This window comes from Trichosurus vulpecula, chromosome 6 (assembly GCF_011100635.1).
Source record: "Trichosurus vulpecula isolate mTriVul1 chromosome 6, mTriVul1.pri, whole genome shotgun sequence".
Taxonomy (NCBI): domain Eukaryota; kingdom Metazoa; phylum Chordata; class Mammalia; order Diprotodontia; family Phalangeridae; genus Trichosurus; species Trichosurus vulpecula.
In genome coordinates, this window is record NC_050578.1 from 17,999,138 (window position 1) to 18,132,041 (window position 132,904).

The following is a 132,904-nucleotide window of genomic DNA, read 5'->3' on the forward strand; positions in this document are numbered from 1 at the left end:
TCTTTAGAATTACTCTTACCAGACCTAATGTAGATTCACAAAGTCATGGATAGGACAAGTTGTTTAAGATGGCATTTTGATCTCCTTTGGTAGTACGGAGGTTAAGTTATAAGTACTATTTGGTTCATATATACTCATGAATTTACTAAAACTACAACAACGATATTGGATCATGATCAGCAGTGTAACAGGGTAGGTGTGAAGGGACCAAGCTTAAGAGGTCAGGATTCAGCTAACGCAGGGTATTGGAGTAAGAGATTACAATCAGAGCTTCAGTTATTATAGAAAGATGAATTGGGAGTCTACTGTGAATGCAGAGTATGACACTAAGGTCAGAATGCAAAGTGGTAAGCCAAACTGGAGGGAACAGATCAGACATTGAGTCTAAATAGTCAAGGTATGATCCACACAGTACATAGAGATCCAAACAGAGTGAGAAGTCAGAGGCTAATGTGTCACTATAACTCAGATTAATAAGGTACTTGAAGATATCTAAAGACATTCATTTCCTTACTAACAGTCCTTGGAATCTCCATTTTACATGTGAGGAGAATGAGGTTCGGAGACACTTGCCTAGGATTATACAGCTGGTGAATGAAAGATGCAGGACTCAAACCAAATCTCAAACCCAATCTTGAACGTTAAAAACAACAACAACAACAAAGCCAAAGCCTCACTGCTACTCCATCCATCGATGTAAATGTACTTACAGAAATCAGACCAGGCTCTAGGAAACAGCAGAAAAGGAATGGTATCTCCAAGTCAGCCTAAACGAGTAGGTTCATTCAACACACTGACTCAGAGTGATTTTAAACTCCCTTTTTAGTGTGAATTGGTAAAAAATTGGCAGGTCCTGGATGTTTCACAGAATGAGGGTTGGGGTACTACAAGTGCTTGTGGCCAGAGAACCTGGAGCATCAGCAAAGTGTTAGGCATCCCAGGAAGTCCTCAAAGTCCTAACACTTAGAGCTTAACGTTTTGGACCAGACCTATGATTTCATCTGTGTGGGCAGCTACATTTGAACTGTAGCAGCTCATTCTCTCATTACTACTATGTGAGGAAAATAATGGCAGTTTAAAACAAATTAAGTCAGGAAGAGCAATTGGCCAAGACCAAGTACACAAAGAAGAAATGCATGCTAGAGGCGACAAAAACCTGAAAGAAGTGGGGAGTTCCAGATATCTAATCAGAGAAAATAGCAAAAACTTGGGGGGAAATACAATAGGTGCAATTACCACTCTCCTCCACCCCATGAAAGTCAAGAAAGTATCAGTAATGGCTAAGTTGTGTTAGCTTTCTCATCTCTATAAGATTCTTCATGAGAATGATGAAAATATAGGAAGAGAACAGTCAGCTATTCACAGAAGATTTCCTATAGCAGATCACATCTTAAGCTAGGTAGCAGTTAGGTGGAGTAGTGCAGAGAGTGCTGGGCCCTAAGTCAGGGAGACCTGAGTTCAAATTTGACTTCAGATACCTGCTAGTGGTGTGATCCTGGGCAAGTCATTTTGTTTTCCTCAGTTTCTTCATCTGTAAAATAGGTATAATAATAGCACCTTTCTCCCAGGGTTTGGTCCAAAAAACCAAAGAGAATCAGTTTCCCCCTTAAGCTTGCTCAAAAACAAATAGAATGGGGTCCTCCTCTTAATCAAAAGATTGTCTAAAGAACAAACAGAATGGAGTTCGCCTTACCAAAGGTTGTACATGTGCTATAATGTGCTTAATTATTCTAATTAAGCCAGAGAATCATGCATGCATGGGAGGTCAGACTAATTTTTGTCTTCCCGAAGGCATCATTTGTAAGAACATTTATACCCTTAAAGTAAAGTCAGCAAACTTACCCTTCTCCTTCCTGACTCGTGATGCCTGTGTCAGCCAAAATCAGAGTTCCTATATATTTAACTATACTATGAGAAAGGAATTTCTTAATAGGATAGTTTTTAATAGGGTAGTTTTGTAAAACAATAAGATAATAAGAGAGATGTCTTGTGTTGATTGAAATTGTAGTTCCAGGATGTCTGTGTTTCTTCTATCATAAACATAACATAACAATGCTCAACAGGAAAGAGGGATGCTGCTACTCAAGACAGTGGCTAACAAAGGAGAGTCATGGGATTTAAGAGATATGTCTGGTGGACCAGGTCCTTGGCAGAAGAATGTTCCCAGTCAGCAAAGTCCAGCAGAAAAGCTCGGGTTCCCTCAGAGAGCAAAGCAAAGCACGTTTGTTATACCAGAGTATGCAAAGCATTATGGTTGGTTAAGCTCAGAGTGGGCCAAAAATGTCTTTCTCTTGATTGGCCAATCCAGGTTTTAGGCTTTTCTCAGGTTGGGGGTGGGGGACCCTCAAACTGATTGACAGATCAAATAAGATAATTGGAAAGGTTAGCACAATGCTTAGCACATAGCAAAGGCTGTATGAATGGTGGCTATTGTCATTCTTCCTATTATTCATAGTCACATAATTGACTGGCAGATATAAAGCTCCCAATGAAGTTATTTTTTATAGATCATAGACAAATTTTTCAAGGTTGTTTGGCAACAGGGTATCGTAAAAGATTCCTTGATAGACACAAACACAGGTATAACTTTTTCTGTGTTCTTAGTATCAAAATCCAATTAGGTATAAAACAAGGAGATGTATGCTCTGTAGAGGTTATTATCATGGAGTCTACCTTATATAGAGTCCAGATAGAAAAGGTATTCCATGTGGGAAATGAAGTCCTCTAGATGTTCCTGCTTATAGATGACATGGGATTGACTACATCAAGCCCCCAGAATAATGTAAGGCTCCTTAAGGAAATATGCCATCACCACTTAAAAGCGATGGTTCTGAAAATGCACACAGGAAAAACAAAATGGAAGAAGAAGGTCTGTTGCTTAGACTATGACATGCATGTAATTGAAGTGAGTCAGTTTAGCTACTGAGGTGCATCTAGAATAGAATAACAGTAAGAAAAAGGGCTGGACTGATTTTGGCGAACTGCACAGTGCTTTCAACAATCCCAAGATGTTCTCTGAAACAAAGTCTTATCTTTTTAATGCCAATATTTGCCTAGTAGTGCTATATGACTATGTCTTGCAATACTAAAATCTCCAAATAATCAAAATTAGGTAACCATAAGTGACCCTAAGGGCAATGGAAAAAGGCATGATGGGCATGAATGAGTGACAGCATATTATCAACAACAACTTGTGTGGAAGAAGTATCATGAAAGATATTTTTCAGAACAGAATAATTATAAAAGGAGGTTGATTTGTACTAAGGACAAGAGGAGAGAGAACAGGTTCTGAATGCTGTACTGATGCTCATGAAATGTAAAAAGTCTTAGAGGAAGGCACCCAGAGCAATGGGAAAATTTTCAACAGAGAATTAATGGCAGGATATAAACAAGAATCCCAAAAAAGTAAGAAGGCCTGGGTGGGTTAAAATCTACACCATTGGTGCAAATACCACACTGATGAGATCTTAGATTCATTACAATAATAAAGTAAATTGTTTCCTACTACAAAAGGGGAAATCTGCTTGTTCCTTGAGATCTCAGGTTCCTACTCAACCAAATTAGATAAGAAATTTGACAACACAGTTATAGCAGAAGTTGAATTTTCTGGTTGCTTAGGACAAATGGACTCTTAATAATCCCTCCTGTGCCTTGTTGTTTCATTTGTCAATGATAATGCCCATGATAACTAGCAGAATACCCTTATGCCAGTAATTCCTCTACCTTCACTAAGTATGTTCCCTATGGAATGTGCTCCTTTCCTGAATTTTGTTGAGGAATGTGTGTGTGTGTGTGTGTGTGTGTCTGTGTGTGTCTGTGTGTCTGTGCATGTGTGTGTCTGTGTCCATTCGTCCACAGCACCTAACACAGTGTCTGGAACTCAGCAGGCATTTAACAAAATGCTAGTTTACATGATTGGTTTGATTTTCTCCATGCCATTTGATCTGTGATTATTGTAATTTCCTTCTTTCTTTCACTTTAATATATATTTTTATAATACCTCTCTGGAAAGAAAGTATTTTTTGTTTTTTTTCTATTTGTGGTTTTACCTTTGTTTTTAATGTGTGAATTAAAATGCTTTACTGTCAGTTGAATGTGAGACCTAGAACCTAAAGGAGAATTTTTAAAATGTATATTTTCGTCAGTAGATTTAAGATCACCTGTATGTAAATGTAAAATACAGCTTCCTTCACAAACTCTGGCAAAGCTGGCAAATGGTTCATGAAAGAATTTTTATCATTGGTTAAGGAGAGCATATGGACCAAGTAGGCCTTGACATTAATATTCATTATGTTTCTCATTTGATTGGTAAGATGAACAGTGAACATTTAATACATATAATTGAATTAAAATCACTTGTCTTTCTGCCTTTAAAAAGACAACTTAAAGCAGAATAGCTCCCAATGCCACAAGTATTTTAGATTCAAGAAGTTATTATAACTTTTTAAATTAAATGCATTTTTATAAGTTCAAAACCTGAGGAAGTTCAAGGCATGCACCTTCAGCTCAAATGAGCCATCACTAGATGGCGATCTTTTTCATTTTTTTATATAGTAGGCCCTGTAGTTCACCTCATGGGAGGCACAGCCTTTTAAAATCTAATCATTAACCTTATGAAAAGTCAGTATTAAGTTTCAGAAAAATTTGCCCTTTGTGGTCTAGATAGGAGCCATTTTAGTCATGATCACAATCAAATTTTGTTGGAAAAATCATGTTTTAAAACATCATAAACAAAACAGAAGTCTACAGTTAGCCACACATTTCTCTTTATATTGCTCCCACTTCCTCAGTGTTAGAGTTTCTAAGTAGACACTGGCATTCTTTTATACTTTTCTTTGAAGTCTCCGAACTAACAAGCAACTCTGCTAGCCTTTTACTGATGTTTGTTACCTTAGTTTGAAGTTCTACACAGATATTCCATCAAAAATACTGTTAAGACTATTGTTTAATGAACACTGACCAGGAGGGTTAAACATACAGCTTCAGGGGAAGGATGAGAGGGGGAGGAGGGAAAGGGAGAGGTAGGGAGAGGGGGAGGGGGGGAGGGGGAGAGAGAGATTCCTGAAATAACTAGGCAATAGTTAGAAAAGCAAAGGGGAGGATGAAAGTTGTTAGTAGACGTTAAGGGGTCCCCTGAACTTGTCTTTTTGAGTTGCTATATTTCCAGAAACGCTGGACCAAAAGTATGCAAGAGATCCTGAATGCACATCAAGGACGAAGTCTACTCCCACCCCAGCCAACATTTATTTGCACCCCAATCCTGACTCCCTCTGTGTCTTTGGGAGTCAGGACATGTGCCAGTCAGTCTGCACCAGACTGAGGAACTGCTTGTGTAGCTGGGACCCTTTTAGATAAGCAGACCGTCATACCTTCATGGTCTAGTTCCCAAGGGAAAAGAACTTGGCTTTTGCCATCACCTTGCTTCTCTTCTTTGGGAGGGGTTTACTCCTTTCTTTCCTCCTCCCATGCTACTCCCACTTAGAAGGAGATTTGTTTCCTCCTCCTTGCTTTGTTGTACTCTCATAAATAAGCCAGTTACTGTTTAGATTGTGAACTCTTTGCACTTGCATAGGGTTCCACATTCCTGTCCATTTCTCTTGTAATAAACCCAGTTTTTCACATATGTTTTGTGAAGTTGTGGTTTCCTGTTGACATAGAGGACATGAGTACATGTGTTTATGAAGGGTTTGTCTAAAGTGAAATTAAGTGAGCTGCTTCCCAGCAGCCTTCTCATCCTGAGGAGGTCTCTACTCTGAGGTCTGATTTACTGATTGGTCAGTCTCTAGGTTCCACCCCCATTTCATGATGGGACCTGGCCATTTTCACTTCACTCCCAACTCTACTCTCCAGCACTTCCTCTCCCCCACTCTTGATGTCTAGTTCCTTTTTATTTATTGTAGGCTCTTTGAGGGGAGGGACGATATATCTTGTTAGATTTTATTTATATCCCCAGTGTTTAGTTCAGTGTCTTACACATAGGAAATATTTAATAAATGCTTTCAATCTCCCTCCCTCTCCCTCTCTCCCCTCTGTTTATCATCATCATTATGGCCGACAGTCGCCAGAACACCCTGACCCTAAAAGAAAAAGAAAGGAAGGCATTTGGGGTCAGCTCACCAGACAGTTTGATTAAAAGTGGGAGTGAAATGGTAGACAAGAATGACGAGTTTGTTAGAGGTGGGGAAAATGAGGGGAATGTAGCACGAGAGGCACTGTGTAATGTCAGTATTTCTGTATGAATTAGTTACAAGTAACACATTTACCTAGCTAGTAATTTTTATTTATACCTTTAAAAAAAATTGGAATCATCTTTCCAATAAACCTTCCTTTATTGAATCATCCTTATTACAAGAAATACGTAAACGAAACCCAATGACCATTTCTAACAGTATAAGCATCATTTCACCCCTGTAGTATTTCTCTCTACCAAGAGGAAGGAGATTGTTCCTCCTGGTAGCCATGGGAAGGTCATATAACCTCTTTGGGTCTTGGTTTCTAAATATGAAAAATGTGGGGGTTAGGCTAGAAAATCTGTAAGTGCCTTATAGCTTTCAATGCTATGGTCCTATTATCCTATAATACTGATCGTTAATCAAGCATATGACCTAATTCAAATGTGCGGCCTCTCATAATTACCTTATTTTTTTTTATTGTCTTATTCCCATTTTGTTCAATGGAGTTCAAATAGTAATGGTCGTGGGATAAGTAACTATCCTTCTGCTATTCTTTTATGTCTTATAGTCTCTAGACTATTGCACAGATAAAATAACTGCTTTTGGTAGTTGAAAAGTGTTAGCATTTAAACTCATCTTCTGTAGAATCACTGAAATCATCTTTGATACAGCTCCAGTTACAGTCAGGACAACAAGAATGATGATATACACCTCATCCTGTTCCCACATGACTGTATCTCCTCTGTTAGGTCTCTATATTTTGAAAGCTTATGGAAAGATTTGTTGAAAATGTTGTTCTTAAGTTTCTATGGGTCAAGGTTATGTCTGTGCAATTGTAGGCTTTTCTCAGTTCAATCTGTGATAATTACCCCCTCTTTAGTACAGCTTATTCGTTGAGTTCCTTAGGAAATTTTGTGGTCTATTTGTAGTATGGAACTTTGTCATTGTTAATACATTAAAGATTGCAAGCTCCAGTTCTAGGCACCAGATTGTGTCTTGCTAGGTATTCACTAAGTACTAAATTTTTGCAGCCTGCAGTGATGTGTTACACAGTTTGTTTCTTTCTTTTCTTTACTTGAGCTACATTGATAAATAAAGCTTAAGTTCCTTATAACCCTTCTATAATTTCTGGTGACTGTTAAAATTTATTGTTATTATTATTTGGTGGAGATCAGACAGAATTGTATCTGGAACAAATTGCTTTCTTGATATCATTTCTTCCTATTCAGTAGTCCACAGACTATTGCACAGGTGGATAAAATAACTGCTTTTCATAGGTGACTAAAAGTATTAGGATTTAGATTGTCAGTAGGCTCATTGAAAGTATTCTCAATAACTCCAATAGCAGACAAGACAACAGGAATGATATGTCTCTCACTCTGTTCCCATATAATTTTGATCTTTTCCTTCAGCTCTCTATACTTTGAAAACTTTTCATTCCATGTGGCTTGGAGATTATGAGTATTTGGGATGGCAATATCTATTTAAAAATGTTAAACTTTTAAAAATCAATATTATATCCCAGATGATTGTGGGTAACAGCTGTCTGTGATAATGGTCTAGTTCCAGCTGCAGACAAAAGTTGCACACCTCATTCTGTTCCCACATGTTAGTAAGCTTTTGCTATATACTATAATCTTAGCCTCTAGATCATGTCTGGCTAGGTATTGTGTAGGTGTTAAATTTTTATAGCCTGCAGTAATAAAGTTGTACATCTTTCTGTATTTATTTCCATCATCCACATTGATCACTAAGTTCAGGCTTTAGTAGGAACAACTACTACATAATTTTGGGTGGCAAGTACTTGTTTCTGAATTGTCATTATAAACCCTTTTCTTTCCACAAACATCTGTCTGCATGATTCGGCCATGTATTTGAAGCTTCTTTTGGTAATATTTGTTGGCCGAGTTCAGGCAGATATTGGCCCAAGATAGCCTTTTGATTCTTTTCTTGAATTGTAGTAGTTTCATTAACTTTATCTAGAAGTAAACTACTTTTTGGTGACATTCAATAAATCTCATGATGTATACCTGTTATCACCCTTTACTATTTGTTCAGTGAAGTGATATCCACTTCTTCCAGAAGTATTTACTACAGCTTTTTTACATCGTCATGATCGTCACCATCACTGTCATAATCACCATCATTATTTTGCTGTTTTCTCCTTCTTTCTTTTCTTCTTTCCTTCTTTGTCCTCCTTCTCCTCTTCTCCTTCTTCACATAGACTCAGTGAAAGCTTCTTGGGTACAACTTAAATAGTAGAAACAAAAATGAAGATGATACATGATTCATCCTATTCCCTCATGACTGATTTCTCCCCCTGGGTCTCTATATTTTGAAAGCTATTGTTCCACACAGTTTGAAGATTGTGAATATTTAGTATGGTAACAGCTATTTAAAATGTTATTCATCTTTTATAGATAAATGTTTTGTTGGTAGTTACAGCCTATAGTCAGGTCTATGTTGTTTTTTTGTTGTTCCATAAATCCCTTTCAGCAAAGAACACAAATTTTTTTAATGCTATGTAGATGTTAATTACTTTAAGTTTGTTTTGCCTGTTGAACATTGATTTCAGGATGTCAGTGAGTCACTTAACATGTTCAACCACAAAGTAACATAATACATTATTCTGAGATTCTTTTAGATTTAAATAACTATAATGATAACTTTTGCCCCCAAAAGATCCAAATTAAAATTTATATTATTTGATTGTAACCATAAAATACAAAGTCTCATCCTACCTATAATTATGACAACTAAATATAGAATTATAAAAAAGTAACTCAGAAATACCACATATGATTACTATTGTCTGCAAGAATTCATATTAAATTTCTTTATTTTATAATTTTTGAATATAAATAATGTTTCTGTAATAATTTATAAATTAGAGAGCATTTAACAAATATAATGATTATGTATAAACTTAATTTCAATGTTGAACTTTCTATTTGAACAAAAGTTTGCAATATTTGGCTCAACACCTAACAAGGAGTCTTAAATCTGGTTCCACATTGAGTTTATATTTATATTGTGATTTCAAAGAAGAATAAACTGAAAATGCCTGTTCACAAAAATATATGATGGGAAATGGTAGGAGAATTTTACAAGCTTACTTGCTTAGAGGTGGAAATTCTTTGAAAAAAAATTTTAGTCATTTAACTAATTCACAAAAATGAATATGTAGTTACAATATAAAATGTTTACTTTTCTACTGGCTAATGAAAGGCATTGTATCAAATGATAAAATATCCTTAGAATTCAATTGCATATAGTGCTTCCTTTTTAACAATGTTTATATATAAACTAACTAAGGAAAGAATCTCTTCTGACTTTCTTCTGGCTTACTTTCTATATTCTTATAGAAGTTCTACCGAACAACTGACCAGTGTTGCCAGCCAGTTTATTTGAAAATCTTCCAGTCAGAAGATTAATAACAAAAGAAGAGGAGAAATTAAAAAAAAAAACAGGCTTAAGGTTGTAATGAGAGGCAAATAAGGTTTGCTTCTTCAGAACATTTGTGATGATCCACTATTGTCCCAAAATGGCTTGTAACGTATGTGCTCTGTGATCATGGTTTTCAAATAGCCTGACATCTGTTCTGCAAGAAAGCAGACATCCATCATATCTTGATCGCTTTATTATCCAGCTGATGAGGTACAATTACTGATTAACAGAGGTGAATAAGAGAGCACACTATACAGAACATAAGTGAGGGTATGTGCATGCATCTGAACATTCACTGGGAATTGGTTTACACAAAACTGTAGAATTCTTCTACTTGTTTGTAAATGATTTGCTATCAGGTTGAGAAACTGCAAGGATACATTTCACTTAGAAGTACTTAGAGTTTGATATAATCATTGCGCAGACACCAAAATCATTGGCATACAATCATGACATTTTTTAATCTCTACGGAAACAAACCTAAAATGTTTCAAATATATGCTTGTTGTCTCAGAGGAAAAATATACTCCTACTATATTTGGGCATTTATTTAGTATTTAAGACACCATTAAATAATTTTTAGCATGAATCCCTTGAACTACTGTCATGAACCGCCAAGGGGTTTGCAAAGAATTGAATGGGAACCATTAGTTTATGGTGATGCTGTGGACCCCCTGGGATTTTTTTAGTTGAGCTTTCCAGTATATTTTGAGATCTATATTTGTAGTATGAGGACTTACGATCTGATAGTGAAAGAAATATGTTGTGTTTCTAATGTGTAATTCTAGCCACTAGGTCTTATCTTGCTAGGTGATCATTACTTAAGTTTTCGAGGCCTTCACTGATATGTTGTATAATGATTTCCTTGTATATTGATCACTAAAGCCAAGCTCTTAAAGATAACCGTCTTTAATTTCTTATGGCAATGACCTGGCCTTGAATTGCCATCAAAATAATCCACTGTGTCCATAAACAAATCAACATAACTTAGCCATTTCTTGACCCTCTTTGTCAATCTATTGTTGACTTAATTCATGTATATTTACTCATGTGGGGCCTTTTAATTTCACTCCTTCCAGAGGTAAGCCACTTTGAGTTATATTTAATAAATCCATCTACATGCACCTGTAGTTTTCACTTATTATTGCTTGGTCAAATGATATCTGCTTGTTCTAAAAGTATATATTTAGGTTTTTTGAACTTTTTATGAGCTTATTCTTTTTTATTATTATTATTGCTTGGTCAAATGATATCTGCTTGTTCTAAAAGTATATATTTAGGTTTTTTGAACTTTTTATGAGCTCTAAAAACATCATTTAATCTTCTTTCTCCTTTTTGGAGAAGAAGCCTTTCCCTTTCTGCCTTAAGATGTTGGGCCATATGTTTGTTTGTTTTTTAAGTTAATGTGATATAGGTTTTTCTTAGAATGCTTCCTAAGTCCACTGTAGTCCATTTTATATTTCACAAAAAGGACATTAAAACTGGTATTGTGTAGAAGACATTCACTTTAAATTTGTTCTTCACATTGAGCTTTGATTTCAGGATGTCAGCAAGTCTCTTAACATATTCAGCCACAGCTTTCTCTTTAATAGCTTTATGCTTGACATGTCTTGCCTGAAAGAGACCAAGGTAATGATATGTATTTTCCTCATTTGTTGACTCTGTAACCTCTAGATTGAAGCTTAAAACCTTTAGTATCTATCTTTATTTAATGTACTTCAAAATGTACACTTATAAAGTCCAATGAGCATTTTAATATCATTGGAGAAAATTTCCATGAGGATGAAGGAGCTATTTCATGTGTTTTTCAGTGGCGCCTTATAGATTGATGTGATTCATGTGCATCAAGTGATCATTAAGGTGTTTTAAGTTGGCTCCCTCCTTAATTTGGAAGCCATACTTTTATAGAGGAGAGATAATAATGGATTTCAAATTAGAATCACAATGGGCTGAAATATATTCCCTGAAAATGCTGCATTTTGTATCAACTGTTATTGACGTTGTTGAGTCGTGACATTTTAAATAGAGAAGAGCTTTTCATATGGACACCAATGACTATAATTTATTATTATTATATTCAGTCTATCAAATCTGTCATCATGGCATAGAGGTAACCTTGGCTGTGCCAGTGAAGTCAAATTTCTGACATATTAGAAAGGCTTCAAAATCATTTTTGCTTTTTACTTTTGATGAGGCAATCAGCTAAGTAGGTTTCATCACTAGTTAGGCTAGCCACTTAAAGATGATTTTTTTGGCCATAGCAACCCATGAAACAAATAAAAATACAAACATCTCTCAATTCTGAGTATTTCATTCCACTCTCGCAGTGATATTATCAGAGAGATAAAAAGGTGAATAAGGAAGTCAAGAATTACATAGATTTTGGAATGACTATAAGCATTAATTTAGGTGTTGGTATACTAATGTGACATTCCTGACCAACTTGTGAATATATTACTGAAAGAATTGGCATTCTCATCATAAATAAGAAGAAAAAAGGAGAAGTTGTTGCTTAACGAAAGGATGGTTTATGGATTCTCCTTAAAAAAACAAAAATGAACTTTGGCAGAGCCATTTTATTCTGTATCCAAAAGCAACACAAAATGTCATATCATGAGACCCTTGGTCTATTTTCTGTGTAGTGTTCAAAATAAACATTTAATTTCAACTGATGCAAAGGATAGGGAGGTTTATCAGTAAGGCAATAAACACAACATCAACAATAATTGTGAATATATGCCTATGTAGTTCTGTAAAGCAAAATATGAGAGACTCTCTATAAAGAATGTAGAAGTATAACATTTATTCAGACACCAAAGAATCATATCCTATAACCAAATGTTCAGCTCCCACAACCAGTCAGCCCACTTTGTCATAACAGCAAGGAACTTAAAACACAATATCACAACATGGAGCCTCGCCATCCCCAAACCTCTCTGACCCCCTGCTGGGGTCTTCCAAAAAAACAAACTCACAGTACAGCTAAGTCAGCCTGCTCAGTTCTAACAATCACAAGGGCAGCCATTAGCAGCCATAACATCTCTCTCTCTCTCTCTCTCTCTCCCTCTTTCAGCATTTCCTGTAACATAACTTCCTTTTCGTGTCAGGAAGCTCCTCCCACCACGTGTCTTAGGCTTCCTGTGATGTAAGCAGGTGGCATGGCCTATTATTGGGTGGAAAAGATCTTCAAATCTAAATTGCTACTACAGGAAGTAGAGAAATTCTATGAAAACCCTTACAAGCCCTTTGAAGATCTTGATAATACCTAGATACTTTAATACATGGTGACTTCAAGGCAAAGGTGGAAGAAAAGGGAAAAAAAGTTTAAGAAATGGTTTATGAGTAAAAGTGAATGAAGCTAAATGTTTGTACAGAAGCCTCCCACTTATGTATCACAAATACTTTGTTTTGAGATCAGAATTAGGAGGTTCTAGACATGATGAGCACTAAATAACACCATAGAAATTAAAATAATTCTATTTTAGCCTGCAAGAAGTAAATTTTAAAACAAACATTTAAATATTAAAAAAACAAATAATCATTTTGAAACCAATATTTTAAAACCAACTTATTAGAGTGGATCAATCAATACCAAATTAAGAGAAGGAAGAAAAATAAAAAACTAGAATGTGCAGTTGAGGCAATTCCAATCAGACCTATTTAAAAAAAAACTGTGGCATGGAACAGAAAATGGATAAAATAATGGATATCAAACACCAGCTATCCCCATTTTATATTACTATTCCATGTAAAATGAATTCCATGATGAGGAACCTAAAAGAGCCTAGGAACCACATTAACCAGCAAACACTGGAGCTCCTTGCCAAGTTGAGCTATATAATAATCAAAGGCAATGCTGGTTTAGACTGTAACTCATTTCCAGAATCTTCCAGAAGTAGATAGTGGAATGTTACAAGCAACATCACCTCATAAAACAATGTGAAGTATTGGAGATAAAAACTAGTGTACAGAAAACTTAGCAAGAGACTCAACTAATTGAGATCATCCCAGGAGCATTGAAGGATAGAACTAATAAGGGCAACAAAAAAAGATGAAAAATATTTTTAAATCTGTCAAGATTTCTATAACACTTTTCCCCCATCAGTGATAATGATCCAGAACATTTGGGACTCTAGCATAATAATCCTTAGCTCCATGACAAAGTAGAAATGTCATTAAGAAAAGCAAAGATGGGAAAAGCAGTTATACTAAATAAAGTTACAGAGGAAGTCTGTGCAGCAGAGTACATAATTTTCAGGGCAATATGGAATTAATCTTAAAATATCTTGAGAGGAGAGTATTAAACACTTGGGGTGGGGGGAGGGACAAACCATATCATTACTCCTTACCCCAAGAAAATGAATGTAACTACCTACCTATACCCTATGCCTACATTCTAATGTTTTCAGGGTCTTTATATAAATAATACACAGACTGAGGGGCACCTTAGATGAAGCTTTCATTCCAAACATGATAGCTTTATGTATTTATTTATATCACCTAAAGGGAAATGGAAAGGTGCAGGATAGGTGTGAGTAAGCTAAAACCTTTATCAATGAATATTTGTGTGGGAGAAATGGGGTAAATTATGTCCATTGTCATCTTTCTGAAAATGATTCTCAGATTTATTTACTTATTTCATCTCTGATCTCATATCAACTATCTACTGGATGTCTTAAACCAGATTTCCTAAAAACATGTCAAACTCAACAAATCCGAACACAATTCATCCTCCCTCCCCCCACCCCATCTCCCCTCTTCTCAATATCACTATTATTTCTGAGGTTACTGTACCATCCTACCAGTCAGTCACCCAGGCTTGGAACCTTGATGTCAACCTTGATGTCATCCTCAATCGCTTACTCACACTCACCCCATGTATCTAATCTGTTTCCAAGTCTTATTAGTTCTACCTTCACAAAATCCTTTGTTTTGTGTGTATATATGCACACACACACACACACACACACACACACACACACACTCATCCTTTTCACTCAAAAAGCTGACATCCTACTTCAGGCCTTCATTACCTCACACCTGAGCTATTACAATAGCCTTCTGGTTGACCTCCCCAAGTACATCTTTCACTCAATTATCGAAATAATCTTCCTAAGCACAGTTCTGACTATGTAACTCCCATTTCCAGTCAATAGATTCTAGTGTCCCCTTTTCCCTACAGGATCAAATATAAATCCATTTGCTTTGTAAAACCCTTTATAACCTGGCCCTTCCTACTTTTCCAGTCTTTTTATACTTCACTCTCCTCCAGATACTATAAGATCCAGTGACACTGCCTTCTTTGCACATGGCGCATCTTTTGACACTGTACCTTTTCAGTCTTTCCCCTATGCCTTGAATACGTTCCCTTTTCACCTCTGCCTCTTTACTTCCCTGATTTTTTTTCCAAGATTTAACTGTAATCCTACTTTTTGCAAGAGGCTTTTCCCAGTCTCCTTCTCCCACTCTGGTCCTCAGCCTGCCCAACTATTAGTGCTTTCCCTCTGAGATTATCCATTTACATTGATTACATATGTGTGTATATATATATATGTATATATATACACACACACACACACATATATTTATATCTACATACACATATGTGTGTATACCCTAATTAAATCACAGGTTGGATCTTTATTTTGTTTGGTTTTTACTTTTGAGAAAGGCAGCTTGGCATGGTGGAGTTAGGAAGACTTAGGAACACCTGGTTGTTCAAGCCCCACCTCTGACACACTCTATACAGGTGAACTTGAGCAACTCATTTAACCTCTCAGTGCCCCAAGCAACTCTTTATAATAGAATTTGTAGCACAGATGACATCTGCATTAGTAGAAGGAGTTTTCTCACTTAGAATTCTCTATACCAATATAATCATAGATCCAGTCTACAAAAAAGTAGTGTACACTGGGATGCTGTGATAAATATTTAATGAAAATCAATATTAAGCACTTAATAAATATCATCCCTATTCTCCAATTATTCTGAAGAAAGAGATATTGAACTACATGAGACAATGATCAGAAAAGGCCTCTTAAACTACAAAGTAATTCAAATTTGCAAAAGGTGAAAATATAACTGTATCTTTTGCTACTAAAGTACTGACTTTCAAACTGAGAAAGTTTATCTGATTCAGAATTATAAAATGTAGAAATATAATTAAGTAAGCAATTCTCCCATTGTCCCAAAGGAACAGACTGTATAGTCATCAGGGAAAATGTGAAAGCTAGAGGGCTTTGTGTATGTTTATAACCTCTCTGGCCACTATAGCAAATAGAACTGAATTCAGAGGTCTTTCAAAGAGTAGGATGATTGAAATTACATGCTTTATCATTGAATAATAAAATGATTTGTTGAACAATGGAAATGATTCTGGTATTTCTTCATGCTATCTTCTAGTCAAAGATGCCCCTAGTCAAGCAAGTGGGCCTGTTGGCTGCTGGGTGTCAACCTTGGAACAAAGATGTCTGTGCAGCCAGTGGAGACAGATTTGCCTACTGTGCTACTCTGGCAATCTATATTTATCAGGTAAAATTAATACTTATTAATAATCCAACACTTCATGGAAGTTATAATATTATGGGTTTATATTTCAAGTCTTATCAAATTTATTTTTAATTAAGAATTATAGAAATATTCTTATGGTATTCCCCTTTAGGGATTTAGATATATTGTATATGTATATATTTATGTACTATGTTTTATATTATATAATGTGTAAAATTTATATATTAATATTATTTGAAATAATATTTTAATGGATTGATTTAAAATTTTAATAATTTATTATATATAAGGTATTATTTATAATATTTATATTATATATTTATATTCTTAGAGGGATCTTCTTTATATATACAAAGGGAACAAATATATATTGCATTTCACTTATTTACTTCTACAATTATTGTTGTTGTTCAGTCATTTCAGTCATGTTTGACTCTTCATGACTCCATTCAGGGTTTTCTTGGCAAAGATAATGGATTTATTTGCCATTTCCTTCTCCAGGTCATTTTACAGATAAGGAACTGAGGCAAACAGGGTTAAGTGACTTGCCCAGGGTCATATAGTCAGTGAGGCCAGTGTGTATGAGACCAGATTTGAACTCAGGTCTTCTTGACTACAAGCCTGGATCTCTATCTACCGTGCCACCTAGCTGCCCATGTTACAATTATTAGGGAGCAATTTTCTCATGATTTTCAAGCTGCTGTCTATGGCCTGTGTTTCAAATAGCATTTAGTATAAGAAAATTCCAACATAATAAAAGAATTCTGATAGACTTTTTGAACTCAGTGTATTATAAGTGGAGTAAACCTACTTGAAGCTTGTAAAACCAATGAATATTAGCCAAATGTTGAAGGCAAACACTCAAGTACATATTTCAGTTTCAGTACTCAAAAGACCTAGTTTCATTACTCTTGGTATTCTTCACTTCTGAACTTAACTAGGGTGGTCTCCAGACAATCAATTGATTGTCAATGAGGCATTCTTTGGAGTATTTTGAAATTCAAGAGTTTGCTCTCCATTGGCATAGTCTTTGAGAATCCAGGGCCAATGCTGTGCTACTATTGTGAAATCACAGATTTATGAAGTATTAGAAAAAGCAAGTTATTGTGTAACCAGAACCTGTACTAAAGGGTTTTTAACTTAAAAGCTTAAAAAGTTTAATTTTCTGATTGTTAATGATTTATTATTGCTTTCCAGTAAATGTCATTGCATGTGTTTTTTTTTTACCAGCATTTTAGAAGCATTAGGATATTATAGTGATTCAAGAGATAAGATTTAAATATGTCCTATGATTGGCAATTTAAAAACATGTAGATTTTTAAAAGTAGATCATCTAGAAAGCTTAATATATGTCATAATATGTTAATAAGTAAATTTTTTAAACCTATGAGAAAATTTTGTGTACCATAAAATACTGAAACAAACTGAAAATTAGTGAACTCAATGATTTAATATACATGACAGTAGAACTTAGTTTAGCCACAGAGCCCTGCCCTAAAGTCTTATTAAAATAAAATTCATGCTAATGGAAATTATTTTGTGTTGTAAAAATTGACATGAAAGGTAAATCAAACTGGAAGATCTGTTAACTTTAAATATAATATTTTATGTGGATGCTCTTTGAAAACTATGAAGTACTATAAACATGCAAGACATTATTCATTTCAACTTAAATGTTCACTCAAGGGTTTGGTCTGTCACTAAAAACTAATTGCACATGGTAAAATTTTTCTTTAAATAATTAGCAAGTTTTTCCACAAATACATTTATTAATTGGATCTTATTTCAATGTAATGAGCTCCTGGTGAGGAAACTCCCCTCACCAATGCAGATCAACAACTGTTCCGTAGTGTTATTGTGTTCAAGAATTGCTGGGTGTCCTGAGTGGTTAAGTGACTTGCTCAGAGTCACTGAGCCAGTGTGAGTCAGAAACAGGTTAATTAATATATACATATATATCTGTGTGTGTTTATACATGTATATATGTGCACATACGTATGTAGATGAAATACATATTATATGTAATATATTATGTGCCTGTGCTATACTACATATATATAATTTATATTCAGGTCTTGAACTTGGGACTTCCAGACTCCAAGGCCAGGTCTCTATCCACAATGCCATCTCCCTCTCTTATCATTAGTCATAAGCCTTAATCACATTTATGAATTATATAAGAAAAAATAGAAAAAAATGTTCTTTCATTCCAGCTTAGAAACAATATCAAAATGGGAAATAGGCAACATTTAGAAAACAGTAACAAAAAGATACGAGGGTATTACAAAGGTGGTTCTTTCAATCAACTTAATAACCAAATCAGGTGAACAGTTGGCAATTCAGTCCTTTTCTGATGAAATGATGAAAGTAGGTAAAAAAAAATACTACAGGCAGTTCTGTTATACAGGAGAGCTATAGCATTATATAATTTATGAAAATATTAAATATCTATCTATCTATATGAGTATAATGGTCTGCCTGGGGAGGTGGTAAGTTCACCCCTTATTTGGTATTTGAACGACTATGTCAGGTATGTTGTAAAATAATTCTTTTTTAGATTTGGGTGGGACTGCATGGCCTTTGAGGTTCTTTCCACCTCTGAGATTCTGTGATTCTGTGAAGTTAAATACATTTTGCTCAAATAAGTGACTTAGATATCTTCCATTTATTTTGTTTCTAAAGATTGATTGATCAATATCTAAAGATTAGCTTGAGAGTCAGCAAAGACTTGGTACAAGACAAGGGAGACTGTATCACAAAAATGCAGTCGTTGACCTTATAAAGAAAAGGCAGTTTTCACATGCTCAGAATCTTTGCAAGTATGCTTAAAAGTTAAAATGAAAATATATGAAATCTCTAATTCTTAATTAGTTTCAGTTCTTTTACAGCAAATGTCAAGATTAGTTTCTTTGTATATTCAAATCTCTGTTTATTTTTTTTACCAAACATTCTAGTGAACAGTATATAAATTTAAATGATATATTAATGTGTTTATTTTGTGTGTATTCTTTCTTTTAGCTGGATCACCAGTACAATGAATTCAAATTGCATGCAATTATGTCTGAACATAAAAAGACAATCACTGCAATTTCTTGGTGTCCCCACAACCCTGACATCTTTGTGAGTGGCAGTGCAGACCACTTAGTGATCATTTGGAATGTGGCTGAACAAAAAGTTGTTGCAAAACTTGACAATACAAAAGGTATTTTCACAATAGGAGTTTACTTATTGAATGAATATTATTTTTCCTTTGACAAATACCAATGAACTTTAAGCTTTAAAGGAGAATGACACATAATTTTGTGGAAAGTCATATTGGTACTAAGCGCTTACCTCTTTCATGTCATGTCAACTTTACGTTATATAATAATTATCTTATTTTCTTCATAAAGTGAGGTAGTTAAGGTGCACAGAGTATTCTTGCTCATATGAAGGGGCAAGAATTGCTTTTCTTTCCTCCAGATTCAGGCATTTTACTACTTTGATATCTAGTATTTAAAGTAGTAGAGTGAAAGATTCCTCAGCATGAACTAATTCTAAAGTGAAGCTGAAAATTCTGGCCTACAAACATTCAAACATTGCTCAGGCTTTCTTATTCTTCTGTTTAAAGTTTAAAGGAGTTTAGAATGTATTTTTCTTTTAGGGTACCATTAAAAATACTTAACTGGATGGTAAATAAATGAGAACTATTAGGAAGTATTATGACCATTTAAAACCAACAAAATAAAAGCACGAATTACTTATTTTTTCTAATTATAGTTTTATCTTGCCTGAAGACATCATGGGATGGAGTTGACCTTGGGCTCCTGAAGGTTATCTACCATATGCAAAAACTGTAGTATCTGGTACCCAGACATCAAAATGATGAGACCAAAATTTTTGTCAGTCAGGATTCCCTAACTTATGTCTATTATTCCACAGGCATTTATTAATTGCTTATTATGTGCCTGGCCTTATCTATAATAACCAGTTCACAGTGGTGCTGGGAGTAAGGAATCCCAGTGGCCATCATGTTGAATCCAAACTTGAACATGAATTTCTTTATACCTGACAAGTAGTCTTCTAGTCTTTGCTTGAAGAACCTGAGAAAGGAAGAACCCTAATCCTTCTAGATCAGTACATTCCACTTCTGGATAACTGTAAGAACATCTTTTTGAAAATAATATTTTTCTAGTGCAAGGTTAGAAGTCATGGAATTCCATGAGTTCTAAACAACTGAAGGTAAAAGTAACCCAAAAAGCTTTAGTAAAATATATGGTGTAAACAGGCTATGACACATTACCAATGAAGTACTGATAATAAGAAGCAAAGTAATGATGTGTTCACAGAGATGTATGACCAAATCTTGCCATGTAGCAAGACCAAGAAATAACAGTCTGTTCCACTAGTTTCCATGCAAAGTCAAGAGAACTAGAAGATGGCCCCCAGCATATTGGGCATACTTCCTCTGTGTAGAATGTATGGGGAGACATAGATAAGAGTAACACAGGATAAGAAGGTGAGGGTAGCTTGCAATCTATGCTGTTAGTGGTGATGCTGACCTTGGTGAGGTCATAGAACTATTGTAGTATTTAAGTATCAAAACATTGTTTGAAAATTTTTCTAAATTTCCTTCTCTGAAGCTTCGATTCATTGCTTCTATTTCTGTGCTCTGGGACCAAGTAGGAAAAGGGTATTCCCTTTTCTTCATGTTATACCTTCAGATATTGGAAGATAGTTGTCCCAGGGGGCAGAGCCAAAGTGGCAGAATAGGAGCAGGAATTCACCTGCACTTTCCCAAGTTCCCCTCCGAACAATTTTAAAATAATGCCTCAAATCATATTCTGGAGCTGCAGAACCAACAAAATGTAAAGAAAAGCAATTTCCCAGCCCAAGACAATTTAGGAGGTAGGCAAAAAAGTCTGTTTCACCAGAGTGATGGTCAGCATGGAGCACAAGTGCAGGCCCTGCTGTGGCACCAGCAGCAGACCTCGGAAGGGGCTGCATTAGTGGCAGCAACAGCTTTGGGAGTTCTCAGCCTACAGACAGTAAAGGGATCTGACAAGTGGTCAGAAAAATATAATGGGGGACCCTTTGCTGGTGCTGGGTTCAGGACCCTGTCTCATTGCCCATATGCAGTTTGGATTGCAGTCCCAGAGCAAAGAGGATCACTAGTACTTGCAACTGCAGGGAAAGAGGGGCCCTGTTCACAGTTCCAAGGTAGATAAAAGTTTTTTTTTCTGGTCACTCACAAGGGAGTCTCAGTTCTAAGGCAGAAAGGAGCACTAGCACTTGTGGCTCCAGAAGGGCAGGGGACCTGCTCACAGTTCCAGGAACAAAAGGAGCAATATTATTTGTGACCACAGGAATGCATGGGCCCTCATCATAGTTCCAGGGTGGAGAAGAGTGCTTGTGATTGCTCAAAAGGGAGTAGAGATCCTCATCTCAATTCCAAGGTAGAAAGTAGCACTAGAGATTGTGATTGCAGGAGAGCAGGGGACCTGGCCACCATTCTGTGGCCAAGAAGAGTGCTAGCATATGTGGCTACAAGGGAACAAGGTCCCTTCCTGGGTAAAGACTAGAGAGCACAGGCCAGGAGAGCAGTGACCACACTTCTCCTTAGATCATATTATCTTGGAAGAACCAAAAACCTACACAACTAGCTCTGGAAACTGCAGCATGAAAAACCTGAAGTTTGGGACAATGCCCTCTCCACCCCAGGAGTAGAGACAAGCTTTAACATAAAGTTAAAAATCAAGAAATAGCCTGGAAAATGAGCAAAAAAAACCTTTGAAAACAAAAAAAGAACCTTGTCCTAAAATTACTATGGTAATAGGGAAGATCAAGACCCAAATTCAAAAGATGTCAGATGATGGCGAAACAGCTACAAGCAAAGCCTCAGAGGAAAAAAAAATGTGATTTGGACACAAGCCCAACAAGAATTTCTGGAAGAGCACAAAAAAGAATTTTAAAAATCAAGTAAAAGAAGTAGAGGAAAAAATGAGAAATGAAATGAGAGGGATGCAAGGAAATTATGAAAAGAATGTTAACAACTTGGTAAAAAGAAACACAAAAAATACTGGAAAAAATACCTTAAAAATGCAATTGGCCAAATGGTAAAAATGGCACAAAAATCCACTGAAGAGAAAACTCCTTAAAAAGTAGAATTGGCCAAATGGAAAAAGAAGTAAAAAATTCACTGAAGAAAAGAATGCATTAAAAGGTAGAATTGGCTAAATGGGAAAAAAATATAAAAGGTCATTGAAGAAAAGAATTCCTTACTTGCCAGACAAACCCAGGAACTATATGAACACAATTATGAAACACTTCACACAAATAAAGTTAGATCTAAACAGCTGGGAAGGTATTAATTGCTCATGGGTGGGCCAAGCCAATATAATAAAAATGACAATTCTACCTAAATTAATTTACTTATTCAGCGCCATATCAATCAATCTGCCAAAAATTATTTTATAGAGCTAGAAAAAAATAAGAAAATTCAACCAAAAGTCAAGAATATCAAGGGAATTTTTTTAAAATGTGAAGGAAGGTGACTCAAACTGTATTACAAAGCTGTAATCATCCAAACAATCCGGTACTGGCTAAGAAATAGAGTGGTGGATCAATAGAGTAGTTCAGGTACACAGTACACAGTAGTAAATGGCCATAGCAATCTAGTGTTTGACAAACCTAAAGATCCAAGCTTTTGGAATAGAACTCACTATTTGACAAAAATTGCTGGGAAAACTGGGGAACAGTTTGATAGAAACTAGGTATAGACCTACATCTCATACTGTTTACCAAGATAAGGTGAAAATGGACTCACAGTTTAGACATACAGGGTGATATCATAAGCAAATTAGGGGAGCATGGAAAATTTTATCTGTCAGACCTATGGATAGGAGAAGAATTTTTGACCAAATGAGATAGAAATTGTTTTATATGGGATATAAAAAAGATAATTTTGATCACATTAAATTTAAGAAGTTTTGCAATTAAAACATCTCTGAGACATCATGTCATATCCATCAGATTGCCTAATATGCCAGAAGAAAAGGACATGACAAATGTTGGAGAGGATGTGGAAAAATATGAACACTAATGCACTGTTGGTGGAGTTGTGAACTGATCCAACCATTCTAAAGAGCAATTTGGAACTATAACCAAAGGATTGTAAAACTATGCATATCCTTTGATCCAGCAATTTCACTACCAGGTCTACATCCCAAAGAGATCAAAGAAAAATGTTTATAGCTTTTTTTGTGGTGGCAAAGAATTGGAAATCAAGGGGATGACTATCAGTTAGGGAGATGGCTAAACAGGTTGTAGAATATGGAATACTACTGTGCTATAAGAAATTATAAGTAGGACAGTTTTAGAAAAACCTGGGAAGACTTACATGAACTGTTTCAAAGTGAAGTGAGCAGAACTAGGAGAAGAGTATACACAGTAACAGCAATATTGTATGATCATCAGCTGTGAAAGACTTAGATATTTTCAGCAATACAATAGATTGAAGACAATTCCGAAGGACTTATGATGAAAAATGCTATACACTTCCAGTGAAAGAACTGATGGAGTTTGAGTGCAGATCAAAGTATACTTTTTAGATTTCCTTTATTTTTCTTATGGAGGGTGTGTGTGTGTGTGTGTGTGTGTGTGTGTGTGTGTGTTTCTGCATTTTCTTTTGCAGCATGGTGAATATGGATAGCTTGCTTGGATTAATTGCTTGCCTTCTCAAGGAGGGAGTAGAGAGGGAGGAAGAGAATTTGGAACTCAAAATTCTGAAAAAAGAAAACAATGTTAAAATTTTTCTATGTGTAATTGAGAAAAAAATAAAATTAAATGTTAAAAAAGATAGCTATCTTGTCCTTTCTATGGCTTCTGTTCTATAGACTGAAAATCCCAATTCTGTCAAGTTAACCTCATATAGCATCATCTTAAAGCTCTTTAACATGCTACTTTCTTATATATGCTCTCTAGTTTATCAAGGTTCTTTCTAAAAGATGGCCTTGAGAACCAAATCCCAAACTCAAAATGTTGTCTAAGGAATACAAGGAAAATAAAACTTTCTAACTCCATATACTGGCATTGTAGTGCAACCTACGACCACCTTAGCCTTTCTGGCTGAAACATCATTGTTGAATTTGCATAGGACTAAAACCCACAGATCATTTTTAGGCAAATTCTTGCAGCTTGCAATTATGAAGTTGTCTAAGTATAAATCTTTATTTTATCATTAAGTCCCCATTTTCAGGCCTAGTAAGATCTTTTTGTATCTTATTATATAGTATGTTAACTATTCTTCACAGTAATCTGCAGATTTAATCAACATTCTTTTTATCTCAGCCATTGCTGAAATTATGAAATGGTACAAGATCAAGGATATACACCTGGGACTCTTCACTAGAAACCCCTATCAACAGCAACCTATTAATGATTATTCTTTGAGTTGCCATTCATCCAGTCCCTGACAATCCACCAAAATGCATCCTGTCTAGCATATTTCTCTCTATTTCTTCCACAATAATAGCATTGAATCCTTAGTAAATGCTTCAATATGGCCTAAATTAACTACAGCTATAGGATTTCTCTTATTTACTAGTATAGTATTCCTGTCAGAAACAACGTAGATTATGTAAACTACCTTATAAATATTAAGGCACTACACAGACATTAGCTCATTCATAAATCACACTCCTGTGATCTTGTTTCTTTCACGAATGGTCCTCCTGTTTTCCTTCTCGCCTTGCCTATTTTGCTCAGACTACAAATTTGATCTTTCCATTTTCTTCTCTTGCCATATTTTGTACATTATGATTTTGTAAAACGTCTCACAATATCTTAATGTTATAACTTGGCATGCTTAGTAGCCAGGGCAGATTTGGGGCATAGTGAGGCACACACAAATCAGGATAGCATGTCCCAAGGTTGGAGGTTCTAGAGATGAAAGGGTTAAAATCTCAAGGCATGGTGACTAGCCTGGGAGGCAAAGCAGTAGTTTAGAACTCAGACTCAAATAGAAATGGATCCTTGTGGCTGCATAATGCCTTAGAAAACCACAACATTAACCTTAACTACATTTTATTACATTTTTATTTATTTTGTTAGACATTTCCCAATTACATTTTAATCTGGTTTGGTACTCTGGAGTTTTGCCACCAAGCATGCTGCTGAAGCCTCACATTTGATAGCTCTGGTTTAAAAGCCATCTGGAGAGTAGGGAGTAAAGCAAAGCACGTCTGGGGCCTGCCTGGAATGGTGGGCCAGGTGAGGCATAGACCAGTTAGGACATCAAGGCCCCAGTCCCAGAATTCTGGAGATGAAAAGGAAGCTATCTCTTCCTCTAAGAAATGATAGGGAAAGACACAGAGGAATTTTGCAATTTGGAGGAGAGGGATTGAAGTAGTTCCCATCAAATGAGTTGGAATTTCACAGTAAAATGGGAGGATGGGTAATCTGCTCTGAATACAAAGAATGTAGACTTGGGGAAAAGTGGAAATTGTAGCCATAGAGAATGTGCCAGGCATGAGCTCAATGAAAGAACAGCCAAGCAAGTGAAAGCAGTGAGGGCTAATCTGTCTAGCGTGAATTTATAATGAATGAAATTGAAGGGGGTCAATAGGGGAAAAGGGGATTCTTGAAAGGTGGTGAGCATAACCCTGGAATAGCTAACTTTGGGGTCCCTGTTTAGAAAGAGAGGCAAAATGAGGCCAGAATAGATGTGGACTGGGATACTAGGGAGGAGTTCATAGAATCACAAATTTAGAGCTGGAAAGAACCTTCGAGGCCATTGCATTCTAATCCCCTCATTTTAATGAGTAGGGGACTGAGGCACAAGAGGGTATGTGATTTGTTCAAGGACAGCAGAGGAAAGGAAAGAGCAAAAGTTTGTAGGCAAAAGTGGGGGGGATTTTAAATGTTCTGGATCTCAGAGGTGGTACAGTGAAGTTCTGAGTGATAGGAATAGATACAGTATTCTACATATGTGCTAACCTTCACCTTTATGCAACCAAAATTTGGATATTCTATGTTTCTAATCTCTAAATTTAATTTATTTTTTGGTTCATCAGATTATAAACTTCAACTATTAAAGCTTAAAACTACACCAAAATTGTTGGGGCACACTGTATTCTGTGTTAAAAAGTTGAGTTTCAGGAAGGAATAAGTGCAAATAATATTGTACTGTATGTTTACTTACTTGGACTGTTTATCTTTTATCCCAGTCTCTTTTTGAAATTTGTTCCAGGAATTCCTACTTCCATCAGCTGGTGCTGGAATGCTGGAGATACTGTGGCATTTGTTTCCCGCAGAGGCCCACTGATTATTTGGACTACTTCAGGATCAGATGTAGGTGTGACTGTACACAAAGAGGCCCACAGCTTCTTGTCTGATATTTGTCTCTTTAGATGGCATCCCCAAAAAAGAGGAAAAATTGTATTTGGACATACTGATGGAACTCTCTCAATTTTTCAGCCAGGTAAGCATTTAGATAATTTAAATGATCTAAGAACTATGCATCTTGGAGCTTATAATATTTAATCAATGTGACTGACTAGTAGAGTAGTCTGAGTACAACTGCTCTCTCCTGGCTTCTTTTTAAGTTTTCTTCTGCTAAGTGTGGTATTCTCTCACATGGTATTCTCTTGGTGATGATGTGTCATTGGAGATGCTATGTAAAGTATCTCAAAGCAGCTTTTCTTTATCATAAAGAATAGACCTCTGATATTAAAAAACAACTAGTCTTCTCTTGTTCTGTTTAGTCCCCCTTCTTTTGTCTCCTGATATTTCTGGCTATATGGTTATAATCTTAAGCTTGAGCATGCTAACATGGATGTGAGACATTGCATGAGAAAGAACCAAGAGATCATTCCCTTTCTTGCCCACTGGTTCTCATCCTACCCCTATTTTGTTTCATACCTGTTCTAGTGTTTGTGTCACCAGGTCTAACTCATTATGCAGTTTAGAGCCCATAAATCTGCCAGCAGAAGCAACATCGTGATTTTTACTGTCCTTCCTAGGAATGTTCCTGGCTACATAGCACTTTGTCCCATCCCATTTCATTCGCAAGAGACCCTGGGACTTGTGATTGAGAGAACATGTCACAATGAGAAGTAGAAATCCTGCTACCTATCAAACTACCAGTTCATTCATTCCCTTGACAAATATCTAATCAGGGCCTGCTATGTGTAAGGCATTGTGGAGGATACAAGGGTGAATAAGATCCCACCCCAACAAATGATATTTAGAAGAGAAGCTAATAATTTTCATTTATTATTACAAGAAGTATATATCTTCAGTATTCTACAAAAAAAATTGATTCACTGTTCAGATTTTTTCCTTTTCTTTGAATATCATTATTGGTATATTCAATTGGTGTAATCAGTAAGAGTATTGACCTTAGAATCAGAAGATTTAGCTTTGAATCTTGATTCTGAAACTTGCTAGTTATATGCTGTGAGCAAATTACTTCACATTTCTGAGTCTCAGTTTCTTGCTGTGACTAGATGAGTGAGAGAAAGAAAGAAGGAAAGAAAGGAAGAAAGGAAGAAAGGAAGAAAGAAAGAAAGAAAGAAAGAAAGAAAGAAAGAAAGAAAGAAAGAAAGAAAGAAAGAAAGAAAGAAAAAGAGAGAGAGAAAGAAAAAAATCACCTGATTGCTACATACCAAACACTGTGCTTTATGCGAGGGATACAAATACAAAATTAAGTCAGTGCTTGAGTTTGCATTTTAATAGGGAGAGGAAAAATGAAAGGGTTGATTTGATTAAGATTCAAGAACTGGAAAGCAGAAGTGGGATAGGGGGAAAAACAGAAGGTCCATGACTGCTATGTAGAAGTCTGGGAAATGAAGTGAAGTATCTCTGCAGCTTGAAGCCAGAGATAGTAGGCAACCAAGGCAACCACCAATCAAGTTATCAGGACCCCAGGGATTTGTAATAGTACTTATACTTTATTCATAAGTTTTTGTGAATGATGTGTTAAATATATAACTATTAATTTAATTGACTTCCACTCACAGATCCATTTAGTAGTATATGATGGTCCGTAGCTATCTTCAGTTAAGCCTTAGATTTAAAAACAAAACAAAACCTCAGAGTAATAGGGTGGTAGTCTAGTTTAGCACCTCCTGGATTTCTGGACCTTAGAAAGGTATACCCTTAACCTTTCTTGCACCTGTATTCTTAGACCATGGATGTACTGCAGGTAGCTTCACATGCTCTTGACCACTAATTTCTGGCTAACTCCTAGAAGCAAGTTGTGTACAGTAATACAGGGGAAAGTATTACTATAAACTTTGAGGGTAGAAGCCTCCAAATGAGGGGATGGGGAAATCATCTTTTCTTGTTCTTGAAAGGATGCAAAAAGCATACGAACCTCAAGCTTCTGATTTCCCCTGTGACCAGAGGGACATAAGGGTAAACAATCTGTTCATAAGTTCTTCAGGAAAGCTTCTAACAAGAGTGACGGGATTATGATTCTCCCTTCTAGCAGGTATGGAAAGCAGGGAAAACTGCAGTAACTGTCATAGAATTATGTAGTGTTTCATTTATGCTACCAGTGCAGATATGGTTATCCTTCTAGAAAAGAAGATAATTGGGGTTTAAGGAATGCTTTCCAACTCTCTGGCTTATCAGAGAGAATGAATGTTTACCTTGAGGAAAAAATAAAAATAGAGGATTTTGATATAAAAGCAAAGAAGAAAAAAGATCAGAAGAAAGAGGGGAATCCTCATCTGTATATGAGATTGGAGGGTAGAAGAGTGGGATATGGGGGAGAAAAGAAAAAGAAACTCTGAATATTTGAAGCTAGGTAACAGAAAGCTATCAGATGGTTCCCAAAGAGGAGGAGAAGGACCCACTGAGGAGTAGGCTGCTTCTTGTCCGCCAAGGAATTATGATGTGACTACAGGGATTTTTGAGTAATCATTCAGTGGGGATGAGAGGAAGAAGAGACAGTAATATGATTGATAATTCATTGTTGAGGGCACTAAGGCAGCCATTTGTTACCCCCATAACATTAGAATGGTCTGCTATATTCCTAAGGCATGTTATATATATATATATATATACACACATATTTTTAAAAATTTTTTTATTTAATATTTTTAGTTTTCAGCATTAATTTTCACAAGAGTGTGAATTACAAATTTTCTCCCCAATTCTATCCTCCCCCTCACTCCAAGATGGCATATATTCTGATTGCCCCATTCCCCAGTCAGCCCTCCCTTCTGTCACCCCACTCCCCCCATCCCCTTTTCCCTTACTTTCTTGTAGGGCAAGATAGATGTTTATGACCCATTACCTGTATATCTTATTTCCTAGTTGCATACAAAAACTTTGTATATAATTCTCTCCCCTTTTCCCTCCCCAACCACCCTCCCTAAGAGGACAAGCAATTCAACATAGGCCACACATGTATCATTATGCAAAACTCTTCCACAATATTCATGTTGTGAAAGACTAACTATATTTTGCTCCTTCCTATCCTGTCCCCTTTTATTCAGTTTTCTCCCTTGACCCTGTTCCTTTTCAAAAGTGTTCACTTTGGATTACCTCCTCCCCCTATCTGCCCTCCCTTCTATTGTCCTCCCTTTTTTATCTCCTTCTTCCTTCTTTCCTGTGGGGTAAGATGCCCAACTGAGTGTGTATGTTATTCCTTCCTCAGGTCAAATCCGATAAGAGCAAGATTCACTCATTCCCCCTCACCTGCCCCCTCTTCCCTCCCAACAGAACTGCTTTTTCTTGTCACTTTTATGCAAGATAATTTACCCCATTCTATCTCTCCCTTTCTCCCTCCTCAATATATTCCTCTCTCTTCCATTAATTTAATTTTTTTTAGATATCATCCCTTCATATTGAACTCACCCTGTGCCCTCTGTCTATACATATGTGTGTGTGTGTGTGTGTGTGTGTGTGTGTGTGTGTATGTATATTCCCTTCAGCTACCCTAATACTGAGGTCTCATGAATTATACGCATCATCTTTCCATGTAGGAATGTAAACAAAACCATTCAACTTTAGTAAGTCCCTTGTGATTTCTCTTTCTTGTTTACCTTTTCATACTTCTCTTGATTCTTGTGTTTGAAAGTCAAGTTTTCTATTCAGCTCTGGTCTTTTCACTGAGAAAGCTTGAAAGTCCTCTATTTTGTTGAAAATCTATATTTTGCCTTGGAGCATGATACTCAGTGTTGCTGGGTAGGTGATTCTTGGTTTTAATCCTAGCTCCATTGACTTCTGGAATATCATATTCCAAGCCCTTTGATCCCTTAATGTAGAAGATGCTAGATCTTGTGTTATCCTGATTGTGTTTCCACAATACTCAAATTGTTTCTTTCTGGCTGCTTGCAATATTTTCTCCTTGATCTGGGAGCTCTGGAATTTGATGACAATATTCCTAGGAGTTTTCTTTTTGGGATCTTTTTCAGGAGATGATCGGTGGATTCTTTCAATTTCTATTTTACCCTCTGGCTCTAGAATATCATGGCAGTTTTCCTTGATAATTTCTTGAAAGATGATCTCTAGGCTCCTTTTTTGATCATGGCTTTCAGGTAGTCCAATAATTTTTAAATATTCTCTCCTGGATCTATTTTCCAGGTCAGTGGTTTTTCCAATGAGATATTTCACATTGTCTTCCATTTTTTCATTCCTTTGGTTCTGTTTTATAACATCTTGATTTCTCATCAGGTCACTAGCTTCCACTTGCTCCAGTCTAATTTTTAAGGTAGTATTTTCTTCAGTGGTCTTTTGGACCTCCTTTTCCATTTGGCTAATTCTGTCTTTCAAGGCATTCTTCTCCTCATTGGCTTTTTGGAGCTCTTTTGCCATTTGAGTTAGTCTATTTTTTAAGGTGTTATTTTCTTCAGTGTTTTTTTGGGTCTCCTTTAGCAAGTAGTTGGCTTGTTTTTCATGGTTTTCTTGCAGCACTCTCATTTCTCTTCCCAATTTTTCCTCTACTTCTCTAAATTGCTTTTCTAAATCCTTTTAGAGCTCTTCCATGGCCTGAGACCAGTTCATGTTTTTCTTGGAGGCTTTTGATGTAGGCTCTTTGACTTTGTTGACTTCTTCTGGCTGTATTTTTTGGCCTTCTTTGTCACTAAAGAAAGATTCCAAAATCTGAGTCTGAATCTGAGTCCGTTTTCGCTGCCTGGCCATGTTCCCAGCCAACTACTTGACCCTTGAGTTTTTCGTCAGGGTATGACTGCTTGTAGAGTAGAGAGTACTTTGTTCCAAGCTTGAGAGGATGTGCTGTTGTTTTCAGAGCTATTTCTATACAGCTAGCTCTGCCACACCAGCGCTCTTCCTCCCCCAAGAACCACCAACCAGGATGGGACTCAGATCATCTTGAGCAGGCTCTGCACTCCTGCTCAGGTCTGCCACTTAATTCCTCCCATCAGGTGAGTCTGGGGCTGGAAGCAACTACAGCTGTAGTTTTGTTGCTGCACCACCCCCACTGCCTCTGGGGTGGTAGCCAAACTGAGAACTCCTTCACTTTGTCCCCGCAGCTTTTCCCACTGACCTTCTCTGTTGTCTTTGGTGTTTGTGGGTTGAGAAGTCTGGTAACCTCCACAGCTCACTGATTCACAGTGCTAGGGCCTGTTGCATCCAGCTCCTGGGCTGGTTGGTCTGGGTGCAGCCCATGCTGGGCTCTGCTCCTTTCTGCTCTCAGCTCTGTGCGGGATAGACCTTACCCAACAACCATCCAGGCTGTCCTGGACTGCAGCCCTGCTTCCCTCTGCTGTTTTGTGGGTTCTGCAGTTCTAGAATTTGTTCAGAGCCATTTTTATAGGTTTTTGGAGGGACCTGGGGGGAGCTCACACAAGTCCCTGCTTTTCAGCAGCTAATTTGGCTCCTCCCCCCATGTATATACATATATATCTATACATACATACATACATATATATGTGTATATATACATATATCTATACATACATATATATATGTATGCGTATATATGTGTATATGTGTTTGTGTGTATATGTATATATGTATGTATGTATGCATGTATATATCAAGGACCTGACAGAGAACTCTCCAAGACTTGTCAACCTGGCTAACTCACATTGCTAAAAAAAATCTTCATAAAGAAAATGAGGATGTCAGGGGCAAAGATATTTTTTGTTTTGTTTTTTGTTTGTTTTTCATTGTTGCTGTTGATCGAATGCAAGAATTTCAGAAGAGAAATGCATCTGGTTTAGAAAATGACTTCTGAGAATAGGACTTTCCTGGACCACAATTTAAAATATAGGAAAAACAGGCTTCTGATCAGGGATGGATTACATCTAACAAGGGTCAGTAAGAATGTATTTGCCTAGAGCCTTGCAAATCTAATCAAAGTACTTTAAAAAGGAAAATAGAGGGAGAAAACTGCCTCTGCATACCCACCAAATGAGAATAGACAGTAACTACAACAGAAGAAGAATAGCAGTAGAAATGCCTTGGCTAGCCTGTGAATTCATAGTAAGAAAAATCCAAGAAAGGAGCCAGCAATGAAAGTCATGGCCTCATGACTACACATAAATATTCAAAATATGAATAACAAGCAAGGTGAACTAGAGATCCTTACATCAAGAGGCGAATTTGAACTCATAGTTATCATTGAAATTTGGCAAGATAAAACCCATAAATGGAATATGGCTCTGGAGTTAGGGTATAACTCATTCAAAAGGAACAGGATAGGTAACAAGGTGTGGAGGTGTTTGTGGGCATATAATATCCAGTGTATGTTATATACTAAGAAAATGTACTCATGTGAGGAAATCCAGGAACTATGGCAGAAGGAGACACATAGTAGGCAGCATTTGGCTGAGGACCAGTGGAGGCAGAAACAGAAGAAGTGTTGAGTAGCACCAGATCTCCCACTGTCCTACAAAGCAGTAATCATCTAAACAGTTTGGTACTAGATAAGAAATAAAGTGGTTTGATAAGTGGAATGGATGAGGTACACAATATACAGAAGCAAATGAGCCCAGTAACCTAGTGTTTGATAAACTCAAAGATCTCAGCTACTGGGGCAAGAACTAAGTATCTGACAAAAACTTCTGGGAAAACTTCAAAGTAGTATGGCACAAAATAGGCACAGACCAACATCTCACACTATATACTTAAAATAATGGGTACATGATTTAGACATTAAGGGTGATATCATAAGCAAACTAGAGGAGCATGGGAAGAAAGTCATTTGTCAGATTTTTGGATAGAGGAAGAGTTCATGACAAATCACAGGAGGTAAAGGACAAATTTAGTCCTGGACTTTGTCATCCTTTTTATCATTATGCTTGTAGGTTCTTTTTCCTTTTCCTTTATGCAAGAATATTCAGCAGTCTCTTTTAAAAGTTTTATTGCTATGTTTTATTTTTACATTACAAACATTTACAGATTGCTCCCATTTTATGGGAGTTCTCATGTAATGAGGTAAAACAGTTAAGTAAAACTAATAATTCATTGATTTTCTCTGAAAGCACATGCAGTATTCTATATCTATAGCACCTCCCTCTATTTTTTCAAGTCATCTGAAGCCTCTTTTCTCTCCTGCATGCTCCCTAACCCCATTGAAAGAAGAAAAGAAAAGCAAATTTCTCATAACAAAATATAAATAATCAAGCAAAACACATTTCCTCAGTGGCTATATAAAAGTATATATGTCTCATTCTGCATCCTAAACCAATCACCTCTCTGTCATGTTTCATCATCAGTCAGCTGGAATCATGAATAACCATTACATTGTTCATACAAATTTCAAAATGGTTTGCTTTTTACAGTGTTGGTATATAAATTATTTTAAGATATAAGAGCTTTTTGGAAAATGCAAAGCTATTTGTCAGTTATTTACAGGATTTCATATTAATCTAGGTAATTATTTTTCTTTGTTATCCCTTCTACCCTATAAACTGCAGAGTGGGGACAGTTCTGCTTTTTCCACCCTTACAGTAATATGGAGAAAAGACTCTCAATGTCCATAAAATGCTTGCCATACTCAACAGGTATACTCACAATCTGAATATATTTACAGCAACAAATTCTTATATCCCTCTATACAGCCAATGCTTCTGTAAACACACTTATCTCCATGATTCTGTACACAAATGATTCATGGAGTACAGAGAACAGTAATCTGATGCACTATAAATTGTGAATGGTTGGTTTTGTAAATAAAGTTTCCTCTTCTGAAAAAAATAGGTTCTAAGAATCAGAAACATATTCTGAGACCTGAATCCCTTGAAGGGACAGATGAAGAGGATCCTGTTACAGATCTGGAATGGGACCCACTGTCTACTGACTATCTCCTCGTGGCAAATTTACATCATGGCATTCGCCTTGTAGATTCTGAATCACTCTCTTGTATCACAACATTTAATTTTCCCACGGCAGCAGTATCAGTGCAGTGCTTAGCCTGGGTTCCTACTGCCCCTGGGATGTTTATAACTGGAGGTAAGTGTCATTGAGGAGTTTCTATTGAAGTAATTGCATTCTGAAAAAATTGATTTTAGGCTTTGTTCTGATTAATTCTGTACAAGTCTTAAAGCGTTCTAAATTCTGTGCTCCTAAGATCTTTCTGAGGCAATATATAAATCTGAAAAGGAAACAGAAAGTGATCTTTAGGCATTTGAATTTTCATATGATATTTAGATAAAAGTGAGATAAGAACCATTTAAGTTACCTACGTTCCATTTGAATTTCATCCTCATGGCAAGGTGAGATGAGGACTGTACATGTTTCTGGTGTCCATTCCCATGATGCGTGTAATTTTATCTTGAACTATCGAGTAAATTAGAAGTGTGTATGTGTGTGACTTTGCCAGATTAGTGTGGCTAAAATTAGGTCTTGACAGAATGACTATGGAAGGAGGTCAGTAACCTTTATTGATTTCATTGATAAATTGGTCAGCCATGACCTAGATCTGAGAATAGGCTCAGGTTGGATGATGAGGGTGGTTTAATACTCAGAGGGTTTTTTTAGTTTGAGAAGGTGTGACAAAGCTTTTGTTTTGCTGGCATAGCCTTTAAGAATCTCAGGTCACCTGCTTGTCATGACAGGGCATCACAATACCACTTTGGTAAAGACTTGTTAATATTATAAACCGTTGTGCTAGCTTTATGTGTGTTTAAAGAAGATGCCATGTATTTTGAGTTGTTTTAAGAAATTATGCTGCTTCCTTTAAACTCCCTTCACCAGGTTATCCTTATTACCAATATTAGGCATCTTTAAGGTAGCTAGCTGCCCATGAATGTGAAGCAGTTTTGTTAATGAATAGAGATTCTGAGCTTGAACCTCCAACCTTGGCTTCATTAGTGATGGGCCTAATGTTTTCTGATATTTAACTTAATACATTGAAGAAAATATGCACAACCCCTTTATGAAGTATGCTTAGTGTCTGATATAGCATGTTATACAAATGGGACTTTATCTTTTATGTGTTTTATTATTTTTAAATTTTGCTTTTGGTTAGCAGGAGATTTTCAAAAAATCATTCTTTATTGTATGTTCTGCTCCTCTGTGTTTCACGTGGCTAGCATGAGGAGAAATATCTGTGTGTGGGGAAGGTAATTTCCTCAGCAAACGATGGTAGAATACAAGAGCTTGGATGAGAAGGAGGGCCACTTTGGCAGTAAGAAAGAAGGTTTGGAGGCACAGGAGGCAGAGGAGGGTGGAGATCAAATGTTTTCATTCCTTCCCTATCTGCCCAGGAGACTATGTCTCATCCATCTCTGTAGATCAGAAAGAGAAATAGGAAGGGAGGGACTTCTCTCTGCCTAGTACTTATTTCTGAGTGAGACTGTCCAGAAAGTATGTAATAGGCGGGGAAATGGTCAGATCAAAGTGACTTAAATAGTAGATTAGAAAAAGAATATTTAGTTGAATTGGGGTACAAACAGTAAGTAATTTGTATGGCGACTAAAAGGGTATTTTGAGCTATTGAGTAATAGGAAAAAAAGCTAATAGAAGGAAATGCTATATTTGAAAGCCTAAGCTTTCAAATAATATATTTAAGTACATGAATGAAAAGCATTTAACAATAATAATAACATTTATATAGTAGTCACTATGTGCCAGGCACTGTGCCAAGTGTTTTGCAAATATAATCTCATTTGATCCTTACAACAACCCTAGGAGGAAGGTGCTATTATAATCTCCATTTTACAGATGAGGAAATTGAGGCAGAGATTTTTTTTAAAGTGACATGTTCAGGGTCACACAGCTAGTGTTTGAAGCCACATTTGAACCCAGGTCTTCCTGAACTGACACTCTCTCCATTGCACCACCTAGCTACTCCACCATTTACAAAGCACTTATTAGGTGCTAAGCCCTGTGTCAAGTCTTGGAGATACAAATGCAAAATAAAAGATAACTCAGATCTTCAAGGATATTATCACAGAAGAAAACAATATCCATAGGGAGATAGTGGCAAGGTTGGGGCACTAAGATGCAGACAGTGAGTGGAGCTATAGGGGAATAATCTGACACTGGAACAGATGCAGACTGATTTTGATCATGATTCAGAACTAGAGAGTATTGAGGCAAAATTTCCAGAGATGAAAGGGCTGAAACCTCTAGAGTATTGTTTGGTCTGGGTGAGGAGGTGGCTGGTGAGTAGGGAGTAAAGCAAAATATGACTAGGGTCTCCCTGAAGTAGGGGGCCAGGAAAGAAACCTGGAGCCCCAGGGGCAAAGCCAGAGGTTGAAAGGGTCTCACATCTCCAGGGAATGGTCTCTAAGGGATGGGTAGGTAGGACAGTGAAGGCAGCTGTGAAGGCTATGGAGCAGATGGTCAGGAAGTAGGGAGTGAATACACACACACACACACACACACACGTATATAAATAAAATTTGCCATGTATGTGTAATTTGTTTTATATGTAAAATGAGCTATGGTGATGTGAATATATTATTATACTACATTTTAAGAGTGATGTCAACAAAATACACTAAATTCCCTCTGTTATAGTTTAATATATAGTTTAATTACATTTTATACATTTATATATTACTATTTTATATATTATATATAATATATATAATAATATATATATTACATCACACAAATATAGTTTAATTACATTTTATATGTAGGTAATCCAATTTCAAAACTGAGCTTTACTGAAGAGAATTTTTGTGTTCCTATTAGATTCCCAAGTTGGGGTACTTAGAGTTTGGAATGTTTCAAGGTCAACACCTATTGAGAATTTTAAATTGAAGAAAACAGGATTTCATGTTTTACATGTACTTAATTCTCCGCCAAAGAAAAAATGTGAGTAAAAATACATTATTTGATAAGAAAGTTTATAGTTGATAACAAATATGATAGCTGTTAATAAGTATCACAGGCTAGTGAAGTGTCTTGGGTTGGACTAAGTGACAGAAATAAAAAACCCTGGGACTCTGACATATTAGATTAATGACTACAAAGCTAGAAGATTCAGATTTCAGTCCTGGCTCCACCATTTGCCCCCCGTGTAAATCTGGGCAAATTACGTATTCTCTCTGGGCTTAATTACCTTGATCTCTGTATCCTCACTACCTGTCACTTAGTAAGCACTTGATAAATGCTTGTTTAATGATCTTCAAAATGAAGGGGTTAAGAGAGCAGTTTGATGATCCTTCTACGGTCCTTAACTCAACAACAGACAATTCTAAGGTACTTGAGAAAGGATGAAGCAGCATTAAAGTAGTAAGGAAGATTTTTTTAATAGTATTTTTATATGGCTCAAAAGAAGAAAGTGGCTGAAAAGTAGGTGATGTTATCCTTATAATATATAGTGAACAGGTATAAAGACATTCTCTTTTTCTCAGACTAACCCCTCTATTCCTGAAATACACTCCTTCCTTACTTCTGTCTTCTAGAACACCTAATTTCCTTCATAACTCATATCAGACACTACCTCCTTCTAAAGCTTTTCCTAATTCTTCTCAACTGCTGTGTGCTCACGCACACACACATACAAATTTACCCTTTATTCTGTGTATATGCATACAGATTTACATACTTATTTTGTAGTGTTTACATTATAAGTATTATGAATATTTACATACTTATTTTTGTCTGTATTTATACATGTATATGTTGTCTTCTCCTTAAAAAATGTGTAAGCTTTTTGAGGGCAGGGACTATTGCTTCTGTGTTTGTATTCCTTAGTCAATTAATCAACACACATTTATTAAACACCTACTATGTGCCAGACACAGCGCTGAATACTGGGGAGATGAAAAAAGGCAGAAGAAAATAATTACTAAAAGAAAAATAGTAATATGGAATGTGAAGGTGGTATAGGGGCATTTTGTAGAAGTAGAGGCAGGAGAGATGAGATTCTTTGAAGAATAAGTGAGCAGAAGATGCCCAAAGAAGATTTTAAATGGGTGCTTTTATCAAATAGAAGTCAATCAACTAGTATCTATTAAGAGCCTTCTATGTACCAGGCACTGTGCTAAGCACTGGAGATATACAAAGAAAGGCCAAAGATAGTACCTACTTCTAAGAGCTCACAGTCTAACGGGGAAGACAACATGCAAAGAACTATGTACAGACAAGATATAGATAGGATAAGTTTGAGAGAGTCCCAAAGTGAAGGCACTAAGGTGAAGGATGACTGGGAAAGACCTCTGGAAGAAGTTGGGACTTTAGTTAAGACTTGAAGGAAGTCAGGAAAGCCAGGAGGTGGAATTGAGACGGGACAATGTTCCATGCTTGGGATACAGCTAATGAAAACAGTTAGAGACAGGAGATGGAATGTCATGTGTGAGGAACAGCTAGGAGGCCAGTGTCACTGGATTGAAGAGGATATGAAGGGGAGTAAGGTGTAAGAAGACTGGAAAACTAGGAAGGAACTAGGTTATAAAGAGCTTTAAAATCCAAACAGGCTTTCCTATTTGATCCTGGTAGCATGATGGAATCACTGGAGTTGACTAAATATGATAGAGTGATAGAGTCAGATGCAGTTTTAGGAAGATCAATTTGACAGCTGAGTGGAGACTAAATTAGAGTGGGGAGAGGCTTGAAGCAGAGAGATCAACCACTGTGCTATTGCAGTCGTCCAGGCATGAGGTGATGAAGGCCTACCCCAGGCCTTCTGACATTATTAGAGGAGAAACAGGGGACATTTATAAGTTTAAGATTTCTTTTAGGGAATTAGTAATGTGAGACTGGAGGTCAGGATAGAGATGAAGTCTAGACAAGCAGATCTGAGAGTCTTTTGCATTGAAATGATAGTTGAAACGATGAGAGCTGATGAGATCTCTTATTGTAATAGTATGAGAGAAAAGAGAAGAAGGCCCAGGACAGGGTGAATAACGCTCATCATGTGCATTGTACAGCTATTCTTTTAGAATATGGGTTGAAGTAGATGGCCACTAAGGTCACTTAAATCTCTGAAATTCTTTGATTCGGTGCCTGTAGTACCAACTTCAGAGGGTTGTTATTAGAGTCAAAGGAGAGAATATATATATAATGTGTTTTCACAAAGCGTAAAGTATTGTGCTAAGTGCTAAGAGTACAAAGACAAAAATGAAAGGCCTTCCCAATCCAAGTCTGGCATTCTAGCCACTAGAACACCATGTTGCCACATGTGGCAGCCAGAACTTGAATCTGGATTTCTTAACTCCTGTAAGGTCTAGCACTTTTCCTACAAAGCCTGAAAAGAATGCATGTAGTTAGGGCCTAAATTAAATTATCTGGTAAATTAACATCTCCTTCTATGCAATCTGATGTGATTATATGTCCTGTGATTCACTTTGGCAATATAGATGGCAATCTACAGAACATATTCTTTTCCAGGTGAAAAGTCATGGAGGCCTTCTTGAAATAGGTGGATCATTCTGTGAAAAGCTGTTCCTCCCCCTGTATTCACATTCTAGTCACATTCCAATATCAGCCATATTGCAAATATGTATTTGAAGGTTGGACCCATTTTAAAGCCTTAGATCTGCATGCATTATGTCACCTAACTGTTAAAAAAAACAATGAAAGGTATTAAATGTTTTCAGGATATTATATATAGATATACATTTTTAAATATTATGCATAAATATATTACATATATAAAATATGTAATAGAGAGAGAAAATTAGGAAGGAAAAACTTATTGTCCAGAAGTTTTAACACTTGTTCAGAAAACTAACTTAGTCTCTGTAGAGGTGACAAGATGATAAACTAATTTTGTAAAGGATAGTAGGATTTGGAGATGGAAGGAACTTTAAAGACCAGTGAGGTAGCAAGCTGACTCCAATTCTTAAAATATCCTTTTCTTTATAGAAACACTCTTAAATAAAGGGGTTAGTTGAAGAAATGACATCCAGGTCATGAATATGATGAAGATGCATTTTAAACAGTATAGAGTGTAGCTGTTAGTACAGCAGGGAAGGCAATTCACTTTAACCATAGGAGCATTTCAGTAATGATTTCATGCCTGACGGTCAACAGATTCTGCAAGTTAGTAGTAGTACCTATGCTGCAAGGATAAAGTTTAGGAGTCTGAAATTAACATTGGAGGTTAAATAGCATGGAGCATTGCAAAATATACGAGACTAGGAGTCTAGAGACTTGAGTTCATTTCTCAGTTCTGCCCATATCTAGCATTGGACCTGGTCAATTCATGTTTCTTTTTTGGTTTTAAAATCAACAAAAAACCTGGACCTCATTTACTTCATCTGTAAGTAAGTGAGGGGTAAACCAGATCATCCAGAAGGCCCCTTCTGCCTCTTAAATTCTATGATTTTTAAATAGCTGAAGTTCTCTTTATAAGAGGTATTAGGGAAGGTTATAATATTGTAGCATTATTCAGAGGAAAGTTTTATATTAAACATTGTATCTGCGGATTTTTTAAAAGGTTTTTTTTTTGTCAGGCTCCTGGAATAGGATGAACTATACTTTTCCAATGAAATTTTAATTAAATTTTTATTCTTTCGTAACTGTATATACTTCTTTTTTGTAAGGATATCTTAACTATTGTGTGTATATGTGTGTGTGTGTGTGTGTGTGTGTGTATAAGCAGGAGACCAGGGTTATGTATAACTTATACATTTTCCCCATACATTTCTCAAAAAAGTATTCCTTTATTTGTACAGAAAATTTGGTCAGAATATCTTGGCTTCATTCACAAGATTCAGATTATAAAAGAAAATAAATAATTGAACATCTTTATTTTAAACGATGTATTGAGACTTGGTTCTAGTATATGAGAAGTGTGTTAGTTTTAGCACAGTGCCTGGCACATAGAAGGTGCTTAATAAATGTTTAACTGCTTGCCTAATACTTTCATGTAATTTATACTTTTTTTGTTTAAATTAAACAGTTTCAGCACATTCTCCAACCAAAAATCATTATACATCCTCAACTAGTGAAGCTGTTCCTCCTCCAACTCTGACACAGAATCAAACTTTTTCTCTTCCTCCGGGCCATGCAGTCTGCTGTTTCATGGATGGTGGAGTTGGGCTTTATGATATGGGAGCCAAGAAATGGGATTTTCTTAGGGACTTGGTATGTCTACTATCATGTTCTAAAATCTATGACTTTCTACCTTTTTATATTATGCAGTCTTGTATAGTGGAAAGAAGGCAAGACTTGGAGTCAGGAAAACCTAGGTTCAAGTCTAGTCTCTCATAGCATGACCATGGACTAATCACTTAACTTCTCAGTGCCCCAAGCAGCTAAGACTGTAAGAGAAAAGCTACCAATCTATATTGGTAGAGGGAATTTCTACAGTACGGGTTCTGTTCTACTAATGAAATCACAGGTCTGGACCAAAATCCCCCATCAATAGCAACTAAGGTGATGGTGCTGAATGATGTCATGCCTATATATTACAAATAATAAATATTTTTTTTAAAAAATCATGGGTAAGTTTCCTCCCTGCCCCTTGCTTTATACTACTGCTTCTCTCCTTGTGCCAAGCAGAAGGGTCTTTGGGCAGGAGGTATGAGAAGGAAATAACATTAAGTGGCTATTACAGAGAAGATCTGGTTCAAGCAGCACTCTGGAACCCATAGCTCAGTTCCTGCCCTGGACTAGCCACCAAATCCATTCACTGTACTCTGTTATAGGCTAGCTGTGGCCAGCCAAGTTTGTAGAAGATAGATGGGATGGAAAACATCTCCTCATGGGAATATCAATCCTTTCCATAGTTGACTTGGGGTCTTAGGTGGTTTCCTGTGCTGGGAATCCCAGATCAGACTTCTTCCAGTTTCCACCATTTCATATAGTAAGTCAAGAAGGGAGGGGATACTCTTTTACATGCTTTTTGGGGGAAGAGCAAACATATGCAACTTGCACATTTCCTAAAACTCCTAGGTCTAGTTCAGTCCTAAGGCTGGAGTAGAATAGTAGGCCTGTAGATTCTCAGTAGATATTGTTTTGTAATGCATTGTTTTCTTGTTATTCTGTATATCTCTTTGCCTCTCAATTCTGTGGTGAGTAAACACTGCATTATACACCATTTCTGTAGTGAGTAAATTCAAGCATGTGTCTCTGTTTGTGGTCAGCTAGTACCATTATTATGACAAGGTCAACAAGGAAGTGGAGGCTTCCCCACTGAGAGAGGACTCAAAGCTAAGTATTCACTAGGAAGACCCACACCTAACTCAATAGGCAGGTTGCATTAGAGGTGGGGGGTGGGTAGAGAGAGAAACTGAGACAGAGCAGTGGACAGGCCTCTGATTTACAAGAAAATGATGTGGTTTGGGGTTGCTGTGAACTTCAAAATATCAGGGTACTGGGCAGCTTCTGCCTGGAAGGAATTCAAGCGCCCAAATTGTCTTCCAGTCAAAGTAGCAAGGTTTATTGTAATGCCCATAGTGTGGGTGAGATTCCTAGTGAATCTTCAGCTTATGGGGTAAGACTGATACTTATGTACAAAAAAAGGATAGTGAAAAGATCTGGATGGGATTAAGGAGTGGTAAGTAGCCTGTGGTGAGCCAGGTGCAATAGTGACAGGAATTAAGTGGTCTGGGTAGGTCAAGGACCACAGGGAAAGGACTGTCAAGTATCCAGGTGGGCTGGGATGGGCCAGATGCCTTGGGGGAGATGCCAGTGATCTGGGCTGCTGAAATGTGTGAGAAAATTCAGGGACTAGGTTGCTTTCGAAGACATGGTCTTTTCCTTTTAAGATCCAAGTCTGTCACCCCATCAGAACCACTTAAAGCAGGGCTATTATTCAGCATGTCTGCCTAAATAAGCATGAATTTATCCACTGTGATAGCTACCCACTGAGAAGCCCCATACTGCTAGCCTCTGCTCTCCCTCTCTCTATAGGGTGCCTCACTGTCAAGGTGTGTGTGGGTTTGTAGGTTATAAAACATATAATTTCTCTTATTCCTCCAATCTAAAGCCCCTGTTTCTGTACCTTTTAAGGGGAAAAGACAAATGTGAAGTGAGGGGACTTTCAAGGTTAGGAGTAGTTCTTTGACCATGACTTACCACAATTTGCTCTCAAATGACTAAAAACTTCAGAAATAGTAAAGAGATATAGAGCTAGAAATAGCTGTGTGCGTCTGAGACCACTACTCACGTTAAAAATAGGCAGAGACTGTTCCTGAGAGAAGGCAAAAAGGAATTGTATTGCTTTCCCATGAGAAAGGACGGCACCCAAGCAGGGGTGCTTTAATTATGTTTTACATTTATTCGGTCTGAATAAATGGGCACGTCCCCGAACAGAGTACAGGAGAGTACAAAGGACTCAGATGGACGCCAACTCTTTTATTGACTTTCCCTTTGAATCTCTCATCAGGCTCTTCATTGGCCAGATACAAACCCCCTGACTGCCTACCTCAAATGGCTCATTTAAGCATACCTACAAGCCTCTAACCTTTTGCCCCAGAACTTTGATTAGAATTAGTTCTAACCAGTCACCTGACTTAAATTCTGCTAAAGCTAGGGGGGCAGGGCCCAGGAGGGGAAGAGGAATTCTTTCAACTCTGTGGAAACAAAACTGCTCCCTGCCACCCCCAGTCCTTACACAGCTATATAATATACACATATATTAAACCATACTAGAATATTAATATTGTTAGAAATAATCATCTTACCAAGAATTTCACCTGGCCACAAGTGAATTTAGAAAAAAAGATTTTGGGGGGGATTTTTGGAGTCTGTTTCAGTCTTATGGAAGAAGTCTAAAAGAGACAGTAGAATGTAGAATGTTTAGCAGAGTACCGAATATGCAGTACTATAAATAAAGCCAAGGAGAAGACTGGAGGCAGATAATAAGAATCTTGAATTAACTGCAAAAAAAATGTTTATTTTCTTTGGTAAACAGTAGGGAGCTACGAAATGTTTTTGAGCAAGAGAGAAACTTTCAGATCTGTTCATTAGGAAGTCTACTTTAGCAATAAGTTTGAAGGATGGATTGAAAAGGGGAAAGTCTGGAGACAGACCAGTTAGGGGGTACTGAGGGTACAACCCGGTCAAGAGTTAATGAGAGTGGCACTGGAGTCCATTATATAAAGGAAAATGAACACCTAAGGAACACACTGAAGAAACAATGAGATTGGGCACAAAACATGGGCCAGGCCAGTCAAACCACAACCAACCCTCAATCCCCACCTCCTGTCAGACCATGGTAGAAAGAGCCCAAGAGCCCTGGGAGTGGCAATGACCCTAAGACCACCAACTTTGCTTCCAGCCCGGCCCCCAGCAGCCCGTAAGGTAGGGAAGCAACCCTTGGGGATGAGCGCTTGCCGTCCTGCTACTCCTACCAATACCAATTGCCGGCAATAGGTGATTAAACCTGAGAGCTCCAACAACAGTTGTGCTCCCTAGACCACTGGCCTTGCCTCCAGCTTGGTCCCTACAGCCATAGCTCAGGGTAGTAACCCTTGTGGAGACTCAGCCCAGCCATAAGCTCTGCAAATGCTACAAGCCTTGTCCCTTCAGCAGCAACTGCTCCTAAGGACCAGGAGAACAAAATTCTTGCCAATGCCCTTTATACAGCCAAATGTTAAGACGTCAGAAAGGGGTTAAAGAAGATGTGTCACTGTCTGCTTTGCCACTGTACCTTAAGAAAGATCAGCCTTTCCATCTGACTCACAGATGAAAACTATTCTACGTATTGTTTCCTGCTTTGGAAGGTGATCTCCTTCAGAGCAGGAACTGTCTGCCTTTCTATTTGCACCCCTAGCACTTAGCAAAATAGAAAGCACTTAAATACACTTTCATTCATAACAAAGTATATAATTGGCAGAAAAGTAATGAAATTATAGTTTATGTTGAAGAATTACAAATAAATTTATATTTGAATATGACTAAACCTATCATTAGATGGATTTGGGGGGTGTAGACCTTCCCAGTAAGGAAACTCCTACTACCAGTATAGATTAGCAACTCTTCTGTAACATAAAAGTCTTAGACAGTTGTATGATGAGTTGCATGAGGCACAGGGTTACATACCCAGTATTGTATCAGAGATAAGACTTGAGCCTAGGTTTTCCTGGATTCCTGAACCCAACTCTCTATGCCCTACTTCATGCTATTTCTTTTTGCTGGTTGGATGTAACATTAAATTTTGTTATGCACCTGTTCCTTTCCTAGGAAAAGATACCTTCTTAGTATTAGTTTACAACTTGGTCTTCTTCTAACTAGGGTTCTGAAGATGGCCAAGCTCACGTGCCTATTCTTTAAGGAAATTCTACAACTTTACACCTTCCTTTTCATGTGACCTCTGATCAAAGTCCCCATTTTTTCATATTTCTGGGATATACTTTTCATTTTCCAGGTAAATATTTGCATTTCTACCACATAGCAGCAGCTCCTGTCTCCTGTCCAATAGTCAGGCCAGCCATAAACTGAAACCTGGACCAGGTTATCTAGTTTTCAAATGGCTTTCCTGATTCCTTCAGGTGCTAGGGCCTGTATTCTTTTTTTAAAATATATTTTCTACGTATCCCTACGTGTACCTGTGGTTTGCCTCAGTTAGTCAGTGCCTTGAGGAGGGCTTGATTTTGTCCATTCAGCTCCAGAACCCAGCACAATACCAGGAATGCATGTTTGTTGACTGAATGAAACCATAAACATCTCTAATAAAAAAAATTCATATGAAAAATACAATTGCCTTGATGAAAAAGACTTGATGATAGATGTGAAACAAAGAAATATCACAGAATTATAAACCATTAGAATTAGAGAGGACCTCAGAGATTGTCCAGTCTAAGCACTCCATTATACAGATGAGGAGATTTCAACAAAGGTCAAAAAGCTCAGGAATAGAATCCATTCCAGTGTTCTTGCTACTATGCTACTATGCTTTCAGAAAAAATCCATGGGATTCTGAAATCTGCTTTATCTACTCTAATACTCAAATGAAATTTGATTTTGTTGATTTTTATATTTTACAAAAAATAAATTTGTATCTTAGTTTACTTTAAGGGTTTGAATTCTACCAAGTTATACTGGTACAAATCATTAGTAGCAGTTTTCCCAATAGACTTCTTGCAGCAAATCTTTATTTGCCCATTTTTCACTCTCCCTTGCTGTCCTACTACCTTTTCCCACTTGAGGTCCTCCTCATGAAAAACAGCAACACAGCCATTTTCATGTAACTCCAGAGACATATTCTTCTGTAGAAGACAAATAATTGTTAACTGGTTTACAAATGAATACAAAACAGGAATATGAGAAATCTTAGCTCAACAGAAGGGGCAGAGCACTGGGTGGTTCTATTCTTCTTTTCCTCCTTCCCTCTATAGAATAATTGCTCAGTAACAAAGACACACATCACCTTCGCACCTTTAAGAAAAGCCCTGGAAGTTTGAACTGAGATACTGTCCATCTAGAAAAGGTAGTCTCAGTAATTCTTCCTGGATACCAGCCTGGAAATAGTCATGTTACCTTCTTCAAATCCTTCTTCCTTTAAACATCTCGTTAAGTCAAGGTACACCCCTAAAGATTTGTGTGGTGTATCTCTCTTGATCAGGGACAAAGCACAAAAGTAACACGAAAGTCAGATCGTCCTTAAATATTTCCTAGAAGAAGCATTGGAACTTTGTATTGATAGGGACCTCACATGCTTCTCCTATCAAATTATTGAAGCACTATTACTACTACCACATACATAGAAGTCAAACCATTATCCTATATGTGTGTAATGTCCATATTACTAGTATTACTTGTTTTATTAAAATTAAAAATGCTTAAGAACCTAGTGGAAATGTGTCCTAGTAGTACAGATCCTCCCTGGCAGATTTCCATTTCTATGTGGATCCTTTTGGTAGGAACAGCAATGAGAACAGCTGGTGTTTTATTGAGTGCTGTAAGTGTTAAGACTCTAAGGTATTTTATCTAATTTGACCCTCACAACAACTCTGTGAGGAAGGTACGATTGTTATTCCCATTTTACAGATAAGGAAGCTGAAGCTGAGAGAGGTCAAGTCACTTGCCCAGGATCGCACAGCTAGTAAGTGCCTTAAGTAGGATTCGAACCAGGGCTTCCTGATTCTAGGAAAAGCATCCTATCTACTTCACCACTTAGCTGCTTAGGAATAAGAGGAACTAATTGAATGCTGATTTGGTTGTTGCTATTTGACTTAAAGCGTAAAAATGGAATCACAGTAGCAAAATAACATGAAAGATATGTGCTTTTTATCTCTAGCAATAACATGGTAGATAAGTGATCCTATCTTTATTAATAAACCATCTCAAGCTCTTTTAGCATCTACATTTCTCCAGTAGGGCATTTTGTTTCATTTATGTTTTTGTTCTTTAATATATTGAAAGGTTGATTTTATAGGAACTCCATGATAAATGTCTCCACCAATTGGAAAATGGTATTATTGCAAGTATTTGTAGTTGGAAATTTAGCCAACATTTGTATGGTTTTGAGGATCTTCTGTTCAGCGAAATTGAGAACTGTGCAATATGCAAGATTATGTATTAGTTAAGTGGCAAACCAGTAAGTCTTCTAATATCATATCTTTTTTTGTTTATACACTTATTTTATTATAATCTTTCTAGAAGACTCCAGTAAGGATGTCAGCTTGCTCACATTTTCAACATTAGCTTGTAAATTGTGTAAGACAGTAACATTTTTTATGAATGTGCTTACTTTACATATTGTATGTTTTATTTTTTGTTTGCCTTGTAGGGGCATGTGGAAACTATCTTTGACTGCAAATTTAAACCTGATAATCCTAATCTTTTAGCAACAGCTTCATTTGATGGAACTATAAAAGTCTGGGATGTAAACACACTGACAGCAGTCTATACCTCTCCTGGGAATGAAGGGGTTATTTATTCTCTTTCCTGGGCTCCAGGTGAGGATTATTTTATTGGAATTTTAATAAACTGTATAGATTTTGTTCCAACGATTTTTTTATTTGAACTATTTTCTTTCTGTTAAAGTCACTTGGGCTTGTTAGGAACTATTCTCAAAAACATTCTATTAGCCCAGTACTTGCATAGTTATTTTAATAGCATGCAAACAGAGGACCCATCTCTGAGTCTCTGACAAATAGCACGTCCAAAAAAAGAGTCACCAGTGATCAGGAGGAGCTTATATGTGGCTCTCATATGTGACCTCATGTGGTTCCTCAGTTTTACAAATGTGTCCCCCAAAAGGCATGTGAAAATCAGTTATGTAAATAAACTAACTCAAAATATAGTATGCAGCCTTTTAAAGAATACTATGATCAATGTTTCAGCAAATTGCTTTTTTGCAAAAAAAAAATCAATTAAAAAATCTGGATTTTCATGTATTAAGTTTTGCTGTAAATGCGTACTATATAGAGAGATACAGTGTGTAGTAATGGAGAGAGCACTGGACTTGGAGTCAGGAAGACCCGAGTTCAAATCGTACCTCATACACCTACTATCTATGTGACCTTGAGCAAGTTACTTAACATGCCTGTGCCTCAGTTTCCTTATCTTTAAATGGAGGGAGTTAGGCTTAATCTCCTTGAAGTCCTGTTTAGCTCTAAGTCTATGTTCCTTTGATCTTTTATTCTATACTTAAGGAAAGGAGAATTGTTAGGATGTCTAAATAATTTGTTATTGTTTGTTATGTATCTCTGGATTCACTTTCTTTGGTAGAATACAATGAGACTCATAAAGTAATCAATAAGTATTTATTAAATGCCAACTCTGTACCAGATTCTGTGTTTAGCCCAGAGATGCAAAGAATGGCAAACACAGACCGTGCTTTCCAGGGTGGTCATAGATCAGGAGTTAGTTGCCCATATAATTTCCCCTTCCCATTTTAAAGTGGGAATAGCATTGAGGGAAGGGGGAAAAGAAGATTGAGAAAATATGCCTTTCCTAAAGTAATATCATGATCTACAACAGAAGAGAATACAACATTCAATAATAATAATACTTTACAGTTTCGGAGTGCTCTGCTGACAATAACTCTGTGAAGTAGCTAGTGAAAGAATTTTTTTCCCTCATTTTCCAGATCAGGAAATTCAGACTCACAGAAAGGTGAAGTGTCCCTAAGAAGGATGCTAAGGTCTTTTGACCTCTAAAATTCCTTTGTTTCATATGGAACAATCCAAAGAAACCTGCCCTAATTTTGATCCCCTTAGTTCAGAGACAGAAACTGCTTCCTCCTATTCCCCTTCCTTCCCCAAATATGTTGAATCACCTACCAAATAAATATGGGAACATCATAGTCACAGTGCAAAATAAATTTCTACCGATTCTTAAATTCAAAGTAGAGAATCCTTAGATTCTTAGAAAAAGCTCATGCTTGTGACCACTTTGTGACTCTATGCTAAACTTAGAGCACTAAAGAGATTAGCATAGCCTACATCAGGATGCCACACAAATTCTTGATGTGTTTTATATTTTTGGCATGGGTTTATGTTTAAAATGCTGAAAAATATTGGAATGAAAAGTCTTTCCTTAAAAAGATCAAAGACATTTCTCTATAACCAAGAAATAAAATTTTTTAACAGAGAAACACTGGGAGCTTTTCCAATAAAACCAGTGATGAAGCAAATAATAGTAGTAGTGTTTGTGCTATTATTTGATAACATGCTAGAAATACTGGCTATAGCAATAATATAAGAAAAAATAAGAGAATTAGCAAGAACAGTAAAGAAGCAATAACAAAAAATTTGAGATAATAAAGTAGAATACAAAATAAAACCACCAAAATCATCAGCATTTCTGTATGTAAACAAAAGAAACTTGGAAGAAGAGAAATTTAATTTGAAATAACAACTATATGTGTATATATAAAAATATAAGCATACATACATGTATATATATACATACACACACACACACACAGACACACACACACAAACTTTTTTCCTACAGAAAGAAAGAAAGACTTAAATTATTTGCAAAGAGGTTCAATGCTTATAGCCAGGCTACATCTATACAGTAAAATAAAAATACTTCCCAATTTATTCTACAGATTTAGTATTAAATCAGACAGATTGCTAAGTGGATACTTTACAGAGCTAAAAAGAATAACAAAATTGATATGGAATGAAAAATAGAGGGATAGAGGAATAGAATATGTTAGGTATGTGAGTCTTAAGGACAAATATACAGCTGCTTAATTATTGATTAGGTAAAAATCACAAAGTCCTTGGGGAAAACTCTCATTCTGAAAAAGACAGGGAAAACTAGAAGTCATTTTGGCAGAAAGTAAGTTTAAATCAGCATCTGATACATATACATAACAATAAGTTCCAATGGATAAATGATACAAATATTTAAAATCACGCCATAAAAATGAGGATGAAGTAAAGATATCTTTCACAGAGATAAGTCAAAAATTCATTACCAGAATGAGATAGAAAAGATTTCAAAAGACAAAAATAGGCAATATCAATTATAAAACATTAAAAAGAAACTTTTATGCATATAAAATCAGTGCAACAAAAACTAGAAGAGAAGACAGAGTGGAAGAACATGGTTTCGTTAAACATAGATAAAATCTAGTCAGGCACTATGCTAAGCTTTGGGATGCAAAAAAAAAAAGGCATAGGCCCTGCCCACAAGGACCCTACAGTCTAATGTTGGACCCAACGTGTAAATAACTAGGTACATACAAGATATGCACAAGGTAGAAGGTCATCTGAAGAGGGATGTCATTAACTACTAGAGGGACCAGGAAAGGTTGGCAGAAGATGGGCTTTGAGTTGAATCTTGAAGGAAACCAGGGAAACTAAGAGGAAGAGGTGAGGAGGAAGAGTAATCTAGAGGAAATTAACATAAATCTATAAGATCCAAACAAATGAATCAACAAACATTTATTAAGTGCTTACCATGTGCCAGGCACCACAGGGAAAACAGCGACAAAAGCAAAATAGTCCTTGCCCTCAAAGGGTATTCAATATTTTCCCAATAGACAAATGGTCAAAGAAGATAAAGTTTTCAAAAGAAGAAATGAAAACTATCAACAAATATTTGAACAATTGTTCAAAATCCTTAAGTCTGGTGATTGAAAATTAAAACAGCTCTGAATTATCACCTCACCACCATCAAATTAGCAAAAGAGGTAAAAGAGAGGAAAATGCAGCATTGAAGGAGTTGTCAAAAGAAAGAAATACTAATTCACTGCTGGTGGAGCTATGAATTATTCCAACCATTCTGGAAACACAATTTGGCATTTGCAAGAAAAGTTACTAAATTGTTCATACCCGTTGACCCAGAGATCCCAGTCAGCAGTAAAAGAATCAAATATTAAAAGCAGCATTATTTCTGATGAAAATAGGAAATCCAAAAATATGTCCAATGATTGGAGAGTGACTAAACAAATTGTGATATTTGCACATAATACATTACTACACTATAAGGAATAATTAATTCAGAGAAATATAGGAAGATTTGAACAAAATGATGCAGAGAGTAGAAAGCTGAAGCAACAACATACATAATGACTACAACAATCTAAATAATAATACTAAAAGGAGATTCAATTCAGGTCAGTTACAATGAACAATATTGGTACCATATTAGCAAAGTTAAAGGACACATTAACCCTTTATGTTAACAATCAGTAAACTATAAAAGTGGAAAGTGATTACACTATCACAATTATACTTCCAGGCAATTTTACTTAACTCTACTGGGGCAATGTACTTTGTTAAAACAAAATATACTTTTATTTTGTTTTAACACAAAATGCTTCAATAAAAAGAAGAAAGCCAAGGCCTTAGTTATGCTTTGGTGACTAAAGAAAGTGCCTGCTGTCTTGCTAGTGTTAGAAGAAGCAGAAACAAGCACCGTATTTATAAGGCTCTGACACATCTATATTTGATATTATTTCCTAAGGTGGTTTAAATTGTATTGCTGGAGCAACTTCTCGAAATGGTGGTTTTATTTGGGATGTTGAAAAAGGCAAAATGATAACCCGATTCAATGAGGTAAGATTTGTTTGTTGTTATTTAAATTTTTCTTAAAAATTGGTGGTGATTAAAAAAATTAAAATAAAATGTACCTTTATTAATCTTTCATATCCTGTTTATTTTGGTAGATAATGACCACAGAAGATATATTTCCTCTAAACTATTCAAGCATTATAGAAAATTAGATAGTATTAATTTACAGAAATGAATTCTGAAAATTTCAGCTTTCTCTTAAGATCTAGATTGTTCTTAGTCTCCTAAAACTTCAGGTGGTGCTTAGCATCCTCTCACAAAATTAGCCATATAAAACAAGGTATAGTGGAAGGAACCTCTACCTGGGAGTCGGAAGATAGTTCTGAGTCTATTATTAACTCAGTGGGTGACCATGAACAAATCATTCAATATCCTCACCCCTTAGTTGCCTTATTTGCAAAATGAGACCTTCGCATACAATTAGTTCAGTGACTTTAGGCAAGTCATTTATTCTGTCTGGATCTCACTTTCCTTTTTTTTTAAAAAAAAATATAATGAAGGAAACAATGATTTCTTCTAATGACCCGTCTAGTCTGATCGTCTATGATTCTGTGATTGGGTAATCATTAATGCACCTTCCAGTTCTAAAACTTATTTATTTTATGATAGAGAAGAGAGAGGGGAACATACTTTTATTAAGCACCAGGCACTTTAAGTATGTGTCAGGCACTGTGTTACACACTTTACAAATATTATCTCATTTGATCTTCACAGCAAGCATATAAGGAAGATACTAAATAATGAATATTTTCCTCTTCCTATTGGTAAATTCACAGATTCTATGTTAGCTTTTGCTTATAGATAAATGACTACCCCACTGTCCATTTTGATATATATATATATCTTTAATATTATAAAGATATACATAGGGGAAAGATAACATATATATATATATATATATAAACATAGTACATATTCCATGAAGAACTTGGTATAGAGGAATGAATGTGATGAAAGAGGCTCTTATTGTCCTACTTTTTGCACTATGATATGATACAAATAATTTTATTTCTATCAAAATTAGCATTAAAAATGACTTATTGTTTGTGGTTTATTCAGTAATTTGTATTGGGGGAGAGAGGGCCTTAAGCCAGTTTTGCACAACACAAAGTGGAGAATTAAGAAAAGCCAGTGAACTGGAACTGTATCTATAGACCACTTAGATAACTCAGGCTGAAATTTCCACTATCATTTAATTGTGCAAATTTAATCTCAGTATATAATCATTAAAGTGCCTTCATTCTAAAGTTTTTAAATAAAACCAAATATAGAAATGAAGGCTAAATACTATTTTTGAAATAAATAGCTGCTCGATCCCAAATCCCAAATAGTGAGGAGGATGAGGCAGAGGCTGACAGATCTGAGCTTAAGAGTTCTGAGCTGCACTGGGTGTCTGCACTGTTTTGCATCAGTATGATAAGCCGGGGGCCAATGAGACTGCCTTAAGGAAAGGCAAACCAGCCTGGGTTGGAAATAGAGCTGGGTCAAAGCTCTCATGCTAAAATTTTTAGAGCAGGATCAGGTTTGTAAGTAAGCCTTGTACTTCTGGCTTCCATGAAATCAGGAGACCCAGCCATAAAAAAGGAAGGAGGGAGAGAAGGAGAAAAGGAGGGAGGAGGAAGGAAGGAAAGAAGGAATAGTTATAGTAGATTGTGCTTAATAAATGCTTGTTGAATTGAACTATTTTAGGAATAAAAATTCCTTTTTAACTTTTTCACATGTGTCTTAGCACTCATTGGGGATAGGGACTGGAACTTTGACTTCCTCAGTGTTGGAACCTTCCAGATGAGGAAATTCCCACTATCACTGCAGGTCCTCACCTTCTCTGTAGTGCTCTTGTAGAGCGCTTGTAGCACTTGGATAGCTAGTCTGTGTCTGTTTCAGCAATCCAGCTAGTAGCTTCTGTGGGGGTGTAAGATCCACCAACAGCCAGCACCCAGAAACCTGCCAGCACGCTGCAAAAGCACAAGTTCTTTTGATCTGCTTAACTAAGGAAAGCTACGTGAAGGGGTTGACAAGCTTACTTTAATTCAGCATACAAATATCATTCACTTAGTTCAGGGGAAAAAGCCAGCACCCTGAACTTCAGAACAAAATACAAACAAATTACAAACATCAACAGACAGACCTTGTCTGATTCAAATCTGATTCAAAACATAGTTACCAGAGTTCAACAAAGTCTCAGCATCCGGGTTTATAAGCTGGAGGGCTCTTTAGCTACAGCTGCCCAGAGTCTCTGCATCAGCACCATCACGAGTGAGAGCCCTTCTGCAAATGGCTCTGTCTTCTCTTCTTATAGGGCTTCAGACATCATCAAACGTCATCTGAATGACCAGAACTTAGGCTATGATTGGCTCTTAAGTTAGCCCCTCCTCTTAGGACCCTGGGAGGTTCACATCCACATAGGTTAGGTTAACACCTAATAGGGGTTGGAGCCTGGGGCTTAGCACTTAGTAAGACTCAATGAAATATACTGAATTACTCAAAGCAAACAAAAGCCAAACTCTTCAAGGGCACTTGTTGAACTAAGTGCTAAGGAGCCCATTTTGCTTACGAACACAGTGTCAGAAGTAGATCTTGGACCCTAGTCTTCCTAGCTCCAAGGCCAGCTCTTTATCCACTGTGCCACTGCTACCTCTGATGCTCATCACCATTTTCTTCTGTAGGTTTGGCATGTGGTTTGTATTATTATTTTTTATTGGATCATGTGATTATGTTGGTGTTTAGAACTCCTTGTAAGGAAACTCTCTCTGTCAAAGCATATCAGCTTTTTATTTTGCAACTGATATTCTTAGAGAGTTATCTGGAAGCCTAGGACGTGAAGTCTCTTGCCCACAGTCACACATTCAGTATATAAGAGGTGAGACTTAAGCCCAGGTCTTCTTGTCTCTGAGACGGATTCTCTCTACCATGCTGGATCTCCAAACAAACCAACTAATCTAAACAAAATAAAGAATTATATTGTTCGCTGTACCTTAGAAGAATATCTTCAGTTTTCCATTATTGCTAAGGATGCCTTGACTGTATAGTTTAGCCACATTGGAATACTAACTAGCTGCTTCCCAGTTCCATCCTTCTGACTCTTTATATTTGTCCAGACTGCCCCCTCATTTGTTTTATAAGCATCCTTGCCATCTCTGCCTGATGAAACCTGTCTTTTCCTTCAAGGCCCAGCTCAGGGATTAACTCTTCGATGATGTCTCTCCCAGTCCCTTCAGCTGATTTTTTTCAGCACTTTTCAATTCTAGAAATAGTTAGAAGGAATGGAGTAAGTGATGAATGTAGAGTTCTTAGTAGGAAAAAAGTACCCCCAGGGGAGTAAATAAATAAGAGAAAAAAGGGGTGAATTATTTTTTATTGATAGGTATTTTGCATTTTTTGAAGCATGGGAAGAATGGAATATTCTGCATTGCCTGGAGTCATAAAGATTCCAAAAGAATAGCAACATGCAGTGCTGATGGATTCTGGTGAGTACTGTGTTTACAAATGCCTGTCTTTATGATGTAGAGATTTGACAATACTAATAACATAATGTTAAAGTAGGTAGTAAGAACAATAGACTGAGTGTATTCTAGTCATTTAATCTTCTTGGGCCTCAGTTTCTTCATATATAAAATTAGGGAGTTAAATTATATCAAAGGTAAATTTTTTTTTGTAAAAGAGTCTGCTAGGAGCCATCACTAAAAATATAATATCAGCATCTAGTAATATTTGAATGTATGTGTGTATATTTACCCATATCCATATATATTTTTATATGTATATTTGGTGATGATGTAAAATTATAAAAGTTTCTTTTTAAACTTGCAAAATGAATCTGATATTTAAATAATGGTAGATACTAGATTGGTAAGGGAACATTAATTGATTTATACTGAAAAACAAAAATAAAAACCAAATACAGAATTTATCTCAAATGAACTTTAGGGTTCTTTAGAAGGATTTCATGACACTTCTGGGAGACATATCTCCATTTCACACAAGAAGAAATAACACTAGAATTAGTAGAGTACTTTACTTTTTATAAAACTGCCCTCATTTACTTAGTTATCATTACCCTATGGCTGTGTTTTGCATAATGTCAACAATCCTTTCTATGAAGAAGCAGACTAATTCAAGTAAGTGTGGATACTGCTACTGCTGCTGCTTTTAATGATTGGCCTGCTGTTTGGGCCAGTACATTCTTTATGAACCCTGTCTAGTCTGCTCCATCGAAAGGAAGTTTCCATCTGAAAACAAAACAAAACAAAAACTCTAAGGGGAAAATTGCTTTAGGTCCTTGTTTGCAAGCAAACACTACCTTTTGGCATCCTCAGCATTAGCACTAGTAAGTTTAGCTGAGATGCTTTAAAACAGTTCAGTTTACATACATACATACATATATATCTGTATGGGACAGGATTTTCAAATAATAGGAGAGACATCCTTAGGAGAAACAAAGTAAATTTATTTCACAAACCTTGCAAGATTTGGGCATACCTCCATAATGGAGGAGGTGACGTAAAAGGGAACCTGCCTTAATTTATACTCTTTAATGAAAAGATTCCCACCCACCTCTATCCCTTCTCACCATTGGGTGGGAGGTGGGCTTACAGTCTAGGTGCAAAAACTACACAGAGGACCAAGGTTGATCTGGTCCATTCAGGTTTTTCGCTATCAGAACTCAACTGCCAGGGTGGCGTCTGAAAATCTAGGAGAAGAAATGGGGTTGGGGGGGGGGAGGAGATACCTTCCTGGGGCAGAGAACAACTAGCTCACAGGAAGTTCATTATCTTCTAACATCTGAGAGAGAGGGGGAAGGGCATGCCCACAGTTCCAGGCCTTGACCTTCCAGAATCACAAGGCCAAATCCCAAAACCTCACCTACTCCATTAGACATACCCTGTGAAGTCTTCACAACTATCCATCCCATTCATATATATAATACATACATATGTGTATATATAATATATATGTGTGTATGTGTATGTATGTGTGTATATATACATATATACATGTGTGTGTATGTATGTATGTGTATATATATATATATATATATATATATATATATATATATATATATATATACATATATATACACATATATTTGTAGTCTTATTTCTCCAACCAAATCTGAAACTTTTTGATGTACTTACCTTACAGGGTTATTAGGAACAAATATGAGATAATATTTGTAAGATGTTTTATAGTCCTTAAAATATGCTAAATGCCACCTATTACTATTCTCCTTCTTCTAATTTAGGAGGAGGAAGAAAAGGAGGAGCAGGAGGAGGCATAAAGGGTAACATAGCCATTGAAAATTAGTTATAGAACAGTATCCAGAGATCCTTACCAAGAAGTTCACAAACTTTTTTTTAATTAAAAAATAAATTTTTTGAGATTTGTTCTCCCTAGCTCACTGGAGCTCTTAAGAACAGTGCCTACCATAATCAGTTTGTCCTTCCCTAGGCAACTGGGTAGCCCTTTCCTCCCTGAGGCTTATAAAAACTCCTAAACCCAAGCAATCTACTCACCTCCTCCTCCTTGGTTCTTTAGCAAATAATGTGTTTAGTAAGTATATGTATAGTTTACAAACAGCCTCTACAAGGCTTGATAGCCCAGAGAAGGGGTGGGGAATCTGCAGCCTCAAGGCCATATGTGGCCCTTTAGGTCTTCAAGTGCAGCCCTTTGATTGAATCCAAACAAAAATTTGAACTTGGCCCAGAGGCTAAAGGGGCTCCCAGAGACCAATCCAGAAGTCTATGTTTATGGTGATCTAGTCTACAAAACATTTCATTGCCAAAACAAATCCTCTGAGTTTATAGGACTTATATTAGTTGAACTAGAGTTAAAATTTTTTAAGCATTAGTTTTCCTAAGAGTCTAAACTGAACAAAGGAAAGTATGAAAAGCAATGTAGATCAAGTGAACAACAAACCAAGAGAAATGGTCCTTGAGACTTGCCTTCTTTTTCTTTTTCTACAGAGTAGAATAGCTTTGGTGTTGGGGGTGGGGCAGGAAATGTCTGTTTTGTTGTTAAGCATAAGAGGTCTTTTGTCAGGGTTGGGGGAAGCCAAAAATTTATAGTTATGCCAATAGGTATGTTTTAATTGTAGCCAATTGTTTTGTTTTATTAACAAATTAAGCACTTTTGTAGATACAGTTGTTACTCTGGGCAAAACTTTGCCAAGTTTTAAAAGAGCAAATGCCTTACTTATATAAATGCTTATATTTAATGCACATATAAAAGCCTATGGAAAGTAGTCATTGGAAAATGGATACAGAATTAGCCTCAGTGTCAGAAAGATCTGGGTTGAAGTCTTGCCTGCAACATATACTGACTGAGTGATTCTGGGTCTAGGCAACCCTTTAGAGAGGATGTAAGTGTAGATCTCCATTGGTAGGGGAAGTTTTTTCACTGGGAGTTCCTTATCCCAATGAATTCATAGTCCTGGACCTAAATAAATAAATACCAATATAATACTATATTATATTTTCAAACTTACTTAAATGATATGCATCCCCAAGGAGAAATGTTATAGATAGGAAGTGAATTTGCCAAACTGAAATGTATTAACTTTAATTTATCACAATTATTATTAGGCAATATAAATAAGCACATAGTTATTATTATTATTTATTATTTTAGAGTGCCATTAAAGGTTCCTGGTGCTTTGAAGACAAAGCATCTGCCCTGAGGAGCTTACACTTTAATTATATAAAATCTGACTTTGATCCCTGGATTAATATATTCCGAAATGTTGATTTTTTCCCTATTACAATATTGTAATTAATTTCAGTATCATTCGAACAATTGATGGTAAAGTTCTCCATAAATACAAACATCCTGCTGCAGTTTTTGGTTGTGATTGGAGCCAAAACAACAAGTAAGTGCAGTCTTCTTTTTTGAAATGAACAGTGACTTTTGAGATATTTTATATGCCTCAATCATCAAATTCAATGGCTGTACCAGTTTTTAAGAAAACAACTCTAAAGGCAAGAGTCATCATTCTTTATATGAGATATTGCCCTTGTGTGGGATGGATTTTACGAATCCAAAAATTAACAACAGAGGCATCTCAAGGTGAAAGTAGAAAGGAAAATTTATTATGATCCCGGGAAAGGGCCACTCGGACACCGAAGGTCTCTCAGTGTCAGAGCGCGCCGGACACAGAAAATTGGGGTGTTTATATAGGTCCCTAACCGCAATTCCCCCTCCCAACCTCCTTCCTCTCAGCTTGCAGACGTAAGCTTTGAGGGTACAATCTAGACGCGATAAATCTACCCAGGGGCAAACAGTATAGTTATTTTTACAAGCAGGCCACAGTCATAAACTTCCCACCATCCTTGCTTCATTCTACTATCAATCTCAAGGTAGTAAATCTGTCTTAAATGACAATGACGATTAAACAAACAGTTCGGTTATCGGTGACAGGCAGGAATTAGTTGTTAGTTACCTAATCTTGCACATCTATATTGCACCTGGCTTTTCGGCTTTCCATCCATTCTTCCCCAAACAGAGGTTCTCTTATCTTGGGGTCAATGTACAGGGGTGAGTATCCTGTGTCTTATGCTTATCCTCAGAGAATTTTATGGTTGCTGACTTATTCACCTCAACCCTTCTTTCTTCCAGGCCTCTCGCCATTAGGTAAATACACAGGACCTGTTCTTAACCTCGGGGGCCTTACGGTCACTAGCTAGGCTTGTGGAAAGGAAAATATCTAAGTAGAGAAATGGGACTCACTATCCTACTTATTTCTATTTATTTAATTTGTTCCCTTTTATGAGAGGTCTTCACTCGTCCCACACACCCTTAGAAGCAAGTGAGTGAGATTCTGGAAAAGAGGCAGTATATAATGACTTGAAGTGTTCTATAAGAAAGCTTCCTGAAGAAATCTATGATGGGAAAAGGAGGTAGGCTAGTCATATTGCCAGCTAGTAAGGTAACAGACAGCCTGAGTGTTTGCACTGATACCTGGGCGGTGTTCTGAGACCTAGACCTCCAGCATGTTGGCCAGACCCTCTGTGGAAGAGCCAGAGGAAGATGTGGACAAGGAACACATCAGGTGCGAAGGTAGGGTGGGGTGGTGATCTAGTCTAGCCATGAGCCCATGATGCTCAGATCACAGTCTTAGTGTCAGGTTCTCTATGCCGAGTCAGGAGGGCAGGGCTCTAGCTCTTCCTTTGCCACACTAGCTATGGGCTCTTAATATCCCTGAGCTTTAGTGTCCTCATCTGCAGCATGTGAATAAGGAGTCCTACCCCGTCTACCTAACAGGATGGTCTCTGCATAATAACAATAATACATTTTAGAGAATTTTATAGTTGTCAAAGAACTTTCAAATACATTATTTTATCTTCATAGTAACATAAAAGTAAATTTATAGTAAAGCTAGGAAAAGACTGATTTCCACTGAACCCAGGTCCAAAGTTTTCCTCCTAGATCATTGTGAGATAACATGTATAAAAGTGCTTTGAAAATTATGAGGCTTTCATATGATATGAATAATGAAAAAGCATTATCTTATTTTAAAATCATGCTTTCTTGCTGATTAAAAAAGACAAAACAACTTTAAAGTCCTCTGCAAATCAGCGTAGGGTTCCCTTCAGTGACTGCGAAGCTCTGATCAACAAAAGGAAGTAAAGCCCTTTTATTTCTTGCCCTCCTGACTTTATCCTGTTCCTTCCTGCATTTATGCAGGAACCTGGGCTTTGCCACAAGCTGTTGTTTCTTCTACATTTATAAACCACTCTCTGTCCTACCCTATCATAAGCAGAGACTTCATTGCTACTGCAATATATGGTAATCTGAGGGCCCTTAAAGTATAAGAACATAGATGGAGGTTCTTTTTTCCTGCTGAAAGGGTACCCTTGCTTGAGAGCTCAGCGAGCACCGACCAAAAATGACCAGCACAGAGTGGGTGAATCCAAGTCCATTTGTGAGCAAATGTTAATTATTTTGGGGGATACTCAGTTCAGATATGGTCCTTGGCTTAGTGTACTTACAAACTATTCATACCATGATTAGCATTTTTCTTCAGATTTTCGTAGGAGCTATCTCATGGTTTTTCACAGGACTCATCAGAGATAAAACATGAAAAATATGTTAAAACTCTGATAATTTCCTGTTAAATGAATTCTGGGTCAAATCATGTGTGTCTTGGGATTTACATATAGTAGGCACTTAATAAGTGATGATTCAATTGAATTAAATGTACAGAGAAGTATTACCTTTTTTTAGTATAATATGGAATAATCTATATAATACATATGCTAGCCATATTCTTGAATATCAAGATAAAGCCAGGGTAAAACTATCTTATTCTTTACACCTTATTGTTTTATATCTGGAGTGGTTAAACTAAGTGGTTAACTAAGTGGTTAAACTTCTTAGTTTGGATTTGCTGAATTAGGCAGTGGCAGGGCTGAAAGTGTCACATCCGTAGCTTTAAGCCTTTCATGTAATATTGAGTCCCCTTGATTTTCTCCTAAATCATTAAGTGCTAATAACCCAGATATATCAAAAAGGCCCAATAAAAACCTTAAGGCCCCAGGCAGAGGAGAAGAAAGTCCCTGCCTCTGAGAAAAGTTCCTTTGCTTCTCCTTTTCTGTACTTTGCCTCCCCCAGGCTTCTTCCAGCTGACCAAGTTCCCAAGATTTCCTTTCTCAAAACACATGGTTTTCTCACAGGGTTATGGGATCTTGCTCAGCATAGCAGAAGTGCCTCTGGATGTGATCTTCCCCACATGTTTTATACAATTTTACACTTGTTTGAGCTCTGCCCTAGCTTGGGCCCCTGGGAAGACTTCTTTGCTGTGGGTAACAAGTAAACAACTGAGCAGAATTATCAGAGCCATGGCTCATGGGAGAGAGAGATGGGGTGGAGGGTGGACCTTCGGAGTTCAGGAAGCTACAGGACCTCAAAGCATGTGACTAAGCTGCTAAGGCAGCCCAAGACCTACTCCTTCTCACCTCCTCTCCTCTGACTTCCTGAATGGCTTCCATCCTGTTTAAGTCTCATATTTTGTTCATTTATACCTGGAATGTCCTGCCCTCATTCCATTAGAGGCAAATAGTGCAGTGGATAGAGTGTTGGCTAGAGTAAGGAAGACTTGAGTTAAATCTAGCCTCAGACATTTATTAGCTGTGTAATCCTGGGCAAGTAACTTAAATCTGTCTGCTTTAGTTTCCTCATCATTATTATCCCCCATCAAATGGGGATAATAATAGTATCTACCTCCCATGGTTGAAAATATAAAATGAGTTAATCTATAAATGCCAGGATTTTCTCCCTCTCTGTCTTTCTTTCTCTCTCTCCCTCCTCCCCATCCCTGTCTCTTCTCCCAGTCTCTCTCCCTCCTCCCTGTCTCTCTCTTTCTCTCTGTCTCTCTCTGTGTGTCTCTCTCCCTCTACCCCACTACACATACACATACTCAAATACATACACATATGTGTACATATGTTTATTGTATTTTAAATTTCCATCTGTTAAAAACCATGACAAGTCCCTCAAGGCCTAGGCCAAATTCTCCATTCTTCATAAAGCCTTTTCTTACCCTACCCGTCAAACATGAACCTTTCTTACACCTCACATGGTACTTTACTCTCATCAGTGTGCATTTTGTTATAATGAGAGGCAGGATATTATAGTGCAAAGAATGCTAGTCTGTAGAGTCAAGAGTGATCTTAGTTTGAATTCTGCCTCCCACACTTATGGCTGTGTGACTATGGAAACATCACTGAGCTCTCCAAGCCTTAGTATGCTCTACCATCTGAAGAAGTTTCCTAAAAGGATAGTGAATCAAATGAGATAATATATAAAATATTCTTTGCAAACAAAGAATTATATAAAAAGTCATCTTTATTAACATGTTTGATTTTAGAATATAATTATTTGTGTATGTCATATCACTCTACCACAGTGTGAGTTCCATGAGATAAAAGGATCTACTTTATCTAATCTTTGTATGCCCTGCAGTGTCCACACACCAGCTATAGATGTTTGTTTGGATAGAGTTGAGTTAACTTAAATTTAAAAGACAGAACAATGAAACTGCCTGAAGGTTTACCATTTCATAAAGCAGGATAGCAGCTACATGTATGAAGCTTAATTAAGGACAAAGAAGGAGCAGTGAATCTGCTGTTATCAAGCCAGGCCAGGAAACTTTGCTGGAAGCTGGTATCTCAGAGCAACTGAGTCCGTATCTATCACAAGATATACTGATATGAAAAAGGAATTGGGCTCATCTTTTAAGGCTTTTCTAAATTGTGAATTTAGGGAAGGAACTAGAATTACTAGCGCCCAGTAGGTTTAGTTTTAAGTTGATGTGTGATAATACTCATTTAGATTTTAAGTTCTTGATAAATTGCCAAATAAATAAAATATTTGATACGGTAGTTTTATTTGAACTGATACCACCATTCTCCTCTTCCGTTTTGTTCTCCGTAAATCTTCAAATCATCCTCTCCAACTAATGCAGGAAAATCATAGCAAGAAATCAGTATTTATATAGTATTGCCTATGTGCTAGGTAGTATGCTAAGTGCTTTTTACAAATATTGTCTTGTTTCAGCCTTACAACATACCTGAGAGGTGGATTTTGTTATTATCACCATTTGACAGTTTAGAAAACTGAGGAAAACAGAGGTTAAGTGACTTACCCAGGGTCATAGAGGTAACAAGTATCTGTGGCTGGATTTGAACACTGGCCTTTTGAACTCCGGGCCCAGCGCCCAATCCGCTGTGCCACCAGCTGCCTCCCTGTAGCATATCCTACAATTTGGTCCATAATATAATAGAACTATTAAATCATGTATTTAGTTCTAAAAGCCTTTCTCAATGACAAATGATACATGGAATCAATTGTACAATGCCATTAATATTCATTATATATCTGCATTCAACAACCAACATTTATTGAGCATCTCCTGCGTAGAAACCACTGTGCTTGGTGCTGGAAGGGATTAAGAAGATGAAAAAAGAAACCTAGTTCAGTCCTTGTGAAACTTGGACCTAATAGGGTATAGAAGACATTTACAGAAATTACTCTGATACCAAATAAACATAATGTGCAAGAGAAATACCCATAAGTTACTTTGAGAATTACAGTGAATGAGAGACAGTCCTTGACTGTGGAAATGGGGAAGACATAATGGAGCAGAATGTCTAGAAGGATTACTCTCACTCCAAATCATTGAGTTTAGGGTGAGGAAGGGAAAGGAGAAGACATGCCAACCTTACAAAGGTATGTTCAAAGACAAAGAGGCATGCGAAAGCTGTTTGTGCTCATGGAATGGTGAATCTAGTTTTCATGAAGCATAGGCTCTGTAAAGGAGAATGCTATGAGATAAAACTATAAGGGTTAGGTCAAATGGGGCAGGGCTTATAGGCTAATGAATCTGGACTTTATTTTATAAATAATGGGAGCCACTGAAAATTTTTGAAGAATGAAATGGCATGATCATGAGATCTTAAAAACCAATTGTTAATTGGGTGAGTGAATTAAATCTTAAAGGTAGTGTTACAAACACTATTAAGAAATTATAAAAGGTTTGACTCAAAGGTTTGATATCTCTGAATAGTCATGGTAGCATTTTTATATGTATTCTCTGCCTTTCTGTCATTTCTTGTATTCTTTTTTTGTCATGTACCTATAAATACAGAAAATATAAATATCTAGACACGCAAATGTACATATATACATTCAGTCAATATATTCTAGAAACCATGTTAGTGTCTAGCACATTTCATCACGCAAAGAAGATACTGATTTGATGAGTGAGCACAAAAGTAATCTGTTTGTTTATATTAGAAACTGGCCAATTTGTAAATGGGCGAAGGTCAGATTCAAGTCAATAAATGTATTGGTGCATTGGGGTCATAAAACAAAAATATTATGATTCACAGTCAGAAGCCTACCCATTTTGCAGGTAGTATTTCCTATCCGCAAATGGCCAGAAGGGTTAAGTTTAGAAATAAAATGGAGCTGGCATGCTTTGAAAGTGGATTTGTAGTGAGACAAAGGCAGATATTTTTCACTTGTATAAAACAGAATCACAACTGGACCATCCTAGAGAAAGTATGTATAAAATGGAAGCCCTGGTCTCTAATGGGACAGGTAACATTTTGCATATGAGCTTTCATGTAAACATGTATAGAAATATGATATGTTTTTATTTGTTAAGTTAGTTTTTAGTCTAAGTTTTTCATAGGAACAAAACAAAAACCCCTTCCGTATTTAGGAATTAGAGCAGCTCTCTACTTTTGAGTTTGTATTAACACTACCAGAAACTCCCAATTCTGATGGTCATGTTGACAATATTGCAGAGACATGATAGCTACTGGCTGTGAAGACAAAAATGTCCGTGTTTATTACTTAGCCACCAGCTCTGACCAACCACTGAAGGTGTTTACTGGACATACTGCAAAGGTGTTTCATGTAAGATGGTCTCCCCTGAGGGAAGGAATACTTTGCAGTGGTTCTGATGATGGGTATGTATTCTTGGATTCTAAGTGCTTGATTCTTGTTCTAAGTGTTCCTGCCTAAATTATAGTGCCTAGGATCTAAATTTGATGAAGTACTAAAACCAGACACATTGATTTCACTGCAACATAGGTTTAGAAAACCAAGTTCCTAATTAGTTAAGAAATGTCTTAATAATAGCTAACTATATTCAACTACAGAATAGTATATAATGGGCAGCATGGTATTGTGGGGAAAATACTGCATTTGGAATCATGCAACTTGTGTTCAAATCTTGCCTGGCCACTTACCAATTGTATTGACAAGTCCTTTTTCCTTTCTATTCCTCGGTTTCCTCATATTTATAATGAAAGGACTATGAGAAAGAGAAGCTAGGAGTGAGCCCCAAATCACACACCCCACGCCAAGACTCCACTGCTATGGACAAGCCAAAGGCTAAGTCCTAAGGTCGATAAAATCCAAAGTTGAGGGTAAACTGCAGAGGAGGTTGTCATGGTCATTTGCTAAACCTCTTCCAGTACCAGAACTGAAGCCAAAAAAGACCCTGGTAAAGGAAGATCAGGAGTTACCCAAAAGGAAAAATAAAGAAGAAGAAAGGGTTGATGCCAGCAAATAAGCAAACAGTCCAAAAGAAAATGGAATTCAAAAAACAAACCAGACCCAGAAAGCTGAAGGTGCTGATGATGTCAAATATATTGTGTGAATTATCAATAACGTGTGCTTCTAAAGTCTGCATAGTTTGAAATAAGGTTTTTTTAATTGCAGATTTAAAAAATTAAGCTATGCTATTAGTATACTAAATGGTCTGTTGGAAGAAAGGGACAGATGTCACTGATAAGCTTCAACTGCAGCATAAACAATTTGTTAGATTTCAGGGAAAACATCTTACTGATGAAGGTGGCTTAATGTTGAAAGAGGTTAGTGGGAGAATATGAAATCTTCTCTGAACATCCTTAAAAATAAGACAGATACTGAACTGTCTATGATGGCCTTAGTATTTTACAGATGGAAAGCATGGAGATTAACATGGGTGATTTCTTAATGACTAAACCTGTCAAGAAATCCCTACTTTATAATTTCCTAGGGTTCTGCTCTAAACATCCTATCCTGTACTTGACTTGTTGCTCAGTAGTTCAGTCACGTCCAACTCTTCGTGACCCTGTAAAGGGTTTTCTTGGAAAAGATACTGGAGTGGTTTGCCATTTACTTCTCCAGTATATTAAGGCAAACAGAAGTTAAGTGACTTGCCCAGGGTCACACAGCTAGTAAGCATCTGAGGTTAAATTTGAATTCAGGCTTCCTGACTCCAGGCCCAGCACTCCATCCACTGAGCCATCTAGCTGCCTCTATGCTTTGACTAGTTTGATTAAAAAAAATTAGGACCCAGCCCATCCAGCTGTAAAATTCTTTAAAGCAATCTAGTTAATTTACTTAAAGCAGAACAAGTTTTTGATAATCAAGTATATTCTTGTTTAGAGGCTTTGAAATTTGTCTGGCATATTGCCCACTTTAATAATAGTTATAATTATAATTATGAAATTTTATAGGGTAGTAATTTCTTATATCACCCCTGATAGGAGATTTGTATGGGTGAAAGTGAGTGACTCTGTGGGGTTTCTAGTTTCCTAGATTGAACACATTATGCCCCCCAAATACATTCAGTGAGTCATGCAGAGCCAACCCATACCTTAAGGTCAAAGACATCTGTTCGTATTGTTCCTTCAAAAACATTGAGTAACTGTATCACATATTTAAATCTGGAAGAGACTTTAGAAGTCTTCTAGTACTTCACTGCACTGCCCCCCCCCAGTCCTATCTATTTACAGTAGAGGTAAATATTTGAGAGTAATAAGTGAATGAATTAATGATTTTTAATTATTTATTATGTGCAAAGCACTGGAGATAGAAACAGATGATTGGTCCATGGGCATATTTTGATAAATAAAATCTACAATGCAGATTTGTCGTGTATTACTTCTTTGTATAAGTTCTATACCACCAAACTTTTGGTATACTTATAACAATTATAAAATAAACTATAAAAATTACATTGCTTAAATTCTTTGCTTTAAGAAGCAAATTGCCAATAATTTTAGGGCCACTTAATAATGTTTCAGTTATTATCTTGAAATAGGCTATTAACTCAAAAGTCATATATGTCTAATTGTGTTATTCTAGCCTAGTTAAATTTCATTTTCATGTGCTGTGAAATAGGAAGTTATTTTAATGCATTCTGGAAACATAAAAAATGAATACTAAGTGATAATGTTATACTTTTAGGACAATTTAATCTGTTCAATTATAATTTATGTTTTATCTATTCTATTTCAGTACTGTTCGAATATGGGATTATACACAAGATGCTTGTATAAGTACACTTACTGGACATACTGCACCTGTGCGGGGACTAATGTGGAACACTGAAATCCCTTATCTACTAATATCGGGCAGCTGGGATAGTACCATCCGGGTGTGGGATACTAGAGAAGGAACCTGTTTGGATACAGTACATGACCATGGTGCAGATGTATATGGTAACTACTGGCCTGCATTTTATAAATATCCATTTATTTGTTTAATTAAATAATTAATGATATTTGAGTAAAATGTTGAATTAGGAACAGGAAACCAGATCACTAACCACAGCCAAACTGATGGCCCTAAATTCTTGCTGCAGAATTCAGTTGGTATATTGGGGTTGCAAAAATAGCTGTTTTGGGAAGCCTGACCCATGATGCTTTGGTCCTTAGGCATTAGATTGAAGTAATGGGGAGAAAAAGGGGTAAGCAGACTTCAATTTCTCCAAATTTAGAAATGGCTGCCCTTCAATTACATATTCATCTCACAACTAGTAACTTGCTTTCAACCATTGCCTAATATAATCATGTATATTTTGTTGACATTTAATGAATCAGGTTAACTATCTGGTTGACATATTTTTATCTATAGTGTTAAGATTCACTTCCCTTAAAAATAGCTTTATGGTTTTAAAAATCATGTCCTGCATTTCTTTGTTTACATAAAACTCTTGGGTTTCAGTCATATTGCAGTTCTTCCCCCCCCCCCCCCCCCCCCCCGCTGCCAGAAGTATTTGACTTTTAAAAGCAAAGAAGAAATGTTGATATTCTTTCAATGAATTCATTTGTACTTGGGCCTTATAGAACAATAATCCTTGAAGAATTTTTGGTATTGCTGTATGTGTTTATGTCTCTGAGGTAATCAAGATAAAAGTGGGAGGAGGGAATCATTATTCTGATTGCCTCTACCAGTGAAGGCCTTGAGCAACTACCTTCCTAGCTGAATAATTCTCTTTTGTGACTTCCCAGACAACCAGAAAATGTACATTGCTATCATAATGCTAACATGGACATAAGCCTGAACTACAACTTTTCGCTCTGCAAATCTCCCTAATCTTCGATACCCACCCCACCCCCCACAACCAAGGATGCTTTTGCAAAAACTGGACAAAAAGCATTTACTGTGCCAAGAGAAAAGTACTGACTTTAGTCTACAAACACAATCACCCTTATATTCTTGCTTATGAGAATATAGACATTAGAGAATTCTGTGTAATGTAGTAAAAATGGACGTATTTCTGAGATTGGTCCTTAGTTACTCGTGGTATCTTTATATCAAGTTTAATTTTGTAGATCTTTTGTTAGATTTATACATAAAATATAAATTACCTTGAAATAGTTTTGCTTTAGGTTAAATAACTTTAACTCTTTCCATTTAGGGTTAACGTGCCATCCAAGTCGCCCCTTCACTATGGCATCTTGCTCCCGGGATTCCACAGTGAGACTCTGGTCATTAATATCTTTAATCACTCCTCTACAAATAAACATCCTGGCAGATAGATCTTGGGAAGAAATCATTGGGAACACTGGTACTGAGCATATGCAAATTTAAATTCTCTTAGCTTATATTTTACAAGGAACTGTTTTTCTCACTCACTGAATTTCTACTCCAGATCGCGCTATGGAATCAGGTGCACCCCCTCTCTTGTGTGGTAAAGTATCAAGAGAGATTAAACAAGAAGTAGAAAAACTGACAAGTAATCTGCGAGGGAGAAAACTAAGATGGTTTTCAGAATGTTTATCAGTGAGTATTATACCACTTCAGTATGGACTTTTAGCTACAGTTAGCCACAATGGGATTCTTTTTTTCCTTTATATTTTGATTTTTCAATAGCAGTATGCAATAATGGAATGGACTCTGGACTGAGAATGAAGAGACCGCATTTTGAATTTGTGGACAAATCATATTAAATTCTTTGAGCATCAGTTTCTTTATGAGTCATAGAAATCATGCTACTTGTATTATGTACTTCATAGGAGTCCTGTAGGGAAAATGCTTTGTAAGCTTTATAGGACCATATAAGTGAGAATTATGATTATGATGGTGGTGTTTCTTAAAAGCCCTTAAATTCACTATTATATCTCTGATGTTTCCATTTTAATCTTTAGCCTCCAGGAGGCAGCAAAAATTTATGGGACCTAGTTGCAGTAATACAAGGACAAGATGATAGCTTACTTCCCCAGGACTACTCCAAAGGAATTATGCATATGAAACATCTGGTTAGATTTAAAACTGTAAGTAAAGCAAATAAACGAGTCTGCCATTCTTGGTGACATTGGCTGGAGTTGGGGGAAACTCTCTTCACAGGTAGTCATGAAAAGAAAAAAGGTGCCAAAATTTGTTCATGTTCTTTTGAGTCATTCTCCAGACTCAGAACCCTGCTGTAAGCACCACAGTGTTTCTAGTTAATATTCACTCATCTTTTGTTCAATACTTCATATATTTCTGTGTCTTGTATCAGTGATGTGGGCCAGTGAGTAATTCTCTGGGCTGGAAGAGGTCCTAATACATCTAGCACATACCTGAGTAGCAATTCCCTCTTTAATGTTCCCAACAGGTGGTCACTCAGCTTTCTCTTAAAGGCTTTCATTGGGAGCCGCCAGGTGGCGCAGTGAATAGAGCACAGGCCCTGGAATCAGGAAGACTCTTAACCCCATCACCTAACCTTGATTGCCTCCACTCCACCCTCCTAAAAAAATGTTAAAAAAAAAAAAAAAGACTTTCAGTGATGGGAAGCTCACTGCTGCTCCAAGCAGACCATTGTTACTTTTGGACAACTCTATTAGGAAGTTTTCCTTGTAACATCTCTTGTTTGGGATACTGCACTTCCCCTAATGCAGCCTGAAGTTGCACTAGCTATTTCAGCTATCATGTCACATTGCAGATTATCTGAAAAAAATATGTGAAAGCAAGAACCTAAGTAAGTAGAGCACGGACTAATCCATCCTTGGAAGTAAATTTTCATATTTCTAAAGCCTTTGAATGATACAAGAAGCCTCCCTGAACTCCTGTAGTCTCACAACTTCATTAAACAATTACAAGGTTGCTGCCCTAACCCCACGTTCTTGGGTTAAAATCCTTATCAGGGATTTGAGTCCTTTGGGGCATATTAGAATTCTAAGTAGAAACTTACTTATGGTGATTCACCTATAGCCAGCCAGATGTCATAAGGACTTGACCACACACCTCTGGATACATCTGATTCTGAACCCACAAGATGGATACCGTGTATGTTTACAATGGATAATTGTCAGTTGAAATAGTTATTTAGAGCATGAAGTCAATAAGCAAAGTTTATTAGATAACTTTTAAAGTTGCTCAGTATCTCAGAGAGAGAAAAAAAAAGGTCAATAAACACAGAATTGTTAAAATGGCGATCCATCTCATAAATACAGTCACAACAAAGACCAGGTGAGAGAATTGTTGAATCACTACAAAACACTTTGGAATGAATAATTCAAAATATATTGGCTATTTAGAGGGGGTCAATCATTTTTGCATTTAAAGGACAAAATATTTTTCATCTTTTGGTCCCACATGTATAATTTAGTCACTAGCACCCCCTGCTGGCTTTTGTAACTGCAATTATATTCTGTACCTGGGTATTATTAAAAATGTAATCTTCCCTCTGCCTCCAGAAAGTCTTAATTCTACTTTCTGTTAACTGTTGAGATGGTGTCAGTAACAGTTTTAGCTCATGGATATATTTAAATAGACTTCATGACTCCAATATTAAAACTTTTTTGTCTGGAGTTTTTTGACCATGTTGTACTTTTATTATTTTCTATTTGCAATCACAGAATTCATTAAATAATTTCCTTTTTCCAGTCCAAAGCACAAGAACTAACAACAGTCAAGATGTCCAAGTTTGGAGGTGGTATTGGTGCACCTAGTATGGAGGAACGACTGAAGGAAGCTGCTGAGATACACTTGAGACTAGGACACATCCAAAGATACTGTGAGCTTATGGTTGAACTTGGGGAGGTAAGATGCCTTAAAGCAAATAATAATCATAGCCGAAAACTTCATGAATTACATTTACTAAACCTATACAATAATTTTTAGATTAAAGATTATGTGAAAACACACACACAGAGTAATACCAGTTTTGGATGTAGAATTTCAAGTCCATTTAAATACTCTTGTTGGAGCTCTTTGCCCCCCAAAATGATCTGTTTCTACCATTTCATTTCCAATACTGGAATCATTTCATTTCTAATACTGTTGCTAATATTAAATTTTGGAAGTATGGAGTAAAATTAATAGCTAAACTTCACAACAGCCAAATGAGGCATTTCCATAGAAAAGCATCAGTTAAAGGGGCCTGGGAAATTCAAATTTCATAACCCTGATGTCATAGAGCAAGGTTAAAAACCTTTTGTGATGATAATATCATTTTTGACAGTTTATCATTATAATAAAGGTTTTTTTTTATTGAAGGCTCCAAAGTACTCTATTATACATTTATACACGACACACACACACACACACACACACACACACATGGATATGAAAATCAAAATTTTTGGTTCATTTTATCTGTGTCATAATCTCAAAGCTGAACGATGATTTCCTATTTATTTTAAATCAATACAGTGAAAATCCTTGAGGGAACCCTAAAGTTAGAAAAGCATACAGTTTAGGAGTAATTGTAACAAATTACTCCGATATAGAATCAGCTTTGGTGTTGGCAATTAAGTCCTATGTACCTGGGTCATTATCAGGACCACTTCTTAATACAAAATCAATTCAAATTCAAGGAGGAAACAAAAAATCATTCTTGATAGAAAAATAAAATTTTCATCAGATGTAATTTATCTAATTTAGAGTCAAAATTATTTTAAATGGCTACCTCATCCAGCCATCTGCCTAAGGATCCAATTTTCCTGCTTAACAGTTGGGTTAAGTATGCCATGAAATCCAAAGGCTTCAAGATTCTAGGTATTTTTGTCTTTAGTCCTTTGAAAATAAGGTGCTGATAATTGTGTACGATCCTGTGCTTAGCATTCTTTTCTTTGCTGTGAATTTCATAGATAAAGAAAGGGAAATTTTTCTCACTTAGTAGCTAGCAAACATATTCTCAAGGAAGGCTTCAAGACTTTGAAATGCAAAAGGAAAATTTATCTTAGTGCATAATTTTCTTCATTGTTCTTCCACATTACCCTTACTATTGGGGAGATTAACAGCTTTCAAAAATAATTTCTGTAGATGATATCATTTTAACCGCATTATACTTTATGAAATTATTTATTTTAGTCAACAACCAATTTTAATTACAAAGCTGAATACTAGAAACAAAACCTTGTATTATTTAATAAAAAACAAGTCCTGAGAGAGTAAGTATTGTAGGAATGATTTACTGCTTGCTCTACAGGGGAAAATATTATGGCATAATGCCAAAGGAGATAGAGGAATGTATGAATGAATAAGTGGCATTTCAGCCTAAATATGTAAGGTAAAATTAAGATCAATTTAGAAGTTTTTTTCTTCTAAAAGATGTGCTTCTAACTTTGTAGCTCTTTAAGGCTTGCAAGGCACTTTACAAACATGATTTCATTCTCATAATTCTGAGAGGTAGGTGCTAGTATTATCGTCATTTTAAAGTTGAAGAAACTGAGGCAGACAGAAGTTAAGTTACTTGCCCAGGTCACACAGCTAGTAAGAAGTCTGAGGCTGTATTTGTACTCAGGTCTTCCTTACTTCTATATTAATATTTGTTTGCTTCAATGTTAACAGGTTACCCTCTTTTTTAAAGAAAAAAGTAATACTTTTCTATATATGACATGAAACAGAGGAATAAAAATTATCTTTTTTGAAATCTCTAATGCTTTGGAAATGTCTGTTGCTTTGGAAAGTGAAAAAATACTTAATTTAAGGGTGAAATGTGACTGTAATCAACATAGCTATGATGTATTTTTCTGTTTCAGTGGGACAAAGCGCTGTCAGTTGCACCAGGGGTCTCAATGAAATATTGGAAGAAGTTAATGCAGAGGTAAGACAAAATCTGTGGAAAAACCACGGTATTTATGTAACAGTTGACCATAGAACAAAGGACTGAGAAACTTGTGAGTTTTCTTTTCTGGGTAGTTAGTTGATGGCCATGACTGAATGATCATTTCTTTTCTGTCCTATTTTCAAAAGAATTATATCTATTACACATCAACTATTACACATATTTGAAGTCTAGAGGTATCATTCTTTGGTGGGGTTCATGATAAAAGCTACTTTTCTTATTTGTTCTGAAGGGAGGTAGTTCCATCCCAGACTTGTAGGGTAACTTTTTTAAAAGATATCAATCTTCCCAAAAGTAAGGGCAACAGTTAACTTAATCTTAGTCATCTTATCTTCCCCTCCCCACCATACGTTTACTACACGAAAGACAATCACAGATAGTAAGAAAACACATTTATCAAAGGAAACAAGTAAGATAGTAATTGAGGAAGCCATGTAGATTAGTTTAGGTGATAGAATGCCTAAGAGTTAGGGGGCTAGGCAGCCCAGAAACAAGATGAAATTTTAGCCCAACCAGTGAGAGAACTGTTTCATCTAACAAATACACTCTTAGCAGTCTCTATGGAGATAGGCACTGGGAATCAAGGAATGCATTAGGGTTCCAGCTTTTTCTCACATGCCTGTGGCTCCAACAGTTTTCTTCCTTGGCTTCTCTAATCAGCAGTTACGTCACTCTACACATCTACACAGAATCAAAAGGCCATCCCTTGGGAGACCACTAAGTCTGCCTAGAGGTAGGGCTATTTTCATATACTAAGAAGGAAGCAAAATGAATAACTAAAAATGGTGTGTTTTTAAATTTTCTTCCAGTTTTGAGTGCTATGATCATTCTCATTCTACTACTTCCTATTTTGTATAACAAATGACTTAATCTCAATAGATAGGCTCCTTCTTCGTCTGTAATAGGAGGGAATCACGGGATCATAGATTGAGAGCTAGAAGGTGTCTTAAAGACCATTTATTCCAACTCTTTCATTCTGTATATGAAGAAACTCAGATTCATAGAGATTAAGTGACTTATCTGAGGCCATACAGCTATTGTCAATAATGGGATTTGAACCCAGTTCTTCCTGACTCCAAGTCTAGTATTCTATTCACTATTCCAGAAAATTGCAAAGTGAGGATTTGAACCCAGTTCCCCTTGACTCCAAATCTAGCCCTAATTCACTACCACATCTTCTAGAAAGCCTCCCCTGACCCTCCCAATAGCAATAACTTTTTTTTCCACTTTAGGCACTTATTACGATATTGTGAATGTGATAGCTACTTGTGTTTATATCTTATTCTCCACTCTAATTAGCTTGCATTCCTAAGCTAAACTTTATACTTTTCTCCAAGCCCAGTATAATATAGGGACTTAATGGGACTTAACGAATGCTGATTTGATTGGACTTCTGAGGGAAGGGGCTTCCAGGCCCAGCATTCTTCTTCTTCTTGCTGTTGTCTGGCTCTTGGCCTTTTCATCAGCCCTTAGAAGATTTTCCAGTAGTTATGAAAAAGCAAAAGAGGAAGCAAAACTTAATTTGGTTACAGTGTTAAAAAGTCTGTTGATGTTAAGGAGGCTATGGTTTAACAATGTGTTTCTGTGTCATCTGGGAATTTAAATTGGCCATCTTTTCTTTTCCCATTATCGTGAATAAATAAATGTGAGGTGTATTGAATTTTCCTCACAATTGTTAAAGGGTTCAATCAAAAGCTAGATTTATCCATAGATAAGTGCAGTTTTAATTTTTTTTGGTGAACCTACATTTATGCCCCCTCTTCCCCCACCTCCTCTTCTGGCAGTGGCTGGCCCAATTCACAGCTCTGCCAACGCACATTAATGTGCTGTTTTCCTACTGACCCTCCAACATTGCTCATTTTTGTTTCTGTCAGCTTTACCTACCTGATTTATTTAAGGTGGAACCTCCAAGTTGCTTTTATTTGTATTTCTCTATTAGTGATGTAGAGCATTTTTGTGGTATTGTAATAGATGGGTTGGATTTCTTCCCTTGAGAACTGCCTGTTTGACCATTTACCACTTGGGGAATGGCTCTTTTAGTCATAAATCTGAATCAATTCCTTATATAATTTGGAAATGAGATCTTTATCAGAGAAAAATGCTGCAGAGGGTTTTTTTCCTTCAGAATTATTTTGCTTCGAATCCTATCTGCATTGTTTTTGTTGGTGCAAAACTTATAAAAATTTTATGTAATCAAAATTATGTGTTTTATCTTCTGTGATCCTTTCTGTTCCTTGTGTGGTCATGAATTCTTCCCCACTCATAAATCCAAAAGGTACTTTCTTCCTTGTTCTTCTAATTTGTTTATTAGTGACCTTTTATAGCTAAATCAAGAACTCAAAAAAGCTAAGGTAGCAATTGTCCTCTCAGATAAGGGAATTAGCAAAAATGGACTAGATTAAGAGAGATAAAAAGGAAAACTACATTTTGCTCAAAAGTTACCAGAAGTGATGAATTAATAGCAATACTTGACGTATATCCACTGAATGATATAGCATATAAATATTTAAAAGAAAAACTAAATGAGTTATAGAGGGCAATAGATAGTAAAAACTATAGTAGTGAGGGACCTCAGTGTGCCTCTTTTTTAGCTAGACAAATTTAACTGAAAATAAGTAAGAAATTAAAGGTCTGAATAGAATTTTAGAAAATTTAGATATGATAGCTCTATGGTAATTACTGGATAGGAATAGAGAGGAATATACATAGTTTTTATCTGAGCATGGCATCTTTATAAAAATTGACCATGTATTGGGGCAAAAAACTGCAGAAATGCAGAAAAGCAGAAATATTAAATAAATCTTACAGGCCACAATTCAATAAAATTATATTCAACATAGGACCATTGAAGAAAGGATTAAAAATTAACTGGAGAATAAGTAACTAAAGAATTGGTGGGTCAGAGAACAAATCATAGAGATGATACATAATTTCATTAAAGTAACAACAATGAGACAGCATATCCAAATATATATCATGTAACACTTTCATCATCAAAAGAGAGAAAGAACAGATTAACAAATTGCTCATGCAACTAAAATAGTAGAAAATCAACATATTTTTAAAATCAATTAAAAACAAAAAAAGAAATCCTGAAAACCAAAGAAAAGATTAATAATGCTTAAAGTTTAAAAATGGAATTAATAAAAGTAGGAACTTCTAAAAATGATAAAATAGATAAAAATAGATAAACTAAGTTGATTGTTTTTTAAAGATAAGTAGAGTTTTATAGAGACATCAAAGGATACAACTTCAAAACATGAGTTGAACTTTTTTATTAACAAGTGTATATATATAATTATATATAAGTAACTTTCTCAAAACTAGAGAGGATCTACAGCTGATTCTGCCCAAGCCATTCCCAGAGCTCATTGATTTCTTTCCTGGAGCCAGTCCAGGAAGTTGAACCTCATCTCTGAGGTTTCAATTATGAAATACTACGTCCAAATAATCCAAGTATCCAAACACTGAGCCCATTAATATAGTTTAACTAATTGGATTACAAAGTTTGGTGGATGCATATTGGTATGACCATTAATTAAAAGTTGGTACAAAAGACTCTTGCACAGTTAGTAGGACCTCATTGATCAACCACTTATACCTGTGGAATGGAGGAAGTGAGGGAAAAAAGGGGACCACACTTAACTGACAATGAAGTTTACCATTCCATGAAGTTAAGTCCTGAGAATTACCCGAGGAATCTTCTGGGGGTAATCATACTCTTGGTTTCATTTTAAAAATATCTATTCTATAAACCTAAAACAATTATCCCTGGTGTTCCTTCCTCCTGTCTTTTTTTTCATTCCTAAAGTGTAATATTGATGTAATAAAAGGATTTCCATTTAACCAAAAGATATTTCCCTTCCCCTTTAAGATGACCTTATGCTAGAATCCAGTGTCCTAACAAGATTTTTAAGAAGGTTAGTAATGTATCGACTTAGTGAGACCTGTTAACTCTGTTCTACCCTCATTTAGTGAACTGTAGTTATGCCTCTAGGGCACAAATAAGTACATTTTTCTACCATAGGTCACTGATTTGCAGAAAAGTTGCAGGCCTCCTCCAAATAAAAAACAAATTAAACAAATAACGACTAAACACAAAATCTTTAGGTGCCATTTGTCATGGCAATGAAAACATTACTACTTACTCCACTACTACCATACTTGACAATAACACTGATGAAGGCTCTGAGGAACAAAGACTCTTATTTACAATTGAATGCTGCTGCCACAGGCCTGTGTTCTTAGCTACTGTTGAAGACCTTAGCTTGAAAAGGCCAAGGTCCCCCACTGCATCCTGGACCATCTCCAGTTGCCCTGATCTATATCTGGCCACTGGACCCAGATGGCTCCAGAGGTGAAAGTGGGGCTGGTGACTTTGCACAGCACTTCCTCACTCAAATCCAATTTACTTGCATGTCACGGCATCACCTCCCTGATGTCGTGGTCCTCTTCAAGCACAGGACAAACAACAAAACACTTGGAGAACTCACTTGTCTCCAATAAACCGTAGGACAGCCTTTTCTTTTATTAGCAAGGAGCATTTAAAGTATTTATTATTCCTCTTTTGAGCCTTAGGCATAAATACAGGAAAATGAGCTATCATTTTGAGTTTTGCATTCCATTTGCCAAATGGCATATATTCTAGTCTTCAATAATATTACTATGCTATCGATCAATTAACAAGTGCTTATTAAGGACTCACTGTGTGTCAAGCATTGTGCTAAGTGCTGAGGATACAAAGAAAGGCACAAACTGTTTCTGCCCTCAAAGAACATAATGGAGAAGAGTACCTAAATACAGAAGTGTATATCATAATATATGTAAAATGAATCCAGCTATGTGAATCAGTGGCTAGGGAGCTAGGCCTGGAGTTAGGAAGACTCATCTTACTGAGTTCAAATCTGGCCTCAGACACTAGCTGGGTGACCCTGGGCAAGTCACTTAACCCTATTTGTCTCAGTTTCCTCATCTGTAAAATGAGCTTAAGAAGGAAATGGCAAACTACTGCATTTTCTCTGCCAAGAAAACCCCAAATGGGGTCACAGAGAGTGAAACATGACTGAAACAAACTGAATGATAACAATAAGAAAGAAGACTCTACCAGCCAAGAGGCTTAGGGAGTCTTCAGAATTGTCCGAATAGATACCTGTTTTGATCATGGCCTAAGAGAAATAATGTTGGATAATCACAAAACCAAGTTATTGTAATTTAACATTCATTTATATAGTAGACGTATACTGTCTCTATCCTTTATGTGAAGCTCCATGCTGATTTATAATGGATATATGATGCTAGAGAATCATTTAATTTGACCTCACACTTCCTCAGGGAACTTTTTAAGTTGTTGCAGAGCAGGTACTAGTCTATATTGTTAGAAGGAGTTTCCATTCTGAGAGTTCCCTACAGAGTGAATGAAATCGAAGATGTAGTTCTCTTTTCCTGTCCCCACTCCCAAATCTTTCTCAGGATTCTTCAGTGCTTCGGAATAATTATAAAATAAAAATTATTATCATAAAGTAATACAGGTATAGGTGGTATAGGGGATTGAGCCAGTTCTATGGTGAGCCTGTAACCAATTCTGTAAGTTTCTCTCTCCTCTCCTCTCTGTGTCTCTGTCCCTCTCCCCCTCTCTTCTCTCTCTCTTGCTCTCTCTCTCTTTCTCTCCTCTTTCTGTCTCTCGCTATCTCTCTGTCTCTCTCATATAAATCTTCTATTACTATCATCTCTCTATCGTCTACCTGTCATCTCTCCCTATTCCTCTATCATCTACCTCCCTGACAAACTGTTTATACACCATTTGCTTCTTCATCATAAAAGGTGAATTTTGTTGCGTCTCTAGGAGCTACAACAACCCTTGCAACTTTTCCCTCCCTTTTGCCATTTCTTTCCACCCTTCGTGTCTTTTCTGGGTTGCCTCCCCACTTGCTGCCATTTTCCTTTTCTCCTCTTACTTTTCTTACACTACTTGCCCCTCACCATGCCTTTGAATTCAGTTCTCATTTTCTCTGCTTTCTGTGTTCCAGGATTCTGTTTCTTTAAGTTTTTAGTTCACCAACCAATCTCAACACTCCCTTGAACTTCAGGTTTTCTAAGTCATCCAACTGAACAATCATAGCACTTTCCTAATGCTTTGCTAAATTTGTTTAAAGGTTTTTTCCCTTTTGTCTTCTCTGCACTATTAGCTTTCCCTGATTTCCGTTGCTAAACACTTGCCAGTTACTTGGAGAACTTACTAATGGTAAAAACAAGACAATGAAAAAACTAAATGACACAGAAACACAAACAACAGAAAGAGGAACAAATGACTAATCACAACTCTAAAGAAATCTGCAGCTATAGAATATCATAAATATTTTTGAATTGCCCAAAAGACATGGATTACTGAGACCACGTTTCTCACTTTGACGATGGGGATAAAAGGGAAGAAACTTCCAGAATGAAGTTTTCCTCTAAATTCCAGTTTTCATTACCAGAGTTCTTGCAGACCAATGAATTATCCAGCTTCATGGATTATTTTAAAACTGTGCCTTCCCTCTCAGATTCTCTTTCATCTATTCTGATTGTGTTTTGTATGTACCTAGGTATTTACATGTTTTTTCCCCATTAGAATGTATACTCTTTTGCCTTCCTTTGTATCCCCAATGCTTAGCCCAGTGTCTGGCACACAGTAAGTACTTAGTAAATGCTTGTTGGCTGGCTGGCTGACCATCTGACAGAAAAGGTGAGGACATTAGATTTCCAGAAACTTCAAGAGTCAGTGCTTAAAGACAGCAAAAAAGGGGCCATGGCATCTATCAATTCAGTTAAAAAGTTTTCATTTCATGGCCTTGAGAAAGACAGGAAATCATTATCCCTGGTATCTTCACTGCTAGTGGAATAATAGGTTAAACGAAGCTCAGAAACCTCCTGTGGACTTTCAGGAATGTCTCAGTTCACCCATGACTCTTTCTTCTAAAGAGGGAGTGTGTGTTCTAATGTAAGAACATGGGAAAATCTCGATTCTGAGTTACCTGACTGAGCATGGGTACATGCCTTCTCTGAACCTCAGTTTCTTCCTCCATAAAACAGGGATGATAATACCAACAAGACTTGTGAGTACCACATGAGATACATATGCAAAATGTTTTGGAAAACTTAAGGCTTTATATTAATTTATTATTAAAGTTTTATAATTGAAATATTTGTGTTTCTTTTAATTAGGAGAGCAGAGCAATTAATCCTGGAAGTAAATGATGATGTCATCCCATATTGCATAGCTACTGGGGATGTGAAAAAGCTAGTTAATTTTTTTACTTCAAAAGGTCAACTTAGAGAAGCTCTCCTTGTTACACAGGTATGACAAAGGACTAATATAACTATCATATACCATAACAGAGTCGGTGATTATTCAGGAAATAGGAAGCTGGATTTAAAAAATCAAGGGTGTATGTGGATGACACACATATATGTTATATGTGTATACACACACATATATATCATACACACATATAGAGTTTTTAAAACTGCTTCTGCTGGTAATATGTAGGCTTAGTAACATTTTGTTACCATAACTTTTGAAAGACAACTTCTCTCATCATTTACGAGAAGCATCATTGTGTGTAGAGAGAGAGGCAGCATAGAATCGGGATGACCTAGGTTCAGGTCCGGCCTCTTAGACTTACAAAATGATTCCAAGTAAGAGACTTAAACTGTCAGTGCCCTGAAGCACCTCTAAGACTATATAGAGATGTAACTGATGAATTGTGGATCTGTGCAGAGGATGGTATTTCCTATCCCAATGATATCACAGGTCTGGACCAAAAAAACTACATGCCTCCTAATAGAATTCCATATTATAGAATATGTTTCAAATAAGTGGTTATGTACTAAAGTATGTGTTTTACATTATTTAATTTTAATGTGAAGTCTTCTGAAATTATCAAATTGAAAACAGTTTTACCAATGTTTATTTAACTTCTAGGCTGCTTGTGAGGGAAATATACAGACTCCACAACTGTCTATACATAATGGATCTTCATATTCTGATGGAAACAACACTGATGATTACAATGAGTAAGTGATAAACACATATGTGTATACATATATGTGCATGTATATATATATAATATATATATGTTGTTAATGGTGTTGCCATTTATTATTTCTTAGCTCTGGTCTTCACTCTCTTGATCCCACAGAGATAGGAGATGACGTATACAACCCATTATAACTTTCTCCTCCATCTAGTCCTTTTGCAAAAAACTATAAGGGAAAATTGCTGACAGGAGTGAAATAGTCTATCTGCATCTCTATGCTGCTCTTAGGAAAGCTAAAGATATTGAGGAGAGAAGTAGGGAACTTGGAGAATATACAAAGAACTTGAGATTAATAAGGAGGTAATTGTATTTTTAAAAATTGTGATGCTGCCATTGTAAAAATGGAAGAAATTTTAGTTATAAAATAGGAATGCAAATAGGGTTTTTCAACTTATTAATGTCCTGTGGTCATTCAGTAGTCCCACTCTATTCCTTTTACTCTCTATTACCATTTTCACTGCCACCTCCACTGATACTACTCATGGGAAAATAGATCTAGAGGGTGAAGGCACCTCCGGTCTAACCCCTTCATTTTACATATAAGGAAACCAAGACCCAGGGAAATTATCACTTGCCAAAGCAATAATTTAGATGTAGGGTTATGCCAGATCCACTTTCTCAGGAATGTATACTGAAATTTTCAGTGGAAGCATTTATATCTTGGAAATCTGCAATGCTATTACAAGTTAGGATTTGATTTATCCTTTTGTTGTTTTGTCTAGGCTTAAGAGGGTGATGGAAAAATGTTAAAAATACAGATTTAACTTAAAATACATGGTTTTCAAGAGCCGTTGAAAAGCCTACGACTGAGACATGAACATACATCATTTCCTCTGTTTACTTGGCCTTTCTTCTCTAAGTGTTATAGATCTTGAGTTGAAGAGGAATTTAGAAGCCATCTAATCCAATTTCATTTTGTAGATGAGGAAACTGTGCCCTAGGACATGATGCCTTGCCCAAGGTCACCCAGAGAGTACTTTCTGCCTATCTACTCTAACCAATCCAGTACTTTATAGCTATAATTACTGGGATTTCCTAGGAGAGTCTTGATTTCCAATATTCTGACCCAGTCATAAATCCATTATGTGTTAGGGCTTCATAAAATTTAAATAAACATCATATTTGAGAACATGGTACAACCCCCTAAATGAACTGCTCCTATGGAGCCTTGTCATTTTCTAGGAAACGTGGTTGTTTATAACTTTCTTAGGTGCAGGCCTGGTGCTTTCCAAATGTTTTATAGTTGCAAAACAAAACCTTTTTTTAACAAAACTTCAGCAGAGCTTTTGTTGTACAATCTTTTAAGAATAAATATAAATGCCTGTTATGAATATGTGCTATAAATATGAATCAAGTGACATACACTTGATTAAAAAAGAAAGAGAAGACTCTTGGTATGAGCACTTCTTTGGCTCACTTAATAAAAGAACAAACTCCCAAGAGAGGGACCACATCTCTTTCATGCTGCCTGCTCACTCAAGATGCATTAAATCGAACATAAAAAGGAGCACTTATCTCCAGGACTCGTGTGGGATGATTCCTGGACAAAATCCTTCCATAGAGCCAAGAAGGGAGAATGTTAGGGGAGGTTAGGGATGATTCAGTAAGGCTTCTGAGGCTCAGAACCCTTGGCTCTGGCCTTACAGAACTGGGTTCAGTCGTTAGCATGGCCCCCCAAATCATATTGTTTTATTTGCTTTTTCCAACTCTGAAAAGCCTCTAAGAAATCTCAAAACACATCTCAAAAAATAACTCATGCCCAGGTCTCTATGTTATGGGGGGAAATGGGTCATAGGTCCCACATAAATACTCAGGGTAACAATTTATATCTAATACAGGACAAGCTTTATTCTTTCCCACCGAAAATGGAAAGACAAAATTAAGCATTCACAGAGGCTCATAAATAGTCAGTAGGATACCTCTTCCCTTTTTTATTGCCTCATCTACCTTCCCCTGAGGGCTGGAGAAGGGCTCTATAGAATCATTGCATGGCCCATCAGTTTGGACTACACTTGGAAGGGAAATGAATTTTGAGTTGTTATGGGGGCAACTCCCTCATACTGTACTACCTCAGAGACACATTCAGTTGTTGAATTTTCTAGCATTACCCTTCAGGCTTAGAATTCCCCAGAAGGGAAATGAACTGGAAATTGCTTGCAATACACCTCTGAGACTAGCACTGCCCAGGAAAATGGCCTCTTTCTTGTTAGAAGGTTGGGTTTTAAGATCACACTGATCAAGAATTTGGCATTGTCCAAGAAATCTACCCCCATATCTGTCTAGGAGATTAGGAGTCAGGAACATGGGGTCCAGGAAGTCTCACATTGGAGCCAAACGTATACAAACATATGCCACAACCATGTGCCTCTACCCCAAGGCAGCCTTTTGCTGCTCCCTGGTAGAATGCTTTGTGCTGAGGTTCATTCTTAGCTCTCTGTTCTAAAAGAAGACTCTGGTACAAAGGGGTAGCTCAAATCCAGGATAATGAAGCCAATCAATCATCCTTAACATCTTCTCCCCTAGGGCATCATTTGGGAAGGTCCACCTTCTCCAGAGATCAATCTGATCAAGGTCCCAAAATAAAGGCTTCCCTACACTCACCAGGTTGACTGAGGAAGTTCTTTGATCTACTCTCTACAGGGAGAGAGTACATTTCACCCCCTAATTCAGTATGGAATTAACCCCAGACACCAGTTAACCAAGGGGTAAGCAACTTAGATCTTTTCATCCCAACTAAGTCCTTTGTATTTTTTTAATGAGTTTGTCAGATATAGAAGTAATATGGATTTAAATAAAGATAGTCATCACCATATTTAAATTCTTAGCATACATACTCTATAGTAGGTGTAAGTCATGGTAGGCATCTGTGAAGCCTTGATTTTCTCAGTATTGGCATTTATTCCACTGGTGCATATCAAAGATCCCAACCCCTTTGCATTTTTTGTCAGGGAGACTGGGTCTGTCTCCCTCAGGCTAGAAGTAAAACAACCATTCACATTCATTCCAATACTGAATGGCACAGAAATTTTGTTCCCTGGTTGAGGGAGTGGAGGGGTGTGACCATATTGATGCTAGATTTAGTGTGGACACCCCATCAGTGTTGGCTTTAACTGAAGCTTGGAACTCAAGACTAACTACTCTCTGCCTCCCCAGCACCCAACCCCCAGACTCATATGCTGCTCCTAGTGTATTAAAGTAAGATGGTAGAGCTGAGGTGTCAAATAGAAAGAAAATCACCAATTAACATTATCTATGTTGAATTATATTTTTATTTATTCTGTTAGATATTTCCCAATTACATTGTCATCTGATTAGAGTCATGCTGACTGCATGGGGCTTGCAGACTGAGAGTTTGACACCTCTGGTGTAGAGGGTACTGTTGATATGGAATCAAAAGTTCTGGGTTTGAATCCTAACTCTCCTATTTCACTGCCACTTGAAAAAGTTACTTAATCTCTCAAGGCCTAAATTCCTGTATCTGTAAAATGAGGCATTATACTAGATGGTCTCGAATGCCCCCCTTTTTTTCTACTTATGGTCTTGTGATCCAATCCTGTTCTCACTAGGATTTATGGCAAAATGACATTGGCAGAAACTGAAAACATTGAAGAAGACTTTGCTTCCAAATCTATTCCTTAGTTCTCTTAAAGGACTCCATAGGAACCGTTATATTTTATAAGCCAAAAAATCAAAAAGCTTCAATGGCTCCCTATTGCCTTTAAGATAAAATACAAAATTCTTTTTTTTGGCATTAAAACCCTTCATGATCTGGCTTCAGCCTATCTTTCTAGATTGATCTCATATTGTTGCCCCTCATAGATTTGACATCTTGACCACACTGGACTACTTGTTCTTCACAGAACTCAGTGATGTTTTAGTAAATGTTAGTAACTGACTCTCTGGGGAGAAAAGCATACACACACTTTTCCTGCATTATTAACATTTTCTTAATCACTTTCTTAAGTGTAGCCAATCAACAAAACAATGAAAGAAGCCCTGATGTGTAGTTTGCTAGTTTCCCCAGTGCTGTATGAATTGGCTTCAACATACCCTTGCCTATATATAGTGTTTCATCTCCCTTCCCCTGTCTTTGCAAAGCCATTCTCTAGGCTTAGCAGGCTCACCCTTGTGTCTTAGAATGCCCAGCCTTCTTCAAAGCACAGCTAAGATTCTGCAGCCCTTCCCTTATCTCCCACTTGGTAAAGTTTTTCTCCCACCCCAAAATCATTTTGTATATTATTTCCTCTATATACTTACTCATATGTGTGTTGTTTTCTCCTAAGACTACGTAAGTCCTTGATGTCTGAAACTGTTATGTTTTTGTCTTTATATCCCTAGCACTTTATATCCCAATATGCCTGGCATCGTGTCATTCAGTCATTTTCAGTCTTGTCCAAATCTTTGTGACCGCATTTGGGGTTTTCTTGGCAAAGATACTAGAGTGGTTTGCCATTTCCTTCTCCAGCTCATTTTACAGATGAGGAAATGGGGGCAAACAGGGTGAAGTGACTTGCCCAGGGTCACACAGCTAGTAAGTGTCTTAGGCCAGATTTGAACTCAGGAAGGTGAGCCTTTCTGACTCCAGGCCCAGTACTCTATCTACTGTGCCACCTCACAGTAGAGATTAAATGCTTGTTAAATGCAGTTAAATCGACATCAGGGCTATTCCAGAAATTCTAGGACCCCTTTCAGATAAAAAAAGAGAAAACAGCTAAAAAGTGTAGCATATGGGAAGAAATAAAGCTTGGCAGTCAGCGAGCATGTTTTGTTGCTTCTATTTGTATCCCTAACACTTCACATAGTAAGAACTTAATATATGCTTGTCGACTTGCTGACTTACTTAATCATTGTCTGTTCCTCAATGTTTAGCATAGTGTTCTGCACACAGAAAACATTTAATACTTATTGATGAATGAAGAAGAAGACTTAAGCTTTGATGGTTTGCAAAGTAATTTTATATCCCTGCCAATCATGGGGTATCGTAGATGCCATGCATCAGGAAGCCCTACTTCTCTGGCTCTTCAGCAGCATAGGCTCCCAAGCTGGGTGGGGTGGGGAGGGAGGAGAGGAGGGCTTTTTGTACCTCGGGCAAACATCACAAACCTGAGAAACACTGAGCACAAGTTTAGTTGGGAAGGGGTGGAAACAGAGACTCCAGGACAAGCATGTGCTTAGGATACTGGCCATCACTATGAAAAGAAGACCAGTAAGCAGCTTACTATTTAAAGTACTTTAACACCTAGTTATGAGCCATAATTAGTTGTTTTCTTCATAGCTATATGTGTGTATACACACATGTATGTATTTAATACCAGATTACTGGACCCTGAGTGATAATTTTTAGAGAAAACATGTAAATGTTTGAGAGAGGGGCCTGAAAGAAAGCTTGAAGACAACTTCCCCAAACCTTGTGAACATGCTAGAGTTAACTAGTCCAACTTCTTGATTTTTACAAAGGAGGAAACTGAGGCCCCAGAAAAGGGAAGTTATTTATTCAAGGTTATAGAAGGTTTTCAAAACCCTTATTGAAACTGAGGTTGAAATGAGATAATCATATGAAGGCCAGATTTCATAGACTGAGATTGTTAGAACTAGAAACGACCTCGTCCAGCTCCTTCATTTTACAGAGAAGTAAACAAAGCAGCAGTTAGAACCTAGCTAGCCTGAGTCCAGGCCAGCACTCTTTCTGCTAAGTTGTTGAAGTCTGGCTTTCCTTAAAGGCAGAAGGCACTAGCCCTTCAGAGCAGGGACCCCTGCTTTCTTGACTAGAGACAAGCATCGAAGCAGAGAGGGGGGCCCTCAGTCCTTCCAGGAACAGCCTGACCTCCAGCTCTCCACAACCTCCATCCCTCTTTTTCCTTCAAAAAGATTAGGGAGCTTAGGAAGTAAAGATTTAAAGATAAGGAAAGTCTCAGGGAAGGATAGGAAAGTCAGAGGCAGGAAATCATGACTCCCTATCTACCCTGTCTACAGAAATAGTTCTAGGGTCCTTGAAATCCTCTACCCTGTGCTTCACAGGGTGGCCCGGGTCAGTAAAATGAAGGACTCTCCAAACAATTAAGATGCTCCCTCAGCAGAAAATTACTTTTGCTATCCCTCTGATTACTAGCTCTACCTCTGCCCTACCACCAGCCTCCCTCCCTCCTTCTTTTGGAATTCCTCAGAGGAAAAAATAAGAACATTTATTAATGACCCTTAAAATTCCTGCACCCTAGGAGAAATTCCCTGAGCCATGCTCTACCTACAGAACCCTATCTAGCAATCTGCCTACTCGCATTATATACATTTTGGTGCAGAGGAAAGATCACTGAACTTGAAATCAGGAAGCTAATTTTGAATCTGTCCTCTGACACTCACTCATGTGGAGGGACCTCAAGCAAGTCCCTTCATCTGCCTAGGCTTCAGTTGCCTTATCTAGGTTATGGGGAAAGTGTTCCGTCCACCTTAAAGTGCTATATGAATATTGCCTATTTTTAACTATCCAAAGGCTATTTTTAATAACCTGTGACAATGAAAGATGGTTTATTTCTGTGCCAGTGTTAAAGTATTTATAGAGCTAAATCTTTTTTCTCCACAGACTCTTACAGAGGGTCAGTAAAGAGCTGGCAGAATGGTATTTCCAAGACGGCCGAGCAGTGCTGGCAGCATGTTGTTATCTTGCTGTAGATAATATTGAGGTACAGCATTTGTACATTTATGTAAATGAACTAAAGGCCAATAGCTCTTTTTATATTATAAAGTATAAATAATATTCAGGGAAAATGTTATTTTAAATTTCTTTTATATGCAAGGGAACTATTTAGTACATTATACTTAAGTTCACTTTTAATGAGTACTCACTGCTTGATTCATTGCTGAGAATATGGACTATGTATGTGTATATATATAAATATGGAGTACATATGAATATATAAATATGGACTTTGTATATATGGATATATAAATAAAGCTCTTATTTCTATTACAATTTTTCTTACTATTTAAGCTACTAAAATTAGATAATTTTTTGAGCTATTTGAGCTGTTGGTTTCAAACATTTTTATAAACTATTCCCAAAAAGTTAACAATAAAGCTATTTTGAGAGGGACTATTATTAATGACAAAAATAATAGTGCCAGTAGTACCTTAGAGTAATCTGCCTCTGACACTAAAACCTTCTGTGGCTACACAATTTTCTCAGTTTCCTTTTTTCAATCTGCTCCTTTAAAGAATGGAGCTAATCTTGCTTAGTTCCTAAGGATCATATGACCCCATGGTTTATAAGATTGACATTCTTGTGAATGTAATTTGTACATTTGAAGGGGGATAGGGGTGGGGTGAAGAATGGTTAACCTGGTTGGCATCTATGGTATTGAAGATAATATTTTCTTACTGAGCCAGCTTGCCATGGCACACCTGATTCGTGGAAATGAACTTGAGTTGGCTGTCAATGTGGGCACCATCTTAGGAGAGAAGGCAGCACCAGCAACCCATTACGCCTTAGAATTACTAGCAAGAAAGTGTATGACAATTACAACATGGTAAGGATTTCTAAACCTCAAGGATTTTTATTTCTTTAAAAACACAAAAACAGTTGTTAGGTGTTGTGGATAATAAGTATGCAGGAAGGATCTGTGCTCTCTTCTTCATAAAAAAGATTATTGGAAAGAAGTGGCCAGAAATGAGAATGAAGTAACAAGAAGATGGTTAGGATGGGGTATGATATTAAAGTAAAGAGAATTTCTTTGTTTATATTACAAAATTATATGTTCAGGTTGATTCATTCTCTAGTAGCAGCAATTCCAAGCCTTATTTGGTGTATTAAACATTAACCACCATCAAAAGGATGCTTTTTTCTCCTGCCACATGTTCAGAACTGAGGGCAATGGGGATTCTTTAGCTTAGCTCCTCAAATCCTAGAAGAAATTCCAGGAGACCCAGACCCATTTTAGGCCTTCAAATACAGGTCAGAGGAATGCTGTGAACAAGCATCTGCCCTTGGCCTGAGTAATTTTCCAGCCTAGGAAAAGGGGAGAGGAGATAATTTTGAGACTCTGCCCCTCCTCAGTTATTTGCCACTCTTGGAACTTGTAAAGATATCTATCTGACCAGGACTCTTCCCCACACATATACCGGATGGATAAAACAATAGAAATATTCCACCCTTTTAGGCATACCCTAGATTAAGAGCAGGACTCTACCTTGAATCAGGTCTCCTAGAGTTATTCTACTTCAAACTGACACCTTTCAGAGGACCAGTAGGATGTAGGGTTATCCCTGGCCAGTCTTTATTAATACCCATCTGAGAACACAGTCATTTAATGCTAGTTGTCCCTTAAGACTATCCCATCATTTTAGTATGATTAAACATTATAATAGTCAGTGGCCACAGCGTACCCCAAGCACAGAAACAAACCAATTTATAGTATAGTTACCTCTAAGTGATTTTTCCTTTAGGTGGCAGTTACCCTAAACTAAATGTAAACATAACTCCTGAAAAAAGAAAAATAGGGTTAGTTTCAAAAACTGGAATAAAGTAATATTAAAAAATGAAAGATTTGTGAAGCTAAGCCAAACATAATAAAAATTATTCACCTGACTGTACTCTTCCTTTTTGTAGTTATAGCTTTAACCTATAGTTACTCCCAAAATTCATATGGGTTCCACCCAGCTTGAGGCCCTCATCTCTTCTTACCTGGACTGTTCCAGTAACCTACTTGCCTCTTGTGTTTCCCCTTTCCAATATATACAACATTTAGCTACAAAAGCACAGGGCTCTTTTGTTAGTCCCCTAATTAAGAAACTCCAATATTACCTCTATGATCTAAAAAAATTTATTCAGCTTTTAGAGCCATTGGAATCTTGCCCCAACCTACCTCTTTGTTGTTGTTGTTGTTGTTGAGGCAATCGGGGTTTAGTGATATGGCCAGGGTTACACAGCTAGTAAAAGTGTCTGAGGCAGATTTGAATCAGGTCCTTCTAACTCTAGGTCTGTTGCTCTATCGACAGCACCACCTAGCTGGTCCTCCCACAACCCCCACCTTTTTAGCTCTATTATATATTACTCCACGCCTCACCTCTGCCACTTAGAATTCCTTGTTTCCTTCAGAGCTCAATTCTACTTTGTAAGTTAACCCTCTATTGACCCACCCAAGTGCTACTAATGCATTCCTCATAAAATGATCGTGGTAATATTTTGTGCAATATGTAAACTTTGTTTCCCTTAATACAATGGACACTCTTTGAGGGCAACTACCATTTCATTTTTGTCTTTATATTCTTAGTGCCTGGAACACAGTAGATACTTAATAAATGCTCATGGATTAATTTATTGAGTCTTAAAAATCCCTTCCAATTTTCCAGTTGTATTTTATGTCACACTAACATATACATTTATTCTGAGGAAAGCTGAAAATAGAAACATTTATTTAGAGTCAGTAATTTCCAATAAACAACTATAGTCTTTGTAGCTAATGAAAGAGCCTAAATGATGAAAATACATCTTTAGATTAGTCTTCACATGACAGAGAATATAAGTTTAATTATTGTTAATAAACCAAGAATATTTGGGGGTTTTTCCCATTTATGGTTTAAAATGAAAATTTTGATTCCTCTGGGCATTCATTGTTATTTTAACATCTCCTTTTTAGCTTTCCATTTCTTGGATACAGGTATTTTATAGTTTTATAAGGCTGTGATTTAAATAATACATTTAAAAGCACATAGTTTTACATTATTCAAAGAAATGTTCTTGAATTATTATTTTTCTTAATATACCAAACCAATTACATTATTCACAGTAATATAAGGTATAACTGAGGCCAATTCCAATGTTATACATGAAAATAAATCTTATTATTTTATAGCTACACCTCATCTAATAAATTACCTCTAATTACCTATAATAGAAAAAATTATCCAGTGTGTTCTGAGAATAAAAACTAAGAGTTTTAATTCTTTGTGTAGTCTTTAACAGATCAGTAATAACAACACTGACACATCTAATTATCTCAAAGTAAATCAGGTTAAAAGTTAAAGTACAGTTACATCTTATAAACCCCACCTTAAGAAATAAGTATAAGTAAATTTCATTCTACCAGTGACTTTACAAGCTTGGGGAAGAAGAGGAAATGCCAAAGAGGAGGAGGAGGAGGAGGAGAAGGAGGAGGAGGAGGAGGAGGAGGAGGAGGAGGAGGAGGAGGAAGGGATCTGTAGGCCCAAGGCATTTAATATAAACTCCAAGAAGGAGATTTTTCCCCTTTAATTCTAGACAGTACAGACCACAAAAAGGTTAAGAACAGATTTCAAATAAAATTCTTAACGATACCCTTAAATGAGTTTAGCCAAAATTATTTCACTAATAAGTTCCTAGTTTCAGTGGGAAATTCACAAATAAGTGGAATTTCTCTTTCATTAGGTTCATATGTTGCCCATAAACTACTGTTTTCTTAAATTATTATTAACGATTATAGTAGCAATAGAGATGAATCGCAACAAGCTATGTGGAGAAAACTGAGCCTTGGCAAGTCATACCCCACTGGAAAGGCTTCAAGTATGGGCTGAACAACAGGCAGTTTGCCTGGAATCTGAGGGACGGCATTCCCCCGAGTGTGAAAGGCTCATCATCAGACTAGCTACAAGGTGGTGACTGTCAATAAGGGAGGGCAGTTCTGAGTGTGTTAGAGGAGCCAAAGCTCTGGCAGATCCTATGGAACTTGAGCTGAAAGGCTTCAAGTAAGGAAAGGTCTGAACCATCCAAGGATCAGCTTAGTTACCGACTATAAATGTAGAATGGCTCATCACCAAAAGTTTGACCCCAAGGGCACTATTTGTTTTTCCACATTAACTCAAGAAGATCTCTACTAAGATATAGATAGAGTTACGTCTGTAAGAGAGAGTGCTCATACTGGTAATCACAGATCTAATTAAGTATTTGAAATTCCAAAGTAAGTAATGATAATATCTTATTAGTTTAGAATGAGGATTTTTAGCCTGTAGTCTGTGGATAGATTTCAGGGGTTCTGTGAATTTGAAAAAAAAAAAACTTTGATAACCATTTTTGAATTTAATTGGTTTCCTTAGCAATCCTAAGTACTTTATTTAATTCATTTAAAAATATTATTTTGCAAAGGGTTAGTTCTGCTGCCAAAGGAGTCTGACACAAAAAAAGGTTAAGAACCCCTGGTTTGTAATATGTAAGATTTTGTTGTTACAGAGACAAAGTTTTACTAATATAAAATTATTTATAATTTAGCATTATTTTCTTATTAATAATAATTTCACACACCATAATGTTGAACAATCTTCAAACTGCCTCCCTCATAGGACATTCACTAGGACTAAATCAAATATTATTCAAATAGGTTTGAGTTCCCTTTTCTTTTCTTCATTTTCTATTAACTCTACTTATAAAATAATAATGAACCAAAGACAGGAGGCAGGAAGGGGAGGAAAAGCAAAGAACCTGAAAAATAAAAATAAAAATTATGAATTTTGTATTGCTTTGTATAACTGAAAGTTGATTATGCATATTTCTCAAACTGTTATATACTTTCTGTAATAGATAGCCAAAATTTCCACACTGTGATGTAAAAGGAGGTTGCATTAAAAAAAGCTTGTTTAAAATTGTAAAGTTTTCAGTCCAGTTTTGTATTTTAATTTGCTAATAAATTTATGCATCTAATTTTATGGGCCACTAAATGAATTTTTAAAAAGCAAAATCCATCAATTGCATCCCTTTATTTTTTTGTTGGCTTGTTGATTCCCTGAAGGTTTACTAAGAAGTACCAAATTACTGAAAACAGTAAAATTTAAATAGTCATGTTTTTTAATTAGTATAGCATGCTAGCTATTCTCACTTTTCCAATTTTGTATGCAAAACAAAAGTGGCCAGGATTTCACTTTAAGGAAGGTTGATTAATCAATTGAATGCAAGAAGAGGGCCTGGGACTACTTGATTTAGTTAGAGACTCCAGCTCCCTGAATAAAGTTCATAGTAAATACACACAATCATATCCGTAGTAACTCAAGTGTTATATTGCATTTGAAAATCATAAAATGTATATGAATAGCGAGATGAATTTTCCCTCATACCACTTTCATGTCCATGATTTACACTTAGATGAGGAGCTCTAAGATTCAATGCAAAATTACTATGTTAAATAGTAAATAGATAATGCAAGGGAGAAATAGTAAAAGTGTTATGATTTTGAAAATTTTGTTAACATTATATTTAGATTTTCCTAATAACTTTCCCCCTTATTGTCATTTGAATAGGGATTTGGCAACAGACCTTCTCTTGAGGATTCCTAATAATGAGCTGCACTTAGTAAAACTTTGTGCTTTCTACCCAGGATGTACTGAAGAGATAAATGACCTACATGAGAAGGTACACTGTGTTGTTGAGTTGTTTCAATCATGTCCCACTCTCTGTGACCCCATTTGGGCCTTTCTTGGCAAGGATACTGGAGTGATTTGCCATTTCCTTCTCCAGCTCATTTTACAGATTAAGAACTGAGGCAAACAGGGTTAAGTGACCTGCACAGGTTCACACAGCTAGTTAGTGTCTGAGGCCATATTTGAAACTCAGGTCCTCCTGACTCCTGGCCTGGAACCCTATCCACTGCTCCACCCAGCCACCCATGAGAAGGTACACTAATGAGAATAAATATTCTTGTTTGCTTGTTTGTTTTTTTGCAGGGGCGAAGACAGGGCAATTGGGGTTAAGTGATTTGCCCAAGGTCACACAGCTTGTAAATGTTTCAAGTGTCTGAGGTCAGATTTGAACTCAGGTACTCCTGACTCCAGGGCTCACTGTGCCACCTAGCTGCCCCGAGAATAAACATTCTTGATGGACACAAAGGCTGCTATGTTTTAATTTCCTTTTGAGGTTAAAAAACTGTAACATGTAAGGAAATAAATCAATTATCCTAACCTGATTAGAACATTTTTTGCCTAATTACACTAACAATTAGAAATAGAACAAAGAGGTTATGTGACATAGTGGGTAGACAGCAGACTTCAGGACAGGAAGAGGTTTTAAGCTCTGCCTAATACCCACTGGCTCTCTGTGGCTAAGTCCCTTAACCTCTCAGTGTCCCCAGGCTATTATCTAAGCCCAGAACAGTTGTCATTTGTATTGGTAAAAGGAGTCTCCTCACTCCCTATGCCAATGAAATTATATATCCTAATAGATACTTCTTAGGTCTTTTAAATGAATAAGCCTTGACGCAGACTTGGCAGCTGGGCTCACACACTCATTCACACTTATTCTATTTAGGAAGATCTGATATAGGGCTGAAACCTTCCTCCCTCCTGGTCCTAAGGCTATTCTCAGCTTCCCAGGATAAGTCTAATAAGAGCCCTTTTCTACATCACCTCAGTACTTTCAGTGGATGCATATTCTTCTCAGTGTAGGTGCTCACTCCAGCTGTGCAGACTGGAATCCACCCAAACTTCTCCTATGAAGTTCTTACTCACATCCTCCCTGAAATCCTCAAACATGCCAAGCTCTTCTCTAGGTCTTTGAACATTACCTGTGTACAAGCCTTGCAGGTGGGCTGTCCATAGGCTGTCATTACCCCTCACTCTCAACACATAACTGAAGCCCTTTCTTTTAGTGTATTTCTTGTAGGCCACTTCTTGGGTGTATGTTGTCACAGATAATATGCTTGCAAAATATTTATGCCTACTAGGTGTGTCTTCATTCCCCTTTGGGCAAACTGATCTTTAAGAGTTCGTGGTGTTTCATGTTTTACCACAATGTATTAATGTTTTTAAAATGGGTTTCTGTTTTAGGGAGAAACCTGAGGTCATTGAGAGCACTGTGGAATTTCCCAAATATAATCTAACGATTTTACCTGTTCAGTTCTGGATCCAGATCACTGACTATCTGCATTGTCTGTTCGGGATATACATATTGAGGGCTCAGCTATATGAGCTGCTCATCTAGCTATAAATCATATGGTATAAACCAGTGGTATTAAATTCAAATAGGAATGGATCCCTGTGGACATATTAGCTTAGACAACTATAAATTAACATTATCTATGTTTTAATGTATTTTTATTTATTTTGTTGAACATTTCCCAATTCCAGTTTAATTTGGTTCAGGCAACACTTGGGGCAGTACTGCATTGGGTCTGGACAATGGACATTTTTCCTTCTTGTTTTTCCAGGGGGATCACTTCTGTGCCATCCTAAACTGTTGGAATAGGACTTTTGTGAAGGCTTCTATAGTATAACCTCTAAAATTTTTGAAGTTATCCATATAGTAGAAGGAATACTTCATTTGAAAGCAGAGAAATAGTGTTCAGTGTCTAGCTCTGCTACTTATCTATGACCTTGGGCAAATCACTTAACTTATCTGGGTCTTAGTTTCAGCTCTCAGTCTAAGATCCTTTGCTTCTTCCAGCTCTATTCCTATAATCCTATGCCACATTCCCCATTTCTTCAATCCCTAAAATGATTTGAAGTTCTTTTTCCATCTTGATCACCTCTCAGATATTTCTTACCATATTAGTTCCCTTTTGGATTTCCAGTGTTTTCCTAAAATGTTCAGCCAGAAGTAAATACAATATTCCAGTTGTGATCTAACTCTTGCATAGCACAGTGGAATAATGTGTACCTTTTTTCTGGATACCAGACTTATGCTAATGCTGCCAAAGATCGTGTTAGGCTTTTTAGCTGAGTCATATTGAGCTTACAGTCCATTAAAATAATCAAATCTCATTCACATGAACCACATGGTCTGGACAAATCTCCCCCATCTTGTGATTTCACTGTGCAAGAAACTCCTGGTAAAGAAACCCCCACCTACCTATATAGGTCGGGAACTATTCTTCAACTTTCAGACAGAGTTGCTTCTTAGACTAATGTAAGTACCTTTTAAAAACAGTACAGGATACTCAGACATATTCAAACTTCATTCTGTGGGATGCCTTTGGAGATCTTATCAAGTGTACATTGATAGCTGGAATAGTAGCACAAAAAGAGCAAAATGAAATTTAATAGAGATTAATATGAAGTTTTACATTTGGATTTGGAAAATCAGTTCTACAAGTATAACATGGAGAAACCATGAGTAGATGACAGTTGATATGAAACAGATATAGGGGAGTTAATGTGAAATGGCAATCACATGTAGAATTATAATCCTTTGTCTAGTGCTAACTTTCCATACCAAAACAGATAAGTTGTGGTATGACTAGAAAAGAGTGATTAGGATAGTGAGAACTGGTATTCATGTTCTAAAATAAAGGACTGAAGGAATTGTGGATATTTAACTGGGAGAAGATAAACCAATTAGTAATATTATCACTGTACCAAAATGTTTAAGGGATTGATATGTGGGAGAAGGCTTCAAATTATTATTATTATTGTTGTTTAGCCTCCGTATATAATTAAAACCAATGAACAGAAGTCACAGTGACATATTTTGACTAAATATAAGGAAACAGATTCTAACAAATTAGTCCAAGAGTGGAGATGGTGACCTCAGAAAGTGTTAAGATCTTATTTATTGACTGTTCAAGAAGCAATGTATGATTATTTTAGGGGAATGTTATAGAAAGGGTGACTCAGGGATAGTTTGGATTGTTTGATCACTGAGGACCTTTCTGATCTGAGATTCCATTATTCCAGTTTCCTCTCCCAGCTTCGTGTCAATCCTGAACTTGATAAACATATTACTTAGTCCCAGTTACAGATAAAAAATGTTGAACAGAAAAGGGCTAAGAGCTGGTTTGCATAACTGACATCAGAATCACAGAATTTCATAGTTTGAAGGCTCATTGAGATCATCTTGTCTAATCTATACCTGAGTAAAAATCCCCTTTACACTATCTCTAACAAATAGGAAAATTCAGATTCTGCTTGAATGCATCCAGTGATTAGGAACCCATTACCTCTGAAAGAAGCTGAAAGCACTTTTACACAGTTCTTTTTGTTAGGTAGTTTGCCGCCGCATTAAGTCACAATTTACCTCCCTGCCACAAACTCCCACTTACTCCTGCTTCTTTCCTCTGGGCCCAGGCAAAACAAATCTAATTCTTCTCTCATGTCACAGCTCTGCAAATCTCATAAAACAGTTATCTCATTGCTCCAAGTCTCCTTTTCTTCAGGAGAGACATTTCCAATTCTTCTACCAATTCCTTCTATGTCACATGACATAGTCTCCACTTGCCTTGCCAGCCTGACCTAGACTCACTCCAGTTGATAAATATCAAATCCAAAATGTCACATTCACAACTAATTTCAGTTCTCCAGATGTGTTCTGACCTAGGAAGACTACAACAGGATGATCTCAATCTTCCCCTCAGCCTTGACCCTATTCCTCCAGTTTTGAAGCTTAAAGTCGCATTATCTATTTAGATTCTTTCAACCTTCTTGGAATTGCAACAGTATATTAAAACATCCAGATCTTTTTTGTAGAAGCCATGTCTTCTCAAAACAGTACTAGTGAGGGTTTTTTTACCCTAAGTTTAGAATTTTATATTTCTCACAATTTTATTCATTCTATTTTATTAGATTCTGGTTGATCCCAATTCTGTCATCCAATTATGCTTCCCATTTTCAAATGTAATCATCTTTGCCTTTGTTCAAGTGATTAATAAAAATATTGAATTGTAGAGAGCTAAGGACAAATCCATGGGTTATCACACTAAAGATCACCCTCCAAGTTGGCATTAATTATTAACAGTTCCAAACTTACCTGACTTGAGTAACGCGTCCAGCCTCTATTTCTCTAACCTTTTGATTCGTTTCAACAAGTATTTATATAGGCATTCACCAGGCAGTTATGAGAAGGGGGACTAGAGCTCAGGAAAGAACCGAAGACTAAATTTGTAGATGTGGGGATTACATGTAAAGACATGATTGCTAATGAGGTTGGGAAAAAGTAAAGAAAGAAGAGAACAGGGCCCAGGGTAGATCCTTGTTGATTAATTGATTCACAAAATGGGTGGGGACATAGATGTCATTTCTAGAAAAAAGACTGAGAAAAATTGAGCAGAGAGGAAGAAAACCAACACAGAGGAGTGTCTGGTAAATCCAGAAAGGATAGTATCTAGGATAGTCAACAGAGTCAAACATTGTGAAGAGGTAAAGAGGTGTGAGAAATGGAAAAAGTCCATTTGGCTTAAAGGTTTAGTGATAAAGAAGTGACCTTAAAGAGACCATTTTCAGTTGAACAGTCTCAATGAAAGCCAGATCTCAAAGAAGTTGAGAAATGAACTGGAGGCAAGGAAGTTGAAATGATGACCATAAACCACTTTTTCTAGGGGTATCACTGTGACAGGAAAAAAGATGTCAGATGATAGCCTGAAGGAATGGCAGTGTGATAGAGATGGCGGGGTGATAGGACCAAGTGAAGGCAATTGTCAAAGAAAATATCATGAAACCTTACCTCTCTTTCACCAAACATAACTGTAAGGATTAGCAATAATCCATGTAAATCTTTCTACAGTTGTAACTTCAGATGGAAAAATTTTTAAGAAACAAAAAGCATTTATTCTGTTTCCCCTAAATTATCTTTATTAACACATATAGAATTATTATTCTTTTACCAATTGTTTTCCAGTGTAATCTGCCCACAATAGAAGAATGTACAGGATTAGCAGAGACTGCCCTTGCAGATGGAAATGTATTTGAAACTATCAAGTATTACTTGTTAAGTAAAGAACCTGAAAAAGCTCTTCCTATTGGTATCCATTTCATCAAACGTGAGTTTTTACATGGCATATTCATATGCAATCTTCTCATTTGTTTGACCTCTGCTTATTTTTGCATCAGTCTTAAAATTAAACAACAGCTGATGTATCAGTGGTTCTAAAATTTAAAGAGAAAATCTAACAGGAGACATGGACTCAATTTAATGAGGCATTTTTCTTTTCTCTTTAGTTTGGTCTGCTTGGAACTTGGTGTCTCAGAGGGTACTCTGAGTGAATATACCATAAGAAGATGTTCATGGTCTCTTACTTTAGTGACCTGGGAAACAGTAGAAGTAAATGAAATTGATTTATAGAGAGAAGGGCAATGTTTTTATATGAGGTTTATGCAAATTTTGAGGATCAGATATTGACAGGTACTTTTTATTAATTGCAAGATTGTTTATATTTTCTTTTTTAAAAAAATCAGAACAAATGAGCCATTCAGACTGGAATTTGGATACAGTCTACCCAGTTCTTGATCTTCTGAGTTATGTCCGCACTGAAAGACTAATCCTGCATAAATGTAGTGAGTAAGTACATCTTTATTCCAGATGCTAAAATTGAACTTCTGGTCTTATTTAAAGATAATTCTTGTTATCTTTTGTCTTAACCCATGGTCAGTTTGAGATGTAGTTTCTTTCTTGGAACAAGTAAATGAGCATCTGATTCATTAAATTTGTCCTGTGGGGGTGGAGATGGAAGGGTCAGAAGGGTGAGAGTAATGCAGAACTTATTAAAATTACAGTGGTATCAATTTGGAGCAAAATAATATCAGCAGAGGTGTCCAACTCGAGGCCCACAGGCTACAAGTGCCTGCACCAGAGTAAATGTTGATCAAATGAAATAAAAATACAATACAACAAAGATAATGTTAATTTATAGTTTTCTAGGTTAATATACAGCAGCAGGAATTCATTTCTATTTCAGTTTGACACCACTGGTGTATAGGACCCCACATAATAACAGGAAGCATAAACCTAACACACAGCTCAAGCAGAGCTGGCCTCAAATCTTTAGCCAGTGTTGGGAATTGGTGCCATGGGCTTCCAGGCCTCAGTGAGCTCCTTGAAGGCAGAGATGATTTTCTGCATTTCTTCCTAACCCCAGCACTTATCACGGTGCCTGGCACCCAGGAAGTGTTTGATGAATGCTTGTTGACTTGATGTGACTATGTAGACAACCATTGGAGATAATCCTGTTTTATCTTCCTTATAGAAACTAGGGTCATTGTGGCGTTAGAAGCCTAGGTTGAGCCAGGAAATATGGGCAGGGAAACCTCTCTGCAGGTCTCTACCCAGCCCCATAAGAGCAGTGGAGTTCAATGCCATTTCTGGGAATTCCAACAAAGTACCAAGGAATCCCTAACTTGTCCCTGCTGTGAGTAGGAAAGTGGGATGATGAGAAGCAAGTGGGCAGGAAGGGTTTCCATTTAAGATGTTAACTGTTTTAAGTTTGAAAACATTTATGGAATAATTACCAGTCTGCTACTCATCTGTATATATATACAGATCTATCTATCTATCTATCTATCTATATATATACACATAGATAGATGGATAATTCAAATTGTAGCTTTCACTGAAATTTTAATAATCATACATAGTAATAAATATTTCTTTGGATGTATGGAGATGCTGTTATGTGAAATAAACATTCAAGTAATGTTCTATTCCATGTGTTCTCTTCTAGAGTCCGAAATGAGCTGTTGATACTGTGTGGTTACATTGGTGCTTTGTTAGCAATGAGAAGACAGTATCAGAGCATTGTGCCAGCCCTTTATGAGTACACAAGGTACTTGCTGTTGTGAAAGAGCAATTTGGTTTTGAAAATGGGGACTTGAAATCATTCTTTTTTCCCCATTTCTTTAACTAAAATCAATATATAAAATAAAAATTACTCAGTGGGGAGAGCAGGAGAAATATTCTCCCTATCCCAGGCCTACCATGCTAAATGATGGGTCCTTGAAAGTGATGATTCACTATGGCTAGACCACTGAGTGTCCAGGAATACAGATTTTCCTGTTAGTTCTGTAGGGTGGGGAAGACATGCAGAAGTAACTGCTTCCTGGTGTAGACCAAAGGGAGGAGGGCTGCTCATCCCCATGCTTTGGTGTCCACCTCTCACCTGTGGCTCCAAAAAGCTGTAGCATGTACAGAGCCACACTGTGGTAAAAAACTATCTTGGCAGATGGGCTAAGCCAAGTTGAGCATAACCAACAGGCCTCAAGCCCATCAGTGAGTTAGGGGAACATCCACCCAAAGCCTCTGCAGACATCCCCCCAGTGGAATCGGCAGATGAGAATAATTGGTTTCAATAGCCATGAAGGCAGCTAAAGCAGGCATTGTAGAGGGCCTGGAGCTTGGTCAGACATAGAAGATGCTGGAGTTATCTATTCCATACCAGGTCATCACCAGTTATCATGACTTTTGCCCTGCCACTGGACTGCGATGACTCTGGAAGAGAGAGTGAGGCAACTCTGTCTAACTTAAATCCAATTCATCCACAAGTCAAGACATCATCCCATGATGTCATTGGTCCTCTTTGAAAATGAAGGACTATTCTTTGTGTAAAAATCATATTCTTTGAGAATATATTAGAAAGTGACTGTTAAACATGCTGAGATACCTTAGCTTGAAAAAAGAGAATGAAACATGATCAGTCATATAAAGTTTACATTAAAAGACAGACAATAATAAAAATATAGACTGGGAAATTACACCTACTAAAAAATGAATTCAAAGATTAGCTGTACTTTTTAAGGCAAAATTTAAGTTAAATTTCTTGGCTATGTTACTCAGGGTTAAAGCTAGTCATTGAGAAAACAAGTTAGTATGTTATGCAACTGATTTGCTACAATGATATAAACATACATGAGTCTGAGGTTCACATTTTATCTTTCTTCCCTGTCAAGCTATCACTACATTCCCGAAAAATAGACTAAGAGGATTAACCACACATATTTATCTTTTGCAAACGTCATCTGAAAGCCCTGGGTTCCTTTTTCCTTTTATTCCCAAATAAGTTTACCTGTTGAGTTTCTGGTGGCAGGTTCCATGGAAAACATGCTGAAAATTGTTCTTTTTAGAAACTGTATTTGAATAAAATTTTATTCATAGGATTATAGACATAAAATTAAAAGGCATCTTATCTCGTCCACACTCCCTGATCTTACAAATAAAGGCACTTAGAGCTCAGGGAAGATAAGGTGGCTTGCCCAAGGTCATACAGGTAGTAAGTGACAGAGCAGGAAGATAAACTTTGGTTCTCAAAGATTATAGCAATGGAGAACAAAATGTGGCAAATTCTATGAAGATGGTAAGGATTCCAGTAGGGGCCCAGTGATAGACTGTATGTTTGTCTTCCTAGGACCAGTCTAGCTGACTTTCGAGAGGAGCATCACCAGAAGGATGGCTACAAGGTGATATATTTTTGACCACAGCAGCAAAATTGCTTAGAGTCAGAGTCAGAGAGGTTGCAATCTGCATCAGTAGAGGGACTTTTTACACTGATGAAATCACAGATCCTTGATGCACTAAATTAAGAAACTGTATGGCAGTGGTTGCTTATACAAGGTCTTAGAATCAATTAATCAATCCCTGACAAAGACCCCTATTTCCACTGTCTTATCCATTTCCAAAGTAGGCCATGTCGTTTTTGCCTGTATGACTTTTTACATTTCACACTGTCACAAAAGTGGGGATCGAGGTTGATTCATACCAGCATTTCCACTGTTTCCTATCAATTGACATAATTTTCTTTTATTACTCTTTTAACCTTTAGATTCCTACACTTTTTGAAACAATACTTCATAATTATTATCACATGATATTTGCAATTTTATGCTCATTTTAGTTCCCTATATTGGTGTATATTAAGGGTGTATCCACATGGGGAGAATTTTCTGGCAAGCAATAGAAAAGGTAGCATCAGTCTGACAAAGTACTGGAGAGAGCATAGAAAAAGAAGTTCATTGTCCAAGTGGCAGGAGTACTCATTGGAGGTGGCAGACAGAAAAGATGGGAGAAGTAGTAGAAGATAGAGCAAAATGGTCACCAAGATGTGACTTTAGGCTAGCTATGGGTAGAAGCTACAGAGATGTGGGTCTGGATCTGGTGTAAGGAAAAATGCCTTAACAATTAGATCTGCCCCAGGAAATGACTGGACTGCCTCAAGAGGCTTTTTTTTTTTCAAGAGGCTTTTAAGTGGAGCCTGGAAAACTTTTTGTCATGAATGTTGTAGAGGGGATTCCTGTGCAGTTATAGGTTGGACTAGATAGTCTTTGAAATTCCTTCCAAATATGAATCTACATGTTTATAATATTTAATCTAGGCCTTCTTCTCTTCTTACCCTGCATTTCACTTAAATGTACTTGCTTTACTTTTCACTCTTCACCCTTTTAGTAAATGTTTGTTGTTTTTGTATGTTTTATTTTTGTCAATTAAGATGTTATTTTTCTGTTTTCTTAGTTCTCAGTCTTTTCCCTATGAAACCTAATTTTGACTGTCAATTTTATTTATATCTAACATTTGCCAGATTTCACATCAACGGACTAGTTTAAGCACTCTGATTGAGAAAGATCAATCTATTTTTAGATTTTTAGAACTGGAGAGGAACCCAGACACCATCTAGTCCAGCTCTCTAAATTTTCAGATGAGTAAAATAAAGCCTAGAGAAATGATTTTCCCAAGGTCAGGTATAGTTGCATTTTTATTTTCAGATTTATGTCACTTTGAATTTTTAAGCTGCAAAAGTATTAGGTTACAAGCAGTCATGCTTCAAAGAAAATTGTTAACATATAAGCAGAAAAGATTACAATAAACCATATTTAATATAAAGTTTCTTCTACTTAGAAAAGTACTTTGCTGAAATGGGGGCTGCAATGGCCATTTCAATGAAAAATAAGTAATAGTAACAGCGATAATAACCATGAAGACTCTGAAAAATAACATTTGACATAAAGTCAGAAGATCCTTGTCATAGTGCTATTTCTTCTATCACCTGTCTTTGTAACCATGGGCAAATCACTTAACCCCTCAGGGGTTCAGTTTCTCTGTCAGTGAAATGAAGGGGTTGGACTTGATAGCTAAGATTTCTTCTTGCTCTGAAATCTATGTGATTCTAACATTTTCAAACTTTTACTGATGCCTTTGGTTTTTTTACATCCCAATCATTTCCCAATATGTCTCCCTGTGCCTCCCCTCCTCCCAAAAAATGGCAAACAGAACCTTTCCTTGTCACAAAGCAAAACCAATAATATGACTTCCTCTGGCAGCCTATGCAGCATCCTATGCCTGTAGTCCCCTCTCCTGAGAGAAGGGAAGTACTTTTCATCTTCTAGTTTCCAGAATTAAAATTAGTCATTACAATTGATCTGAATCCAGCTGCTTTTCACTGTTTTTGTATATGTTATTTCAGTCAATGTGTATAATGTTCTCCTAGTTCTTACTATTCTCATTTGGGATTCTAAATTGACTTTCAGATTTCAATTGACCATATATTCTTATTTTACACTTTTCAGAACTTGTTCCATGAGTAATAAAAACAGCAAAAAACTTAGTCTGTCTTCTGCTTGTTTTCTTATTCCATTTGGAAGCACCTTGGCCTGTCTTTATTTACCTTCTCCTTAACTGTACATTAAGGTTAAATAAGGTTAAACACCACCTAACAGTATTTTTATTAGTAGTGATTAGTATGTTCATTTAGCACTTGGTATATTTTTGTTCTGAATCTACTGTAAAGAAAAGACTATAGATCTAAATAATGTTATTTTAAATGGCATTTGCTATTTTGGTACATTAATCTTTTATTTTCAGATATTAATTCTGGGAGTATACATGTAGTGTGCTGATAAATGCTCAACAACAAGCTCTACAAAAACAAGGTGTATGCATGACATACTTTTAATTTTAATCTACATTATTAACACTTTTTCTCCATCACTACCTGAAGTGTAGGCAATCAGTAAAACAATAAATCAAGCTTTGATTTGTGGCATTTGCCAGTTTCTGAGTTGTTAGCACCTCATGAAATGATGGTCCAGGCTAGGAACTCAACAATCAGGGGAGAGGACCATAGGATGGAGGCATTTCCAGGGCCAATTTTCTCAATAAAGTAAAAAGTAAACTCTTTTGGGAAGGGAGGAGATGTGGAAGGTTTGAGGAGGGAAGAGAAGGTTTGGAATAGCCACTGTGAAGAGTGTGATAATCAGCAAGAAACAAAATGACTCCCTTGCTGTAGGTTGGGCCCATTTGAGGTTGGATAACCTAACTTGTAATGTACCCAGATAGCTGAGCCGTGAGTGTGAGATTTCAGCTGCATCCAGCAGTATGTAAGCAGACGTGGAGAGGCAGATGGCAGGAGTAACCCAGGATAGGGTCTTGGCAAGAGATGAGCAGTGAGAGGATGAGGGGCAAGGGCTTCAAGCACAGGGGACCCTGTGGAGCTGAAATGACTAACTCTTGGGTTGAGATTGGAGATGAAGGAAAATAAAGTTTGAGCAAGGGCAATGACCTCAGAAATTATTGAAGGGGTGGAGGAATTCAAAGTCTCAGTGACTCTGAAAAATAGGGTTAGGAGGGGTGAGGCATAAGGAGAGGTGGAAGGATAAGAGGTCATGGTCAGAGAGGGGATGTCAGAGTTTCTAATTAGGGAAGCTGATCACTTGTGGTTAATAGTGAGATCTGGTATTTGACCATTCTGGCTGATGTGGAGTGAGTTAACATGCTATTGGGACCTATCACCTTTATAATCCTGGAAAAAACAACCAACCTCTGGGACCCTCAATTTCTTCTTTTATAAAATGGCAATCCTCATAACTCCTCGGGGGTGGTTCTGAAGATCAAATAAGTATGTGAAGCATCTTACAAACCTTCAAGTGATATGGAAACATCAATTATTTTCCTCTATTTCAGCCAGCTTTTAAAAAGGAGGGATGTGTCAGTACCTTTGAAAATTGAACAACTTTCTGAAGAATTAGATGCCTGGAGAGCTTGCCTACATTTAGCCAACAAGTGAGTATGATGTAGAAAATGAAGTGCAGAAAGGAAAATTGGATTTTATTTTCATAAAATAAAATCCTGAGTCATTATTTCATAAAATAAAATCCTGAGTCATTATTTATTGACAGAATGAATGAATCTTGATTTGCATGAAAATTTTCTGAATTAAATTAACCAAAACTGACTTTTCGTTATCTTTTTATAGCTTTTAGTTTTTCTATTAGTCTGTATAAAATAGGTAATTTTCCTCATTTATGTGTGTTAGAATAGCTGATTTCTCAGGGCATTAACATTTTATGATTCCATAGCCATTAAAAACTAACATGTATTGAATCACAGATCAACAGAAGACCCTCCCTATACCCCTCCTTCTGACTCTCAAAGAATGATTTATGCAAGTCTGCTAAAGAAAATGAAGGAGGAAACACTCAGAGGAATCACTGGACCAGACTCTGTCACTGGATCAAATCTTCCAAGTCACTCAGATGTTCATATCTCTTGTCTGACAGGATTAAAGATCCAGGTACATCCTTATATTATGCAAGTAGGGTATTAAAATAAGTTTATCTAATTTAAAAAATCTTCATAAGCATATGATTATGTCAAAATTAATGTATACCAGTAAATGTGGGACCCAGCAAAGATCTGTTTTTCAGCAGTCTCCAGTGGTTGGTTTAAATGTCTTTTTTCCTAACATGCAAAGCCAATGATTCAGTATATTATAGAAACACTTTCAGTAATATGTGCAGTTAGTAGTACATATGTGTAGGTATTGGAAAGTTTTTTCTCAGAGAATTTATCATTAAAATATGGAAGGGCAAACCAAATGATAAAAAAGACTAGGTACGTACAAAAAATCATATATGGGAAATACGATTGAACTGATGTCTTCCCTTACAAGCCCGCAAACAGCCACATACTAAAAATAGCTGACACTTACGATATATATGTTCTTGGCAGAATAATAAATTCCCCTTAGAATATCAATCATGAATATGTTCAGTAATCTAAAATGGAAGGAATCTCTATGGCAGGGTTGGGAAGTACCCAAGGAAATAACATCAGTGTCTAAAAGAGTATCCAACACTGGTGAGACCAGAACGCTGAAACATACCTCCTATGTCTCAAGTACCTCTGCTGGAACTCAGAGCATACGTAAGTCATAGCAAGAGAGCTATTTTACTTAAAATTTGTCTTCATTACCAGTCCCTAGGCATCTATCCTGCGGTATTCAATTTCTTGTCCCCCAAGTATTAAGGAATTTGCACTGAAGACCAAAAAACTTTCAAGACCCAAGAAATGAATCCCTAAAGACAAACTGTATGACCAATTGGCAAAGTATTTTAGATAGGAAGGAGGACCTTCACACCTCTTGAATTAAACCACATGGTCCACAACCAACTGCACTTTATTAATAAGCAGGGTCTGACTACAGGGAAAACTGGGTTTGCTAACATGCTAATTAAGTTATCAAAAGGCATTGATATTTGTCAACAGTACCACCTTAGGATCTGGTGGTAAATAAACCAGTTTCCATTTGCCTAGCCAAAACAGCTGAAAATTCAAAGAGTGACTATGGACTCATAGTTAGGGTTAGAACTAGATAAATTTGTGAAATGGGTCCACTTTCTTCAATATTACTTAATTCCATTCTTCTATAACCATGGCTTCCCCTTCCCATTGGTCTAGGATTTCAATTCTTCCTTCCCACTTTAGTCAGCCTAATGACATCATAGCTTCCATCCTCTATTGAACCTGCTCTCAGAAAAAGATCTAATGAACTGATGTGTACTAAAGTATACATAGCTGATAATGTATTACCTCTCCCATGGCCATTTGCATTTTGACATAAAATTAAAACTAAGCCAAAGGAATTAATCTGTAATTATGAAAATTCAAGTATTAGTAAGGGAATAGGAGAGATATTTTGGTAGGCAGTAGAGCCTTCAGAGTACCCGTTAAATAATAGTACAAAGAAGGCTCTGCCTGGCAGTAATTATGCTCATTCCTTATGTGGCATGGATACTTGATCACAGTAGACATATAACATTTTGAAATGTGATATGAGAGGAAACTGCATAAGCTGGGCTCCAAAATGACATGTCTTGCTCAGAGGATAATTTCTAACGTCTTACAGGAACATCTCGTACTTCTATATGTCTGAACTTAATGTATTAAATTGATAGCACTTGGTTTCTCTCCAATATCCAAAATGTTCAATTATATGAAATTAATTCAGTTCCCCCTTTTGGTGCTGGGCTTGGAATCAGGAAGACTCAACTTGGAGTCAAATGAGTTGAAACCTGGCCTCAGATACTTACTAGCTGTGTGACTCTGGGCAAGTCATTTAACCCTGTTTGCCTCAGTTCCTCATCTGTAAAAGAGCTGGAGAAGGAAATGGCAAACCACTGCAGTATCTTTATCAAGAAAACCCTAAATGGGGTCATGAAGATTTGGACATGACTGAAACAACTGAACAAAGTTAATCAAATCTATCTATCCTGTTTTAATCAGAGTAACATATGTATCTATTCTATCACTCTCTTCATATGAGGGCTATGAGTGTAAATATATTCTAATATGGATAATCCTAGCATGGATATCAAACATTAATGTGCTTTCATTTTTCCTAGTGAACAGTTGAAATTTTGAATTTGAATACATGCCTATCACTCATATACACACAAAATCACTGGGCATATGTACTTTCTAAACTAGATAACCACACCGCATCTTCCAAGTAAAGTTGATTATTTTCTCAGTGATATCACTAATATTTATGTAAGGGATTTGGAATGTAAAAATGAAAACTAATTTCCATTTTGTCTACTGTAGACTAATACATAATCTAAGACATATATGTTTGTATTCACTAGTACTAGTCAGTCTTTCTCCATGTATTTTCATTTCCTTAAATATTTATATGACTTTAAGAGTGACTATTCTCTAGAAATTTAAGACAAATTTCTTATTTATAAACTTTCTTTCTTATTTCTTCCATTACTTTTGTATCATAGGGTCCTGTCTTTTTCCTTGAAGATGGAAAATCAGCAATTTCACTGAATGATGCTTTGATGTGGGCAAAGGTGAATCCATTCTCTCCCTTAGGAACAGGAATACGACTTAATCCATTCTGAAAGAATTATTTTTCTCCATATTAAATTGCTTCAAGGGGCGGGGGGAAAGGATCCTGCAGGTTGATATTACCTTACCCTCAGATGTTGAAGGACAGAAAATGGCAGTTGATTTTATTCTGAATGACAAATATGTTGGACTTTTCACGTAGAAGGAAAGGAAAATGAAAAATGATGAAAATGAAACATGTAAGTGATTTTAGGGGAAAATCATCACATTATTTAATGACAGCTATGTTTGGAAGAAATACTTTTTATCAAGCAATTAAAATATTTAAATTATAAAAGACTGTCTGCAAAATATGAAAATCCTTTGCACACTAAGAAAAATATCAAAATGCCAAGTAGTTAAAACATTGACATTTATAATGTTTCAAATACATAAAAAGGCAAGATAAGCATTATGCCCTGATATCCTACAGACTTTAAACTAAATGACTACCTACAGTTTTTGGTTTGTAAAATGTATAATTATTCCTTTTTATCTTTAGCTCATGTTTAATAAAATACTTCTCTTAGAAATTTGATAAGTGTAAATAAATGTGTGCATAGTTCAATCCAGTCCTTTTTTTCAAGGTCACATGAAAAGTTCATCTCCCTAATCACATACATTCAAGTTATATTTCCATATTGACAAAATAAACTGACCAAAATTATAAAATTCAGTCAGGTATCTGGGAATTTATAGAATCAATGACTCAGCTTCTTACTTTTCACCTAGATATTTGAAATTAGATAGACATGGCCTAATTGTTTAATTTTATTTTGATTAACATTTAAAATGTATATAATGAACCTGTCCCTAGTTAGTTGATCTTAACTAACAATTTTGAGATAGTACAAAGTGTGTTCATGAAAACAATTTGGAAGAAATACTTATAAGGAAACCACACGTTTATTCAAAACAATTGGAATACACTATGTAAATTTAACTCTTGTTTCTTTTTAATCATTTGTTTGAGAAAACAAGGCAGTGCTCTATAGAGCCTGATGCTTGAATATACAAGGACAATACTTTAATTAGATTTTTTCCTGGAATTTGGCTACAGATAAAATTTTTTAAATTAACACAGCTAGGACAGATACTCAGGCTTTGATACTCAGGCAATTACTTGGGAATAATAACATAGACGTTGTGTGTTCTTATAGGTTGGGAACATAGACTCTAGGTAGAATATTTTTACACTGCTTTCAGAGTCCTTTTATATCTTTCTTGAGCAGCCTGATAGCATAGAGAACAAACATCTATTCTTTATCTAATCTTATTGCCACTTAACTGAGTTGATTTGTGGACGTAATGCCTTAGTATAGAAAACAATATAAAATTAATTCCTCTAAAAATCAATTCATTAAATTTTTTATTATCCAATTTTCAATATTAAAAACCCAAATAATTAAAAGGACACTTTAAATATTAGCATTGTCATGTAACAGACAATGCAAACAAACAATGTTGTTGGCTTTAATAGGTTTAATTTTAATAATCCTACTGTACCATGTATAAAAAAATGAAAATATATTGCTGTAAAAGGTGCTGTGCATTTGCAGTTATAGTCATTTTTTGAATGTAACTTTGTTATTCACAATTAATGGAATATAGTATCTCCATCTTAAATTAAAAAGAAATACTTTCCAACTGAAAAGAAGTCTTACAGAATAGTAGTGACTACTTCTTTTTCTTCATAACAAAATGTTTGCCCTTCACCCTCAGTTACCATAGTATTTTAAATTCAGCATAAAGGTATAAATCCTTTGAAAACCAATTTAGCACTTCTGTATAGAAAGCCATCATGACGAAGCCTATCTTCCTAGAGTCTTTACATTTAAAAAAAAATGCTTTTTTTTTGATTGAACTGAATTCTCTGAAATGAATATATTTACATGTAGAAATTACTAATATTTAGTCAAATAACCCTCCCCTAACCTGGAGGTCAAATAGAGGGTGTCCCAAAAGTCAAAGACTAAGTCTAAGACTTTGGAGACATCCTGTATGATAGCTACATACAAAACCCAAAGGCTTCTGAATGCTGGACACACATCAGTTATATGCCAAGTATCTCTTCCTAGCTATCTCCTAAAAAATCTTATATCCACAATGCACCTCAGAGTCATCCCTTACTCTTATTCCTTCCCTCCACATATTCAACCAGCTGCCAAATCTTGTCTGTTCTACTGCCCCGATATCTCTTACATTTGTCAGGCTTTTTTCTACTCAAAGTCACCACTATCACTCAGATCATCCCTTGCCTAGACTACTATAATTGTGTCTTAATTGTTTTCCCTGCTTCTAATCTCTCCCCTCTTTCATGCGTACCCCACTAAAATGACAAGTTAAGCTTCCTTAGTCACTCCCCTGCTCAAATACCTTCAATGGCTCTTTATTGCTTATGGGATAATATACAAACTCATTTGCCTGCCTTCTAGGACCCCTTCACAATCTGGCTACTTCGCTCTTCCTTTCCAGACATAGTTTATCATACTTTCCCTTAAAAAAAATTCTGAATAGCTGTTACTAATAATAGTTAGCATTTACATAGGATTCCAAGGTTTGCAAAGTTTACAAATATTTCAGACCTTGAGAGGTAAGTGCTAACATCCCCATTTTTACAGATGGGAAATTGAGGCAAACATAAATGACTTGTCTAGGGCCATACAGTTAGTAAGTGATTGAAGTAGGATTTGAACTTAGGTCTTCCTAACTTTGAGTCTAGTGGTCTATCCAATGTACAACCTAGCTGCCTCTAGGCAAGTTAAAAGCCAAACTGTACTACTAGATGTTCCCCAAATACAATATGCATCCTTCATGAATTTGCACAGGCCAACTCCTTGACAAAATACACTCTCTCTTGATCTATGCTTCTCAGAATCCTTGTCTTTAAGGCTCAACTTGTTCAGCACCATCTTTGTGAAGCCTGATCTGATTTCTATTCCCCAAGTTCTTAATACCCTTTCCTTTATTAATGATCTTTGTGCTATGCTTATTTGTGTACATGGCACAGCTTTCTGGTTCCCAGTAGAATGGGTAGAGACTGTTGGTTTTATCTTTGTAATGCAAATGTGAGGACAGTATATTGTACATAGACTAGTTAACTGCTAAATTAACCACTCTACCAATGGCACCATGTCTGTAATATTCATGTCAAAGATAGCTGTAGTAGTAACCGTCAGGTTACCTGGTGGGTGTCATAGTTCTATAGGCTTAAGTCCCCATCTACAAACCTGAATGCTAGACAGTCAGGGAAAGTGATATCAACTATTCTTCTGCAAGCACAGTGACCATAATGTACCTGAAAGGAATTTTAATTGGACCATGGGAGAGGTCACACAAAACTATACAAGGTGTTAAGAACAGAGGCATATCACAGTAGTTTCAAGTCCCACAAGAAGGATTCTTTAATGCTACAGTATCTGCAGAAAGTCTGGCCTCCCACAGGTCCCTACCACATTCTCTGTCCATACTCCTGAGCTAGTATGCCTGCTTTGGGTATTTCGTGTACTGTATCCTATATCCTGACCTAGGTACTAATATAACAATTCCAGCCATCACTATAGCACTGTCTTCTGCCAACATAAATTCTGTCTTTAGAGGTTACTATATATTCTACATGTTGCTTTCATATCCACTGTGTGATGAGCTGAGGCCTTTGAATTCTCTTACAGAGCCCTCAGCTATTCTTAGCCACTTCTTGATATTTATAAAAGAGTTTGGGGAATTTTCTGCTTGAGACAGGCACAGATTTCAGCTCAATCCCTAATCTTACCCTAAGTTACCAAAACAAGGAAATTCTCCTAAAGTTCTCTCAAGTGACTGAAATGCTTATACCTGTGAAATAATTCAGTTCATTCAAATCCCTGCGCATTCAGAAATAGGTTCTTTGAGTCTTCCCAAAACAAGAGAAAATCTCTCTCCTTTGGAACTTTGCCTATCCTGAGCTACACAATAAAGCTGTTCAATGTCTATGCAAGGTGATAGTGCTCTACCTCTTCTACCTTCCTTTCCAGATATAGTTTATGGTACTTTTCCTTCCTGAACTGTGAATAGTTAATAATAAGTTAACATTTACTCACACTTTAAGGTTTGCCAAGTGCTTTACAAAGATTTTCTCATTTGATCCTCACGACAACCTTGAGAGGTAGACACTAATATTCATATTTTTACACATGAGAAAACTGGGGTAAACAGTTTGGGAAGGCATTTAGCCTTTTCCAGGGACTATATCCGAGTAAGGCACCTCTTTTGTGCTTGAGTTTATTCCCATTCTGAATGAGAGACACACAATTACCTGAGATGGTCAAGGGTGTATGTCCTAAGAAGGCCAGCCCCTGCCCTCTCATCCCAGGTGAATCTATACTTTAAGCACATTCCTAGAAATGATTGCTGTTCTATCCCTCATTTCTCTTAATTATTGGTTTCTTTGTCAATGTAAAACCAAACAGGAAATTGATAATATTTCCCTAAAAAAAAGCAAGAGGTCTCCCTCTACCCCTATAAAAAGGATCCACACGAATCATTCTGAAAGCCTAGGCCCTGGCGGGTTAGGAGATAGTGGTGACACTGAAATGCACATTAAGATTACAAATTTTTTATGATGAAATCTAAGAACCTGAATGAACATGTTTAAAGCATGTGAATAAGGATTAAAAGAAGTAAAAATACAAGTGATACTGTTATTGGATTATACTAACACCAGCACCTATGGTGAAGAATTAGATGAGGAGTTGGAGATACAGATCACACACCTGGCACTAAAGTATCACATAGTACAGATGAGGGACTGCAACCTTCCACATCTCTCTTCTCTCTCTGGTAGATCAGAAAATGCTACAGATATAATAAACTTTATTTTGGCAAAGCATTTGACAGTCTTTCATGCCATGCTTGGAGATGTACGGGCTGATCCATAGTACCGTTAGGTGCATTTGTAGCTAGTTGAGTAGTTGGAACCAAAAAGTTGTCATTAGTGAGTAAATTTCAACTTGAGGTGCATGTCTTGAGTAGATTATCTGAGGCACTGTCCATGGGCCTGTGATGTCCAACATTTTTATCAATGACTTTGATAAATTATAGGTGAAGGGCTTGTTTCAACATATAGATGACATGGGGGAATAGTCAGATGTTAGTTTCAATGATAACAGAGACTTTAAAATATTTCAACAGGCCAGAATGATGGGTAAAGCCAAATAATGTTTAGTTTAACAAGGATAAATGTAAAGTCTACATTTAGGTTTAAAAATGAAATTGAAAATAAAGAATGAGGTAAGTATAGTTAGACAACTGTTCCTACAAAAAAGATGCAAGTATTTTATTGAACTGCAACATCAGTAGGAATTGGAAATGTGAAATGCAAAGCTTTCCTACACTAAATGAAGAGATCATAGTGCGCAGAACAAGGGAAATAATAGTTCTGTTACAGTATGCTCTGGGCAACCACATAGGCAGAACTTTTTTTTTAATTCTCAGTACCACATTTCAGTAAAGATATAGACAAGATGGAGTGTGTCCAGAAGACAGGAACTAGGATGATGGGAGCATTGGAAAAAATACCATGTGAGATTCCATTTAAGGAATTTATGTAGCTTAGAGAGAGACTATATACAGGGAACATATCACAGCTCTCTCCAAGTTTCTGTAGAGTGGATACAGAGAAAGAGTTAGACTCCTTGTCTCCATAAGGCAGAGCAAGGAGTAAAAGGTCAAAGTTATAAAGAGGCATATTTAGGTTTGATACAAAGAACTTCCCAATGATTAGAACTACCTAAAAGTGAAATGTGCTACCTCAAAAGGAAGTGAGTGTTCCTTCCCCTGAAGGTCTTCAAGCTAAGGCAGGAGGACTATTTGTTTGGGACATTGCAGAAAGAATGCTTGGTCAGGTTTGGGTTGGATTATTCAGCCTTGTGGACATTTTCCTGTGCTGAGATTCTGTGAATACAGAATAACTAATATGAATACACTCACTGTGCCTACTCAAAGTTGATAACTTATATTGATATAGTGCAAGTGTCATTATCATCACCATTTTAAGAGAAGATAAACCTGAGGCTCATTGAATCATAGACTTAAGAACTAGGAGAGACCTTATAGGTTATCCAGTGCACACAAAAAATAGTTGTTAGAGCCAAGAATCAAACCTAGGTTCCTTGACTATGAGTCCAGCTCTCTTTACATTACATTCTCTCTTAAAGTTTAAGAGAGAGAAAGGGAGAGACAGAATGACAGACACACACAAATAGAGGCAGATCTTGTTGTTTTGTTCAGTCATGGTGCATTATATTACAATGCAGCTTAAAAATCATATTTGATTGATTTGGTAACAGTGGCAGGATGTTACATTTTTAAAAGATATAGCCTTGGATTTCAGGGGGCGGAGCCAAGATGGCAGCTGGAAAGCAGGGACCAGCCTGAGCTCCCTGCCGAGCCCCTCCAAAAACCTATAAAAAATGGCTCTGAACCAATTCTAGAACGGCAGAACCCACAGAACAGCAGAGGGAAGCAGGGCTCCAGCCCAGGACAGCCTGGATGGTCTCTGGGTGAGGTCTATCCCGCATGGAGCTGGAAGCTGGTAACAGAGTGGAGTAGAGCCCAGCCTGAGCGACTTGGACCATCCAGACCAGAAGCCGGGCAGAGGGGGCCCTAGCGCCCTGATTCAGTGAGCTGCGGCAGTTACCAGACCCCTCGACCCACAAACACCAAAGACTGAGGAGAAGGTTAGTGGGAAAAGCTGCGGGAGTGGAAGGAGTTCGCGGGTTCGGCTTCCAGCCCTAGGGGCAGCGGAGGTGGGCAGCTACAGCTGTTGTTACTTCCGGCTCCAGGCCCACGTGGTGGGAGCAATTAAGTGGCGGATCAGAGCAGGGGTGCACAGCCTGCCAAAGATCTGAGCCCAGTTCGGGTTGGGGGTCCTTGGGGAAGGAGCAGTGCTGGTGCGGCAGAGCTGGCACCTCCCCCCCAAAAGTGGAACATAGAACTCTCTAGTCTACAAGCAGTCATACCCCACTGAAAAACTCAAAGGTCAAGTTAGTTGGCTGGGATTATGGCCAGGCAGCGAAAACGCACCGAGATTCAGTCTCAGACTCTGCATTCTTTCTTTGCTGACAAAGAAGACCAAAACATACAGACAGAAGAAATTAACAAAGTCAAAGAGCCTACAACAGAAACCTCCAAGAAAAACATGAACTGGTCCCAGGCCATGGAAGAGCTCAAAAAGGATTTGGAAAAGCAAGTTGGAGAAGTAGAGGAAAAATTGGGAAGAGAAATGAGAAGGATGCGAGAAAACCATGAAAAACAAGTCAATGACTTGCTAAAGGAGACCCAAAAAAATACTGAAAAATACACTGAAGAAAACAACACCTTAAAAAACAGATTAACTCAAATGGCAAAAGAGCTCCAAAAAGCCAATGAGGAGAAGAATGCCTTGAAAGGCAGAATTAGCCAAATGGAAAAGGAGGTCCAAAAGACCACTGAAGAAAATACTACTTTAAAAATTAGATTGGAGCAAGTGGAAGCTAGTGACTTTATGAGAAACCAGGATATTATAAAACAGAACCAAAGGAATGAAAAAATGGAAGACAATGTGAAATATCTCCTTGGAAAAACCACTGACCTGGAAAATAGATCCAGGAGAGATAATTTAAAAATAATTGGACTACCTGAAAGCCATGATCAAAAAAAGAGCCTAGATATCATCTTCCAAGAAATTATGAAGGAGAACTGCCCTGATATTCTAGAACCACGGGGCAAAATAGAAATTGAAAGAATCCATCGATCACCTCCTCAAATAGATCCAAAAAAGAAATCTCCTAGGAATATTGTCGCCAAATTCCAGAGCTCCCAGATCAAGGAGAAAATACTGCAAGCAGCCAGAAAGAAACAATTTGAGTATTGTGGAAACCCAATCAGAATAACCCAGGATCTGGCAGCTTCTACATTAAGAGATCAAAGGGCTTGGAATGCGATATTCCGGAGGTCAATGGAGCTAGGATTAAAACCTCGAATCACCTACCCAGCAAAACTGAGTATCATGCTCCAAGGCAAAATATGGATTTTCAATAAAATAGAGGACTTTCAAGCTTTCTCAGTGAAAAGACCAGAACTGAATAGAAAATTTGACTTTCAAACATAAGAATCAAGAGAAGCATGAAAAGGTAATCAAGAAACAGAAATTGCAAGGGACTTACTAAAGTTGAACTGTTTTGTTTACATTCCTACATGGAAAGAGGACATGGATGATTCATGAGACCTCAGTATTAGGGTAGCTGAAAGGAATATGCATATATATATATATATATATATATATATATGTTTATGTATATATATATATATATATGTGAATGTGTATGTATGTATATATCTATGTGTATATATATGTGTGACACAGGGTGAGTTGAAGATGAAGGGAAGATATCTAAAAGAAATAAAACGAAATTAAGGGATGAGAGAGCATCATACTGAGAGAGGGAGATAGGGAGAGATAGAATGGGGTGGATTATCTCACATAAAGGTGGCAAGAGGAAGCAGTTCTAGGGGAGGAGGGGAGAGGGCAGGTGAGGGGGGAATGAGTGAACCTTGCGCTCATCAGATTTGGCCTGAGGAGGGAATACCATACATACTCAGTTGGGTATCTTACCCCACAGGAAAGAAGAGGGAGGAAGAAAAAAAAATAAAAGGGGGGGATGATGGAGGGGAGGGCAGATGGGAGTGGAGGTAATCAAAACAAACAGTTTGGAAAGGGGACAGGGTCAAGGGAAAAAATTCAATAAAGTGGGATGGGTTGGGAAGGAGCAAAATGTAGTTAGTCTTTCACAACATGAGTATTATGGAAGGGTTATACATAATGATACACATGTGGCCTAGGTTGAATTGCTCGACTTCTTCGGGAGGGTGGGTGGGAAGAGAAGAGGGGAGAGAATTTGGAACTCAAAGTTTTAAAATCAGATGTTCAAAAACAAACAATAAAAAGTTTTTGCATGCAATTAAAAAATAAGATACACAGGCAATGGGGCATAGAAATTTATCTTGCCCTACAAGAAAGGAAGGGAAAAGGAGATGAGAGGGGAGGGGGGTGATAGAGGGGAGGGCTGACTGGGGAACAGGGCAACCAGAATATACGCCATCTTGGAGTGGGGGGGGAGGGTAGAAATGGGGAGAAAATTTGTAATTCAAACTATTGTGAAAATCAATGCTGAAAACTAAATATGTCAAATAAATAAATTTAAATTAAAAAAAAAAGATATAGCCTTAAGGGGAATGGAACCAAGATGGCAGAGTAAAAATAGGGACTCAGCTAAGTTCTCCCAAGTTCCACTCTGAACACCTTTAAAATAATGCCTCAAATAAAAGTCCAGGACAACTTGGTAGTTTGGCAGAAAAGGTTTCAGTGAGGTGGCGATTGGACTTGGAGCCCAGAGCAGACCACATGCCAGGAAACCAACATCAGGTCATTGAGGCAATTCATTAGCAGCAGCGGCAGCAGCAGCTTTGGGAGCTCTCAACCCACAGATGGTAAAGGGATCAGACAACTGATCAGGACATAATGGAGGATCTTTTGCTGGCACTGGGTACAGGACTCTATCACAATGACCATGCTGGTCACAGTCCCAAAACAGAGAAGAGTGCTTCTGGATGCTCACAGACCAGAGCACAGGCCAGGAGAGCAATGACTACACCTCTCCTTAGATCATATGACCTTGGAAGAACCAAAAACCTATGAAGCCCTAGACCTAGCTCTGAAAACAGCAGCTAGAAAGGCCTGAAACTTGGGACAGTGCTCCAGGTACCCAAGAGCAGAAGCCAACTTTAACACAAAGTTAGAAGTCAAGAAATAGTCTTGGAAAATGAGCAAAAGGAAAAAAAGAAAAAGAAGAATTTGACCATAGCAAGTTACTATGGTGAGAGGGAAAATCAAGACACAAAATCCAGAAGATGAAAAAGTCCAAACAGCTATTTGCAAAGCTTCAAAGAAAAATGTAAATTGGTCACAGACCCCTCCAAAAAAAACCTTGGAAGAAATGAAAAAGGATTTTAAAAATCAAATAAGAGAGTTAAAGGAAAAACTGGAGAAAGAAATGAAAGTGATGAAGAAAATCATGAAAAGAGAGACAACATTGTGGTAAAGGAGGCACAAAAATACTGAAGAAAAAAACTTTTAAAAATTGGACAAATTGAAAAGGAGGTACATAACCTTTCTGAAGAAAATAATTCCTTAAAAATTAGAATTGGACAAGTGGAAACTAATGACTTTATAAGACATCAAGAAACAAAACAAAGCCAAAAGGATAAAAATAGAAGAAAATGTGAAATAGTTCTTTGGAAAAACAAATGCTCTGGAAATATATGGAAGAGAGATAAGAATTATTGGACTACACGAACAGGATTTTTAGAAGAGCCTAGACATATAGTTCAAGAAATTATCAAGGAAAACTGCTATGATATCCTAGAACCAGAGGGCAAAATAGAAACTGAAAGAATCTACCAATCACCTCCTCAAAGAGATACCAAAATGCAAACTCCCAGGAATATAGCCATATTCCAAAGCTCCCAGGTCAAGAAGAAAATATTGCACGCAGCCAGAAAGAAACAATTCAAATATCATGGAGCCACAATCAAGATAACACAAGATTTAACAACTTCTATATTAATGGATAGGAGAGCTTGGAATGTGATCTCCTAAAGGGCAAAGGAGTGAGGCTTCTTGGTTGTAACCAAGGATCACCTACCCAGCAAAACTGAATATAATCCTTTGGGGGCTTGGGGGGGGGGGGGAGGAAAATGGACATTCAATGAAATAGAAGACATCAGGCATTACTGATGAGAAGACCAGAGCTGAATAGAAAATTTGACTTTCAAATACAAGACTTGAGAGAAGCATAAAAAGGTAAGCATGAAAGAGAAATCATAAGGGATTCAATAAGATTAAAATGTTTGCATTCCTATAACTTTCTCATTATTAAGACAGTTACAAGGAGTATGCACAGATGGAGTATAGGTGTGAATTGACTATGATGGGATGATGTAACAAAATCAAGAGAAGAAAATGGGAGATATACTAGAAGTGGGGATAGAGAGGTAGGATGGGGTAAATTATCTCACACAAAAGAGGTGCAAAACAAAGACCTTTTATAGTAGAAGGGAACATGGGAGGAAGGGTAACACCTGAATCTTACTTTATTGGAATTGACTCAAAGAGGGAATAACAAACACATTCAGTTGGGTATAGAAATCTGTCTTACCCAACACGGAAGTAGGAGGGGAGGGTAATAGGGATGGTGGATTGGGATAGGTGGGAATAAGTAGCAAAACAGACTTTTGAGGAAGGGTGGGGTAAAAGGGAAGAGAGAGAAGGATAAACAGTGGAAAACAGGGTGGAGGGAAATACACAGTAATCATAACTGTGATTGTGAATGGGATAAACTCACCCATAAAATGGAAGTGGATAGCAGAGTGGAATAAAAACCAGAATCCTATAATATATTGTTTACAAGAAACATACTTAAAACAGAGAGACAACACAGAGTAAGAATAAGGATCTGGAGAAGAATCTATTTTGTTTCAGCTGAAGCAAAAAAAAGCAGGGATAGCAAAATCTCAGATCTCAGATCTCAGAGCAAAAGCAAAAACAGACCTAATTAAAAGAGATAAGCAAGAAAACTACATTTTGCTAAAAGGTACTGTAGTCAATGAAGTAATATCAATACTAAACATATGCATCAAATAGTACAGCATCTAAATTCTTAAATGAAAAGTTAAATGAGCTACAGGAGGAAATCATAAAACTATAGCAGTGGGGGAACTCACTTTTTCCCTCTCAGAACTTGATAAATCTAATTATAAAACAAACAAGAAAGAAGATAAGGAAATTGACAGAATTTTAGAAAAGGTAGATATGATAGAGTTCTGGAGAAAACTGAATGGGAATAGAAAGGAGTATATCTTTTCCTCAGTGGTATATGGCATTTACCCAAAAATGGTCATGTATTAGGGCATTAACCTCACCACCAAATGTAGAAAAGCAGAGATATTAAATGCATCTCTTTCAGATCATAATGCAATAAAAATTACATTCAATTAAGGATTGTAGAAACATATTAAAAACTAAAAGGAAACTAAATAATCTAATCCTAAAGAATGAGTGGGTCAAAGAACAAATCACAGAAACAATGATTTCATTAGAAATAATGACAAAAAAGAGACAACATACCAAAATTTATGGGGTAAAGCCAAATCAGTACTTAGGGGAAAACTTATATATCTAAACATTTACATCAATAAAATAAAGAACAGATCAATGAACTGGGCATGCAACTAAAAAAACACCAGAAAAAGAACAGATTAAAAATCCCCAGTAAAACACAAAATTGGAAATCCTGAAAATCAAAGTAGAAAATAATAAAATTGAAAGAAAACCATTGAACTAATAAATAAAACTAGGAGCTGGTTTTATGGGGAAAATATAGATTAAACCATTAGTTAATTTGATTTTAAAAAAAGAAAGAGGTAAACCAAATAGTATCAAAAAATGAAAAGGGTAAATTCACCATCGATGATGAAGAAATTAAAGCAATTATCAGGAGCTCTTTTGTTTAACTATATACCAATAAATCTGACTAAGGAAACGGATGAATATATATATGAAAATAAAAATTACCCAGATTAACAGAAGAGAAAATAGAATGTTTAAATAACCTTATCTAGAAAAACAAATTTAACAAACCAACAATGAGCTCCCTAAGAAAAATTCCTCAGGACCGTATGGATTCACAAGTGAATTATACCAAAAATTTAAAGAACAAGTAATTCCAATGTCATATAAACTATTTGGAAAAATAGGAAAAAGAGTCCTACAAAATTTCTATTATGACAAAAACATGGTGATACCTAAACCAGGAAGAGGAAAACTGAAAGAAAACTATAGACAAATTTCCCTAATGAATACTGATGCAAAAATTTTTTAATTTTAAACAAAATACTAATAAGGAGATTACAGTAACATATCACAAAGATCATACACTATGACCAGGTGGGATTTATACCAGGAATGCAGGACTGATTCAATATTAGAAAACTATCAGCATAATTGACCATACCAGTAACAAAAACAACAAAAATCATGTGACTATCTCAGTACATGCAGAAAAAGCTTTTGACAAAATACAATACTCATTCCTATTAAAAATACTGGAAAGCATAGGAATAAATGGAACTGTCCTTAAAATGTTAAACAAGCAATATCTGTAACAGAGATAAGCTATAAGCCTTCCAAATATCAGGGGTGAAGCAAGGATGCCAATTATCACCACTACTATTCAATATTATACTAGTAATGCTAGTGATAGCAATAAAAGAAAAAGAAATTGAAGAAAATAGACAATGAAGAAACAAAATTATCACTCTTTGCAGATAATACAATGGTATAGTTAGAAAATCCTAGAGAATCAACTAAAAAACTACTTGAAATAATTAACCATTTTAGCAAAGTTGCAGGATATAGGATAAACCCACATAAATCACCAGCATTTCTTCATATTACCAACAAAATCCAACAGGAAATTCCATTTAAAATAACTACAGACAATATAAAATACTTGGGAGTCTACCTGCCAAGACAAACCCAGGAAATACATAAACACAGTTAGTTACAAAACACTTTTCACACAAATAAATTCAGTTGGAGAAATACTAATTCTTCATAGGTAGGCTGAGCCAATATAACAAAATGACAATTTTCCCCAAATTAATTTACTTTTCAGTGCTGTGCCAAACTACTAAAAATTTTATAGAGCTGGAAAAATAATAAAATTCATCTGGAATAACAAAATGTCAAGAATATTGAGGGAATCAATGAAAAGAATGTGAAGGAAGGTAGCCTACCAGTACCAACTCTCAAACTGTATTACAAAATGATAACCCTTAAAACAATCTTGTATTGGCAAAGAAATAGAGTGCTGGACCAGTGGAACAGATTAGGCACACACTACACAGTGATAAGTGACCATAGTAATCTAGTGTTTGATAAACACTAAGATCCAAGCTTTGGGGACAAGAACTCACTATTTCACAAAAATTGCTGGGAACACTGGAAAAGTAGTCTATATGAGAAACTAGGCATAGACCAACATCTCACAACATTTACCCAGATACAGTCAAATAAGTATGTGATTTAGACCCCCCAAAAGGTGATTATATATAAGCAAATTAGGGGAGCACAGAATATCTTATTTGTCAGGTCTAAGGATAAGGGAAGAATTTATGACAAAAGAGAAGATAGAATTATGGGGAGTAAAATGGATAATTTTGATTACATAAAATTAAAAACATTTTGCACAAACAAATCCAATGGAGCCAGATTAAAAGGGCATTACAAAACTGGGGCGGGGGGAAGGGGTGATTTACAGCAAGTTTCTCTGATAAAGGTCTCATTTCTCAAATATATAAGAAACTGAGCCAAATTTAATTTAATTTTAAATTTATAAAAATATGAGCCATTCCCCAATTCAATATGACCATTTTAGTCAATAATATGAACAGGCAGTTTTCAGAAGAAATTAAAGCTATGGAAAAATTCACATAAAAAGGTTCTAAATCATTATTGATTAGAGAAAAACAATTTAAAACAACTGTGAGATACTACTTCATACCTATCAGATTTGCTAATATGACAGAAAAGAAAAATGACAAATGTTGGCAGGGATGTGGAAAAATAAGGACAATAATACACTGTTAGGGGAGTTGTGAACTGATCCAACCATTCTGGAGAACAGTTTGGAACTATGCCCAAAGGGCTATAAAACTGTATATAACCCTTGACTCAATAATACCACTACTAGATCTATATCCCAAAGAGATTTTTTAAAAAGAAAAAGGAAAAAGACCTATATGTACAGATATATTTATAGCAGCTCTTTTTGTGGTGGCAAAGGATTGGAAATTGAGGAGATGTCCATCAATTGGGTAATGGCTAAACAAATTGTGATATACAATTGGGATGGAATACTATTGTTCTATAAGAAATGAAGAGCAGGAGATTTTCAGAAAAACCTGGAAAGAATTATATGAACTGATGCAAAGAGAAGTGAGCAGAATGAGGAGAACAGTGCACACAGTAAAAGTGATATTGTATGATGATCAATTTTGAATGACTTAGCTATTCCCAGCAATACAATTATAAAAGAAAATTCTGAAGGAATTATGACGAAGTATGTTCTACCTCCAGAGAAAGAACTGACGGAGTCTAAATGTAGAGCAAAGGGTACTTATTTACTTTTTCTTTTTTGGCGGGGGAAGCAAGATTTTGGTCTGTGTTTTCTTTTGTAATATGGTTAACATGAAAATGTTTCACATGACTTCAAATTGTTTGTCTTCTCAGGGAGGGGTTAGGGGAGGAAGGAGATTATTTGGAACTCAATTTTAAAAAAAATAATTTTAAAATTGTATAAAGCTTTCCCTAAGAGCTGCTTTTGCTGCATGCCATAAGTTTTGGTATGTTGTCTCATTATTGTCATTCTCTTGAATGAAGTTATTGATTGTTTCTATGATTTGTTGTTTGATCCACTCATTCTTTAAGTTTAGATTATTTAGTTTCCAAATAATTTTTACTCTATATTTCCATGGTCCTTTATTACAAATAATTTTTATTGCATCATGATCTGAAAAGGATGCATTGACTATTTCTGCCTTTCTATACTGGATTGTGAGGTTTTTATGCCCTAGTACATGGTAAATTTTTGTGTATTTGCATGTACTGCTGAGAAAAAAGTATTGTTACTTTCTATCCCCATTCAGTTTTCTCCAGAGGTCTATCATTTCTGCCTTTTCTAAAATTCTATTCACCTCCTTAACCTCTTTCTTGTTTATTTTGAAGTTAGATTTATCAAGTTCAGAAAGGGGTAGGTTTAGGTCCCCCACTAGTATAGTTTTGCTATTTCTTCCCATAATTCCCTTAACTTCTCCTCTAAGAATTTGGATGCTATGCCACTTGGTGCATATATGCTAAGTAATGATATTATTTCATTGTCTATATTAGCAGGATGTTTTCCTTCCTTATCTCTTTTAATTAGATCTTTGCTTTGTCTGAGATTAGAATTGCTATTCCTGCTTTTTGTTTACTTTAGCCGAAGCACTATATATTCTATTCCAGTCATTCTCAAGATTAACAAATATCATCCTCCCATATAGGAATGTAAACAATTTGCCCTTGTTGAATAGCAAGGTTTTTTCTCTTTTTTTTCCCCATTTACCTTTTTATGCTTGTCTTAAATTTTGCATTTGAAGATCAAATTTTCCATTGTGATCTGGCCTTTTCATCAGGAAGGTCTAGAATTCCCTGATTTCATTGACTGTCCAGCTCCTTGCCTGAAAAATTATGCTCAATTTTGCTGGATAGTTGATCCTTCGGTGTAGTCCAAGCTCCTTTGCTTTTCAGAATATCATATTACAATCCCTCCAATCTTTTAATGTAGAAGCTGCAAGGTATTGTGTGATCCTAACTGTAATTCTACGATATTTGAATTGTTTCCTTCTGGCTGCTTGCAGTATTTTCTCCTTGACTTAATAATTCTGGAATCTGGCTACAATACTCCTTGGAATTTTCAATTTGGGATCTTTTTCAGGGGGTTGTCAGTGGATTCTTTTGAAAACTATTTTACCCTCTGGTTCTAGGACCTTGAGACTGTTTTCCTTGATGATTTCTTGGAAGATACTGTCCAGGCTCTTTTTTTATCATGGCTTTCCAGTAGACAGAAAATTCTTAGATTATCTCTCCTGGATCTATTTTTGAGGTCAGTTGTTTTTCCAATGAGATTTTTCACATCGTCTTCTATTTTTTCATTCTTCAGATTTTGTTTGACTGATTTTTTTGTATTTACTTCTTTATTTAATAGTTTTTAGTTTTCAACATTTCCACAAAATTTTGAATTACAAATTTTCTCCCCATTTCTGCACTCCCCGCACCCCAAGATGGCACATATTCTGATTGCCCCTTTCCCCAGTCTGCCCTTCCTTCTGTCACCCTACTCCAACCCCCTCATACCCTTTCCCCTTACTTTCTTGTAGGGCAAGATAGATTTCTATACCCCATTGCTTGTATATCTTATTTCCCAGTTGCATGCAAAAAAACCCTTTTTTGAGCTTTTGTTTTTAGAACTTTTAGTTTCACTTCCCTCCCCACCCACCCTCCTTGAGAAGGCAAGCAATTCAACATAGGCCACACATGTATCATTATGCAAAACACTTCCATAACAGTCATGTTGTGAAAGACTAACTATATTTCCCTCCAACCTATCATGTTCCCTTTTATTCAATTTTATCCCCTTGACCCTGGCCCTTTTCAAAAGTCTTTGCTTTTGGTTACCTTCTCCCCCGCTCTGCCATCCCTTCTATCATCCCCTCTCTCTTATTCCCTTCCCTTCTACTTTCCCGTAAGGTAAGATATCCATTTGACTATGTATGTTATTCCCTCCTTAAGTCAAGTCTGATGAGAGCAAGATTCATTCATTCTCTTTCACTTGTCCCCTCTTCCCCTCTGATAGGACTGCCTTTTCTTGCCACTTTTATGTGAGATAATTTACTCCATTCTATCTCTCTCTTTCTCCTCCCAATATATTCCTCTCTCACCCCTTAATTGTATTTATTTATTTATTTTTAGATAGCATCCCTTCATATTCAACTCATCCTGTGCCTTTTATATATATATATATATGTATATATATACACATATACATATATATGTATATGTATGTATATTCCCTTCAACTATCCTAATACTTAGGTTTCATCGGTTACAAACATCATCTTTCCACGTAGGAATGTAACCAAAACAGTTCAACTTCAGTAAGGCCCTTATGATTTCTCTTTCCTGTTTACCTGTTCATGCTGCTCTTGATTCTTGTATTTCGAAGTCAAATTTTCTCTTCAGCTCTGGTCTTTTCTTTTTCAAGAATGCTTGAAAGCCCCATATTTTATGGAAAATCCATATTTTGTCGTGGAGTATTATACTCAGTTTTTCTGGGTAGGTGATTCTTGGTTTTAATCCTAGCTCCTTTGACCTCCAGAATATCATATTCCAAACCTTTTGATGTCTTAATGTAGAAGCTGCTAGATCCTGTGTTATCCTGATTGTGTTTCCACAATACTCGAATTGTTTCTTTCTGGCCACTTGCGATATTTTCTCCTTGACCTGGGGACTCTGGAATTTGGCTGTAATGTTCCTAGGAGTTTTCTTTTTGGAATCTTTTTCAAGAGGCAGTTGGTGGATTCTTTCAATTTCTATTTTACCCTCTGGTTCTAGAATATCAGGGCAGTTTTCCTTGATAATTTCTTGAAAGATGATGTCTAGGCTTTTTTGTGATCATGGCTTTCAGGTAGTCCAATAATTTTTAAGTTATCTCTCCTGGATCTATTCTCCGGGTGAGCAGTTTTTCCAATGAGATATTTCACATTGCCTTCCATTTTTTCATTCCTTTGGTTTTGTTTTATAATTTCTTGGTTTCTCATAAACTAGTTTCCACTTCCTCCATTCTAATTTTTAAAGGTAGTATTTCCTTCAGTGGTCTTTTGGACTTCCTTTTCCATTTGGCTAATTCTGCCTTTTGAGGCATTCTTCTCCTCATTGGCTTTTTGGAGCTCTTTTGCCATTTGGGTTAGTCTATTTTTAAGGTGTTATTTTCCTCAGTATTTTTGGGTCTCCTTTAGCAAGTCATTGACTTGTTTTTCATCACTCTTATTTATCTTCCCAGTTTTTCCTTTACTTCTCTTACTTGCCTTTCCAAATCCTTTTGGGGCTCTTCCATGGCCTGACACCAATTCATATTTTTCTTGGAGGCTTTTGATGTGGGCCCTTTGACTTTGTTAACTTCTTCCGGCTGTACGTTTTGATCTTCTTTGTCACAAAAAAAGATGCAATAGTCTGAGTCTTTCATTGCTTGCTCACGTTCCCAGCCAACTACTTGACCCTTGAGGTTTTTGTCAGGATATGACTGCCTTCAGAATGATGAGTGCTTTGTCCCAAGCTTCAAGGGCATTGCGTTGCTGTTTTCAGAGCTACTTTTGCACAGCAAGCTCTGCCACACCAGTACTCCTCCTACCCCAAGAACTGCCAACCAGGACCGCAACCCAGATCCAAGCAGGGTAAAGCAAGGGAACCCTGTCTCTGCACTAGCAAAGTGCTCCCTGCGCTCCTGCTCTAATCCGCTGCTTAATTCCTCCCATTGGGTGGGCCAGGGGCTGGAAGCAACCTCAGCTGATGCTCCGGGAACAGCTGCAGGGGCTTCCTGTTGCTGCAGCTGCCATGCTGCACCACCTCTGCTGCCCCCGGGGTTGTGGCTGACAACATACTCCTCTCACCCCAATCCAGCAGTTTTCCCACTGACCTGCTAAGTTGTCTTTGACGTTTGTGGGTTAAGAAGTCTAGTAGCTGCCACAGCTCAGTGATTCAGGGCCCTATGGCTTGCTCCACCTGATTTCCTTAGCGCCTGGTCTGTCCTGGTGTGGCCCATGCTGAGCTGCGCTCCAATCCCAGCATGGTGGATTGACACTTCCCAGTGACCATCTAGGCCACCTTGGGCTGGAGACTTCCTTCCCTCTGTTATTTCATGGGTTCTGTAGCTCTAGAATTTGTTCAGAGCCATTTTTGCAGGTGTTTGGAGGCATTTGGGGGAGATCTTAAGCGAGTGCCTGTTTTCCTGTCACCATCTTGGCTCCACCCTGTTTGACTGATTCTTGATGCCTCACAGAGTCATTAGCTTCTACTTGGCCAATTCTAATTTTTAACAAATTGTTTTCTTCAGATAGCTTCTGTATCTCTCTTTCCATTTGGCCAATTTTACTTTTCAAGGATTCACTTTCTCCTGTTAGGTTATGTAGTTTTTCTTTTACCTCTCTAATTTGGCTTTTAAAATCCTCCTTCAGGTCTTCCAGGAATGCTTTTTGGGCTTGAGACCAGATCATATTCCCTTTTGAGGTTTCAGATATGGGTACAGTGTCATTGCCTCTTCTGAATTTGTATTTTGATCTCTGTCCCCATAATATGATTCAATGGTCTTTTTTACTTTTCTAGTTCAGTTCTTCATGGTGGTTCCCTTTTTTCTGGGGTGCAGGGGACTCTGTCCCAAGCTTCTTGTGTTGGGAAATATAACAACAATGGGACTAGCAGCTGTTGTGGGGGTGAAAGACCAATAAGACCAGCACACAGGAGGGCTGCTAGCACAGGTTCTTTGATCTGCTTTTCTAAGGAAAGCAACTTTAACAGGTTTACAATCTCACTTTACTTAAACATACATATACCATTCACTTAGTTTAGGGGGAAAAGCCAGCACCTTGAACTTCAGAGAGAATACAAACAGAAATTACAAGCATACATTATATAAACAGAGCAAATAAACACAAATCAACAGACAGGCTTCTGTCTGACCATAGCAATACATACATAGTTACCAGAGAGAGAAGCACCAACATCTCGGTTTTCAAAGCCAGGGGGCTCCTTAATGGCTACTCAGAGTCTCCACATCAACACTTTTCCAATGAGCGAGTCCCGAACAGAATGCTAACCTCAGAGTATTTATACACTTCTTCAGAGTCAGAGTGCTTCACACCTCTCAAGGGCTTCACACCTCTGGAGGGTTTCACACCTTTTGAGGGTTTCATATTTCTCATGACCTAACTAGCAAAAGGGTATGAGCCTTCCTACAAACAAAGGCAAGACTCAATCAAAGGCACTTGATTGCCTTAGTGCTGAGAAGCATTTCAAAACAAAAGACAACAAGAAGTCCCACTTTGCTTGCCATTACAGGAGCTAGTGGCCTGGTTACTCGCTTTGTATGCTATGGCCTCTGGTTTTATCAGGTAGAGGCTATATAATGATGCTACAGCTCCCCTGGTGCTGAGCTGGAGCTGGCTGGTGTGTGCCAAGGTCAAGGTTAGTGAAGTCTTTCTGAGTTTCCCCAGGGTTATTCTGACACTCCCAGCATGAGATGAGGGGGATGAATGGTTTGGCTGCTGGAAGTCTCCTCTTCCCCTAGGGCTACGCTATAGCACGGGTGGCCTCAACTGTTGGTCTTCGCTTGTGTCTGCCAATTCCCCTGGCTATGTGAAGGCGTGCCTGGGGTCCTGGCATTGGCACCTGTGGGCTCCACCCTCCTGGGGCTCAGGAACTCCCACTGCTCTGCTGAGGTGGGGCTCGCTGGGATGCCTCCTTTCCTGCACTGGTCTCCTTCCATTACCATACCCACAAGATGGATCCATCTCCCCAGCCTCCCAAGCTAAAAGGTTTTTGAACCCCTACTTCTGGATCCTCTATTCCAAGGTTTTTCCTAGTGCAGTATTCTCTGGGTTATTTGAGGTCAGCAAGGGAGGGATAAGAGCACTTACTCAATCATCATGGTTCCAGGAAGTTTCAAACTCCAGTGAGTTTCAAACCTTTAGACTGTGGACTGGCAGCCCACAGGAATAGCAGCTGCTGCTGCTGCTGCTGCTGCTGCAGGTTCTGTGCTTCTATCTCACCTAGCTCCAACAGACTCCTGTCCTGCACTGAGAGGCCTGGGGCTCACCACTTCAGCCAGTGATTCAGCCTGGGGCCTGCTCCCACTCTAGTATGGTCAGTGTAAGCATTCTCCCAAGCTGGTGCAACAGAAATTTCCTCATCAAGCCTCCAGACTCTCCTGGGCTGGAAATCTGCCACACTCTGTCTCCTAGTAGATTCTACCTCTCTCAAATTTGTTCAGATTCACTTTTCAAGAGGTATCTGAAAGAATTTGTGACAGCGTTCAGGTATGTCCCTGCTTTCACTCCACCATCTTGACTCCACTCCCCTCCATTCTATAATTTTTTTTAAAAAGAAAATTTTGTCCAGGCCCCAGTTGGATCATGGAATCATGGAAGAGTTTTCATCTAGGACAGTTACCTTACTCATCTGAGGACTAAGGGGTGAATACCAGTTGACCTCAGATGCTGAATCCCTTAAGCAGAACTACATATGATCTGAAAAGCTTTATAGGGACTGGAATTCCTTCCAAGACAGGCATTTTTCTTTGAGTTGAGGAAAGGCATTACGAACATTGAGACAGGCAGTTGAGTACTAAGCAAACAATAATTTGTTAAACTTTGTGAAATGTAATTTATTGAATCGGCATAACTTTGTATTTTGAGGTACTATTGTGATTTTTACCTATAAAGATGGAACTGTAAAAAAGTCACTATTTATTAGAGAAAGAGATCAAAGAAAAAGGAAAAGGCCCTATATGTACAAAAATATAGCAGCTCTTTTTGTTGTGGCAAAGAATTGGAAATTGAGGGGATATTCATCAACTGGGGAATGGCTGAACAAGTTGTGGCACACGATTGTGATGCAGTACTATTGCATTATAAGAAATAATAAGGGGGCAAGACTTATGAACTGATGCAAAGTAAAGTGAGAAGAACTAGGAGATCATTGTTTACATTAACAAAAATGTCGTAATGATGATCACCTGTGAAAGACTTGGCTACTCTGAGCAAAACAGTTCTCTAAGACCATTTCAAAAGACTTATGATGAAAAAAATGCGATCCAACTCCAGAGAGGGAACTGATGGTAATTAGGGTATAATTTTTTCACTTTATTTTTCTTGCTTTTAAAAAAATATGGCTAATATGGAAATGTGTTTCGCATGATTTCGCATGCATAATTTCTACCATATTGCTTTCCTTTTCAATGGATATGGGAGGGAGAGAATTTGGAACTGAAAATTTAAAAAGAAAAGATTGCTCAACATACATGAAATAATTAAAAAATAAAATA

General features: G+C 36.9%; 1 protein-coding gene across 5 annotated transcripts; it reads left to right on the forward strand.

The window, feature by feature from the left end:
- Window positions 1–16,028: 16,028 nt before the first annotated feature.
- On the forward strand, window positions 16,029–110,363 carry WDR17 (WD repeat domain 17). Of its 5 annotated transcripts, none has more exons than XM_036763458.1 (29): window positions 16,029–16,151; window positions 19,149–19,332; window positions 26,359–26,589; window positions 34,287–34,538; window positions 37,233–37,355; window positions 41,392–41,576; window positions 48,169–48,337; window positions 52,311–52,402; window positions 55,802–55,884; window positions 59,196–59,282; window positions 65,722–65,886; window positions 68,210–68,412; window positions 69,615–69,764; window positions 69,849–69,979; window positions 70,345–70,470; window positions 72,065–72,220; window positions 74,164–74,228; window positions 81,453–81,585; window positions 82,213–82,304; window positions 88,905–89,004; window positions 89,708–89,847; window positions 91,957–91,977; window positions 94,559–94,694; window positions 99,885–100,026; window positions 100,442–100,544; window positions 101,704–101,805; window positions 106,926–107,024; window positions 107,352–107,535; window positions 110,030–110,363. In XM_036763458.1, exons 1-29 carry the CDS (start codon window positions 16,029–16,031, stop codon window positions 110,147–110,149), a joined length of 3,897 nt encoding a protein of 1,298 aa, XP_036619353.1. In that variant the 3' UTR covers window positions 110,150–110,363. The 5 variants fall into 5 exon arrangements, with proteins under 5 accessions (XP_036619353.1, XP_036619355.1, XP_036619354.1 ...); XM_036763460.1 differs by having other exon boundaries at window positions 94,583–94,694; XM_036763459.1 differs by lacking the exon at window positions 91,957–91,977 and having other exon boundaries at window positions 94,583–94,694.
- The last annotated feature ends 22,541 nt before the right edge of the window (window positions 110,364–132,904 follow it).

Coding starts and splice junctions, on each gene's coding strand:
- WDR17 (XM_036763458.1), top strand. CDS start 16,029: ATGCCCCTAGTCAAGCAAGTGGGCCTGTTGGCTGCTGGGTGTCAACCT. Junction 52,403..55,801: donor TGATAACCCGATTCAATGAG/GTAAGATTTGTT, acceptor CATTTTTTGAAG/CATGGGAAGAATGGAATATT. Junction 82,305..88,904: donor AACACTGATGATTACAATGA/GTAAGTGATAAA, acceptor TTTTCTCCACAG/ACTCTTACAGAGGGTCAGTA.